Source organism: Balaenoptera musculus, chromosome 12 (assembly GCF_009873245.2).
Source record: "Balaenoptera musculus isolate JJ_BM4_2016_0621 chromosome 12, mBalMus1.pri.v3, whole genome shotgun sequence".
In the NCBI taxonomy this organism is placed as follows: Eukaryota; Metazoa; Chordata; class Mammalia; order Artiodactyla; family Balaenopteridae; genus Balaenoptera; species Balaenoptera musculus.
Genome location: NC_045796.1, coordinates 60,095,583 through 60,239,761, shown reverse-complemented (window position 1 = coordinate 60,239,761; position 144,179 = coordinate 60,095,583). Strand labels below are relative to the sequence as shown.

Here is a 144,179-nt window from a genome sequence, read left to right as displayed (position 1 = left end):
TGCATCTTTGTTTCCCCCAGCGATGGAAACCCAGCCCTAGACCTTGGACAGAGTCCTCGTGAAATACGCCCTCCCCCCGCGCCTGTGCGCAAGTGTGTGGGAGTGCTCTTGCCCCTTGCCTTCCGCTTCTCAGATTGTCCCAGAGGATAAGAAAGGGAAGGGATGGTGGCAAGGACTTCATCTCAGTACATCTCCAGAAGCTTCAGAGCTGAGGTGGTTTCTGTTGAAATCACTTTTATGTATCAAAGAGTTGTCATTTCCTCCTGGTGGCCATCCACCTGCTTTAGGGCAAGGGATGGGGGTGGGAAACACCTTCAGGCTCCACTGTTAGGAAGTCATTTAACTGATAGTCCTTTGAAAACGAAATTTCAGAAAGGGAACTAGGAGCCACCAATCCCCTCGTGTTCTGTTCCTGATATTTCAATATAAACAAGCTGTATTATCTCCAAATAGAATTTGTCTCGCACACTGATGGAATGTGTCCTTTATGCTTTCTCCCCCGTAAGGCCTCAAATTCACCACTCAAAATTTAGCAGGCTTCCTTTGGTAAATTACCCAAAGTAACCCCTGAAACAGCGAGACTGCCTGGGCGATGTGGTTTTAGAAGTCTTTAAGCCATGCCTGTCTATAAAATATTCACTTATGGACTACAGAGGGGGTATCATTTTTAATGATGAGATTCAGAACTGGAAGAAAAGGAGAAAGAGGTTAATATCCATGAATTCAAGTAATTTCATTTCAAAACACTGAACTTAGAACATTACATCTCACTGGTTTACACAGTAGTGAAGATAAAATAGAATCATCCGTATGTGAGGCATGGACAAACACAGAGTTGCCAAGAATATGAAGAATGGGAGTTTCAACTTTCAGAAAACTTTTCCTTCTTCAAGACCGTTTATGACATGGAGACAGATGCACATTTAGAAACTTGTAAAATGTATGTATAGATAGTAACATATAAATCTATGTGAGATTTTTTTAATTGAGGAGACATTGTGCTCCTACATAATTAAAGATATTAATTTCTGTCCTTTTTTTAAGGTAAATGTTTATTGTTTCTCTCACAAGAACTGGCAACTTGGAAATGCAGGTTCCTTGCTCCTTATAAATGCATCCCCAAGCCTGCAATTCTTCGAGCTTTAAGGAGGTTTTCATTAAAGGAGCTAGCTGCCTCTTTGTGTGGATTGGCTGTTTAAAGCTGCAGCTCTGAAGTGGGAACCTCAGTTTTGACATTCTGTAGGCCCTTAGCAAAGAAGTTCCATAAAATGTGCGAAGCTCAAACAGCTTCTGGGAACTAGCAGGAGAGCAGAAAGCACAGGAATGAATGACTGAGACAAGGGAGGAAGAGGAGGAGGAGAGGAAAAGGAAGAGAAAGAGAAGGGATTCACAGAATCCTCCTCCAAGGTGGATACATTAAAAAGGAAGTCCCAGTAAGCAATTTTACCCAAGTTGAAACCAGCTGCCACCTCCTAAGAAAATTTCCTTCGTTTTCTGATTTCTGTTATCATAAAACTACATCAATAAGAAATAAATGAAGATCAAACGAATACCATCTCACCTCTATTTTAATAACTGTGTCCTTTCAGCTTCATGTATGGGAGTGATTATGGTGGTTTTTCTGCCAAGTCCTGGTATAGAGAAATACAATAAATGATACTTTACATACGGTGTGAGTGTGTTTACTAGATGAACCAAGTTAATAAATTAGAGTTCAGGTTACAGTGCATAGGTTGATACCATTACTGTTACTCAGGTGAAGACTTTGGGGGCCTCAGGTCAAGGTGCTGGGCACTACCAAGACCCAGGCCCGGCTCGCTCTTTCGAGAAGTGTGACAATGTGGGGATAAATATCGGTCTTTGGGGTTTAGCTCGGATTCGCTGAGTCGTTTCTCTCCAGGCAGTGCAGGAGGGAGTCCGCACCAATTCCTTAGACTCGTCCAGGTCAGGATACCGACTCAGTAGAGCCCTTGCTGGGACCTAGGGGAAGGGACGGGCTGACGCGGTTGCCAGGATCTCCTCTCAGGGCGCCTGGAGCTTGTTCTCGAGGAGGGGGCCCAGGGGACCCCTCAGTCAGCCCCGGAGGCTGCGAGGCCCGCGTGAACCGCCTGCTCAGCCTTTGTCCTAGCCAATGATCTCGGGGAGCTGTACTGGAGTGAGGGAGATATCAAGACACCTTGTCAGTTCAAAGCATTTTAGGGTTGTTTGAAATCCTCTCCTCGTCAACGTAAGCAGCCTCTGTATTTGAACAGTAGCTTTGAACAGTGAAAGGGAATGAGCTGAATCGAAACCTGGAGGTGTCCCTCCGAGACACCTTCAGCATGCTTTTATGAGGGTGGAGAAAGGCAGGCAGACGTGCGGACTCTGCTCCAGCGGGGTCAGTCGCAAAGAAAGGCGCCCACGATGGGGGGAGAAAGGTAAGGGAGGACCGAGAAGCCCCCATCTGGGGCTGAAACCTCAGAGAGCCCAGGTTCCCGGAGCCCCGGGGAGGGGCAGCGCCGGAAGGCAGACTGGAAGCCGAGGCTACTCAGGACCCGGCGTTCGCGCCAACCGGGCCTCCGGCGACAGCCGGGGAGGCGGGAGTGGCGCGGGGGGTGGGGGGGGGGTGGTACCCAGAGCCACTGTGCGCGCCCAGCCCAGCCCAGCCGGCCCGGCGATTGGCCCGGCTCCGCGGGTGGGGGTGGGATGCAGAGGCTGAGGCCCAGGAGTAGGGCATTGCTTTGTGTACTCCCCCGGATTTACTGGGTGTATTAATCCGGTAGAACCACCCGGCTTACCCTGTTGGGAACGTTTCGGCTCCGTCGCCTGCCAGCGAAATGAGGCGGGGGTGGGGGTGGAGTGGAGACCCGGGACGTCAGCGTGGCATGGATCTCCGAGCAGTAATCGCCAGTGAAGTCCCATTGCAGACAGGAAGTTGGGATGTACACGTGCAGCCTATTCTTGCTCCCCTACCCAACACCCCAGCGCCCAAAGCCCGAGACTGGGGAAAGGGAGGCAGAAGGAGAGGAGGGAGGCGGACTTTTAAAGTGTCTCTGAGTCAGGCCGCCTCGGTTCCCTCGGAGATTGGAAACCTTTTTCTTCCCTCGAGTGTTTCACCCCACCGGCTGCAAAGGGCCTTGTCCCTTGAGAAATGAGAAATCAAATCCAGAGAAAAGCAGACACCTGCCCCGGAAGGGGGAGGGGGGTGAGCTTGTTCAGCGCCCGGACGCGGCCCTTCCCGGAGGCTGGATCCTTCCATCTGTGGGAGCTCTGAGTTCTCCCAGCCGAGAGGCGGGGAAGGAGGACAGCCGGGGGGCAGGGGGTGAGAAGAGGCGCGGCGGGCCGGGCGGGACGCGGCTGGCGAGCGGCCTGTGCGCTCCCAAAGCCCCGGGAGAGCCAAGCGCCCAGCGCTGGGGACTCGGAACTGCTGCGGAGGGAGGCGGTCCTGCCCTCCGCCCATCCCCTTTACTCTCAGTGGAAAAGCCGCGGGCGCCAGCCGCAGAGTCTGCGCGCTCCGGGGCTTGGACTTTTTCATTTTTTCGTAGCCCGGCAAAGTTACGGGATTCCTAGCAGTCCCCAGGCGAGCGGCCGGAGTGGCTCCGCGCTTGCGCGGGAACCCAGCGCCACAAGGTGTGTGTCCTCGCCTCGCCGCGCGGGTGCGCGCGTGGGGGGATGCAGGTCCGTTCCGTTGGCGGCCTGTGGGCTCGCCCCTCCCCTAACGATTTCTCTCTCTTCCACACACACGCTCGTAAACAGAGGGCACGTGGAAATTCTCAGCCAAAGCTCCTTGCCCGGGCGGGTGCTCAACGTGGTGATTTATAAACAGCTCAGCCACTCCCCAAAGGCCTCCGCTCCTCGTTAGTCATGATGAATTCTCTGGCCCGTTCCACTTTGCTGTCTAGATTAAGATGCTCGGAGGCCCCAAAGTGCTCCCCTTGAGCGTTGATTTGGCTTCCCTCACAAACCCACGACCACCGGCAGCGCCAGCGCTAGGGCTACAACGCGCGAGGCCGAGGGTGAGAGGTGGGGACGCAATTCACTTTCTCTGTGGTTTTTTGTTTGTTTGTTTGTTTGCCTTCCCGGCAGCAACTTCTGATTCGTTTTGCAGTATCCGTCCGGTACACTCGGGCCTGCGCGGTGGTTCCGCTGCTCCAGCACGGGTCCGCGCCCGGGTCTCTGCTACCCGGCTAGCAGGCTCCGAAACCCGCGGCAGGCACCTGCTCCCGGCGGCTACGGCACTGACGGCGCGACGCGCTCGCGCTGGGAAGAGCTGTGCAGCCAGGGCAGGGTCCCGCAGTCTCGCTCTGGAGTTCACGGCTGAAGGCTAAGCACGGAGCTTCGCCAGTGAGCGCCTGGGAGCTGAGTTAGACCAACCCACCAGCTGGCGTCCGCCGAAGTTTAGGATCAGGAAGGTTCCCCTAGTACTGCCCATTTTTCTTCACACGCTCTTCCTCCCTTTCGAAGCAGCTAACGGAAAAGTTGCATCCAAAAGCTCCAGGAGCACGAGGAAGCGCTCACGCAGTCCCCGCGGTTCCGCTTCCTGGAGCCGCCCTTGGTGCCTCCCCCGCACCCGGAGGCCGAACACTCCTTGCCAGGCGCTCCTGTAGCCTGGTACAGGGCAAAGGTCTACCGGCTCAGGGTCCTGGTTTCCTAAACCAAAAACTGTGCGCGCGCCCCAGTGTTTGAATGTGTCAGAGACTTTCAGAGTTTTGTTTTCAGTCCAGACCGCTGCGCTGTCAGAGCAGGCAACTCCGCTCCTGGACAGGAGTCTCTTACAAGCCGAGGCACGGGCTGAGCCTGCCTCTCGTGGGGTCCTCATCCCGAGGGGCTGGAAGACAATTAGGCCTGGAACCTAAAAGGAAGACATCCTACGCTAGCGGCGGGGTGGAGGGGAAGAAGAGGACCTTTATTGGGGCAAAAGTGTCCGCACACCCTGGAGCAAGAAGCTCATGGGCACTGAAATTCTAACTGTGGGGGAAAGGAGACTTCAACAGGGGGTCTAGTCTGACTTCTGGCTCTAGATATGAGACGTTGGCGTGTGTGTGTGTGTGTGTGTGTGTGTGTCCCAAGGTGAATAAAAATCGGACTCCCCATGGCTTGTTGGGACTCAGCCTTTCTCTTCTTCCTTCTTCAACCCCCTCTCCCGCCCTATTGGGAGGAGTAGGTGGACTGACATCCCCCTCCCCTCCGCCACCCAAGTCTTGCAAGTGTCTGTGGTCGATAGATGGCTGGGGCGCCCCCCTCCTCCACCGGGACCGCCCGGCGCGTCTGCTTGGGAGACAGATGGGGGGCGGGCCCATCCTAGGGGCGGAGGAGGCCGGGGGTGGGGGAGAAGGGGAGGTGAGAACTCTGAGATTCTGAATTGGGTGGAGAGGGGGGACCGGAGGAGGGCTAAGAGGACTCCGCGCCCGGGGGGGGAGGAGGAGGGGACAGCTCTGCGCCAATCAGTGGCGCCGGCCTGGGAGGTTGCTAGCGGTATCCACGTAAATCAAAGGGCGCGGAGCCAATGGGAGGGGGCGGAGGGGGCGGGGCCCAGGCGCGTGCCGCTGCGAGCTGGCGCTGCCTAGAGAGCGGGAGAGAGCTGGAGAGAGCAGGGAGAGGGGGGGAGCGCGGAGCTAGTCAGAGAGTGAGAGAGAGCAAGGAGGGAGAGGAGGAGAAAGAGAGCGAGGGCGGGCGGGAGGCGGCGGCGGCGGCGGCGGCAGCAGTAATAGCAGGAGCAGCAACAGAAGGCGTCAGAGCGGGCGTCGGAGCTGCCCGCTGGGGAGAGAGGAGAGAGAACAGCGAGCGAGGAGAGGAGCCCGAGGCGAAAAAGTAACTGTCAAATGCGCGGCTCCTTTAACCAGAGCGCTCAGTCCGGCTCCGAGAGTCATGGCGACCGCAGCGTCTAACCACTACAGCCTGCTCACCTCCAGCGCCTCCATCGTGCACGCCGAGCCGCCGGGCGGCATGCAGCAGGGCGCGGGGGGCTACCGCGAGGCGCAGAGCCTGGTGCAGGGCGACTACGGCGCGCTGCAGAGCAACGGGCACCCGCTCAGCCACGCTCACCAGTGGATCACCGCGCTGTCCCACGGCGGCGGCGGCGGGGGCGGTGGCGGCGGCGGCGGGGGCGGGGGTGGCGGCGGGGGCGGCGGCGACGGCTCCCCGTGGTCCACCAGCCCCTTGGGCCAGCCGGACATCAAGCCCTCGGTGGTGGTACAGCAGGGCGGCCGCGGCGACGAGCTGCACGGGCCGGGCGCCCTGCAGCAGCAGCAACAGCAGCAGCAGCAGCAGCAGCAGCAGCAGCAACAGCAGCAGCAGCAGCAGCGGCCGCCGCATCTGGTGCACCACGCTGCCAACCACCACCCGGGGCCCGGGGCATGGCGGAGCGCGGCGGCTGCGGCGCACCTCCCGCCCTCCATGGGAGCGTCCAACGGCGGCTTGCTCTACTCGCAGCCCAGCTTCACGGTGAACGGTATGCTGGGCGCCGGCGGGCAGCCGGCCGGGCTGCACCACCACGGCCTGCGGGACGCGCACGACGAGCCGCACCACGCTGATCACCACCCGCACCCGCACTCGCACCCGCACCAGCAGCCGCCGCCCCCGCCGCCCCCGCAGGGCCCGCCCGGCCACCCCGGCGCGCACCACGATCCGCACTCGGATGAGGACACGCCGACCTCGGACGACCTGGAGCAGTTTGCCAAGCAGTTCAAGCAGCGGCGGATCAAACTGGGATTTACCCAAGCGGACGTGGGGCTGGCGCTGGGCACCCTGTACGGCAACGTGTTCTCGCAGACCACCATCTGCAGGTTTGAGGCCCTGCAGCTGAGCTTCAAGAACATGTGCAAGCTGAAGCCTTTGTTGAACAAGTGGTTGGAGGAGGCGGACTCGTCCTCGGGCAGCCCCACGAGCATAGACAAGATCGCAGCGCAGGGGCGCAAGAGGAAAAAGCGGACCTCCATCGAGGTGAGCGTCAAGGGGGCTCTGGAGAGCCATTTCCTCAAATGCCCCAAGCCCTCGGCCCAGGAGATCACCTCCCTCGCGGACAGCTTACAGCTGGAGAAGGAGGTGGTGAGAGTTTGGTTTTGTAACAGGAGACAGAAAGAGAAAAGGATGACCCCTCCCGGAGGGACTCTGCCGGGCGCCGAGGATGTGTACGGGGGGAGTAGGGACACGCCACCACACCACGGGGTACAGACACCCGTCCAGTGAACTCGAGCGGGGGGGAGGGGCAGAGCGCGGGGCTCCCCCTCCCCTTCGGTCCGCGACCCTTTCCCGGCCCCCTTGTTCCCTCTCTAACTTCTGATTGTTCTTTTCTTTTTAATTATTATTTCCCCGTCCCTTAAAAAGAAAAAAAAAAATGAGGAAAACAACTAAGGCACTGGACTATCCTTTAAACGGTAGCAGGTGTAATGATGTTTTGACCTTTACAGGCTAGCACCCAGGCAATGGAGTGGAGTGTCTCATAGAGAGAGTGAGAAGAGAATGTGTGTGTGTGTGTGTGTGCGTGAGAGAGAGAGAGAGAGAGAGAGAGAGAGAGATGGCAAGCGCTGAGTTAAATACCTGGCAAAACTAAATAAATTACCAAAAAGACAAAAAAATCTACCAAACCGTGAGAAACACAAAACACAGCTCCTGATGCTTGGAGTTGGCACATGCTGCTGTGTTTATTTAATGTGGATCCCCATCAGGAAAGAGGGAAAAATACACATGTTCTTTGATGTAGGCAAAACTTAACCACATAAATTTGCACTGCAAGAAAATTGAAGTTTACATGAACAAATTCACAAACATGTTTTTCTTTCTCCCAGCGTTAATTTTGAAGTTGCCGGGTTTGGTTTGGTTTGGTTTGGTTTGGTTTGGTTTGGTTTTTATTCCTTGGAGAGAGTTGAAGCCAGCTTTTGGCCACTCCCCATCTCTAATGTTCTTGTGTTGCCCCTCTAGTTATTCTTACTGTTTGTGAACTTTGATTACCTTCAGATTCCCCCCTCCTTACATTGGTATAACGTTTATTTGCTCCTTTTACCAAAGCAAACCGATTGACTTCATACAGAATAAATAATTCTCTGCTTTCAGGAAATGTGCATGGTCTACCCGCTTTATCCAAGGCAAGAATTCTGTTTGGAATATAAAAATGAAAGTGAAGCATTGGTTTTTGTTACCAGCCACAAAGTAAACTTCATTTTCAGGCAGTGTTTCTGGGGGAGGTTGAGGAGGGAAGAAAAAGAAAAATCGATAGTGAGTGACTGATTGCTTCATTTTATCAGGCGGGCCCATTGTGAAAGAGCTCAGAGGAAATGTGGAGGTTAAATATATTTCCAGAGTTGTCCAACAGAAGGAAAGTGGCACTTCGAAGAGAACTAGGGAAATATGTATCTTCAGACACCCCTGTACAGTTCTCTGCCTTCGGTTTTAATAACTTAATTATGAGGAATTATTTGTGCTGACAGCAGCAGTTAAACTTTGTTCCTCTAATAGCTTTTGTTTTTTAACATAAAGAAAATAATCTGGGAACTTAATGGTGTATGCATAGACTGTGATTCTTAGCACACAAATACCCATATGCATACAGAGAATATCTCCACTCTAGGCTGACTTTGTCTTCACTAGCTCATTTGTTTATCAAATCATATATAAGGTCCCACACCCTCTTCTTCTGTAATTTATTACAGAAAATACCAGTTTGACTTGGACAGTTTTCCCCCCTCTTTTACTAAAGAAGCCAAATGAAGTAGAAAAAAATGTTATTTTCAATCCTTCCTTTTCTCCCTTTGTTAACAGTTTTAAGTGCGTTTTTTGACCTTATCTTGATGGAAAACGGTTAACTCTCATAACAAAAGACTCTACCGGGAAGTGAAGGTGTAAAAAAAAACTTGTAACTTTATTGAAAATAAATACCATTAAACTGTGATCAGTTAAAATATTAAGTAATAATCAGCACAAAAGGGCGCTAAAAGGGAAAACACTTTTTATTCATCTTAAAAGTTTGGGGCTTTTTTTTCTGGTTAGTTATTAGACAAATTTTTATTTTAAGAAATTAAATTCTCACTACCAGAAAATTATTGTTCGGCATCAGATTAGCATTGCAATCAGTAGTTAATGTTTTAGGAACTATGCTTTATATTGTCTTTTCAAACACCTGTGATTGTTTCATTTTCAATGTTTTTGCAAGATAAAGGATGGCTTATAATGGGCATATTTATTTGCCTGTATTTCATTTCCCCCAATGACTGTCACAAGGAAATGGGCATGGAGCTGCTTCGGGGTGCATCATGCCGCCTGTTCCTAAGGTGTGGGAACTGGCCTTTAGTGAAGCAATCCAGAGCAGGGCATAGAGCCAATGGTAAAGCGAGGAAATGAATTTTCACATTCTTATTACCAAGTGGATAAGGTCAGAAGCTGGAGTTCAGGGGACGTGTCTATAGCTCCTCTAACTCTCACAGGTTTACTAAGATGAAAGTTACCACTGAACCTTACCACTATGTATATATGTTTAATATCTGTCTTTTGAAATGCAGAAATAGTTTAAATGTTTCTTTGTCTATTTTCTTTTTTTTTAATGCTACCCAGGGAAATATTTTCATATCATTTTTAAGTGGCCTGCCTCAATGTATATTTATTTCTTTTAAAGCAAAAAGGTTCTGGAAACTGTTTTTCTGTAGCTTTAAATGAGTAGGTGAGCAAAATCTATATGGGATGTAATTTTTTTTGTTCAGTCTCTTTAAAAATACTTTGTTTTGGTACATTTGGTTGTGCTTGTGGGGAAAATAAAAACGCAGAGATCCTTATATATTTATGTTAAAGTAATATTTTATTATCTACATAAAACAGAAATGCACAATACCTTCATAGTTTGTTCTAATTATTGAAATATCTTTATTTTATTTTAAAAATAGTGCCAAGTTTTAAGGGGGGAAAACCCTAGACCTTATACTGACTGAGTTGAGTTGTGTGTAAAACACTTCCCTTCCTTTATACTTCATAAAGTTTTGGAATAAATTTTATACATATACTGCCAGGTTTCATGTTTATAACTTTCAGGAGCTTTTTTTTTTTAAAGAGAGAATACTCTTCTGATTCACTTTTCTTTGCAATAACTATCAGTCCCAAACCTTGCAGTCACTAAGCCTGTAGTATTCCATTGAAATGGTCATTGGGTTTGAACTTCAGTTTGTTTGCCATTTCATGGTCTGACAAAGAGGTGTTTGTCCCCTGAAATATCTGCAGTGCCCCTGCATCATCTTTCCAGGTTAGCTTTACCTTATCTGATTGTGCTTTTTTGGAGAGCATCCATGGAACTAGGTGGACTTTGATCTTTACCCACATGTCCTCACATAATTTGGGACCTACAGAAGAGCAAGGCTTAGTAAAGAGGATTATTCTTTTTCATAATTAACAAATATCTTTCAACAAAGAATGATTCTGACAATATGCACTATGTGTGTTTACAAAGTGATTAGAGGTAGGTCCTCTATATTGTTCCTGTTAGGCTTACAGAAAAAGATGGAATTTGCAATGGTTTATACAATAGTGTCTATTTCTCATCAGACAAGCAAACAGGATCTGAAACAAGAAAGGAAAAAAAGAAAATAACGTAAGGAAAAGACTCAAGACCGGGATGCTAATAACAAATTGTTTCAGATAGTCATAGACGGAACATCACAAGGTTTAAGGTTAGTGAGAAATCCAAGCAGTGTTGCATTCGTTTACAAGTTTGCTGATCTATTTAAAGTCCTCCTTGGAACAGTGGTTTAAGTATATATGCCCATTCTGAAAGGTAGTTTCTGGGCTTATTACATCTGATCATCTTTTCTAACTCCTAGTCAATATTACCCAGGTCCCAAACAGATTCAGCCAAATGATCTTATCAATAGTCTGAACAAGAAGTGACAGAAAGAAGAAGTGTTTTGTGACTGCAGTCATGCTGATGGGTAAAATGTTTAAGCTGGTTATAGATTTGAGTTCTGCGTCAATATCCCCCTCCGTTGTAAGCAGAAAACAAGCAGCATCTGCCCTTTGCAGGGCATCTGAGTGGACCTTGAGAAGGCTTTTTTTGTTCTTAGCCACAGGGGCTACTGTCTGGAAACCATCACGTGTTAAACGGACACGCCACGGTTTTGACCCATGCTTGCGCTTCAGACTCTAGAGCTACTTGGGCAGTTTTGATGCCCATTTGGGGAGTGTATGGCAATGCTAAGGTGAAAAACTCCATGGCTGCCACTGGGAGAAATTTGTGGGGCAGTCATCCCTAAAATGTTGACTAGCCACAACGACAAACCCTTTCGTTTCCCTAAAGACAATAATGCAGAGCACGGCCATCCTGAAAGAGCTCCTGTGTTTCCTCAAGATAGGTCACTTTTAAATCTTATGGGGTAAGATGGGGAAGAAATGATCGTGTGGGAGAGTTATGCGAAGGTCAGATGGAGGGAGTGACCATAAATAATATTATGCTTGGCACTTCTAAACATTCTCAGTTCCCATGAAGTTACCTCCCTTATATTTCAGATTCAACAACAAAAGCACTCTTCTCCTTCCCCTCCCGCTCCTGCCAGTGGGAACCACACACTGGTTGGCAAAATTTTCTGGTGAAATGGCTTTAATAAAGGCATTCATCTTTTTATCTTCTTATGTCTTCAAAAGCAACTACTAAAGAGATGCAACAGCAACAATGGGGAAAAAATGGCATGTGAGCACATTGGTACCTGCCCTTGTGTGTCTATATGCTGCATTCATTTGCCTTTCATTTGCCTTACTGTGGAAGCGGCTTGGATAGTGCTGGGTTGCAGGGTGAGAGAAATGATCTTTTTATCACTGGTCTCTGTGATTTGTCTTTGTTGATTTTTCAATCAGTTTATAGAACTCTGTTCTAGATTCTATTGAATTCCTAGACAAGTTAAAGAATGAGGTAAAGAACGGAGCTTGTACAGAAAAAGGAAGAAGGATGGTGAAGTGAGGGTCAAAGGTAAAAGTGTTTCTTCGGGTCTGCTTGTATATTTCAGTGAGGCAAAAGGGACAGTGTTTATTTAAAATGAAAGAAAAAGATGCATCTTTGAAGTACTACGAATGAATCTTGACAATATGACTAAATGGGATGTACAGCTAAATTTATACAAATGTTTTCCCTGTTCAGGAAAGTTTACTTTTTCAGTGATGCATAGTCTCTTAACAGGGGGCAGATGGTGTTAGGAGAGAACCAGGGCTCCTGGTACATATTGCCCCTACTTGATTCAGGATGGGAAATAATGCAAAAGTAGCAGGGGCTTGCCACTCAGCTAGCAAATCATGGAATAAACTTGCTCACCTTTGTAGAACTTGGGCCAGAGTTATTTCAATGACCCTTATGTAGATGTGGGTACAGAAGGGCCAGAAAATGGCTTTTTAGTTTTCTTTAAGGCTTTGCTTGGTTGTGGAGTTAAAGAAAAATCAGAATATTTTCACATTGTTCTTGTGTTTGGTGGGAAGCTAGGAAATTTGTTTCCTCCTTTTTTTTTTTAAGAAAAAAAGTTAATTAACTTTATCATGTAGTACTTTCCCTTTACCATACCAACAACTCTGCTTGGCTTAGCTATTAGAGGTTTTAGACACAATATCATATCCCATCAAAACAACCCTGGCCTCTCTTATTGTTCCTAGAATTCTGGTTGTTGATAACATTAAGATGTATTTCTTTTTTTTTTAATGTCTGAAATGTTATTTAATACACCAGTAAAAGTGCATCTATATCTTAAAGTTCATTTCTTCCACGTCTTTCTGAGTTTTTATAGCTCTTTGTCTGGGATTTGGAGGCGGGGGGTCGGGGGGGACTTCCTTACGCGGATCGCAGATGAAGAGCCTGGGCTCTGGAGTGGTCTGTGGCTGGCGGCAAACAGCTCTCTGCTCTCAGAATGGGGAGCTGTCATCTAGAAAAAAGAAGAAAATAAATGCCCCGCAAAGACTCACTTGTCACTGATTTTAGAAAGACAGGGGAGCACTTGGACCCCATCTGAGCAATATGGAGGGGATTTTGATTGTTATAAATTGTATACGATTAACTCTCGGTGTGCAGAACGACGGCGATAGGAAACCTCGCTGTGGAGTAAATTTGAATCTGCATCCATTTTGATTTGGAGCATATATTTTTCCTCCCACCACTGTTTCCTCTGGGTTTGTTGTTTAAAAAGAAGGAAAGAAGAAAGCCACACACAGCTAAATATGGCCAAAGTTTGGCAGCAGAGTGGGAAAAAGAAAAAGTTTCTTGCGGGTTTGTAACACAAATTAGCCATTGTAAATCACTGGGCTTTACGGTTCGGGCAAAAAATCCTTGTGGAAAGTGTTGGGAGTTCTTTCCCTCCTCCTGTTAAGAAATCTCATCCCGTCCGAGGATTTTTATGTTCCACAGCACAGGATTCTGGAGAGAATGATTTGACATGAACAACTTTGGGTCGTTTGTTTGCTGCCCTAACAATATTCCTTCCAAGTTGTGACAGCGCCTGGGCCAGGCAGGCTAGTGTGCTGCGCGCGGGCGTCGGCCCGGCACCCGGCGCACGGGAGACGCCCCAGCCCCGCTGCGCGCCCCCCACCTCGGGGAGCCCGGCCGCCGAGAGGAAGGCCCAGGCTGCTCGGCCAGCGGGCACGGTTGGGGGTGACCGAAGGAAGACGAGCCCGGCTTTTCCCTGACTCCAGCCCCGGCCTTCGCTCCGGGACGCTGAACTGCCCCTGAGTGTTGGCCAGAGATGGAGATTCTCTGCGGCTCCCGCTGCACGGACGCCCCGACCCCTAGGGGGAGGGTGGACAGCCCGGACCTTCTGGGCCGTTCCAGCACTCTCCCTTTCCAGGCAGACCCTGGGAGGCGGAGGGGGGTCGGCGATTGGTGGGTTCGCCCACCCCAGGCTGAGGGTAGAGCTGGTGGTCAGAAGAAGGAGGGCAGATGCCCTGGGTGCGGCCACCGCCCCCGGGGAAGTTGTTCCTAGTCGCGGTGTGTTGGCGGGGCCTCTCTGGGGGCGCGCGTGGCCGGGGCAGAGATGCGATGGGGCACAGAGGCAACTAAGTGTCGAGGGTCCAGGGGCGAGTGACTCTCCTAGCTTTCTGCCTGCGCGGCTTTTCCGCTTGACTCTGCAAAGTTGGGCCCAGGACATGGCTTTGTGCTTGAGAGAGGCAATCGTGGGAGAAGGACCCCCAAGAGAAGAGGGCAGAGGAGGCGACTGCAGGAAAACTGGGGAGGAAAAAAGCTGCCTGTAAAGTAGATAATTTGGCCTTGTCCTGTTTGTCTATTTTGGGGGGAGAGGGGGTGGGGAGATGGGGAGGGTCAAGGAATGGAGCAAGGGAGCCGAGAGCTGGTAAGCGAAGTTCTGAAGCGTGTTCCCTTCAGCCCACACCCATCAAACTTGTGGCTGCTCCCGACCTCAGCTGCCTGCCTCCAGTGGAGCGGAACCGAGTCTCCCAGCGCTGAAACTGGGAGGAAAACGAACCTCTAAACCCTCGGACACCGATCTCTCCCTGCTGGACCTAAAGTCGCTCTTAACGTCTACACAGGAGGAAAGTCAGTTCCCCAGCGAAGGGAACCTGGGAGCCCCTCTGGGCACCCCGTCGTCCCAAGTCAGAGCTGAGGGCAGCGAGCGGGGGGGGGGGGGGCCGCGCAGCACCACCCGAGGCCTGGGGTTCTCCTCTGGGGTGTGGGTACCCGAAGCCCAGGCGGATGGCCCCCTTGGTCCCCCAAGGCCCGTGGGAAGGATCGCTTGGTGGGAGGAAATCACTCCTTTCTTAAAACCCTTGTCGACGGGCGCTGGGAGTTCTAGCAAGGCCTTCCGCCTCTGGAGGAGGGGAGGCCCAGCGGGGCACTGGGGCTCTTAGGGCCTGGGGTGCGCGGCGGGGCCACTGAGGTGGGAAGCTGGCCGAGGAGGGGTGGGAAGGCGGCCAGGGCAGAAGCAGGGATTCCGGCGGGGCGCAGGCCTGGGCTGGCGCCCGGCCCGGCCTCCGCCCCGCGCGCCGGGCCTCCTGCTCTCTCCCGCCGCGCCCGCCCGCGGCCACTCACCGGGCCCGGGAGCCAGCCCGGGCGGGGACGCACGCAAACAAGGATGCTTCTGTTTACTCGCCTCTGCCTGTGGATTTCTAAGACATTCAGCAGGCACAATCATTAAACTAATTTGTATTTGATTGTTTGGGCGGACGGAGGGTAGTTTTATTGCGCTAAGCATTCAAGCAGGCACGCATCGCTGATTACCAGTATACATTAAATAAAGTTGTTTGTACACATTGTCTTACCACATATAGGCAGAGGCTTATTATTCTAATTACTCTAATTAGTGCATTGAAATGTTTTCTACTTGATTTGAGGAGACAGTGATTAGTTCTATTACTTCTTTTAACTCGTATTTTATGGAAAACTGTTGGTGCATGTTCAAATTACTTTATTTGCCCCTGGAATATAACGCTGACCCAAACGCAGTGAACTGCACGGCCCTTGCGGGGCCCCAACTTTGATGTGGGCCTCGGCTTGGAAAAGGCGTCTGTTATTTATTATTGCCCTCCCACCCGCGCGGCCGCGTCTCCCAGAGCTGGGCCCGCCGCCCCCGCCCCATCCTGCGTCCCAGATGCGCGCCCCGCACCGGCCGAGTCCGAGCAGACGCGGGTCCGAAACCTGCTCGGACGCCGCCTCCCTGGCCCGCTGCCCCGCTAGTACCCCGGTTGCGATTACTTTTAAGAGACGCCCTTAAGCATATTTCCCGTGAATCTGTTTCTTGAGCTTTAATGTTACTATTAATTGATAAGATCAGCTCATCAAACATACTATTTCGGTAGGGAATTGTAATTAAAACCTTAATCCTGTTTGAGACTTTTTTCCCTTTAAATTCCTTTTTTCTTATGGAAGGGGTGCAAAGTTCACTATAAAAAGTATTATAACAGGGAGATTAATTCGTTATCTAAATAACAATCTTTGCTATTGATCCAACGTACTTTCGCCACCTTTTGTTGGTCGGGGAGGCCCTTTAAAAAGGAGAATATGACAAAGCAGAAGATTTGGAGCGAGCCCCACAGACTGCGATCCACTTGGCAAAGCCAGGGGGTCTGCGGCCCTCCCCGCTTAACCACAATCCGAGGAAGCTCCCGAGGTGGGTCTTTGGGCGGCTTCGGCGATGCCACGGGGAAGCGCCGGGTCAGAGCCGCAGGCCTGGGAGCGGGGCCTCCTCGGTGATCCTCTCCCCTGGCAGAAGGAGATCTGCTCAGTTTCTAGGTAAATATTCCACCGGTTCTGCTTTTACTGTTAATATTTAAACTCGGATTATCCCATCTCTAAATGCGCGTTCCTAACCTTTGCCGGTGGCGGGGATGTAATAAACCCTGGCGGGGCCGGGGCGTTCAGTCTAGCCCGGTCTCTGCCGCCGCCTCCCGCCTCCCGCCCCCCGCCCCCCGCCCCGCCGGCCCCCCACCGCTCCCCTGGCCCCCGCCCCCCGCCCCCCGCCGCCCTCAGCGAAAGCCGCGCAGGAATGAAATCAGCGCCTCCCGGCAGCTGACGGCTGAGCATCGTGGGCGCTCGCAGGTTGGGGGAGGCCGCCCTTTATCCCGGCCGAGGAGTCCTCCCGGGCTGCAGATGGACTGGGGCAACCCCGCGGCGTCCCGGAGGAGAAAGCGCTCGGCTTCCCGGATGCGGCAGCCCCCAAATGGCGGGTGGGAGGCGGGGAGGTTGGGCGGGGTAGCTGGTGTGATGGTGGGGATCGGAGCCTCTCCAAATCTCTCTCCCCTCCTCGCTCGCCCTCTTTAAAAGAGGTCGTGGCCCCAGTTTGAGAAGAAACCCAAGAATTTCTGAAGCGAAGAGGAGCGTCTGTGCTCCTTGGTCAGCTCAGTGGTCCGAGAGTTTCTTCTTTTCTAAGAGCTTCCCCCCACTCACACCCTCCTTCTTTCCTTCTAACAAAGTCCTCTTCCCGCACTCACAGACTTGTTATGTAACAGTCTCCCAGGCGGGTTTAACTGGAGAATAAAGGACACCCCAGCCCCACCCCCTCTTTCCTTTTCCTTCCCTCCTTCCTCCCCCCTCTCTTCCCCCGGTGCATCTGTTCTCCAGGACTTCTGTCCTCGCACCCAAGACGGCCGCAGGCCTTAGCCGAGTAGAACTTTGGCGCCCCACAGTGGCATCGGCTCAGAATTACTCTGGGTTTTACAGCCTCCTAATCTGTTCAAATGTTTCGTTGAAGATCCAATTCTCCTTCCCTATCCTCCTCCTCTGCCTCCTCACTCCGCGTTCTTTCCCTCAACTACTAACCGAACGCTTGTGAAGGTGACTGTATGCATCTGACTCATACAAAGGTTTCTAAACATCCAGTTCTAGAAACTAAGTAGTTTCTAAACCATTCAGTTCCTAAGTAGGAGTTTGAAAAACTGCGTCTGCAAAGACCATACATGCAACACCAGAAAAGTTCCCAAACGAAGTTAAGAGGAAAGCGCGCTCCCCCAGTCCTTGGTTCCTGCATGTTTGGACTGTGGTGGGCAAGTCTTCAGTCTCTCAGAGAAGCCCCAGCTTTTCAGGGCCATCAAGACCAGAATACCAGGCTAGAAGCAATGGTTAATATCAGGAAAAAGGGTGTCCAGTAAATGCTATTTTAACTCAACCTAGGTTTCACCTGTGATTTTTTCCTATCTAAGTAGGTTTGTTCAGTTTTAGGGTTCAAAAGAGAGTTTCCATCTGTAACTTGAATAGAGACCCATCCATGAAAGAACTTTCCAAAATAGGGAAAACATCTCCCCCGCTCCCTCAACACCTACCAGGGGTGTCAATTCAGCATGCAGAGCTGAGCTTTGCTTTCTTCAGAGCCCAGTGAATTAGTCCCTCTTTCACTCTATAGGCCATTTTCACCATGGATGGCGATTTTCCCCTCTGCCTTCTCCCAAGTAACATGACAAGGAGGGAGAAGAGGAGAACAAGGGTCTGGAGGTAGATGGACTTGGAACTGGGCCTGCAGTCAGAACACCTGCATTTGTGCACCAGCTCTACACTTCTCTGTGAGCAACCTGAGGGAGTCAGTTGATCTCCGAATCTCAGTTTCTTGCTGTGCAGAATGTGGTTAATACCACTTCTTTCTTTCCAACAGGATTTAAGTAAGGCTCAAATGAAATAATGTCCAGGAATGCATATAAAGTGTGAGTCTAATGGAAAGGGCTCTTGTTGCCAACTCCAGTGGAGGCCTCTGCTGTGACTGTCCAGCAAGAAAGGTTTTTAACTTAAAAATAATGATGCAGTCTTATGTCTACCAGAGTGGGGAAAGAGAAATGCAGGGACGGCCATCTCAATTGCATTATCCAGGAAAGGCATCACCAATTCTGAGTAGCTTTAAAACCGGGCTGCCGCTGCATGAGATTTTTTGTATTTAGGATATTCAGGCCCTGGCTTGTAGTTAAAACCGTCGTGAGGGCCTCCAGCTCCACATCCCAGGACTCCTGCAAACCACTCCACGTCTTTGACATCTTACAACCTCTTGACGTTTATTGCATCCTTCTCCGGGAGTCATTTATAGCAGCCCGCCTTAGTCAGGAAGGGAATACTGGGATCATACACTTAAAAACCAATCACACACACACACGTAAAGTAGCAGCAGCCCCAAGAGCACTAACCACCAGCAGTTCATCGTGAATAGATACAGGCCTCCCACCTGTGGAAAGCTCCAGCTCTCCAGGGCCACATCCAGTCACTGGGCTTGCAAATAAAGACGGTTTGGATCCAACAGGCGCTCTGCGACACTCTGGAGTCGCCCGGAGAGGCGCTGTGGCGGAAGTCGGTCCCCCACTCCGGGGTACCCTCCGCCGCTCAGGGGCCCCATCCCACTCAGAGAGTCCTTCCACCACCCTAAGGAGTGGCCCGGCCAGTGCCTCCTTTCGCTGGCCCCGGGAGGCCCCCCTTGGGGCGCGCAGCCGGGAGGGGCCGCGCCGGAGCTGGGGTCCCACGAGCGGGTCGGGCGCGGGCGAGGCGGAGTCTGCGCTCGAGTCCCGCGGGAGCCCCGAAGGCGCGGGCAGGCCCGGGGCGCCCGATGTGCAGGCGGAGCGAGGCTCGCCCCGGGCCGCTCAGAGCTGCACTCCCTCTTCCTGTTAGTAACGTGGGGCGGCCGGGGCTGGGCCAGGGCCAAGTTTTACAAACACTTTGTCTCCCCAGGAGTTCAAGTGGGGAGGCGAGAGGCGATCGGTCGGGGGCCGGAGCCGCCACGCCGAGCGGAGCATCGGGGGCCCCAGCATCCCGCATCCCCGGGACCCGGAGAAGCCGCCCCGCGCAGACGAGGAGGTGGCCCGGCCGGGAAATGACCTGAGGTCCCGCGATCCGCTCCCCGGCGGCCCCAGCCGTGATCCAACAGCTCTCGCCTAGATGATTTCCTTCCGAACGCCTGGAGGCCCCTGAGGCTTCCCTGGTCCCGCCGCGCCACGATGGGGGCAGAGGGGCTGCGGAGGCTGCCGAAGGCCCCGAGGGCAGCGCGCCTCGTGGGCGGGGAAGGGAAGCGAGAGGGCAGCCGGACGGCCTCTGGGCGGGAGCCAAGGACTGCACACTAGATGCGCTGTCACCTGTTTGCAGGAAAAGCCAAAACACTAGCCCCCGGACCGCAGGACTTCTACCAAGTGCGTGGAGTCCTGAACCGAGGTGTGTGGGCACTGCTTCCCGCAACAAGGCGTTGCTAATGCGTGGACGTGAACCCACACGCGTTTCCCAAAGGACACACCCAAGTTCCATCGATTAGGATCCTTAGTTGGAATAATCAAATTTGGAAGGGAAAGGTAATTTAGCACTCTTTTTGTTAAAAAGAGAGAGAGTGCTTTGGCAGAAAAAAGAAAGTGGAGTGGGCCCTCTAGGTAGGAGGCGACTGGCCCCAGGTGAGGCGGGGAAGCAGAAAAGGCAGAGGGTGAGCTGGTTTGGTCCCTGGGCCAGAGCACTGGAGCCGGCACCCGGCTCGAGAAGGCTGCTAAGGAGCTTCCTATGGAGTTAATTAGTAGAGGGTCTTGAAGAAGTTTTAATTAGATTCGAAAGGCAATTAAGAGCCATTGTAGAGGAGTGATCCGATGAATATCAGGCTTCAGGAAGGAAGAGAGTCGGTGCAGTGCATTGGGTAGGTCTGGGAGGACAGAAAGCAAGAAGGTTAGCTGGGGACCTGCGGGAGGGCCCTGACTACACAGTGGTCGGAGAAGTCTGAAAGAGACAGCAGCTGATGGAAAGGAGGGAGAGAATGGTGAGGCCATGATTACACCTGGGTGGAATCAGTTGGCCCAGGACAGAGAAAAGGGAAGCAAGGAGAATTGCAGAAACTGTGTTCAGTTTCAGATGTGCTACTTGCACTAGTTTCTCCCTCCTTCTCTCTCTCTCTCTCTCTCATACACACACACACACACACACACACACACACACACACAGAGTCGCATGAAGCCATCAGGATAGCAGCTTTCTCAGCAACATTTGTCTGTCTATTGAACCTACCTCTAAGGCAGACCCTAGTAAAATCAACTTAATTTCAATTCAAGAAATTTTTATTAAGCACCTACCTACCATATGCGAGACTCTTTCCTAAATGGTGTTTCTGTTAACTGAGCTGGAGAGAATAGGAAGGAACAGAAAATGAACATAAATTAGAGGCCACACATTTTTCATACATAGTAGGCGGGATCCACGGGCTGCGAAACCTTTACAGAAGGCCCACAGCCAGGCTTCCTGTAACTTCCCAGAAGGAGGCCTGCTTGAGCCATATCACTTCTTTTTTTCATGTATCTTCTACCATATATTTTCATCCAAATCTTTATTTGCTTCCAAGGGAGTTAAAGAAAGGAGTCTATTTTAAGGAAATTTAGACATCCGTTAAATTTCCTTCCTTAACATGTTAAGTCATCTAAAACTAGGAGGGGTTAGATTTGGGGGTATTTGTTTACATTTAATACTACTTCCCAATTAAAGTGCAGAAACCCCTTTCTAAGATTTCCTAGCCTTCAAAAGATAGGAATGGTATACGGGATTACTTTTTGTTAGGAGGAAAGGCAGGCAATTTGAATAGAGGCCAGTGGAATACAAGTATGTCAATATTCTCTTGAATATAGTATAAAGGAACTGAGATTGCCTGACTTAAACGACAGAGCACAAACCGCCTTCCACATCATATCTTTTCCTCTTTTGTGTGCCACTGATAGTCAACCAACAGTGGTTCTTTTTTTTTTTTTTTTTGGCCCCGACCAGATATTGAACCTGGGGTCATGACCACTGGACCACCAGGGAATTCCCTGGTGGTTCTATTTGCTATTTCCCATTTAAAACCAAGCTAAGCAGAGGACCTTGATTTTTTTTTCTTAGAAGCATCCCAAGTAGTATTCAGAAAAGAACTTTTCACCTGAAAAAGTTTGTTAGAAATTAATATTTGGGGGCTCTTGGGAGAAAAATGAGAAACCGTTTTCTGCAATATTTGTCAGAATAAGATGTAGTCCTAATATGTTAAGAGAAAGTTTTCTGGAGTACTTTCACAAGCACTTTTTTTAGATGTAGACCTACTACTCCAAGCCCACCCCACCCCCTGCAATATTTTATAAATATGCCATATAAAAAAAACCTCTCAGGTGCAAATAAGTGGACGGGACAGGCTTTTGGCTCCGAGTTGGAAGATGTATGTGTACAGTGGAGCCTCTCTGCTTGTCATTACCATAATTAATTTGGAAAGAAGAGAAAAGGGTATTGTGAAATGATAGTGCATGGGGGCTGCAGTATCAGAATAATCTGTATAGTGAGGCAACATTTTAGAAACCAATTTAAAAAATATTTCTGAGAGAGTTTCAGGTAGCATAGATTTGAATGCTATCTTAATCAGCTGATAACTCTAATGGATACCATTCTCTTTATAATTTTGCAGTATTTCATACAGAAAGATCGAAAGAAAAATATAACAAATACCTGCACACCTACCACACCATTTAAGAAATAAAACATTGCCAATATGTTATTCACCCCTCAGTTATGGCTCCTTGTTGGCCTTTTCCTCTCTTCCCCACCAGAGGTGACTGCTATCCTGAATACAGTTTTGCCATCCATGAATTTTAAAATATTTTTCTACATATTTTTACACATGCATTTCTATTTTTTTATGTGTTAAAACTTTATATAAATGATATAAAACTTTTGAGTAAACCACACTTCATAGAAACACTATTAAATATCTCAAATGCAGAAGGCATCTTGGGTACACTGCTATACTTTTCAGACTTACATAATGCAACCTATTGGTTCAAAGGGCTGTATGGCTCTTCCAAACCAGTTATGTTTTCAAAAATTGAAGCTCTGCAGAGCAGAGCAAAAGGCAGAATTAGTAATTACAATGCGTTTTTGCCTTTTTCAATAAGAGCAAAATCTCTATATTTTATAAATTATCAGCTTGGTTGTGTATATAAGCCAAAGAAAATAGACTGGAATGTATGTGTACTTATAAATAACTGTATGTCCTAATACTTGGCCCTTCAGAAATACGTACTTTCAAATAGAAAGCATTATTTTTCATTTGGAGTACTTTTATAAGTATTACATGGTTCAGGAAGGATTCTACTATATGCATCACGACAATTTGGAAATTAAAAGTGTACTAGTTTCTTTCTCCATTATAAATAAAAACAAGAGGGAGGTAGATTGTTTCCAAAGCTCGTCACACTGTAACCCCGATCCGACACCCTTTCTGCAATGAGATTTTGCCACTCCTCCCATCAGGCAGTAGAGTTATTCCCCCACCACCATTCCTACCTAAGCTGGGTTGGTCCTTGCTGTTACCAAGAAAACGCGGCCATAGACATGACTCTACATGGCTTACAAGGTAAGTTTCAAAAGACCTTGTCACTTCTATTTTTGCACGCTTGGAACCTCTGAGGGGAGAGGAGAGATGAGATGCCTCAGCCAACGACCTGGCTGAGCCCAAGCCCAGCCAGTCAGCTAGCCGAATGCAGCCACAAGGGCGCTCACACAAGATCAGAATTGCCCAGACCATCCACAGAATCAAGAGGAATAATAAATCATCATTGTTTTAAGCCAGACATTGTGAGGTGGTTACAACGCAGGAATAAATAACTGAAACAAGGTAATATGAGAATGGGCTTGTGCTATAGCTCAGGCACATTTGCGCGGTAAGGTGAAGTCGTAGGAAAATGTCCACAGAGGGAAGTCTTACCAGTTCTGCATCATAGTAAAAACAAATATTTTTTAAGTTCTTGGGGTGCCATTCCTGCCCAACTCACAGTCTTCCAAGGTATGTCTAATATGAACAGAGACTTTACACTAGATGAAATTTTTCACACAACCAGTCCAAGTGACTCCCTAAGCGTGTGGGGAGCCCTGAACTCCTCTGATATCAGTACTATTTATATTTGCCATGACGAGTTTATAATCCAAGTACACAAACACATACCAATTTCCAGAAAAACAGAAACAGATAGGTATTATGTGTCAGCTGACTCAGTTAGAATCCTTAGTTGGAGGAGAATTCAAAGCTAGGAAGAGTAGGGTAAGAAAATGATTTAGCAGTGTTTAATAAAATGAGAAGATGGGATCTGGCAGGAAGAAGTGGGATGGTACTCTACAGAGGGAATGAATGGAAAAGACAGAGAACTTGCTGTTTATAGGAAATGGTTGGGAGGAGGAGTTGCTTATTTCTTCAAAATAGTAGGATCTGACTATTAGGATACTCCCATTTGCAGCTAACTGAAATTCAATCAAACAGGCTTTTAAGCCCTCAAAATCAAAACAAAACCCCAAAGTAAACAAAAATGGGAGTTTGTTGGATCAGACAACATAACCCGTCTGAAATGACTCAATCCCGGGGGACAAAAAGCGTCAGCAAGACTGAGTCTGGCTCGCTTCCTCTCCTGGCAGCTGAATGCATTCTGGTGCCTGGAGCTGCTGGCTTGAAGTTGTGAGTTTGTACTCTGTACCATGAGGAGCCCTAGCTCAAAGAGTTCCACCTGAGGCCCAGAACTAGTCTTATTGCCCATCTTTTTAAACAGTAAGTGTGTGTGTGTGTGTGTGTGTGTGTGTGTGTACAGGTGTGTGTAAGGAGGGTTGCAATGCTCTGGTCAGTCCTGAGTTCACATGCCAACTTCTAAAACCAAGGAATCAGCTGCATCCAAACCATATGTCCTGAGAGTCTGAGAGTTGAGTGTTCCTAAAGAAAATCAGGGTGGTGGTTCAGGAAGGGGTAATATGTGGCTTGAATAGACAAAATAAATGGCATAAAATAAAGTGTCTACTATAGTCAATGTACTTTTAATACAGTAATACTTGTATTTTAATCATCTGTTGGCTATGACTTAAAGTAAGGATACTTGGAGAGCTCTTTTTCTCTTCTATCTTGACTTAGCAACTTAAAGAAATAGGTTATATCAATATTTGAGTTACAAAAGAGAAGGTTATTTGTCTCTTACCCTACTGTTTCCTTATTTCTTACTGTAGAGGTAATAGACCTTTCTAGGAAACTACCCTTAGAAGATTAGAAGATTTCATCTAAAAAATGTACTTATTTGAAATTCTACAACATTCTTAACGAAAAAATATTATCTGCATAATTACATTAAATGGCTTCTGGAATACATTACCACTAATGATGCTAATAGAGTTAGTCCAGATGCAAACTATAAAAACATCCATTATCTTTTGTCCTTGAAGGAACTTCAAAAATTGCTTTTTTCCTTGTAGGAAGCCTACAAATGTTATACTCCAATTTCTTGTATGTTGTTTTGTAAACTGTTCTACAGAGCCCTGATAACTCACAGAAGTTTCTGAAATGATTCTGAAAATATATCCCATAATTTTGTACTTTTTTCTGTGGCTCAATTTCATATGTAATTGATTTTATGTCTGTAGTCACCAACATATTTAAATATGATTTTTATTTTCCTTCCTAGCTTGTATTCAGCCTACAGATATTAGCACTATATACAACAGAAACATTTTCTACTATTTTGTAAGAACTAAATTGTTACCATTATTGGTAATACGCAAAGTTGAAAATGGGTTTCATTGTGCATCAGTGTTATGTTAACTTATAGAATTTACAAAAAAATGTCTGTAGTGATAAAGTAACTTGAATATTCTGGGTCTCAAGTTCATAAAAAAGCAAATGTCCTACAAAAATGACGTTTATTAAAAAATAAAGTAGATGTTTGTAAGGTAGGCAAGAGCATGGCAATAGAAAAGTATATGTAATGCAAACTTCTGCTAGCCTTGAGTGATTGTATGATGTCATTATTACATACACAATACTTTGAATCTAGTTAATAAAATGTTTTTATTTTCTTGTATATAATATGTAGGTCATAAGCTTTCTTGGATTAGGCACTGTTCTCCAGAGAAAGGATATATATGTATGTATGTATATACATACATAAAGGAATTGGCTCATGGGATTATGGAGGCTGGGAAGTCCAAAATCTGTAGGGGTGGACTGACAGGCTGGAGACCCAGGAGGACCAGTTTTCCAGTTGAAGCCCAAAGGTAGTCTGCAGTAGGAAGAGGAAGAGCCAGTGTTGCAAATGAAGTCTGAAGGCAGTATGCTGGAGAAATTCTCTCTCGCTTGGGAGAGGCCAAGCTTTTTGTTCGATTCAGACATTCAACTGATTGGGTAAGGCCCACCTACCTTAGGGAGGGCATTATGCTTTACTCGAAGTCCATCAATTTAAATGTTAATCTCACCCAAACACAAAGGATACACCCGGAATAATGTTTGACCCAAAATCTGGGCACTCCATAGTGCCAAGTTGACATGTACAATTAACCATTCCAAATGTACTCCTTGTCAACTTGGCATCCATACATATCTCCTGAGACCATACTTATCTCCAAATAAAGACAATAAGAAGGTCACAATTCCACCTAACATGATACAATTATTCTGCATACAACCAAAAATGCACTAACCCTTTCCTGAGGAGAGGATGCAAAGTCCTTAGACGATGTTTACTCTTCTTGATATCCTTAACTTAAATACTACAGTGGAAAGTTAACAATACTTAAATATTATGATATAAAGACAGTACATCTTATATTACCTGATAAGGAGATAAGAGAAGGAAGAAACAAAGATATTTGCTATACAAACACACACACAAACATATTCATAGCAAAATAAGGAAGAAATATGACAATTTCAGTCCTTATTTCTGTAACTGGTCACATGGTCCTGGCTGGTGTTCATGACTACTTCCTTCCACTACCTATTCCGTATTCCCTTTGCCTTTAGCGAGCACCTCTGCTGGTCCTGGTTCTTTACCTGGTGAAGTGACCCAAACCTTCATACCTGACAGTGTACTGTCATATAGGGAATACTGAGGCACCAGGCCAGGCAGTAAGTGACAAGCAGGGAAGTCTAGTCTCGGGTGGGGAAAATGTCCAAATAAGTGGACTGTTTTAATGTGTTTTAATCTTATTTTACTAAAAATGTTGTAAACTTTTCAACAGCTATTTGTTTCCTTCAGTTTTCATAGTGCTTTGGACCTATTGTCTGAATAACCTCAGTTCTGTTCCAGTCGGCTTATTTTTATGGCAGAAAAACCTCTACCAGTGTATGTGTTGGTTTTAGTGGGCATGTATCAGAGGATGCTGAGGAATAAATTATCCTCTTAGTTTGTTTTTTAATCAAGAAGGTTTCTAGTTTTCAGAGGAAATCCTGAATGCTATTACCCATTCATATACTATCCTGTGTATGCTTCACGTGAAGATAAGTGCTCAGTTTTATGGGAATGTAAATCTCGTGCCTTTCACCAACATTGAATTCATAGTTGGAGTTTCATATTCAATTAAGTAATTAAAACTTGTTGAAATGAAATATCCACTTTAAATTGCCACCATTTAAAATAAAGTATCACACATAATTAAAAAATAGACAAGAAAAAGATGGAAAGAAGAGAGTTTGCAAAAGAGATGATAAATCTGAAAGTAATACATTAAAATGACTTTCAAAATAGATGGGAAATTAAGAAAAAATAAAACTGCCTTTTAAAATATTGCCTATTTTATAAAACTTGGATCTTAATAGTCTTCCCTTATACTAGAGACAGGCCAAGCTGTGGATAATCTCCAAAATTTTTTTTAACAAATATTTATTGAGTACCTACTATGTATCAGGTACTATTCTAAGCCCTGGAGACTTAACAATGAACAAAGCAGTCTTTGTGCTTATAGAGCTAAAAATGAAAGCGGGGTGGATATAAATCAATCCATAGTTTGTCGAATAGTCATAAGTGCCATAGTCATAATAGTCCTTTTATGAACAAAAATATAGCAACGTATGGAGGCCAGTGATTGATGGGTGGAAGAGACTATGCTACTTTATTTTGGATGGTCAATAAGGACCTCTCTGTGTAGACAATATCTGAGCAGAGATCTAAGGAAAGTGAGAGCTGGCATGGTGAAGATACATGGGGAAGAGCATTTCATTAAGGAGCAAGATGCTGAGGGTGAGGGGGACTGTTGAGGAACTAAGATCTGATAGGATAAGGGCTCTGGGTTTTATTCTGGAGGATTTTAAGCAGAGAAATGACATGATGTGAGTACATGTTAAAAGAAGTATATGGATATGGAAATTATATTGAAAGGAAACAAGGGAAGAAGCAGGGGACTGGATGTAATAATCCAACAGTAGTTCTAAGTTTGTAGTATTTCAGTTTCATTTCATTCTGAGATGGATCTGCCCTGTATGCATTTGGAGAAGGCTAACACTAATCAAAGCACTTTTACTTCAAAGGAATATTAAGATATTTTAGTTTCCACATTTCTAAAATTTATATATGAAATAATTCCATCACTTACAGAGGTCCCATGCACTAAATGTGGTGATAAAAAAACTAAATTCACAAAGACAAAATACAAACACCAAATAACGAATGTATAACTGAGAAGCATGGTATTAATAACTAATTTTAAATTATTATGCTAAGTGTATAGTATCCCAGTATGTGGGTTTTAAAAAATTATTATTATCAAAATAATTTATAGGATTTGTACTGCTTAGACTAGTTTGGACACCTGGGGTGCTTGTTTAAAATGTAGTTTTCTGGGTTCTATCTAGTCTCAGAATCTCCATGGGTTTGGGGACAGGAAATTTACATTTTAAACAAGCTTCCAGATGATTCATATATATAATGATGTTTAAACCAGTAAATCTCAGAGTAATGGAAGAATAGTAGTTTAAATATTAAGATAAAAACAAGTAGGATTGCATTCTATTACTTTGTCTCAAATCTATTTTTTAATCGGGCACAATATGAATAAAAGAAAAGTAAAATTCTATCGCTCTGCCACAATTTAAAAAAAAACAGTGAGTTAAACTATAATAAAAATCGCAGAAGGATATGCTTTGTTAATTAGATGACGATAAGAAAGCATTAGAATGAGAGCTTTATAGTAAGAATGACCTTAGGAAACTTGTGGAACAACTTTCTTATTTCACAGATGAGAAAATTGAGACTCAGAAAAGTTGAATTAACAGCCAAAAAGAAGCACAGTCCAGACTGTGGTCTCATGACTCCCGTTTCCCCTCTGTTATTTCCATTACTACACCATCACTTATCTAGGAATATTTCTGTGAGTTTATCATATTTTTAATTTCCTACAGAATTAGGTGATAGTGATATTTGGGAAAATTTTATTTTATTTTCCAAAAAATGAAATACAAAGAGTAAGGATCCTTCTAAAAATCCTGAACCTAAGCCAATATAATCAGTAATAGATTTTTTTTAAACATTAAGATGTTATTTCCTTTCATATTATTTTGACATCCTCTGGCTACTCATAGTGAGTGCAAATATGTGTGGTACATTGTGGTATCACTGTTCAGAATTATCTGCTCCCAACACTGTGGGCTATGACTTAACCATAGCTCCAACAGGATGAGTAGCCTTGTTGTCTAGCGACTGGGCTTGGTCACATGACTTGCTCTGTCCAACAGAATGTGAACAGACTTGATGAGCAGTATATCCACTGAGACGCTTTTATTTTTTATTTTTAACTTTTTATTTTACATTGGAGTATAGCCGATTAACAATGTTGTGATAGTTTCAGGTGCACAGCAAAGGCACTCAGGCATACATATACGTGTATCCATTCTCCCCCAGACTCCCGTCCCATCCAGGCTGCCACATCACACTGAGCAGAGTTCCCCGTAACCAACAAGGACCTACTGTAGAGCACTTAAGACACTTTCAGATGCATTTCCCGTTGCTGTCAGTTCTCCCGTATCCGCGCCCTCTGCCACCACAGGGCGTACTCCAGGTAAGGCCTTCTCTGTCAGCCTGGGTCCTGGTGGGGCACACCTGAACCTGAACCACATTTTGAAGGACAGCCACAGCCAACAGCCCACGGAGGCCAACTTGCCACGTGACTAAGAAATAAACGTTATTGAAAGCCACTGACATTTTTGAGGTTGTTATTCACTGCAACCTGATAAAGCTAGCACACAAATGCTTCCATATCCAGGACAAAAATCTGGTACCTGAGGCAGAAAAATATCAAAAGTAAAAATTTTGAGGGTCCCAAGCCAAGAGTCTTTGTTATAACAAAACCGTGTACATATCTTATCAATGTGCCTGCATATACGTTAGTGATGTTTTTTATGTAGTTTAGAGGTTGATATATGATAGGTGCATATTTGAGTTATGGTCATTTGTGTCTGGAAAATAGGTGTAATGAATCTACATGACAATTTCATAATGTAAAATTGCACCAACATGCGGAAAGGAAATGTCACAATTTATCTGGGGATATAATTTTCAGTCCATGGAAATATAGGGAAATGGTTTTTAAAATTATAATCCCACAAACACACAATGCTCTCTATCAACGTGCATGACCAGTGTCAGTTTTACATTAGCAAAAACAACTGGCTTCTCCTTGTGAGTTTTTTCAAAGTTTTTCTTCTTAATATTTTTAATTCTCCTACTGATTACTGAATATTAGTTTAGAAAAAATGCTTTTGAATTTTATTCTTTCAATGTATTCGATGGCAAGGAAGAATTTCATAGATTTTGAAGGACCACTTGATTACACCTCTGGAGGAAAACTAGCAATAGCTTATTATGTCTATTTCTCAGAAATTATGAGATCAACGTTTAATAACGTCACCTGGCAGTGGTGAACTAGAGCCAGTTCATAACAACTCAAAAGAGCAAAGTGTGCATCTCATCCCAACTCGCCTTGAGGGACTTCACATTGATGGCTTGAAATCAGTCACAGTGGGAGAATTTATAAGACAAAAATTGGAAAGCACTACAAATCAGGGGTTTTCCCCCTCTGCCAGAGAGCTGGTTTTTAAACACTATTCAGTGTACCACTGGGCTTAAAAATTCACCTTCTTTAACATTCAAAATATTAAAAAATAGATGGCCTAATTTGATTTATGAGGGAGGATGTAAGGCTACAGTTACAACGGAAGCTAGTGGCTTGTTACAGAGGTTCAGAAGGACAGAAGGCACTGAGGCATGAGACTAGATTATGCGCCTGTGCCACTCAGACTCGAGACTGGTAAAACTGATGCACCCAGCTTAAGAAATGAGACCCTTGATTTTGGCAAGGAGTGCCCATAGATGGGAAATCAGAAGGTATTTTAAAAGACAGAAGCTGAACAGTCATCTAATAGTCTAACAGTGTTTCTGTTTTCTGGGTAGATACACATGGTCAGACACTGCTGACAAACAGTAAGGATAAAGTATGCTAAAAACACACATTTAAAGGTCTTTCAACTTTACAAATCCTTCTGATTGTAAAAATGTATAAATATTTATTTTAGGTTTTACTGGGTGCAATTATTTTTAAGACTTTTAAACAAGTTAGCAGGGCTTCAACACTATCAGTTCTTTACTTGGGGTATCTGTCAGCAAAAACATCTCAAGTAAGAAGAATGGTGTGCCAGAATGTGTGTTAGTATTAACAGTTCTCTAGCTTGTGTTGTTGTAATCTTAGCAGCAATTCATAAATATTCTATAGAACATATTGCTGAAATATAACTTCCCACTTAAAAAAAAGTTTAACAAAATAAACACATATTTTTCTGTGAGACAAATAAATACATGTATATATATGTAACTAACATCTAATAGAGTTCATATAAAAGTATCTATTAGGGAAGAAACAATTCTCATAATAAATTACATTCCTTTATTAAAAGACTTTAGCAACAGATGATAGTAGTGAATTGTTGGTACTATACCTTTAAAAAAATATATTACATATTAAATATTTTTTAAATAGTCACTGATCAGAAGTTAATCTAAAATTTCTACTTTTTTCTATTACTCCACAATTGATGATTAGAATTGTTTATGGGCTGGCACAAATATTAAATAAAGCAACTTGACAGTGAAATTCTACCGCCATTCAGTGTTATTAATACTGAATTAAATATTAAAAATATTAAAAATAATCAGATGGTACAGCAGTTCCTTTAGGCATTTCCAATGACTAGACCATGATTCATATTTCACAGGATTTTAGGAAACCAATAGTAAACACATATTCTAAAAATCTAATATAGGAATAAAAATTGAGTTAGAAATTATGGGCCAAAATATAAAGTAATCATGCTCAGAAATATTTTTTTTAAATTCATACCATCAAAGTATTTAGTCAACTTCCTAATCTTCTTAAATAAAAATTAAAAATATTTTTATTAGAAACAAATCATAATGTATAATCTTTAGCAAATATATTAAAAATTATTGTAGTGAATACTTTTGATAATACAGCATATAATGCTGCTTAGCAGCATTTTCCAAACTGTGCTCTGAGAAACTAAAGTTTCCAAGAAATGTTTACAGGTATTCTGCAGAAAATTGGCAAACACTACAAATCTTCTTCACTCTATCCCACCTTCACAGTGTCCATTAGATATTAAAGGTTCTGAAGTTCAGTAGTAAAGAAACCTAACTTTGTTGAATCCATTGTATCCTATGCTTATTCACCATAAAATTTTCTCTGCATATACCCGTTTTTGAAAATTGCTCTGTGGTTGTTTATATACATTCTGTAACCCCCTGCCGTATCTTTGCCTATCACACAGATGTCAGTACATTTTTGTTGTCAGTATATACTGCTGACTAAATGAATAGATGAATGTGTTTCATCTTGTGTCATTTATTCCATTCTAGCTCACTAAAAGTAGTTTGGGTGTGATGAAGAACTGTGGAACAACTTAGGAGCTTATTGGTAATGAAGGAATTGGCTTCTACAAAAAGCAAATAAGGTACATGACACCTTATAAATAAAAGTAGGAAAACACTGTATCAAACTTCGTTTTATTTTATTTTGTTATTATTACTATTTTGGCCGTACTGCATGGCTGGTGGGACCTTAGTTCCCTGACCGGGGCCCTCAGCGGTGAAAGTGTGGAGTCCTAACCACTGGACCTCCAGGGAATTCCCTGGTTTGTTTTAAATAACAAACTAAACAAACTTTAAGTAAATAAATCTTATTTGGGGTAACTACTGAGACAGTATAAAGGAAAAGTAAATAGTGTGAATGCAGTTTACAGTTTAATTGCAGATGCATGTAATTTTAGAGTTTACAACGCACCCGAGCTGATGTCATTTCATAGCATGAGGATGGATTTTTAGTGTTCAGCACATAGATGATGATAGCTTATCTTCCAGGCTTATTTTCGTCTAATAATTTCGTAGAGGCTGTGACACAAACCTATTTACCCAAACCTTCCATGATATTCAGCAGTGTCCTGAAATGATCCGTTTTGAAAGTGAACTAATGAGATACTCAAGCTTATCTTATTATTCTAAAGTACAGGATAATATGAACAATGAAAATCATTAGACACTGAACAGCATTTTTATACAAATAAAATTTAAAACATCTCAGTCAGTTGTCTGCACAGATTCTCATTTGTAACGGAGCTGTTTTATCTTTGGCATAATTTACTCAATTTATCTGATCATATGACTGCTTTGCTTTAAAATTTTTCCTTAAAAATTTTATAGCTAAGACCGCACTAATTTACTTTACCAAATACATTGATAAAAAATCTTCCTTCCTCTGAAAAATGTCGATTTTGACATAATAGCCTTTTTCCTTTCAAAATCGAATAAACAATTAATGGTATTCATATGCACAAAAATTTAAGCCAAAAATTCAGACTCATAGGCAAAAACATTAAATACACTCTGCTCTGCCAAAGGAAAAATCTTGGCCTCTATCCACATTTATAAAGCAATATATAAAATATATATAATAAATCATCTCTGATGATTAATTTATCTCTTCCCTTTTGACTTGTAGCTATAGCTGCCAATCATCACCTCATTTGCTTATTGACATTAATGTACTGCTAAAGAACTCGGCTGCAAGTATAAAACCATAGCTGCAAGAAGTAGTGTTTTGGCAATAGCTAACATTTTGTTAAGGGTCATTGACAAAATTTTTGGAGTGGCTAAAAAAAGTTCTGAAGTAGCAATATTAAATGTGCAAAATGGGGGGAAACTAACATGCAACACCAATAAATGTGTGATAAGTGGCTTTGAAAATGAAAATTACTCTGTTAGTAATAGGCATCCTTTTATACCTTAAAGTAAAAAATGAAAAGCCCAACATTCATTAATAATATATCTGGTAACCAAATGTAATTTTTATTGACTCTCCTTGGTTAGTATTATTACACTTGCAAATATGAGTTTTCAGTCTCTAATTCCTAGGAAACACCAAAAAATAGAAATATTTCTGAAAAGAAATGTTTTTCTTTGCTACATGTTGGTTCAAAATTAATCACTCCGAAGGAGAGGAACAACACTAACTGTCTAAACGTTTTGCTACATGTTGTCTATTTTTAGGGTCTTATTTCAGAGCCATTTAAATTGAGAGGATCCTTTAATTATGCTCCCAGAGTCAGGAACATACCTTTTATCTATTACGAGCCACTGGGAAGATAATTTGTCTTACCAAAATTCTAAGATAATTATAAAAAAAATTTAAAAGTCAGTTGACAATGCTAGTAACAATGGGTCATCTGTCTTCAAATTTTAATGGATAGTCTATATATTCTCTCTTATTAAGGGAACCCTTGTACACTGTTGGTAGAAGTATAAATTGGTATGGCCTTTATGAAAAACGGTATGGAAGTTCCTCAAAAAACTAAAAATAGAACTACCATACGATGCAGCAGTCCCATTTCTGGGTATACATCCAAAGGAAATGATACCAGGGTCTCACAGAGTGCACCCCTACATTCATTTCAGCATTATTCACAGATTCACAATAGCCAAGATGGAAACAACCTAGATGTCTGTCAATAGATGAATGGATGAAGGAAATATGGTGTTTGTGTGTTGGGGGGGGAGATGTATAAAATGGAATATTGTTCATCCTTAAAAAAAAAGGAAATCCTGCAATTTGCAAACAACATGGATGAACCTGGAGGACATTGTGCTAAGTGAAATAAACCAGACAGAAAGAAAAATACTACATGATGCCTGTCCAAACACCTAGGGCTTGTCTCTCATTGGTTCCCCCACTTCCTCTTCATCCTCCAGACAAATTGCAAACTGTTTGAAACAGGATGTTGAAGGTGCGGATTCCCCAAGTGGGGAGATTGTTAGGAAAGAGGCCGGTGGGGAGAACCCGAGCACCAGGAGATGAGGAGATGAGGGGCCTTTTCCAAACTCTTCCCGATCAGACGATGTACCATCCTCTTTGTGTCCCATGCATGTTTCAGCTGTAGGACGGTTCCCCTGCACCTGGAGTTTTGGGACCCATGCAATCGGGGGCCAGGAAGTATTACTCTAAAGGGGCTTCATTTGCTGACCCATCCTCACCAATTCTCTCAGCCCCACGAGCATCCAGCCTTAGGTCTCATGCAGCTGTGGGTCTTGTGCGGTCAGTCCACGTTGCATTACAGCCCCTGAACGTATTTTGTAAGTATTTCTCACTCTCTCACTGTCTTTGTATTTCTTTTTTATAATTTACTTTATAATGGTGTATAGCTGATTTTCAATGCTGTGTTTCTTGCTGCCGTACATTCACTTGATTCAGTTCCAGAGAGACATCAATAAATTTTTTTTCAGATTAAAAAAAATACTACATGATTTCACTTGTATGTGGAATCTAAAATAGTCAAATTCATAGAAGCAGAGAGTATAATGGTGGTTACTAGGGACTTGGGAGGGAGAAGTGGGGAGAGGCTGGTCAAAAGGTACCAAGTTTCAGTTATGCGTGATGAATAAGTTCTGGTGATCTATTGTACAACAATGTGACTAGAGTTAACAATACTTTTTACTTGAAATGTGCTAAGAGGGTAGATCTTAATGTCACCACCCAAAAAAAGTGTTAACTATCTGAATAGACAGATAGGTTAATTAGTTTGGATGTGATTTTTTTTCCACAATGTATATGTATATCGAATTATCAATTGAATAATTGTATACCTTAAATATATGCAATTCTAAATTGTCAAATATACCTCAATAAAAAAGAAAAAAATCCCAAATTCTTGTTATGGTAAAAAAAGTTTTGTTTTCTCTGAGTCAGTAAAATACTGTCCTTAATTTTAAAATCTAAATGGTAAAATGAGAAAGATTATAAGCTGAGGACAGGTTTGAATGTGGTTTATAAAATTAGGAATGGGCAAACCTGGGTTAACTAACTGATCTGAGAATCTCCTCAGAGGTCGCACATTCGGACCACAAGCCAAATCCAGACTGCAACTTAAAAATGGTTTTTACATTTTCTAACGGCTAATAATAAATAAATCAAAAGAATACTTTGTGACACATGAAAATCACATGAAATTCAACTTTCAGTGTCCAGAAATAGAGTTTTATGGGAACGTGCCTACACGTATTCACTCATTTGTCTATGGTGCCTTCCACATTGCAATGGCAGAGTTGAGCTGTAGCAGCAGAGACCTAGGCAGTGCTCTCATCGTTTTGCACTACTGCTCAGCACGTTACAAATTGTAGTGATAGTTATTACTACCAACATTTTGAATGCCACACATACTGTCATTCCACAGTATTTCAAAGTTTTTTATTACCGGTGCATACCGATAACGTCGGAACAACAAAAACGTAGACTTCAAGCGTCATGTGTTTAAGGCACGGAGGAGTATGGATTGTTAACGAATTAGATGGCAAAGCATTGTGTCTAAAATGCAAGGACCCTGTAGCTGCTCTGAAGGAATATTATACACGGTGGAATTACCACACTAAGCGCTCACCACAATATTTTCAATTCATAGGAATGCAGTGGTCAGAAAAGCTAGAAAATTTAAAACAAGTTATCTCATCACAGCAGAATTTCTTTACAAAAATTAAGAAATGAAAATAAAGCTGCAGCCAAAGTAAGTTTCCGAGTGGCTCATTTGTTAGCCAAGCAAGGAAAGCCATTTACCAATGGTGAGTTAATTACATTGTTTTTGATTCGTCAGCTAAAGCAATGTGTCCAAAGTAAACTTGCTTAAGACTATTAAATTAGCCTTTTGGCAAGAACAGTTGCTCAAAGAATCGAGAACATTGAGAACAACATCATTAGTCAATAAAAAACCAAGGCAAATGATTCTGAGTTGTTCTCCTTGGCTCTTGATGTGTCAAAAGATGTTACCGATACTGCCTGGTTATTGTGATTTATTTGATGAGTCAATGCCAAGGTTGAAGTGACTGAAGAGTTGGTTTCTATGAGTCGTCTGCATAGGACAATTACAGACAAGAATATTTTCTAAGAAGTTAAGAAAACATGAGCTCAGTATAACCTGAAGTAGAATCTGCTAAGATGCGTTACAACTCGTGGTGGTAAAAATACATGTGGGGTAAACAAGGGCTTAGTTGGTCAAATTTACGAAGTTTGTGAAAATGCAATGTTTAAAACCTATGGTTATTTACTGTATCATTCATCTGCAGGTACTCTGTGGAATATGTATGATTCAATCTTATGTTACTGAACTAGCAGTGTCAATGGTGAACTGCATCTTACCGTCATCAGCTGTTATTTTTTCATCAGATATAGAAGCTGAATATCCTGATTTGTCCTCCCACACAACAGTCTGTTGGCTAAGCAGTGGTAGTTTTATTGTGAGTTTCTGAGATCAGAGTTGATATTGAGATTTTTCTGAAACAGAAGAAATGCACTCAACCAGTATTACAGAATACTGAATGGCTTTGTAATTTAGCTTCTGTTGCAGCCTTGATAATGTTTTGTAATGAATGCAACCAAAAACTGAAACAGTGCACAACAGTGAGAATAGCTCCTCCCACTGTAGGTGGGAGTCACTGGGATTCAGGGAAAAGCTTCTGACTCAAGGAGAGCTGTAGGGCGGTGCTTCTCAAAGGGTGGCCCTCAGACCAGCAGCATGAGCATCACCTGACTACCATGAGAAATGCAAATTCTACTGAATCAGAAGCTCTGGAGGTGAAGCCAGCAAAACAGTGCTTAGATGTGAAACAGACTACAGCAAAGTAATTTTGATGACAACTAACACTGTTTGAATCATGAAGTCATGTCAAGCTGCTTTATATACTTCCTGTGCTATCAAAGGTATGATAAGCAGCAGGAGCTCTATTCTCACATGAATTGGCAGCAGATATACTTTCTGAGCTCAAAGGATATGTCCAGCAGCGTTTTCTGGACCTCAGTGCAAGTGTAAAGGAAACACCCATTTGTCAAAATCCATTCAATTATGCAATTGAGGAGCTTCCACCTAACCTTCAATCAGGAAGTGAGTCGGGAAGTGAGTAATCTGCAATGTAATAACATTCTAAAAGAAAAATATCAAGAGAAGAAAGAACCTAATGGAATTCTTTCAGTGCCTTCCAAGTGATAAATATGCTCCATGAAAATCATTTTCTCGTGGATTAATTGTATTTGGCAATACTTATCTGTATGAAAGATATTTTCAAAAACAAAATATGTAAAATCTTACTATAGATCAACATTAACAGAAGAATACATACAATCAATTTTGATGACAGGAAATATTAACATTAAATCCCAATTAAGTGAAATGTTATCCTCCCCCAAAGTATTTCTTTCTTCTTCTTAGTAGAACTGTAATACAAAAAACTGTTCTCAATTATTCTTATGTTTTGAATTCTGTCAATAAAAATTTTGTGGAAATTCATTTTCTCTTTAGTTACATAAGTACTTACATAATAATCTCCATTTTGCCTCTTAGCCCACAAAGCCTAAAATATTTACTATCTGGCCCTCTACAGAAAATTTTTGCTGACCTCTGCTCTAGAACCAGATACTACCTGGACACTTTTAAAAGCGTGGATTGAATGCACTGTCTCTAAAGCTGGATGGCTTGAGTCTGTATGCTGCTGGCTCTGCCACTAGCAGCCATGGGATCATGAGTAAGTTCTTCAATCTTTCTCTGCCTCATCTGTAAATGGGAGTAAGCAATGGTATCTATTTTACAGGGTTGTTAAGAGGACTAAGTGAGTTAGTAAATGCAAAGCACAGGAAAGGGTGCCCGGCACAAAGTAAGCATTAACTCAGTGGCAGCTGTTAGCTTAAGATAAAAGCACTGCTTCACCCAGTTGGTAGTCCAATTATAAATCTCATCCTCCTAAAAGGTCCACTGAATAAAACATTTAAGATGTTTACATACATTCCTGGGTGAAAAGGAAATCCAAATGCGTGAAGCTAATAACAGAGGATAACCAAGCTCTTTTCCAACTGCCCTTTGCTTCTGCCATCAAATAGAAGACATTGTGGGGCATACCAACAAGACAGCAGCTCTCATACAATGGTTTCTTACGTGGAGGAGATTGGATTACTATTTTAATATTTTAAATGTCACATATTACATTCTTTATATTCTATAAAAGAATAAACACAGTGCTACTAGTAATTTATAACATTTATAATTTTAAAATTTGACATATGGCTTAATTCAATAATATATTCTTATTCATTCAGTAACTATTTACTGAATGTCTACTATTTTCCATATGTATAAATCCACTAGCTTTACTTTGGGGGTAAAATGCTTTCATAAATGTACTATTGAGAGTATCCTCAAAACTTTCCTAGAGATATATATTAACTGTGCTAATTTTTAAACTAAATATGCTTTTTCTTAAATGACTACATCTTATAGCAAGAAATTCTAGAGTAGTGCTGTCCAATATGATAACCACTAGCTTCAGGTAACTACCGAATACTTGAAATGTGGCTAGTACAACTGAGGGATGGAATTTTTAATTAAATTTAAGTTAACTAAAATTAAATAAAATAGCCACATGTGGCTAGTGGCTGCTGTATTGGACAGCAGAGTTCTATGGGATCACTCTAGGATGTGTGGATATTGGAAATAAACATTTTGCCCTGTGCGGGAAAATAAATTTTGTTACACTATATATTTAGTATTAGTTTGCTATTCGAAACAGCCCTGCTTTTTCATTCCACAAAATATTTTCTGTCTACTTTCTTAGCAGCAGAACTAAATCAATTTACTATTTAACAAAACAATGTTTGTTTGTTTTCTCCACTGTTGCTGATTTCTATTTAAGGTGCTGGGGCACAGGAAAAAAAATAAAATAAAATCCACATATAATTCAGAAGTCTTAAACCTTTCCCTCTGGCAAATTTTTAAGGTATCTGCTGAACAGTTGGAAAACTATTTCGTTTAACAGTTTACCTCTTGTTCTTGATTATGCCCATATTTTACTACTGATATTATCCAGTAGTAAAATAGATAAATATATCAGAAGAAAACTGGAAAAACTGAAAACTTTCAAGTTGAAGAATTAGTATATCAACGTAAAAAATAATCTTAACAGATAAAAAGTAAGATTCTTTCTCCAACCAACTCTGACAATTTTGTACATACCAAACGAAATACTGGCCAGGTCATAAGGCTTATTATTAATAAGGCATCTTTACATGGCAGTGTGAAAAATTCACTTTATTTTTGCATAAATATCATGATACTTTATTGTTCAAAGTGCTCCTTTCAAAATAAGTTAAAATGTTTCCATATTACTCTTTTATTAAACATGTAGTTATTGACTAAAGCATAATATCACTGATTAACATAAGACAAAAATAATATGAGCCACTCATATATTCTTGAAAGAAAGTGCTTACAATATTCTACAAAAACATTTGTTTACATCACTGATTTAATGATTTAATGGACAGTTCCATATTTTTCTTTAAAATCCACAAATGTCTTAAGATATTCCCACCATTATAAAAACTAAACAAAACCAACCCCAAAACAAAACCCTACAAAAGCACATTAATTTTATTATAAGACATATATGAAGTCACTGAGTAAAGCTCTTTTTTATAAACACTTTTGGAAAGCTCACATTGAGTTCTAGCACAGCTCTATTATCAATCTGTGAACAGAAGGACACATCAAGTAAGGAAAGATCTTTACAAGATTCCAGGAGTTTTCTTAAGGATGCTGGACTTACCATTCTTGTTCCTGTTTTAAAAAAACCAAACAAAATATTATATAACATTTATATAATATCCCGATAAAAAGTCCCGTTTTATTATTTAAAATACACTTAAAATGGACTTTTACAAATTAAAAACATTTCTTAAAACAAGACTTCATATTGAAATAGTCCTGTTAAAAAAAAATAAAATTTCCCAGCCAAATTGGTATCTAGGACCTGAATTTTGTCAATCTCTACCCATTCTATCTTCATTCCTACCTCCTACCCTTTCCAATCAGCTCCTCCAGACTTTCCTATTTCTGTTCACCCCAGTTCAAAACTGTTTGCACATCTCATTTTCCTGAACCCATGGGTCAAATCAGGCAGCAATACTTAATGATTCAACCTCTAATTCCATGCAGTGCAATTACTGAGCAACTACCCTGTAGAAACTTCTGTTTCAGGCACTGGAGATACAAAGATGAGTAAGACACGTGTCTGCCTTAAAGAACTCATCGACTAGAGTTGAAAGCAAATAACTACAACACAATTCGATAAGTTTTACAGTAAGTGGTAGGTATAAAATGGCATTACTGGAAGACAAATGATGGATGATGAGTACTATTTAGCCCATGTTAAATCTGAAGTGATTATGGGATATTCAGATGGGTTATAAATCATATAAATTATGTAAAGCACCTGATGCATGGCAGGCACTCAATAAGTACCAAATATCACTAGGCTCTAAGATGTCATCTGTTGTAACTATAGCTTTTCTAGGGAGAAAAAAAATCATCACAATCATATTACATATACATACCTGGGATGGGGATTAAAGGTTCTGAAACACTAGTCTATGCCTTTTTCTCTGAGAAATCCTTTCTCCGCGCCTCCTCGCCATGAGAAGGAAGAAGTAACTATACTTCTACCAGAAGCTGTAACTATACTGCTACCCTGGCTGCGAATGGCCCCATGATAAACCAATGCAGATTCTCCTGGGAATTTAGAATTGGGATTCAGTAAAGCCTCCAGTGCCCATTTGATCTCTTGAACTAAAGACATGGAAAACTGGGTCAGGGCTGCTATATTTAGCCATGTGTACCCAGAGGAACAGAGATGGCCAGCATGACAAGAAAAGAACAAAGCGAAACCAAAGGGAGAAGCAGACACAAACGTCTCTGTAAGTGTACAGCGGCAGAGGGTGTGGGTTAGGGACAGGGGCCTGAGTATGCAGGATAGAAGAAGGAACGAAAAAGAGAAAAAGCTTCTTCGCCTTTTGATGGTTTTCCAGTCTCTCCTGAGGTCTGACCATACCCAGCTTCTACCCATGGGATCTGAGATGGACACCTGTATCTTCACAATAATCGTCTTTTTCGTATGCTTAAGTTATCTTGAGGGGGTTTCTATTATATAAGATCAGAGAACCTCACCTAAGCCATTTGGCTCTGTGGAGCTTTTCACCTAGGGCTGTGACTTTTTTCTATTTGCCAGTCTTGGTCATTAGAATCTGAGTTTCCTGATAAATTAGGAGTTTCTAAAGCCTAAGAGAATGCCAGGGAAGGAAGTCAGAGATTGAACATTTAACTGGGCTAGGGTCACCTGTCCTATGTTTCCAGGGTACTGTGTGCTGTTGTTTTGTTATCCACTTAGGACACAATTCTGTTTTCAGTCAGCTTGCTCCTTCAGGGTACTGAATATCTCCAGTGTTTAAAATAATGCCAAACACAGTATATGCTCAATAAGTGTGTAATGAATGAAAAAATGAAGGAATGGTGGTTAACTGCCCAACGCCATCACCCTGGTGTAGACCCTCGTGAGATGGATTATTGAAGCTAATCTCTTTGATTTTGATTTCTTCCTTCTCCAATTCACCTACTACTCATTTCCAGATAAGTATTCCTAAAACACAGCTCTAAATACATCACTCATATCCTTAATTAAAACCCAGTAAAAGCTCGTTTAATTTTGTGCATACGCCTCATCCTGGTGTTCAAAACTCTCCATGATACCCTCCATTATACCAACATTCTAGATCAAATTAGACTGCCTATTCTCTAAAGATATTCTGTACTTTTAACTCCTTTGCTTTTGCTTCATGCTATTCATTCTGCCTAAAATGCCCTTCTCCCCCAATTTCCTGCTCACTTTTTAAGGATACCTTTCAAATATCTATTAGCCTTTTAAATTAGGCTTTTCCTTATTTCTCTGATCATATATATACTCTCTTTTCTTTGAGCCCCATCAAAGTGGACTTGCTTCTGGCTTGCACTACAGTTATTTATATGCTTGTTTTATTCCTTCTTGCTAGGTTTTCAACTCCTGAAGACAGGGACTGTGTCTTATTCAGCTTTGTACTGATCGATAAGTACGTTAAGTATGACGAAGATATGCCACTTAACATTCATATGTGCTAATCACAAAATGACAAAATAATGAATATCAGCATGGTTTAACTAAGAATCCTTTTTTTCAAAAAAAAATAAGGATTCTAACACTAAACGATGAAAGGAAACCAAAAAACAACAATAAAAGTAAAGAAAATATACCACAGTGGTTAGAAGCATAGACTCTGGTTCAAGTCCAGATTCCCTACTAGTTATGAGCCCTGGGCAAATCACTTAACCTATTTCCACCCGTTTCCTCCTCTGTGGCTAATAATAAGATCTACCTCATAAGGTTGTTGTGATGATTAAATCAGTTAATATATGCTCAGAACAGTATAAAGCACATAGTCATGTTGTTGTTAACAATATTAATTACTGACTACTAGTGATATTACTTTTTACTGTGCTCTTTATATTTGAAATAAGATGTTCCAGTATATTCGCATGACGGTCATCTTCCATCGGTAATTAGATTTGACATAATAAATGATGATACTGCCTTGCTCTTATGCTCATGAAAGTCACAAATGTCTTCAAAAAGAAGTCATTATACTCCATACCTGCTTTTCTTTTATGTCTCTGTCAAGTAATTCATACATTTACAGACCAAACTTAGGCCACCTGACAACGGAACCCACTGTTCATCACAACGGTGCTTTTGTTTTGGGATCAGTGTTACCAACTTCTTTGGTAGCATCTCTTTCAGCTACTGGCTACTCTCCATCTCTAGTGTATGTTTTTTGGGTTTATTTGAGGGTTTTTTGGAGGGAGAATTGTAAACTAGATTTTAAACAACAATGGCACCATCCTCTGAAGTGAAGCCTGACGCAATTAGTGATCATTTTAAAAGGCCCTTGACTGCCTTTCCTCATTGTCCCTGTGAAGTCATGACTTTTTCTTGAACGTTTCAAAATAATTACCTTATTTTAAAAAGTCTAGGCTAATTCAAGGGGGAAGGTAGATAGGCAGGCAAAGAAACAAGCAAGGTAAGTGGTGTGGTGTTTTGTAAAGACAGTACTGACCGTGGAGACAAAACCCTTGTACGTGAACCCTTGCTCTGCCACATATTAACTGCTGGCTCCAGTATCCTCATCTATGAAAAGACAATGATACCCAGCTTCCTGAGCTATGAAGATTAAGGAGAATATAACACAGATGAAGTATCTAGCCTAAAGTGTGCATATAATAGGCAAGAATTTCTCCCTAAGGTTTTTTTTTTTAGCCAACTGTTTTTATTGATTTTTTAAAATTTTATTTATTTTTATTGAAGTACAGTTGATTTACAATATTGTGTTAGTTTCAGGTGTATGGCACAGTGATTCAGTAATTTTTGCAGATTATATTCCATTATAGGTTATTATAAGATACTTGATATAATTCCAGTGTATATATCCTTGTTGCTTATCAATTTTATATACAGTAGTTTGTATCTGTTAATCCCATATGCTTAATTTTCCCTTCCTAAATTTTTAAGCAAGAATTTCTGCCTACAAGGAACTTGAATAAGTAACATGCAACTACATAAGCAACATCTACAAATGTACCATAAGCCTGGGCTGTGGAGAGATTTTAACTGAAACTACAAACATAAGTGTTGAAAATCTTCAGGTTTCCCTTTGGTTGAATGTTGAATAAACAGGAAAGCATTTAATTAGCACTTCAAGGACTAATCTATTAGTATTAATAGATTACTAGAAACACAGTGCAAGTGCTATTTGGGTCCACCACTTTGTGGGCAATTATAACCGTGGCATTGCTAGCACTTCTGGCCAATGTCAGAAGTAACAAAATATCACAGGGTTTCTGGCTGTAAATTGCAAAAAAGACACAAGGAATCCCAGCACTGGGAAGGATTTTCAATAGCTCTGCCTTAGGGTAGAACTATTCCTAAAAACTAGAATCATCAGGGATGGAAATTTCACAATATTCCTTAATCAAGAATTTAACATCAAGAAGCCATATGTGTGTGTGTGTGCCTTGAATTCATTATACAAACGGATTAATTTCTTATCTGTCAATAATAATGGAGAACACAGCTCACACAAATTCTCACTCTTCTTACTAGACCAAGAATTATGGTTATTTAGAGCTTTCTGATAGGTTCAACTATAAAATTCTGTTACTACCCTCACTCTTTTACTTAAATACAGTTATAATTATCAGGACAACATTTTTATTGTATCCAAGAATTTTTTTTCTCCCTATAAAAAGTCTGAGGTTAGTTTTTATGTCAAGGCTTTAAAAGAAATTTACAGATTGTATCCTTACCTAATATGTCCAGTTGGCGTAATCTGGTACAATTACATGCTAGTTCTTCAATGTCTGTGTCACACACAGACCTGTTAGCTGTTAGAAAGAGTTTCTGCAAGTTTGGAAGCTGGCGTGCCAGTTTGGCAAAGCAGCCGGTGCTGCTCTGCAGAGTAGGGCACCAGCCGAGGTCAAGTTCCTCCAGAAGCGGACACCCAGAAGCCAGCTCTGCTATCCCGTTCTCAGTAATGTTCTTACATCGCCACAGATCCAGAGTCCGGAGTTGTTTACACTTGGCTCCTATCATGCTAGCTATCACGTCATAGTCTTCAATCTGGAAACCAAATAATTTCAATCTTTCCCACATTATGCTCAGAAATACAAACTGTTTTGAGCATGTTAAAGCATTCTTAATCATCTCCTGTTGTTTGCTTCTGTGCAAACATACCCACATCGTCGTTAACACAGATCTGCCACGGTTTCGTTAAACAGCGAGAGTAATCACTTACTTAAAAATCCGTTTAACAGAATTCCAGACAGAGGACGTTCATGAATTAAATCCCAAAGCAGTCTGAAATCCTCAGTCCCTCTTAAAGAATCTGAGGATTATGTATTGTCCTTGTATGCCTCCCATTTTGACCGTGCTGTTGCTACTTTGATATATGTAAGATCTCCCTGATAAAGGTATGCACTTTGCTAGGCTCTAAAATAGTAAGTGAATATGCTGATGGTACTAATAAGGATACTAGTTTTGGGTTAAATGAGGCACTTGGGGACTGAAAATGCAACCTGAAAAATAATTTAGATTGTGATAAGTTAGCTGCTGTCAGTTATTGGAGGTGTCCAGTGATTTACCTCATGATCATGGGATAAGCTTCCACTAGTCAAGAATTATACATTTCAGTTCATGGGCTTTGAATGTTTTAATAATGTTTCTTTAAACAGATTCTTTTAGGAGTTTCATTTGATTTTTTTATAATCAGGTATCAGCATTATCACCAGAAGTCAAAGGAAACAAAACAGCAAACATTTCCAATGATTACTTCCTTTTGTTCATTTGTTTATTCATATTTTCATCTACGACGTGCCAGCATCACTCCAGATACTAGGAGCAACAGTGAATCGAAAAAAAAAGACTGTGTTCATATTTCTTGGAAAGACATACAGACAAATAAATGAGCAAAATAAATTCAGAGAGTGATAAGTAAAACAATAAAACAGGGTGACATGAGAGCGATCAGAGTGGCAGAGGTTGAGGGAGGGAGTGGTGGCTGTCGAGATCTCTGGGAATGAGCGTGGCTCATTCAAGAACAGAAATATGATGGGTACACGGCCCAAGGGAAGTGAGAGAGAGGGCAGGCTGTGAAGCCAGAGAGCTACGCAGGGGCCAGGCCATCAGGCCATGAAGGGCTTTGAATTTTTATTTTAACTATAAGGAGATCAATGGAGGGTTTGAAAAAAATATGATTCACATTAAAACAAAAACCCCTCCGGACTCTAGAGGATGGTCTAAGGTGGGTATGAATGGAGGAGGAAGCCCAGTGAAGAGGCCTGCACTAGCGCAGAGGAGAGATGCCGGGTCTTGGATTAAGGTGAAGCAGAGGCATTGGAGAAGTGGACAGGTTGGGGGCTATATTTTGAGTCAGAACCAAAGAGCTGATAGATTAGATACAGTGGTGATGATTTCTAAGGTTCTTCAGGAACAATCATGCAGAAGACCACGAGAAATAGATTTGGGTAAATACAACTATCTTCTTCAGTGAGTGGACCCGAACAACACAAAACTAGCTTTGATCTTTAGTGCAGCCAATTAGCTTCTTTAGAAAGAAGCAATTTAAAAACTTTCCAAAACCCATGATTCTGATTGCTATTATTTTGATAGTCAAAAATAAAGTATCAAATGAATCATCCTGCCTTTTGGTCAGCTGACAGGAAAGAAACTGAAATAAACATGGTATTAAAGTATCAACCAAGAGCTGTGTGTGTTACTGTGCTGGTGAACCCAGATCTGCTGTGAAGAACAGTACTTCTGTGACAAGTATGAAATGTTTCAATCACCACGTTAGTAGCAGTATCAGCAGTATTAGCAGTATTTCTGAACTTCGAATGTCAAGTCCTTAAAACTTCATTTCCTGGCGAATAAATATCAATTGTAACAATACTGGTAACTACATACTTTAACTTAAAAATAGCCTATTTATCTAAAATAGCATTTCCCATACCATATTACATAATAATAGATGTAACATGAAAAAATGGGTTCATTAGTCAGGTAAAGTTGGCAAACACTGGTTTAAGCAAAGGCAAACTGTTTCTTTATTGTAGGACATACCATTGAAAACTCCAGGGCGAGGATATAGGAGCATCGTTTCCTAATTTAGACCCAGAATTCCTATTCCCCCTTCTTTCCCCCTACAATACACAACTTTTTAACTTGAATATCTTTTAGGACTAATGTTCCATAGGTCAGCTTTGGAAAATGCTGACTTCAACTATACCTAATTCCAACTATAAACATACATAATTCCAACTCTAAAGTGTCTGTGATTAGCGGCCTGCTTTTCTAGAGGATGCTGCTCTAGGTATGGGGAGGTAATTAACAGGCAGAATAAGGTACCTCTGGCCAAAGTCAAAGCAGGGTCCTTACCAATCTAAAGAAGGCAGGCTAACAATAAGCAAAGTCCAAGTGACAGTAACTGGCTGGTGTGTTGTCACAGAAAGTGCCATGGAGTGTCACTGAGCCCATCCAGAAGAGCCACTAGAAGGACCCAACAGAAGCCCATGAAATGGCTTACTAACGTCAAAAGTTGACCAGAAGGGAAACCTAATGCTGAGTTAGTGGGCTCTCAGATTGTTTCCAGAGACAGGGATGGGCCTAAGCCCATACATGGGGTTTAATAAGGCCTAAAAACTTCTCTGATCTTGCAACCATCCTGCTTATTCAGGTCTTCCTAATAAGTGGATGCAAAACTGGAAGGGTTTAGCATCTCCTGAATCTGCTTTGGGTATGGGGGGGCAGGTAAGAAAATAAAGAAGAATGGATCCCTCCACAGTCAGTTATATTGGGAGATGCATTTCCTGTGAGTGTGCATGCATGCACACATGCACACAGGCTCACACATGTGCACACACGCGCACAGAGTTCTACTGTCCCTTGAGTGTCAGTCTTATTTATTAACCGTGTAATTTAGTTGAAAAACATTTAATTCATCCCATGAACTCTTCCAATGACATATAACTTATAATTTTATATCTGAAAGGACTTTCAAGATTATTTATTCCAACAGTCCCTAGGATTTTGGATTTCACAGACCAGTAACGTTTCAAAAAAATTAGTTCCAACATAGGTTGGTGTCCATCTTTTTATCTTACTCAGTAAGGACAGTAAAACAAACAAAATAAACCTATCTACTATCATCAGCATTTCCAGAAAATAATCTCTGAACTCAAAAACTAAAATTAGCTTTGTGAAAAACTTACCAGACTACTGGCATTTGGGTATGATTGATATATTATTTTGTAAAGAAGCCCAGAGAGTTAAATAGCTTGTCTGAGATAACATCTGGCTTGAGGCAGAACCACACTCTTTGCACCACACTATACTTCTTTCCTTGTTCTCACAGATAATGTCAATGCTTCAAAGACAAATTCTCCCATTTAAGAAAAATGTTTTAAAGCGGGGTGCACATAGTTATGCATAAATCTGAAAAGCTGTGGGTGGGTGTGGGGAGGGTCGGGTCAGGATAAAAGTCACCCATGGGAAGAAAAAGAGAAGCAGCAACTAAGAATAAAGAATTTTCGAATACTCACCATGACACAACTACCTAAACTGAGGTGCTGAAGCTCTGAACAGAAGTTCAAAATGCTGAGCAGGGCTGTTTGCTGCCATCAGGAACCACATCAGAGGCAAATAAGGAAAGGACAAGAAAGTGAAACAAAGAGAAGAGGTCAATTAGACATTAAAGGCTGTCACTGCTTTTCCTGAAATAGAGCTCAAAACCTCTGTTACAAACACCACAAATGCCATTTAATGAGTCCCCAGGTGTTCACACCATTGATTGGCTTGGAGTCAAGGTAATCATTACTCGTCTCCACGTAGTAAGTCGTCACTCTGTACATGATTTTGCATGCCCTAAAGACACCTATATTCCCTATGACCTCTCAGTGCATTTTCCAAACGTAAGCAATTTGAAAGCCTGGTGAAGACTGAACAAGACAAGCTAAACCATCCCTCCCTCCCTCCCTCCAAAAAAAAAAAAAGAGCACCGAGGGTTGGTGACAACTGTAGAACAGTGGCAGCTCTGACATTCACTGATCAGCTGCAGGCTGATGGAACTGCCAATAGCCACCCCAACTCAGGATTGAGCCGGTGACTTTAATGTCAAAGAATTCTCTTTGTTGACAAGGATCCCAACAACCATCGAGCACCTGTCACTAGCGACATGCTGACTGAAACGTGCACTTTCTAGTCATGTTTCTGCCATTTCAGCCCATCCGTCCTGTGCAATGGAAACGGTCTCACCACTAAAGAAACCCAAAGGTGTCCGAGACTGCTACATAATCATGGTTCCTGAAATATCTCTAAACAGTCAAAATTTCACTTGATGACATGCCTGCCATGAAAAATTTAAAAACGAGCAACGCAAAGCATTCAGATCTCTAGTTTTTCCTTTTATAAATTAAAAACAATACTACTCAAACATGTGGCAAACTTTCTAAACCTCTGAGTTAAATAAATCATATTTAACAAAATTAAGATGATATTATACAGCCTCTGTTTAATCTATTCCAAGTGTTCAGAAACGAAAAAATTATCAGTTGGGGAGGGATTGAGGAATGTGCCAATGACAACACAAAATATTTATTCAGATTCTTATAGAGAAAATAAAGTAACAAAGTACTTCATTTAAAATAAACTTAGGGCAAAAATAAAATAATAATAGTTATAATAGGCCCTAGATTGGTACTAGACTTAAGACTAATTGTTTCACTGTTGTGCATTTTTTAAAATTTAAGCAGAAAAAAAAAAGTTTATATTGATTTTATGCTTAAGTTTCAACACAACTTATAACATTTATAAGACAATGCCATGTAGCTCTCAGAATGTTGACATCAGAAGAGGTATATGAAGATAAGTTAAGGTTCAGATTCTCCATAATACTTAGCTATTTTAACTTACTGATGGGGAAATGACATTAGGTTTGTTTTTATTAAAGTACCAGATCTTATCACAAGGTTGTTTTATAAGATTTTCCCAAGCAAGATCCAGAACACGGTAGAGAATTTTTAGAGAGGATCCCATATATTCTTGTGGATAAGAAATTTTAAATTAAAAAAAATACATATACACACACCTCATTCATGATTCAGGGAAATTGTTTGGTCATTTATTTTTAAATTACTTACAATTAAGAACCTCAAGTATGCAGACAAGTATAGAGTCCAAGACAATAAACACCCATGTAGTCACAACTCAGATTTATCAAATCTTAACATTTTGCCCTCTTTGCTTATCTACTCTATTTGTGTATCCCTCCATCCATTCACATACTTTCTCAGAAGTGAACTTTATCATGACTCAGGGTTTAAAAACATACTTGAAAATTACATAACTTTACTATACATTATGGATCACTTTTGAATTAATATTCTCATAATTATATATCTAGAAAACAGCTATGTAAGGGTAGATGCATTCTGAAGGAATTTCAAGTCGTAGAAGAGGAATCCATGGCCTATTATACTTATTCAGGCAAATATTTTACAATAACTTACACAGTCTGCATATTAAATTGAGAATTAAAAGTTCATTTAGTAGTAGAGAGAATTATCATTTTTCATTCCTACCTTAAAAAAGGAACTAACATAGAACATAAGAGATTCATATTGAATATCACACATCTTTGCTAAATAAGAGACGTGAGATCAAACGCTGAGACCAAGCTATAAGGGGATAAGGATGACCTTGGAAGGGATGCTGTGAGGAATGTAACAAGGAGTCAAATAGAGATAAATAAAAGGGTTGACTGGTAGCACTGAGGTGAGCAAGCACAAGTTAACAGTTTCCTGACTTTCTCCAGCAGAGCTCATGATAAGCCAGAGACTGTGGGAGTACCCAGGTATAGAGCACACATCTATAGATCAGCTTGCAATCTCTCCAAATCCAGTTAACCAATTTCCTCCTAGAATATCTTTAGTATCTTCTTTCTCTATGCTATTAGTATTCAGAATTAAAGTACTACTATTGATGCTAAAGCAAAAGGGAGAAACTACCTCTTCACTTCCAGACATAAAATGACCTGATTTTAGAGAGACCACAGTCTCAGTGATTTAGAGCAGTTGAGAAAATACTGCTCATGGGCCAAATTCAGCCCATTGGTTGTTTTTGTAAATAAAGTTTTATTGGAACATGGCACACCCATTCATTTATGTATTGTTTATAGCTGTTTTCACACTACAACAGCAGGGCTGAGTAGTTATGACAGAGACCATATGGCCTGCAAGGCCCAAAATATTTACTATCTAGCCCTTCGCAGAAAGAATTCGCCCACCCCCAGCTTAAAACAATTCTACCTTAATGAGTACTTGCATCACTTTTACCCTTGTAGAACACACAAAATCCTTAATATAGGATTAAACCTATATTAAGTGCACTACAAAAAAAGGTATTCAGAAATAAAAACTGAACAATTTTATGAACCTCTTACTTAAGACTTAAGATATCTTTTAGGTTCCCAAATTGACGAATTCTGCTGGTTAGACCTGTAAAATTCCATATAAGCACAAGAGTAGCTCTATAAAATTAAAACACAATTTAAATAGTTAGCAGCTTTAATAATGCAATGCAGCAGATTCATTTTCAAATGAGTTTGCAATTTTTAAACAAAGGCCAACCTTATTTAAATCACTGTGGAACCAGAGTCACTAAGAGGTGACTGGCTCCATGTTAATTTCTTCTACAGAATTTTCAAAACATACTCTAGGTGAAGCTGGCACCTGGTAGTAGGATTTATGTTCATAAAGAAAGAATCCTTTTGGGACTTCCCTGGTGGTCCAGTGATTAAAAATCCACCTTGCAATGCAGGGGATGCCGGTTTGATCCCTGGTTGGGGAACTAAGATCCCACATGCTGCCAGGCAACTGAGCCCGTGCACCACAACTAGAGAGCCCGTGTGTCACAACTACTGAGCCCGCACACCACAACTAGAGAGAAGCCTGCGTATCAAAATGAAGAGCCCGCGTGCTGTAACTAAGACCCGATGCAGCCAAAATATAAATAAATAAATATTTTTTTAAAAAAGAAATAAAGAATCCTTTTATATTCAACCTAAAATCTACCTACTAACCCTGTTCAGCAGCCTCAAAATCCAATGGATAACTATTAACTTATAGAGAATTATTATTGCCTCTACTTGTTACAAGGAAATTTATTAAGAGGTAAAAGAAGGCAGGAATTCAAATTTTCATTGACAGCTTTTTAAGAGATGCTACCCATAAAGTTCAAAATCTCCTATCCTCCACACTACTAAAGTGCTAAGCAAAAATACTTAATAAAATGATAACTGATACTTATTATACTCACATAAATGGTTCAGATATTCCAGATTTATAGCTTAGTAGAGTTATAATTATGCATACCATGTACATTTTATAATATAATGAAACCTTACATAAACCACATATGCAATACTGTGTTCACTATTTTATATTAATACAGGTTTATAATTATTATAACTAATTAATAATTTTTGCAGTTAAAAATTAATTGTTGCTTATCTTTAATAAAGAATACAACCCTTACTTGTAACACTCAATATAGGAAGATAGGATCCCAAGTCTATATTTCTCTATTCTAAGTCCTGACTCCTACGGACTTCCCTGCCAGTCCAGTGGTTAAGACTCCGTGCTCCCGGGACTTCCCTGGTGGCTCAGTGGTTAAGAATCCGCCTGCCAATGCAGGGGACACGGGTTCGAGCCCTGGTCTGGGAAGATCCCACATGCTGCGGAGCAACTAAGCCCATGTGCCACAACTACTGAAGCCCTCACCCCTAGAGCCCGTGCTCTGCAACAAAAGAAGCCACCGCAATAAGCCTGCGCACCGCAACAAAGTGTAGCCCCCGCTCGCCACAACTAGAGAAAGCCCGCACGCAGCAACGAAGACCCAACACAACCAAAAATAAATACATAAATAAATTTATTAAGAAAAAAAAAAAAAAGACTCCGTGCTCCCAATGCAGGGGGCACAGGTTCCATCCCTGGTCGGGGAACTAGGATCCCGTATGTTGCATGGCATGGCAAAAACAAACAACAAATAAACAAACCATGATTCCTAGAAAGCATCTGAAAGAAACAGGTAAGTTTATATATCACAGACATGCACCAGCTAAAACAGAGAGACTAGTGACATCACCTGATCACAAGTATACCTTCACCGATGATATATTTCAAACATATCACAGCAATAACTACAAGTAATGAGATACTATTTTATAAAAGTATGTTCATTAAATGAAAATTTATAAATTTACAAAAGAAATACCACCAAAGAAATCCTAAGAACACAATCACTCAATTATTGTAATTTAAGATCCATCTACATATATGTATGAATTTCTCTTTCTCTAATTTAATTTTTTTTTGCCCCAGTGTTCCAATCTCTAAATTTGGGGAAGGGAAATATAGAATAAAAGTTGAAGTATTTTAACACCTGTTTAAAGTACTTGAAACTAACTATATTTAGAATATTTCAATTCAATTACTTTATAGATATTTGCTATAAACCAAACTGTTCTTTTATACAGTTTAAATCTACAATACGGTATAGTTTACATACTGATACATAATCACAACTTGAAAATAATATTGTCCTTTATAGGTTAAACCTGAAGATCAGCATTGTGGTGGAAAAGTAAAACTTCTGATTGTTCTCTAAAAAGAGAATGTTCAAGATCATAAATGACATAAATTAATAAAGCTCTTATACATGCCTTTGAGGGAAAAAAAAGGAAAGTTCTCTAAACCTAACTGTAGACCTACCCTAGACCACAGTCTCAGAAATTTTAGTATAAGGTTCAAATAATGTGCTAAATTCCAAAAACCCATATGTGTGAAAGAACAAAACCTAAGACTAAATCACACACATTTGCCTTGCCCTGTAGTCTCCTTTCAGAACCTATTTTTACCACTGTAGTGGATCTCTCCTATAATAATACAGTTGAATACATCTTTGCTCACTGATGACTAAACTGATCAATTTCCATATCAACCCATGATGGATGATGGCAGAGATGAGCAGTCAAAAAGTCATGGCAGGAACTGATGAACTCATAAAAGTGCTAACAAAAAGTCATGGCAGGGGCTTCCCTGGTGGCGCAGTGGTTAAGAATCCGCCTGCCAAGGCAGGGGACACGGGTTCGAGCCCTGGTCCGGGAAGATCCCACATGCCGCGGAGCAACTAAGCCCGTGAGCCACAATTACTGAGCCTGCGCTCTAGAGCCCGTGAGCCACAACTACTGAAGCCCGCGCACCTAGAGCCCATGCTCCGCAAGGAGGGAAGCCACTGCAACTAGAGAAAGCCCCCGTGCAGCAACAAAACACCAACGCAGCCAAAAATAAATTTTAAAAAAAAACAGTATTAAAGCCCTTCAAATTTAAAAAAAAAAAAAAGTCATGCCAGTTTGCACACCAGCTGGACTTGACTGTAACCTTATTGCCTATATAAAAGAAAGAATGTTTTGATCAGAGGGGTAAGGGTTGGACCATCAAGGGAGCATAGGAATCTGAAGCACACATTGATTGACACTGTTCATCTAAACGATGCTCAGCTGAAGAGGGTACACTGGTCCAAAGACTTTATCTATTTTCTTCCAAAAGCATGTCTTTCCTTCCTGTTAAGAGGAAGGTATCAATCTGTTTTTTGTTGATGCCTTCAAGCATTTAAGTCACATAACTAATGCTCACTGTTCTCATTCTGAACTCACCAGACAGGTCTTATAACTGTAATTTGGTTTCCCCTGTGACATGCCAACAGTGAGAGAATGTGTTAATCAGCTATCTCTAATGAATGTGTCCTTACCAGGTAGATTCCTTATACCCAGTATACTGGTTACTGTCTTGAATGTGGATGATAATGAATCTGACCCCCAAGAAGCTTCTCAACTGTGACTGAATCATAGCCCATCATGCAGGTCACACACACTCAACCCCACCAAAAGCCTGGCACTTCCCACTGGCACTTCTGTAAATCAATCCAGGATAGAAAAGAAGTATAGACATATTCTTGCCTGGAGACATATATTAAAGACTTTTAAAAGTTTGTTAGTTTTAGGATATAATATATTAAAAGTTATTAAAATCTTAATTCTTGATTCTGTTTAAGAACAAAGTAATTATTAATATCTTTTGTTTTATATGTTGTCTAGCTAAACAAATCTGTCTGAAATGGACTGCCTTTTAGGTGACAGCTAATGACAGCCTGCATTAGTCAATTTAGGTGACCAAAGTAGGTTCTTCCTGCTTCAGTTGTTCGATCTTAGTTAATAATCAGCACTGGCTCTGGTGAGAGGCCACTCCTTTCCTTAAGTCTGTTAAATGCACTTGCTCTACTAAAAGAAAGACCGTCCCTGCTTCTACTTACCAATATACAGGAATGTGTTCTCTAAATCAAATAAGAACGCAGTCAGGAAAACACCATTATCTATGTGTCAGAAAGCAAATTCATGGCACGAAATCAAATCATATTGTTTGCAAAAGACAGTTTACGTATCTTTTGTAGGAAAGCTCAGGTGCTTTTATTAACAGACAGGGTGGTATGCATTTTTACTTATATATTCACTCTGCTGAATAAACTGGCACAGAAAAAAGAAACTAGGAGGAGAGTGTTGATATCCAACAGAAGTAAAATTCAGCTATTTTTGTTTGTCTTCTAGTTCATGAAGATGAAGGCAGTGGGGTCCTTGAAACTGTCATCCCAGCCTAGTAGGCCAAGTAAACAGCTGCTGAACCACATTTATGGATTACTGTCATATACTAGTCCCCTACAATACCTATAATCAGTTTTTGCACTACTTCAGATTCTTTCAATTTATGCTCTATCATTCCTGAAGTGAGGCAATCAAAATTGGATGCAGGTGTTCCATTTATAACTCGAACTTTTGAAAAAAACACTCTTGGTTTTCTTGTCTGCTGCTAAGCAACAGAATGACATTCTTACTGAGCTACCTATCATGCCCCATCTCACCCCCAACTTCAGATATTTTTTCCCAAACAAAGAAAAGATAGATAGGCTCAAATTCCTAACACTAATCCAGATTGTTTTAGGCAATGCAAAGGACTTCTCTTGAAGTCACTTTTTATGCAATATGTTAAAAAGTTATCCTTATGCTATCCTTTGTAAGTTTTATCAGTTTGCTAGAACTGCCATGACAAAGTACCATAGACTGGGTAGCTTAAACAACAGAAATTAATTTTTACAATTCTGGAGGCTAGAAGTCTGAGATCAAGGTGTCAGCAGGGTTAGTTTCTTCTAAGGCCTCTCCTCTTGGCTTGAAACTGGCCATCTCCTTCCAGTGTTTTCATATGGTCTTCCCTCTGTGTGTGTCTGTGTCCTAATCTCCTCTTCTTATAAGGACACTGCTCTTATTGGATTAGGCCCCATCCTAATGACCTCATTTAACTTAATTACCTCTTTAAAGGCCCTACCTCCAAGTACAGTCACATTATGCGGTAATGGGGGTTACGATTTCAACATATGAATTTTGAGGAGACACAATTCAGCCCATGGCACAAGTATTTATGAATAGGTTGCAGGTATATGTCCCTTCAGGGGTAAAAGAGAATTATATCTTCTACTTATTTTCAAATGGTTCAGGAAAAAAATATGCATATAGTAGGGAAATCTACTTTTCATGCAACTTTTTGTAAGTCTAAAATTATTTTAAAATAAAAGCTTTTTCCTTTTAAGTATTTAAAAGTCTATTTAATGAGTAAAATTTCTATAGCCTTCCTCTCATAAGAATATATCATCATGTATGGCTAAAGAAGTACTTGCAATTAATGTTTATCATAAATAATAAGAATATTGTGAATAGAGATGCAAAGGACTAAAGGTACTTAAAGTCTTTCCAATCATTATATACCTCACTTTACTATAATTACTTCTTTGTCACGAATGGTAGAAGAAACTAAGTACAACTAAAGTTCTCCTTCCTGTTTGTTCTAAGTTCCCATCTTTTGCCTAAAAGTCTTGCCTACACAATTATAAAAGATCTACCAAATTCAGTAAAAAGAAAATTACTGCATTTAACCACTCACTTCACTAGTTATGCTGGGATCATGCAGTAAACAGGGTCTAAATCTCAGCTTGAGGGTCATTTCTGTCTCTCCATCACCTAGTACTATCTTGTTTTTCACCAGGCATACATTTACTGCTCCGCAACTGCTGAAATTCAACAAATGTATACCTCTAACTCTGAAAAGAGGTTATTTAATGATTTTCTTTTTTTGGTTGATGTTATAAGAAGACATTTGTTATTTCTCTGATGAAGTGATTTTTCATCACAATCTTAAGCATACCTAAAGAAAGAAAAAGATCTCATGAAATAAACTAACAAAACAAATAGAACTATATTTCACTATTTTTTAGAGCTAAAAATTCTGGACAAATACAGTTCAAATATTTTCTTACAAGTTTTCCAAGTTGTAGATCCACCCACCCCTCTGCTTAGTTGATGTGGTTATTCTGTAGAAAGACAAACTTATGCTTACTAACTTAGCAAATAAAGAAAAAATGAATTGACAAGCGAGAGTTATCACTCATTCATTCATCACAAGTTTACTGAATATCTACTAGATATATTCACTATAGTGAATACCAGACACTGTTCTACATACTGGTTGTAAAAAGTAAACAGTCAAACATGGTCCCTCCCATTAGGGAGTTTATAAGTTAGGAATGAACATTCCTTTTACCAGAAACAGATCATAAGTGTGAAAGCAGTAATTCGGCCTAAATCTCTCTTAGCACATGATGGAAAAGATATTCCTATTTAGGAAGACCTATAAGAATACTTCACAAAGTTGGGAATAATTGTGTAGTACTATGCTGAGTAAACCTATACTATCATTTTCACATTTACACAAGTCCATCTAATTTATAAAGTGTGTTGTTGTCGTTTACATGTACAACCTAATTTGGTCTTCTCAATAGCCTATGTGATAGGGTAAGGTTTTTTTTTAACAGATAAATAAACTTTTAGCTTAGTTTAAGTGACTTACCCAAGCACAAAAATCTTTCAAGTGGGAAAGCCAAGAGAAGGACTGAGTTTTTTCATTCTGTCCCATCTGCCACAGATTGGTCGCTTCACCCTCCTCCGACAGCCTCAAATGCTTCCCTTCTGTCCCAACCGATTTCCCCATCAGTGAGCGGGCTTCCCCGGATGCGGGAATCTCTCCCCTGCTTCAGCTTCCCACCCCCACACCCCCCGGGGTGCAGGTCCTGTCCCGCTTCCTCTCCCCCTCCTTCTCCCTTCTTTCTTTCATCATACCCAGTTATACGGGGATCTTTATAGTCTTTTCCAGTGTCCAAGGTCTTCTGCTAGTGTTTAGCTGGTGTTCTGTGAGAACTGTTGCATCTGTAGATGTATTCCTGATGCATCCGTAGAGAGAGATGAACTCCACGTCCTCCTACTCCTCCACCATCTTGGAACTCTCTAGGACTGAGGTTTTTGACATTGGTCTCTGATACAGACCAAATAACAAATATCTTCCCAGCTTTTAAATTATCAAATAATGTCTGAATCAACACCCAGACCTCACTGCTAAGCAGTTTTAACCATACCTAAAGTCTGAACAAGATCCTACTGCTGCTTCTTCTCACTGTAGGGTACTAGCTATGGTATTAGCCAAAGCAGTGGAGCTGGGGAGAAAAATCTTAATGAGCTAGGCCAGGTCATAAAAGGCTGGGCTAAAAAACTGGTGACAATGACACTTGGGGCTTGTTTTAAGGTTGCTCTCACATAGTTGACTACCAAAGCAGCAATTAAGCAGTACAATGCACTGGGATATAGCCCCAGTGTCTGACAAGGTTACACATGAGGCTCAGTGGTCAACGCAGCAGGCCTTGTTGGTAAAATGTCAGGTAGAGAGAAGCCCAGTGCCCTGGGCCCACTGCCTGTTTCACCATTGGCTCAGGGAGGTGCCACAGCAGCACACCAGGATCTACCTACGTGCATATAAGGCAATTCTGACCCTACTATAGTTTTGTTCTCCTGCATTCTCATTCTTATTGAGTAACCAGACCTGCAATATGCCTGGCTATACCTAACCACTTAAGAACACACTACCTAGACATCAACAATGCACCACTTTACATGCTAACATATTTGGGGAAATTATATGTACCAATGCTGCTCCCCACTATAGTGTAATATTGAGAGTTGGCCTATATATATAAACCATTTGCTTGAGGTAGTTCATTATGTATGGATTCCACAAACTATTATTTAAATGATATTAAATGTAATTTGAATAACTAACTGTTATTATAAATTCAGAACTAAGACTTCAAACTAAGTTTGTTCATAATAAAAATAAAAGGCAAAAGTCCATTTGTCTATAGTAGGTATTTTAGACTAGAAAATGTTTACAGAATATAACTTAATAGTTTGCATTTTACACTGGATCAAAATGTTGTGTATCTTATTTACAATGTTATATTTCCTTACCAATTATGGATTAGAAAAGGATTAAGTGGTAAAGAGAAAAGCTCTATTTTAGATAGAGGCAGCCAAGCTATTAGAATAACTACTACTCTATGCTCTTATGTATCTTACAATTTTCACTGTAACTCTGAGGCCACCAAATCTGGGTTCAAATCCTGACTCTAACTTATTGCTCTGTGCCACTGGGAAACATTAATCTTTTGGGACCTTCATTTCATCATCTGTAAGATTTAAGAGTAACATCTACTCTCATTAGACTAGTGTAAAGGATTAAATAATATGCGAAACGTCTAGAACAGCAAACAACATATTCAGTAAGTTTTCCCAAACTTTGGGACTAAAACCCAGGTCTCCAATATCCTCTAAAGCTATATTCACTATGCACACAGATTTGCTTCTATCTTATAAAATGGCATAAATATATTACATTTATTAATGTAAATTATATATAGGCACATAAATATAACTCTACTACATCATAAATCTGACCTCTCTGAAGATTATACGCTATAATAGAGTCAACATTTTTAAATACTAATTTTTGCTTATTTTATAATTATGTAGTGTTTAGAAAAACAAGGGTAAAAGTGGCACTGGATAATTTGTATTCCTTTAAAAAAAAAAAACCTCTACCAGGAAGTTCAAATTCATATCTTCTTTTTCTCCTCATATATTTCCTTAGAGCCATCAGAGGCATCTGAAGTCAACTGCTATTCCTTCTTTCCAAGACAGTTTATAACATCTGAATGTACTGCCAGTGATTATGTGGAAGGTTTAGAGAGAAGCCAATCCCCTAAATCTTGTCTTCTCACTCTGTTTTCTCTCATCCACCAACATCATTGAGTGCAGGACTGAAGCAGTGAACATATGGAAGGGAAAAGGGGGTGACATAATGCTTTGCCTAAGTGACAAGGGAGGTGCTTATAGATTGATGCGAATACCAGTGCTGTGGCTTCTGTTTGTTTTAAAAGAGACCAGCTGATTGTGTTGTCTTTTCCCTTTATTCCTCTGAGTTACTTGGTGCCCGTGGGGGAGTCTGATGCAGATCCCAAGAATGACAAGATAACAGAAGTGAAAAAAGTATAGGCAGAGAGAGCTGGGAAGCTGTAAAAGTAAACACTGCCTGGGTAGGTTTTTCTCAATTTTGAATTTTGCCATTTATATCACTAAGATGACACTATTTTTTATTTTATTGTAAGTCAACTGTAGATCAATGAAAATCAATTTTATGATTGTTTCTATGTACTAAATGTCAGAAAAATTGTGTAGGGTAAATTTATAAATGATTTTATGGTATTTTAGCAGATAGACTAATAAAAACAAACTTTAATAGGTAGTAACATATGGTACAAACCAAATTTTACTTAATGCAGTCATACAGTAATTTCACATCTATGTTTAAGTAACTGAGGAAAGCTGAGCTGATGCTATTTAGACTTGGATACATATGTATAGGTCTCCACTCTTGAGAGATGAAATCTTCTCAATTCCTATAAATCACACTTTTTAAAAAATATGTAGTCATATTCTATCAGTTTCTTGGGGTAAATGGAAGAAAACTGTGGACTATGTAATGATTCCCTGACACTTAAATCATGTTAATTTATGACATTTCAAAAGCATCACATGGAATATATTTTTACAAACCATCACAGATGTAAGATGCCTAGCAAGTTGATATAATTTCTTGGTTTTTACCCGATTTTTCTTCCCAAAGGTTCACTTATTAATGAACTATGCTACATTTCTTCTTAAAGTTAAATTTAATCAGAATATTTTAAAATGAGGCATCATCTTGCTCAGAGGATATCAGACACACAGAGCAATATAAAACAGTAAATACACCAGTAAAAAGCCGGTGTGGCATAATTTCAGAATAGATAGGTCTACCCAAGAAAAGATAGCTGACAATTTTACACCCACATAAATGACGAGTCATTTCACCACAGACCAGTGAAAACATGGGCTAACACTATCTTTAAACTAGCATTCAGGGACAATAGTCCTCTCATTTTACAAAGAAAGAATCTTGGAATTTGAGAGACTGTGTGAGTTAAGCTTGTCACTGATAGGGCCAGAACTAGAATCAAAGTCTTCTTTCCAACAAAGCAGGTCACCAGTTAAACTCTAGGTAAAAATTTTGCCCCAAACCAGGAATACTATATTCAGACTTCCATAGATTAGTTTAAAATCTATGTCAAGCTAAGATATCTACTCTGATCTACCAATAAAAAATGCTATACACCCAGATGGTTTTATAGATAAATTCTATCTAACAGATAATTCTCATTTATTAAAGTTATTCCAGATCAAAGAAAAAGATGTCAATGTCACAAATCATTTTGCTAAGGTGTCATAATCTTAGCTCCAAACCTGATAAAATGGCATGAAAAGGAAAAACACAGCTCAATTTCATTGAAGAAAGCAGATGTAAAAAGTATTGATAAGTCTTAACTCTTAAAGAATATTTACAATGAACCAGGTACTGTTGTAGACACTTTGTATATATTAAATCAGTTAATCCTCATAACAACTCTTTGAAAGGCATACTATCATTATCTCCACTCTACTGAAGCACAAGGGGTCAAGAACCTTTCTCAAGGTAACATAATTCATAAGTGATAAAGTTAGAATCCGAAATATTGGATTCTAAGTGATAAAGCTTGACTCCAAAACATTAGGAAAATAACCCAGCTATGTATTAAGTTAAAACACGTAGGAATTACCGCAGGAATGTAAGGATTGTTCAACATGTCATTATATTAATAAATAAAAGAAGATGGGCTTCCCTGGTGGCGCAGTGGTTGAGAATCTGCCTGCCAATGCAGGGGGCACGGGTTCGAGCCCTGGTCTGGGAAGATCCCACATGCCGCGGAGCAACTGGGCCCGTGAGCCACAACTACTGAGCCTGCGCGTCTGGAGCTGGTGCTCCGCAACAAGAGAGGCCGCAACAGTGAGAGGCCCGCGCACCGCAATGAAGAGTGGCCCCCGCTCGCCGTAACTAGAGAAAGCCCTCGCACAGAAACGAAGCCCCAACACAGCCAAAAATAAATTAATTAATTAATTTAAAAAAAAAAAAAAAAAAAGAAGAAGAAAAAAGATCAGTGTGGTAATGGAGGCTTTAAAATTTTTAAATACAATATACATTTTTGATAAAAATATTCTTAATCAAATGAGAATGATAAAGACTACTTATCAGAAAGAAACATCAAACAATATATAAAATTAGTAAGCTACATGAGGAATTTCTATTTAGTTCACTAATGAAGTCCCAGTGCCTAGAGTAGTGCCTGGCACATAACAGGCATGCAAACATTTGTTACATAAATATTAAAAAAAGAAAAAAAATTCCCTCTATATTAGAAATACAACTGGTATACCTATTGTGACTCTATTATTCTACCTTATTTATGAAGTTCTACTTAATGTAGCAACACTTTAAATATTGGAACAGAAAGAAAAAGTATATTAATTTCCAGATTATGTAATTGTATCATTAGAAAACCCAAAAGACGTTAAGTTATTAGAACAATTATAAGCACTCAGTAAGGTGAGCAGATACAAGATAAATATACAAAAACCTCATTTTTCTTTATATTAACAATAACCAATTAAAATTAAAGAAAATAGTATCTGAGACTAAAAAATACAAGGGTTAAATTTAACCAGAAAGATATAAAACCTAAGTGAAGAAAACTATAACATGTTCTTGGATGTAAAACAAGACCTATATGAACAGATAGGAAGCCTTATTAAAGAGCAAAATGAAATATAATAAAGGCACTGCTAATAAAATCCTTGCTGAAAGAAATATCTGAAAGAATAATACACAAGGATTTTTTTTAAGTTTAAAAAGAACAGATTTTCCTAACACATAGTAAAACATACTACAAAACTGCCATAGTAATATTATTCTCTTACTACTGTTATTAGTAGCTAATATTTATTGAGAGTTTACTATGTGTTCAGCACCCTCTAAGTACATTACATCTAATTAATTCTCACAATGACCCTATGAGATCTGTATTTTTATTATCTCCACTTTAGATATGAGGAAACAGAGAGATTGAATACTTGGCCAAGGCAACATTCAAGACAGGCAAGGGGTCACTAGAGTGGGGTACACCATTTTGGAAAAGTAATTTGGCTGTCTTATGCATTCATTTAAATATTTACTGAATGGCCAGTCTTTACCAAGTATGATACTAGATACCAGGAACACGGCAATGAAAAAGACAGACAAGGGTTCTACCTTCATGAAACTTATATCGCAATGTGAGGAGACAGGTGATAGTATGAAAACCAATAAGATAATCTCATAGTGATAAAGTTGCTAAAAAGGAAATACACTGTGGGTGATATGACAGAAGCAAACTAGAAGGGGGGGAGGGTTACCTTTTATCAATGTCTAAGAAGCCTCTCTGAAAAAAAAATATTCAAGTTGGACATTGAGTTGAGAAGAGGGCAGCCATGTAATGAGCTGGAAGGATATTCCAGACAGGCAGAGGAGAAAAAGCTGTGAGCTGGGACTGGATCAGAATGCTCAAGGAATAGAAAGAAGGCCAACATGACTGGAGTAGAGGAAACAAGTATATGGCAGTAAGTGGATGTTTACCACAGGGGCCCAGGCACATACTGTGACCAGATATACCACTTACAGAACTCTATCCTACAGCAATAATAACCGGTACATATAAAACTCTGTGCAAAATAATGTTATTGCTAGATGGTTTGTAAAAGAAAAACAGCTGGAAAAACCGATATGTTGACCATTTGGGGAACAGTTGAGTAGATTATGGTAAAATGTAATATGAATACATATAGCTGATTCACTTTGTTCTACAGTAGAAACTAACACAACATTGTAAAGCAATTATACTCCAAGAAAAAAAAAAAATGAAAACTGTCAGGTGGTAGTATATGTAATGACCTGGTAAGATGTCCTAGAGCTATGTGAAAAAAAGCAAGCAGATCAATAAATATTATATGACTCCATTTTTCTTTAATGAGATTCCTAAACTATGTATTAGGGATTTTAACTCCAGAGTCTGGTCCTGGATAAATTCCACTTTTCTTCCTCCCACTCCAAGCAAATGTTCTCCTACATACTTTCCTCCCACCTCTTTCTCTAATTCATTCCCTGCCAGCATTTCAGCTCACCTCAACCCATTGCTTGCTTCTTTACCTAGAAACATGAACAGCATTACAAAAATTCTAAGAGCACAGAGGATAACATTTTCTTAAAATGAAAAAAAAAACAACACAATAGACTAATTCTAAAATGACTGAATCAGCCAGCTCTAATGATTTTAGAATAGTCAGGTTGCATCATACACTTAAACTATTTGAAAGTCAGAAATCACATTATTATGAGCAATTACAGGTAACTAAATATTCGGTTGGCTATTAACACTAGCAGAGGTGTAAATCTTACCTCTACTTTTGTTCGATAGAGAACGAGTCGTTTAAGGCCACATAATTTGGCAATGTGGTTGAAAGCTTGAGGTGGTAGTTTATCACAGGATGAGAGATTTAAGTCCTGTAGATTTGGACACATCTCAGAAATAATCTCCAAGCAAGTTTCATTAAGGAAGTGGCTGCAAGATAATTCAAGACGCACTAATTCAGATCCACAGACCTTCAGAAACCTGTAAAAACAATGTTCCATGTGAATTTCATAAAACTAAAAGATATTTTTTGCAAGCACTTTGGAATTATATCGACTCTAAGCAGACACCTTCAGAAGAACAGATTTCTATTAGGGAAAATTAAAAACTTGTTTCACTTAAATTCTCATTTACTGCATGCCAAAACAGGCACAGTTAGGCTAAAATATATCAACCTAAGAAGATAAAATGGATTCACATCACATAAAAAGTCAGCTACTGCTAAGTGGGAAATTAAGAAAGCAGAGGGTGTTTTTCTTCTACTTACCTGTAATTCACATCTGAGCTGGTAGAGCCAATAAACAAAACATAACAAAACTCTAAACTCTTGGAAGATATTTCTCCCTAAACAGTACCCATTCAGTACTGGATAATTTATTTTGAATGTGGCACACAAAGTGCCATCTCTAAATGACCTCAAAACAAATCAGACTAGCCTCCTCTCAACTAAGAAAATTTCTGGGTTGGTTTAACTATACTGTTGAGATATGTTCCTTGTAACTGATACTATTTAACGCCTAGACTGATGTTGAAATTATTACAAGATATTCAATTGCAGCTTCACACAAAATACACAGAAATAACTTCATGTGGAGGACACAAAACCCTTTATCAGAGTAGGAATAACAATATTTGTCTTCATTACATTACATATGGGGGGAAAACAGTCCTGTCCATAATCATCGTCTGATAATAAAAGTAAACTGTGAGCCTACGAGTATTCATATCCCTGAAACTTTATCAACAAGTGGTGTGTTTGTTTATCCCTTAAACAAGCGCACCACTCATCCCTGTCCAGGTCTCTTGACATTTTCTTGCCCATCTCAGTGTCACATCAGTCATATACTGTTATTTTATTTATGCCGCATCTTTTTTCTACATGATTTAATTATTAGCTTACAAATACACATGCAAAATAAAACTGAGTAAATCAATCACTTATGAAAGTAAAGGAAGTAACACTGGACTTCTAAGTCAAAAGATGGATATTTTGCCCTGTTCCACCACTTCCTAGCATGTGACCTTGGAAAAGGCGTTTACCCAAGTCTCAGCATTTCCTCCAATGTAGAAGGCAGACTAGAAATATGTTAACAGCATTCACCACACTGTTTGTGGTTTTGAACATCCCACAATAAGTGAAAGCAGTTTGCAAAGACCAAAGTACCCCACGAACATTAAAATAAAAGTGAAATCTTGGCCAACACACATTCAAACAACAATTTAAAAATTTAATTGCTACAAATTTATTTTAAATGTTGCAAATAACTCAGCAGCCCACACATCTTATTTACACCCAAACATCCAAGAACATCCCTTTACTCTTAATCCATTGCAGCGTATGTTCTGCTCTCCCTAAATTCATCCTTTCCTTTTAAATGCCAAATTAAACGGCCTTTCTTTCCAGTCCTTGTATTACCTGATTTATTGTGGCATTTCACACAACCGCCCTCACCTTCCTTCAAATTCTCAGATAGTCCTCACGCTATTCCCTCTCCTTAAATTCCTCCGACCTGTCTCACTGCTGTGTCCTTTGCTATTATAGCAGCTAAATTGCCAGTTTGCATCAAGCACCTTAATTCATTCACTCAACAAATATTTATTGAGCTCCAACTATGACCCAGGCATTACTCCAGGCACTTGGAAGTTGGCAGTGGGCAAAGCAAAGTTCCTGCTCTCATGGGGCTTACTTACATTTTGGTAGGAGAGGCTGACCATAAACAAATAAGTTAAGTGAGTAAAATTAATAGTATATTAGAGAGTGAAAAGTGCCAAGGAGAAAATAAAAGCAGAGAAGGACAACAGGAAGTGTCAAGGGTAGACAGGGTGGTAAGGGAAGCCTCATTGAGAAGGTGAATCAAGACCCAAAGGAAGTGAGAGGGTGAGCAAAGCAGTTCCCTGGAGAAGCAGCACTCCAGGCAAAGGGAGGGGCAGGCACGACAGCTCTGAGGCGGGATAGCTCAGACAATGCCTAGAGTGCCGAACTGTAAGGAGGCTCAAAGTGAGAGGGAGATGCGGAGCAGGTCAGAGAGGTAAGGGGCAGTTCAGAGTGCGTGTCCTATAAAGACTCTGGCTTTTATTTTGAGGGAGATGGGATCCTCAATCATCAGAGGGTGTTGAGCAGAGGTGTGGCACAACCTGCTTGTACTTTAACAGGGTCACTCCGGTTTCTGTGCGGAGAACAGACTGAAGGAGAACAGGGGTAAAAACAGGGGGACCCTCAGGACACCACGACCATATTCAGGGAAGAGAGGACGGTGCACTGGATCCGGTGGTGGCACTGAAGGTGGTGCTCAATATTCAGACTCAGGATCTATTTCAAAGGGAGGCAGTGTGTACTACATTATGACATACCTTCTTCATACTGAACTGAACTCAGGCTCACCTATTTCTCAACAATAATTTATTTTTCTGTTAACCACAGTTTCCTTACATACTGATTTGTTTACATTGAGTTTTATAAGGTGCCTCAAATCCTTCGACAATTGAAATAGATTCTTGGGTGTACCCAGTACTTAGCATGATGTCAGCCATGTAACAAACACTGGATGACTTTGTTGAATAAATCTTCCAATGGTGAATATTCATTTGAAGAATTTAGATTTCCTCTACTCTGGAACAGACTAAGTTTTATGGACTCAGAGAATTTTTCCATTAAGAGGTTCAAACTACTCCTAAGAAATATGACAAAATTAACGTTTTTACCTTACTCTGAGTATACATCGTAGTTTTGGCTAGTTCTTCACTATTTATAAGCTAGCAATCTAGAAATGAATGTAGGGTGTCAGAGATCTGGAGTATCCTATTTTGATTTGATACTTCTAAAATTATTTGCAGATTACAAAAGTTAGATGAGTATATTAACTCTTAAAATTAAAATCTTTAGGCATCTTATCTCTTGAAGGTCTTCATTATTTGGCAAAGCACTTTGTTCTACAATTCTTTTTGGTATTGGACTTGGAATACTTTGACATTTCTTTTCTCTTTGCTCTCATTAATGAACTTTTCCCTTCTAAAGATAGAAAGTAAATCACCAGAAAGCCAACTGTTAATAGACTAGAAAACGTCCCAAATTGATTGAATGAATGAAAAAATCTGGAAGCACAATAAAGATAATGATCATGCTTATCTACCTTTATGACTCTCTCTCTTCCTTTTTCTATATTGCATATTTTTACTGAGATTATTTGGTCAATATCCCCATAGTCTCTCTTCCTAAACTTACAAGATCTACACTACCTACTTTTTCATAATATTTCCACTCCAAGAAGGTAGAATTAGGAGCAGAATCAATTAATTAGCTGAACACAACTCTTGTTTCTTGCCTTAATGCTCCTCATAGTTTTATTTTAACGCAAAATTACATACATGTTTTTGTCTTGGTCATCTATTTACTCATCTCAATTGTGATATTGGTCACTTGAAAGGAGAATTATAGCTTGTCTACTTCCTGCAGCCTGTTCATACCATGTTATGAATTCTCATCAAGTATTTCTTGATACTGAGGGTATTAAGAGAAGACCTAAGTTCAGATAAACAATTCCTAAACGAGGTCTCTTGCTATGAGAAATGGAGTCTCTGGAGAGAGAAATAAATTGCTTATCTTTATGAGGTGAATTCATTTGTCCAGATTAATATAAGTACATAAAAAGTAATTTACTAAATGGTAACTTGCACCCTAAAATAATTAACATCACATGAATGAATGATTTAATCTGAGTTTATTCATCACAAAATAAAAGGCACTAATCCTTACAAGCTGCCTGAAGTATCAAGGTAAAGGGGAGAATTAGGTATAAATATCCATGGCTTCTGATTGCTAATCTCATGTTTTGTTAGCTGACTCACTTGAGTTTTATGAGACAGTATATTTAAGATAATTTTAATCCCAAATAGCTGGAGCATTATTTACTATAGCTGATCCAAAATAAAGTCATTAAAAACAAAACTTCTTGCTTAACTGTGTACAGTACTATCTAGCAATGGTAGAAGGAAGTGGAAAAGAAAGTCTTAAATTGTCTTTAATCTCTAGGAATTGACCATCTAAAAGAGACAACAGTGTAAAACACAGGCAGGCAACTGAATAAACAAATATATGAATAAGCAAAAAGCTCTCTAGTCCATAAAACTGTAGCTCTGTGTCAAAACATCAAGTTCTTAAATCTAGAAAGCATCCAATAATGTTTTCTGAAGGGAACAAGTAGAAGGGTGAGGGATAGAAATCTCTACATAACTGAGGTGGAGCTCAAGGTGATTATTTTGAGCAACTATCTGAAGAAAAACGATAGAGGAAAAATAAACAGAACCTAAGACTTTTTGAACATCAGAATGATATGATTAAGCCTCAGAGCACAAACAGGCAGGGAGGCAAAGGAATATCCGAGACTTTAGGAAAGTGTATTATAAGAGAAAAGTGGAATTACAGTAGATGTGATTTTAATGAGTCATGATATAAATGAGCAGTACTTGAAGTTACAAATCACAAATCTGTAGATAGAACAGGATTTTAATAACTGATTAAAAGTTTTAAGTTCTTATTATTCCAATTTCCCTGTTATTTTGAATAAAATAAATTCCTAAGTTCTTTAAAATCCAGTGAAACAATTCCAGCTTGTGAAGATAAGGTTTTCAGGTAACAAAAATAAACTATATCAAGCTTTTCCCAAGGACTTACTCAAAAAGCAAGCTCATCATCATTGGTCTCTATTTTAAAAATGTACTTTTTTTCTTTAAAGTATTACAAGTCTTCTTCACAGTAATGAGCATAAATAGACCATACTTACTCATAGATTATTCATTAATAATCAAGCCATGAATATTTATCGTTTATTCTGGGAATACTGCCTATAAGCCATAATGACTATCAATTCAGCAGTCAAGTCAAGGGGGCCAACAGCAATCAGTAGGCAAAACTCCAGTATCTCCCACCCAAAAGAGGATTCTCTCTCCCTGTTATTTTACCTTTTTATTTTCTTAATAAGAACAATGACTATACTTAAAGGAATGCTATCAAGACTTATGGTTTTACTGGCTGAAATACTCCTGTGAAATATGGAAAACTTAAATTTATGTAGGTACTTTTGTGATTATTTAAACAGCCCCATGGCAACTAAATGGTTGAACTGAAAATGGAAGAGAAATTGCTGGTGAGAAAGTAGATTGGAGCTTTAACCTCATAAAAGATCTTTATCCATCACATGTCTAAAATTTTAAAAATAGCATTGCGGCCTTCTTCTCACAACTTGTGTTTCTGCTCATGCACCAGAAGAAGCTACATAAAGAGTTTTTAAAAACTGATTTAATACTATCTCTACATTTTATTCATTATACCATGGTTATATGCAACATTTTGCCAAAGAAGCTGGACTTCAGCCATTCATTACCAATATTTTGTTTAATGTCTATACTCATTAGTTGCCTTCCTGTTATTTTATTTATAAAAATATAGGAAGGATATGTTTAAATGTTTATTCTTATTCTTTATCTTTTCTGTAGCAGGAACTATATTATCTATCTCTTTACATGGTCCACAACACTCACCATAATGCCTTACACACCAAGAGTGAAAACAAACAGTAAGTTCCTAATGGTGGGAAATATTGAAAAAAGAGCTATGAGGGATTAAAACACCCAAAGGTCCTTATAATGTAAAATAATGCTTACTGATACCAATGGTTCTATCTGCTCTCAGAGTCAGTTAGTCTTGGTTTATGATCTATAGTGCATGCTCTGAATACCCACAGTCATCATTAGCTTCAGTTCTTCTTGGTCCCATTAATAGCGAGGAAAATTAGCCAATGAAGTGGGTGTGTCTGCAGCAAAAGGAAGTAAAAAGGACTAAGCTTGTGTTCCACTGGAGAGCTGTCAAAGATCCAGCAATTTTCAAAATGTGGATTCTATAAAAACTTACCAAAATCACACTGCCAAAGAGAAATGCCTTATTTTTCTACTTTACATATATAATATATATATTATATATATATCCCCTTTTAAGCAAATTTACATAATAAAAAAGAATTTTGTATACTTAGCCTGTTGTAAAATCTTTAGACTCTGACCCACAATCCCATCATGTTTTATCTAAGAACCCCTTCCCCTGGCTCTATTTCTGGCAGAAAAGAAAGAAACTCAGTGCATCCATGGTTTCAACATGTGCTATAAGCCATTACTGCTTGTGTTTATTTTTTACTTGGATGCATAAACTATCAATATTAGCCTTTTGAACACATTGGTACTATTTCAAACATGACTTCATCTGAATCTAATGGTATCAAATATTTATTTCTGGAACTGCATCTTTATTTTTATACTCTAAGTCAAGGGGAACAAAGCTCAAAATACAGATTTCTAATTCATAAACCACTGTTGAGGAATGTATCCACTGGGGATATGTGTAGGGAGGGCTGTAGTTCATTCTAACTTCTAAAAACAGGATAGGAGATTATTCGTTAATCAAAAATAACGGGTAATTTCCCCAAAGTGTCTACTTCTTCGTTATTTAACTTAATGAAACGGATTATACTGTAACATACAATGAGAATAACCATCAAGGTTAAGAGAAAAACACCTGTTTGTTTCACAAGAAAAATGACTATGGCATTACTAAATGAATATGTACTCGTGCAAGCTTTCAAATGTTTAACAGGTGACATTTAATAGTAGGGAAACTAAATGCTTAAATAGAAAGGAGCAGAAACACCTGGGCAGGTCTGCAAGTGTGGTCGCCTATTTAACATGCAATTGCATTTTCAACATAATTAGTTTAAATGAGCTTCTAAATTTGGGTGATGTATTGCACATGTAATTAAGATTTAATTAAAAATGTTCTATAATAAATTGTTTTCCATTTCTGACAAATCACATTAGGGAGGTAGATTTTGATTTGGAAATAGTTTTTAAAATGTGTTAATCATCTGTGCTGAAAATATGAGAAAGAAAAAAAAGAGCTCTGTTGAAAGTTACTTGGGATTTAAAAAATATGCGGTAAAGGGCATAATTTCCCTCCATCTTATGAAGTCTAGCTGAAGAGGACGGTGAAACTAACTCATCCACTTCTGTAAGCAGAAGCACTCTGAACATGATCTAAAGTACATGATATATAATTTCAAACTTTTATTATCGAAACTACTACATAGTAAGTATAGCCTGCTGATTTAAATAACCTCAACAAGGCTTGGCACTAACCTGCTGAATTCTGAAACAGAGATGAAGCCCCTATTGCCAGTCCAAGATAAATTAAGCCACTGGACGAGAGTACAGCGAGGCTGCAGAAATTCCAGAGAGGTGTCATTTAGTTTTGCCCAGTATGGTTGCAGATTGAGGTGAATGTACTGCAGAGGATCACAGCAATGCTGGTTCAGTAGTTTGCAAGTCTGTGCTAATCTACACAGGTCTGGTAGTGTCAGATGATTCAGAATCAGTTGAATGAGCTACATAAAACAGAGAAACCAAGATCACCCAGACTGAAAAAACAATATCACCTTCTGAAGCATATGATATGATCTAATAAAGAACAACAGTATCACACATTTTATAACAATACTTTCACATACTAAATAAATCAACATTCAACAGAATTATCCAAATCAGTAGTAACCATACATACATAAGGCTATATATATTACATTTCAAGAGCGTTCAAAGTATATTGATGTCAACTATTTTTTTTTTTTTTACAGTTCAAAGATGTATTTTGGTAATCTATTGAATAATACAATTTTTCACAGACTTAACATTTACTAAACATCGACTACACGTCAAACACTGGTGAGAAGAGCTCCCGCTTTCAGGGTTTCCAGAGTCCAGTGGGGACTGATAAGTACGATGATATGTTTTAATAGCTTGGATGGACGCATAGACTGCTACTAGAGCCCGACACAAGACACAGGCCTAACCACAGTGAAAGCGGACTTGGACCAGCAAGGCTCAGCTTTAAAGAGTGAGAGGCAAAACTGGGGAGAGGAAAGATTGGTTAGTGGTAAGGACTGGGTCACAGAGAGCCTCACAGAGGAGCCTGGATTTATTCTGAAAGCAATGAGGAGTCTTGAAGGGATTTAGGTAACTGCAGAGTGACAGAGTCAGATTTATGGTTTAGAAAGATCATGGCAGGGGGCACTACCGGAGGCAGGAAGGGAAACCCGCCTGGCGGCTACTGCAGATTCCAGAAAAGAGGAATCCAGGGGCCTGCTTACAGCAACTGGCAGTGACTAGGGAGTAGCTAACAGATACAAAAAAGTATTAAGGAGGAGGAATCAAAAAGGTTTTTATCTCTAATTAAAATAGTTTCTTTGAACTAGTTCAAGATTTGTTTTTTCTTAATGGTGAACAGTCGGGGGCTCCTAAACTAATTTTCAAAGAATCACTGCTAAATAGCCTATTCTGAACCAAGAAACACTAAGAAAAAAAAATCAAATATTTGCTAAATGGTAAAAAAATCTTTAGATGAGAGAGAAGGTTGGGTTTCTTACTTAATGCAGTGTATTTATCTAGCTATACGTTTTGATTTGCAATTATGCCCTTTAACCTAAATGCTCTTTGTCGATTTATTTAACTATGCAGGCCCAGTATTAAATTTAGGTCAGAATAACACTGTTTGAGGCCAAAATATGACAAAGTAAAGAGTGACAACAACATATTTAAAATAAGCTTGAAGAGTACATATAAAATATGAGGATTGCTGACTAATACATATATTTAGTATAAGAAGGCTTGGGGTGTTTTTGCTATTTATTTATTTATTTATTTATTTTTTAAAACTTATTTATTTTTGGCTGTGTTGGGTCTTCGTTGCTGCACACGGGCTTTCTCTAGTTGCAGCGAGAGGGGGGCTACTCTTCAATGCTGTGCATGGGCTTCTCATTGCGGTGGCTTCTCTTGTTGCAGAGCACAGGCTCTAGGCGCGTGGGCTTCAGTAGTTGTGGCATGCGGGCTCAGTAGTTGTGGCTAGTGGGCTCTAGAGCGCAGGCTCAGTAGTTGTGGCTCGTGGGATTAGTTGCTCCACGGCATGTGGGATCTTCCCAGACCAGGGATCGAACCCATGTCCCCTGGATTGGCAGGCGGATTCTTAACCACTGCACCACCAGGGAAATCTCTGCTATTTATTTTTAACATTTGAACTGGGCTTTTGAAAAATAACATTAAGGTGGGTGTGTATGTGTTATAAAAACAGGGAAATATAAGGAAATTAAAAATTAGTCTAAAATCTCATCATTCTGATGACATGCAAATTGTCAACAAGCAAATTATACAAACAACACAAGAAAATTCAGGTAAAATATTAGAAAATCCAAACACTGAAGGCAGGTAGAAAATGAGTTTTTCCCTCTCCAACCTCAAATGTAACAATCCCTCTGCCCCTTGGTAAATACTGCTAACAGTTTTTCTGATCTCTTCCAGATAAATATGTATGAAATTCTATTCTTGGATTTGCACTAAAAGAATACTTTATACACTGTTCTGCACCTTACTTTTCTCATTGAATGATGTATCTTGTAGATATTTCTATATCTGCACATACAAATCCACCCCATTCCACCTTACAGATGTGATACACTAATTCAGCTAATTTCTCATTGATATATTTCCTGCTTTTTTCCCTATTGCAAATAACACTGCAATATCATTTTGTGTATGTATGTGTATCTTGGCAAATTTTGCAAATATATCTTAGGGTAAATTTCATGCATTTAAAAGTTTTGATATAAACACAAAATTGCCCTTCAGAATGTTTGCATCAATTTACCACAAACAGGGCATAAAAGTACCCATTCACTCATAACCTAGACAGCACTGGTATCAATACTTTAAATGTTGCCATTCTGAAAGCAGGAGAAGGAAAAAATAAAATAAAACAGGGGCTTCCCTGGTAGCACAGTGGTTGAGAGTCTGCCTGCTAATGCAGGGGACACGGGTTCGAGCCCTGGTCTGGGAAGATGCCACATGCCACGGAGCGACTGGGCCCGTGAGCCACAACTGCTGAGCCTGCGCGTCTGGAGCCTGTGCCCCACAACGGGAGGGGCTGCGATAGTGAGAGGCCCGCGCACCGCGATGAAGAGTGGCCCCCGCTTGCCGCAACTAGAGAAAGTCCTCGCACGAAACAAAGACCCAACACAGCTAAAAAAATAAATAAATAAATAAATAAATAAATAAAGTAGCTATTAAAAAAAAAACACACACAAGGATAAAATAAAACAGAAACAAAAATTGTATGGCACTGTTGTCTTGGGGTTTTGTTTGTTTTGTTTTGCGTGGCTTGTGGGATCTTAGTTCCCCGATCAGGGATTGAACCTGGGCCCTCGGCAGTGAAAGCATACAGTCCTAACCACTGGACTGCCAGGGAATGCCCTATTTGCTTTGTTTTTAACTACAGAAATGTAATCCTTTGCCAAGGGAACTGCCAATGTTCCCTTCTTTCCTGTTGGTCTGTTTCTAGACTCTATTCTGTTCCATTTATTTCTCCCATATCAATAGCCCTCTGGGTCAAATAAATAACTTTTGTTCTGACTTTTTAAAAGTTTATGTGTGGGAATGCACTGGATCGTTTGGTTGCAAATGAGACTCTTTCTTCATTGTTGATCCACAAATATCAGTACTATGGCTTCATAATGTGCTTTATTATCTGGTGGGACTAGTGCTCCCTCCATCACTCTTCTTTTCCAGAATTTTCCTGAACATTTTCATAGTTTTTAGGTGAACTTTCCTATTAAAAAACAAACAACATTTACCTGGAAGTTCATTGAACACATAGATTACTTTAAGGAAAACTGACATCTTTAATCTTTACTTCATTGTGTCTTCCTACTCAAGGGCATGGCATGATTTACCATTTAATGATCTTTTTTGATCCTAGAGTTCCTAAAGCTACTGATTTTTATCTATTAACTTTGTAACCTGCTGACTTACTTATTGTTCCAATAGTTTTTGGTCTCTTCTTCTGAGTATTCTAATACAAAATCATATTGTCTGCAAATGATGATAATTGTACAGCCTTCTTTCCAAAAATCATGCCTCTTATTTCTTTCTCCCATCTTCCAGCATTGGATAGTATTTCCAGAACAATGTTAAGTAACACTGACTTTAATTTGTATGTGAGCCATAAATGTGAGGCACATATGTAATTTAAAAATTTTTAGTAACTACAAGTTTTTAGAAGTCAAAAGAGTTTAGTTAATGATACAGTACTGTATACTTTAAAGTTGCTGAGAGTAAATCCTAAGCATTCTCACCACACACAGTCACACAAGAGTTAACAATGTGAGGTGATGTATGTGTCAATTATCTTGATCTCGGTAATCACTACACAATGTATATCAAATCATGTTGTACACTTTAAATATATACAATTATATTTGTCAATTATTCCTCAACGAAGTTAAAAAATAAAATAAATTCTAAAGAAATAGGTGATACTAATTTTAATATATTTTATTTGATGAGATATATTAAAATGATCATCTCAACATGTGTTCAACATAAAAATTATTACTGAGATACTAAATCTTTTTTTGTCATATTAAGTCTTTGAAATTCTGTGTGTATTTTATACTTTCAGCTCATCTCAATTCAGATTAGACATAAAGTGCTCAACAGTACATGTGGCTAGTGGCTACCATACTGAACCATGCATTTTTAGTGTTTGATAATTAAATATGATGTTAGCTTTTGGTTACTAATATTTGGTAGCAGACAATTCGTAGATAGCTTAATAAGGTATTTACTTTTTAACAGACACTGATAAAAATTTGGATATCTATCCAGCTGCCATTTGTCAAACAATTTTGCACATCTACTGAGATGATCGTAGGATTTTTCTCCTTTGACTATGTTATTATTTTATAGTACTGTACTATTATCATATAGATTCTCTAATACCTAAACACCCTTGAATTCCAGGAATACATCGGAATGATTTTTTGTATTATATTTTAAAATAATTCTATTCACTATATTTTATTTGCAGAAGTAAAATTGGTCTGTAATTTTATTTTTATGTGCTATAGTATTATATCAGCTTCACTAAGAAGTTAAAAACTTTCCTTTTTCTTTATGCTATGAAAGAGTTTAAATAATACAGGATTTGATCACTTCTTAAATGTCTGAAAGAACCTATGAGCCATCTGGGCTTGGCAACCGTAGGACCTTAAATATTTGTAGAATGAATTAAAAATTTGTTGTTTTAACTACAATATTAAAAGCTATTTGATTTATAATTTAAATAACTCTCAGCAATTGCTGGCATCATTCCAAAGTCACCAATATTAAAAGATGTATATTGTGTGAAAACATTTTCTGATCCTTAATATTATATTTTAAGCAAATATCAAAGTAGAAAAAGAATAATGAAGTTATTGAGACCATGACATTGGCATGTGAAAAAGCACTTTTGGATTCTGATTAAGCAAAAGATAACAGGTTTTAGGCCCACAAGATAATACCCATTAATTATTACTCATCTAGTATCTAGTGTCTGTCAAAAGATGTTTTTATATGGGGTTATCCTAGCCTAAAGTACCATTTGACACCATGCTGAAAGTAAGATGTTGCATGTAGGATGTTGTATGTCTCAAAACACAGCTGATCTGCCCTCAAAACCCACTCTACTCATAATACAATTATTTTCAATTAAGGAAACATTATGTCACTTGACATATTTAAATGTGGGTTTTTTTCTCCTTTAAATAACTTGGATTACCTATAATTTGGGCAACTTTTAAAAAAAGAGTTTCTCGTTTTACTCACCGTGAGATCACTCAGTGTTTTGCAGCATTAACTCTTTATGCATTGTACTGCTTTCATCATGGCTAATTAATGTCCTTCAGGACGACTGATTCTATCTCTCGGTTTCATCTATGTGATTCTGTTGTATTGATTAAACCCCTTGCATGTACTGGAAGCTTTTACTCTTTTTTTGGCTCCTTCCCTACAGCATAAGAGCATACTGAAATCTCTCCCAGCTTGCATCACAAACAGAAACCTTCCCACCCTGCTACATCTTCTGCCACTCGTCTTTTCTCCTTTTAAAAGATAAATTAGAGCAAATAATATCTATAATAATTTCATACTCTTCCTCATCTTGATATGCCTTATTGAGTGTGACATGAAGGGGTGGAGTGTTAGGATGCCAAGTATTATTCACTATTGGTGGACAGTCTTGCCCATGATTGGTGTATATTAACAGAAATATTTTTCTGCTTATGCTCAGAGAGCAAACACTTTTTGTCTCTGCTTCTCCCCCCCTCCTTGATGCCGTAACCAGATACGGTAAGGTTTTTCTCATCTCTCGCCCTATGGTCATAGTTCCATTGAACTGATAATGGTAAAGGATTATCAGAGATCTCCCGATGACCAAAACCAGTGGGCACTTGTCCCTGAGCTCTCTGCAGCGGTACGGCTGACCACACCCATTTTATGTTCTTTATATACCTGTTTAGCTTCCTATCGTTGCTTTTAAGACAATCTCATCCTTGTCCCAAGTGCCTTTTCTGACTTGTCTTCCTCTACTGTACTCTTAGATGTTAGTAATCCCAGAATTCTATTCTTGGCCCTTTATTCACACCCTCAGAGCTTTCCTGGTCAGTTTCATCTACCATGGTAGCCCTCTCCTCTTCTGAGAAGACTCACACAAACGTAAACTCAGACCTTCCTCCTGAGTTTCAAACTCAAATAGCAACTGCCTACTGTCAACTTCTCAATCAGAGAAGTCGGCTTTGATGAATCACAGGCACCTCCAAGTCAGTGCACCCTTCCACCTTCACCCACTGGCTTATGATTAATGGCATATCCATCCACCAGGTCATTTCAACCACAAGCCCAAAAGTCCTTGTGATGTTCTGCTTCATGTCCACATTCAACAGTTACTTTGATTTCTACCTTCTGCATCTCTGGAATACTTCTCCAGCTTACCTCCTTTCCAAACTTTCCAGTACCCAGAGCTTCATAACTTCTTGCCTAAATTTCTGCAGTAGCTCCCCGACTGGTATCCCTGCTTCCCACCCTGACCTCCTTTTGGTCTATTCTTCATTTGCCAACAGAATAATCTAAGAAGGAAACCTCATTTGTTATTCTTCTTTTAAAATGAATAAAACTTTCAATGTTCCCCTACTGACTACAGAAAAGGTTCACAATCTTCTTCATACCATGACATATATGAAAAACAAACTTTACATGAGGCCAAACACCTGGGCAATTATTCTAACTGTGGGCCAAAGCATGTGCAAAAATGCCTGCATAGGGGACACGGGTTCGAGCCCTGGTCCGGGAAGATCCCACATGCCACGGAGCAACTAAGCCCGTGAGCCACAACTACTGAGCCTGCACTCTAGAGCCCATGAGGCACAACTACTGAGCCCACGTGCCACAGCTACTGAAGTCCATGCTCTTAGAGCCCGTGCTCCACAACAAGAGAAGCCACAGCAATGAGAACCCCATGCACCGCAACGGAGAGTACCCCCGCTCACCGCAACTAGAGGAAGCCTGCGTGCAGCAACGAAGACCCAGCGCAGCCATAAATAAATAAATAAATAAATAAATTTTTAAAAAATGCCTGCATATTATGGATAATTTCTGGAATGCTAGCTATTATTCCACATCTTTTTCTCCCACTAAAAAAAGCATACGAAGAATTCAGAGAACACAAGAAAGTGAGTGTGAAATTATTATAGGTATAATCTTGGATTTGTTCTAATTTTTTACCAAAGGTAAATGATTTATAAAATCTAAGGTCTCTATGACTCCCCTCAACTGATTCTGCTGCGTACAGGAGAGACACAGCAGCCTGAGGACCACTGGCTGAAGAGAGAAAATGCAAACCTCTCGGTAAAACCCACAGAGCCCTCTACGACGTGGCAGGGTGGGCTGTGCGCTGCCAGGGCTGGGATGTCCCAATCACTGTCATCTGTGTGGACGGTGGCCTATGGAGTGATGCACCGAGGCAGCCCTGAGCCTGTGTCCAAGTTCATCTCTTGCAGCTTCTGCTATCAAATCCTATTCCAGCCACAGTGAAATACTGGAGTTCCCAAACAGGTCACACAGTTTCACTTCTTCTCACCTTTGGACACACTCTTCCCTTTGCCTGAAGTTCCCGTTATTCATTTGAATGTGATACGTTAAGCATTTTACCAGGTCTGGATAAAATTCAACAAACTCTTTAAAATACATTTGCTGAATTTAAATCTCTATACTGTAGTTTTAGGAAATGGGTAAGAATCAAGGAAGTGAGCTTCCTCCAGATGAACTGCTGCCACTGCTGCCAGGACAGACCCTCCTTGAAGCCCCAGGGAACAACGCTGTCAACATCCCACACTCCTCTCTGCCAGCTCAGCTCCTCCTCCCTCCTCCCTCCCTCCTCCCTCTAAGGGCCAGGGTGTCTTGCCCACCTATGAAGCTTCCTTCCATAACACAAGACTGGACCTAGAAGGCCTGGGTTGGATCCTGGTTCCATGGCTTACTGACTGAATTACCTTGGATCCTTAAATTCATCTTTATGTGGCAACTTTAGCTACTTCACAGGATGTACCATAGCATTTGAATTGTGAAATGCTGAACAGGCATTATAGTTCCTGTTAGGCACTCAAGAGGTGACCTTATTGTTCCATGCAAGTTAAGCTACTTGTATTATTACAATGAAACCTGAAATACCCACCAGTGTGGAAGGGGGATAGCTGAACTGGTTAAAGCTTAAGTTTATAAAATTTTCTTTAAAAGATCTGATTATATTATTTTTAACCACACACAGCTCTTCTAAGCAGGGGAAGGAATGCCTGGCCCTACTCCCACCGCAGGGGGTGTGCTAATGGCATTTGAGGCCTGTGAGCCAGGAGTGCTAAATATACCCTGGAAACACCCCTGTAGTGACACACTGAAAACAAGACTTGAGGTAAAAGGCACTCTATACCTGCCTAGACCAAAAGTCATAGCTAGTTAGAATACAGAATAGAGTTAGTATAGAAGATTATATGACACTTGGAGAAACTGTGCACTATTAAACAGAATAAGCATTTCTCTCACAGTCTTATTAATACTCTTATTTTTCATAGCAAATCATCTTTAACATAACCGGTATCAAGTTAAGCACATATTGCCCATATTAACACTGTGTAATTATGAATTAAAGTGGAGTGTAATTTATCATTGCTTTATGTATTTTGGTTATTGTTAATCAGTGATAAAATAACATATATTTACTAGTTTATTCAGAATCACTAAAGTCAATCCAAAACAAAGGTGGTGAAGTTACTGAACACAATTTTGTCTAGTCTTTCCAAAATCAAAATACACAATACATCAGATTATGTATACCTTGCTAATGCTCCGATTTCTCTGACATCTAGCAAAATAAACATTAACATCTAAACATTTTAAAATGATAGTATGTCCAATATTGCTACTGAATATCTTTGGCTTACCTCATAAGGTAGTTTATCAAAATATCCATTACTTGTCCCTTCCCTGAGGGCAATACTGCTAAACTTTTTGTTCAGATTGTCCATTCCACATCCATTCTTTTCTTCATAGTCATCTTCTAGATCATTCATGTCAATAAGTGAAGTCTTGAGAGAAAGCACTGGCTTGTCCTTTGTACCATGTAATACAACTGCATCTAATTCAGTGTAATAATCCAGAAGAGAACTATTTACTTCCAGCCGTATAAGATTTGTGGGAAAATTTATCTGCTTAATACAAGGTTTAAACTGGCGAGCCTGGGAAGCATTCACCTTCGTAGGTTTCTCTGACCAAAGAATCTCCCATCTGCCAAAGAAAGAAACTTCCCTATAATACAGTTTGGAATGAGATTTACTGTTACCTTAATGTTAGGGGCCCAGCCCAATACATTACAGTGTGAAGCAAAAGCATTAAACAAGGTGGATAGGATCAAACCAAGAATTGTTTCCAGGACATGAAAAAAATTTAAAACCTAAATGCCATAGACCTTATTACTTAAAATATTTTTACTACTTAAATTATTTTTACAACTCCCTAGAAAGTCCTTTATGGCAGATTTCACTTTGGTAAGTTAAAAACTGGAATAGGTAGTCAGAGGTACATGAACAACATTCAGTTTTACAGATACAGTAAACACAAAGTATTAAAGCACACAGTAGAAAGCACTCCTGTGTGCATGCCCTAAACCAACTGTGGAAACTAAACTTCTCACCTTGCCTCACGAAGGTCCCCTTTTCTGTTTCTGTTACTGGTGCCATACAAATTCAAAACTTTCATTATATTTTTCTTTGGCCACAGTACACGGCATGTGGAATCTTAGATCCCCCCACCAGGGATCAAACCCGCGTCCCCTGCGTTGGAAGCGTGCGGAGTCTTAACCACTGGACCACCAGGAAAGTCCCAAAACTATCATTTTCTTTGATTTTCTTTTATCCAGTCATTAAATTTTATCAGAGTTTTCATGAAATTGTCTCATATATGCCCTTCTCCTAAATTTCCATTATTGTCATCTTTTAGTCATCCTTGTATCCTCAGTACCTAGCAAGTAGCTAACACATAACAGGTGAATAACATTTTCTCCTATTCCTTCAAAATGAACTTCTACTTTTCAGCCAGGTTAATCATTACTTTCCAGATAATAAACTTATTTCCACACGAAGGTGTTTGCTCATGTTGTCTTCCTCTCCCAATGAAATGCCTAACCTACAATTATCTGCCCATCTTTTCTTCAAGGCCTAACTCATATTCCATGTCTTTCTATAGGTCTTCTTAAAAAATTATTTTCCAAAATTATTTAAAGATTCTTCATAACATAGCATCATTAGATATATAATATTCTCAAATATATGGCATAAATAACCATTTCTCTAATATTGTTTTCTAATATATCAGAGAAAATTAAAAACACAAACAAAAATACTTCAATAAATACTTCTATTTCTATTTATTTACTTTAGCTAGCAGAACTTTTACATAAAGATTTTATGTCAAAGATTAAGAACATTTTTAAGTCTCCCAATACATACTACAAACTGCTTTCAAAGAAGCTTATGCCAACAGTATATAAGAATGACCACTGAAAGCACTCTTTATTTTTAAAAATAAGCTCTAATTTCACAGTGACCCAGGTCTCTGTGACATAATTTATAATTCACTGACTACTAACACTTAAAATGTTTTCATATGCTTATTAATCATATCAATTTTTTTCCCCTCCAATATATTGTCAGTTCATTTCCTTGCCCCAATGGCCTATTTACTGTTTATGAATTTTATTTTTTTTTATACAGCAGGTTCTTATTAGTTATCTACTTTATACATATTAGTGTATATATGTCAATCCCAATCTCCCAGTTCATCCCACCACCACCACTCCACCCCCCGCTTTCCCCCCTTGGTGTCCATATGTTTGTTCTCTACATCTGTGTCTCTATTTCTGCCTTGCAAACCGGTTCATCTGTACCATTTTTCTAGATTCCACATATATGCGTTAATATACACTTGTTTTTCTCTTTCTAACTTCACTCTGTAGGACAGTCCCTAGGTCCATCCACGTCTCTACAAATGACCGAATTTCATTCCTTTTTATGGCTGAGTAATATTCCGCTGTATATATGCACCACATCTTCTTTATCCGTTCATCTGTCGATGGGCATTTAGGTTGCTTCCAGGACCTGGCTATTGTAAACAGTGCTGCAATGAACATTGGGGTGTATGGGTCTTTTTGAATTATGGTTTTCTCTGGGTATATGCCCAGTAGTGGGATTGCTGGGTCATATGGTAATTCTGTTTTTAGTTTTTTAAGGAACCGCCATACTGTTCTCCACAGTGGCTGTATCAATTTACATTCCCACCAACAGTGCAAGAGGGTTCCCTTTTCTCCACACCCTCTCCAGCATTTGTTGTTTGGAGATTTTCTGATGATGCCCATACTAACTGGTGTGAGGTGATACCTCATGGTAGTTTTGATTTGCATTTCTCTAATAATTAATGATGTTGAGTAGCTTTTCATATGCTTCTTGGCCATCTGTATGTCTTCTTTGGAGAAATGTCTATTTAGGTCTTCTGCCCATTTTTGGATTGGGTTGTTTGTTTTTTTAATATTGAGCTGCGTGAGCTGTTTATATATTTTGGAGATTAATCCTTTGTCTGTTGATTCGTTTGCAAATATTTTCTCCCATTCTGAGGGTTGTCTTTTTGTCTTGCTTGTAGTTTCCTTTGCTTTGCAAAAGCTTTTAAGTTTCATTAGGTCCCATTTGTTTATTTTTGTTTTTATTTCCATTACTCTAGGAGGTGGATCAAAAAAGATCTTGCTGTGATTTATGTCAAAGAGTGTTCTTCCTATGTTTTCCTCTAAGAGTTGTATAGTATCCGGTCTTACATTCAGGTCTTTAATCCATTTTGAGTTTATTTTTGTGTATGGTGTTAGGGAGCATTCTAATTTCATTCTTTTACATGTAGCTGTCCAGTTTTCCCAGCACCACTTACTGAAGAGGCTGTCTTTTATCCATTGTATATCCTTGCCTACTTTGTCATAGATTAGTTGACCATAGCTATGTGGGTTTATCTCTGGGCTTTCTATCCTGTTCCATTGATCTATATTTCTGTTTTTGTGCCAGTACCATATTGTCTTGATTACTGTAGCTGAAGTCAGGGAGTCTGATTCCTCCAGCTCCGTTTTTTTCCCTCAAGATTGCTTTGGCTATTCATTGTCTTTTGTGTCTCCATACAAATTTTAAGATTTTTTGTTCTAGTTCTGTAAAAAAATGCCATTGGTAATTTGATAGGGATCGCACTGAATCTGTAGATTGCTTTGGGTAGTATAGTCATTTTCACAATACTGATTCTTCCAATCCAAGAACAAGGTATATCTCTCCATCTGTTTGTGTCATCTTTGATTTCTTTCATCAGTGTCTTATAGTTTTCTGAGTACAGGTCTTCTACCTCCTTAGGTAGGTTTATTCCTAGGTATTTTATTCTTTTCATTGCAATGGTGAATGGGATTGTTTCCTTAATTTCTCTTTCTGATCTTTCATTGTTGGTGTATAGGAATGCAAGAGATTTCTGTGCATTAATTTTGTATCCTGCTACTTTACCAAATTCATTGATTAGCTCTAGTAGTTTTCTGGTGGCATCTTTAGGATTATCTGTGTATAGTATCATGTCATCTACAAACAGTGACAGTTTTACTTCTTGTTTTCCAATTTGTATTCCTATTCTTTCTTTTTCTTCTCTGACTGCCGTGGCTAGGACTTCCCAAACTATGTTGAATCACAGTGGCGAGAGTGGACATCCTTGTCTTGTTCCTGATCTTAGAGGAAATGCTTTCAGTTTTTCACCATTGAGAATGATGTTTGCTGTGGGTTTGTCGTATATGGCCTTTATTATGTTGAGGTAGGTTCCCTCTGTGCCCATTTTCTGGAGAGTTTTTATCATAAATGGGTATTGAATTTTGTCAAAAGCTTTTTCTGCATCTATTGAGATAATCATATGTTTTTTATACTTCAATTTGTTAATATTGTGTATCACATTGACTGATTTGCATATATTGAAGAATCCTTGCATCCCTGGGATAAACCCCACTTGATCATGGTGCATGATCCTTTTAATGTATTGTTGGATTTTGTTTGCTAGTATTTTGTTGAGAATTTTTGCATCTATATTCATCAGTGATATTGGTCTGTAATTTTCTTTTTTTGTAGTATCTTTGTCTGGTTTTGGTATCAGGGTGATGGTGGCCTCGTAGAATGAGTTTGGGAATGTTCCTCCCTCTGCTATATTTTGGAAGAGTTTGAGAAGGATGGGTGTTAGCTCTTCTCTAAATGTTTCATAGAATTCACCTGTGAAGCCATTTGGTCCTGATCTTTTGTTTGTTGTAATATTTTTAATCACAGTTTCAATTTCATTACTTGTAATTGGTCTGTTCATATTTTCTATTTCTTCCTAGTTCAGTCTTGGAAGGTTTTACCTAAGAATTTGTCCATTTCTTCCAGGTTGTCCATTTGATTGGCATAGAGTTGCTTGTAGTAGTCTCTTATGATGCTTTGTATTTCTGCAGTGTCCGTTGTAACTTCTTCGTTTTCATTTCTAATTTTATTGATTTGAGTCCTCTCCCTCTTTTTCTTGATAAGCCAATGGCCTATTGAGATCCAGGTAAAAACTGATTACAGCAAGGCATTTAGGGAACTGAAATAGACAAAAAAGTATGAAACTCAGGGGAGAAATCTGAGCTGAGACTATAGCAGTCATCGACATACAAGTACCATAATGGTCTTTAGGCCAAGATGGGGGCAAGAAAGGCATATAGCACCACTCTTGGGAGAAGGGAAGTTTGGTAATTTCTACCTTTAGGAATAAAAGCATAAGGCAGAAACTCAATGGGATTCCAGTAAACATATCACTAACCGTAACAGTAGGACTTCTGCAGTTAACAGAACCCTATAATCACCCCATATTTGTTAGATTTGCTACTTCTCTCCTGAAAACTAGGAATAAAACCCATCAAACATATAAAGAACCTGTGAGTATTTGTATTCAGAGACAACCTGAAAGTAGGAATGGAGAGACTGGTCCCTCTCTATGTCCAATCTTGGGAGGCAGGGGAAGAGTTCTAAGGAACAGAGCAGGTTATGGCAGATTTAAGGAGGAAAGGAAAGCTAGCTGGGCATCTTCTCACTTTCTGTGACAAGGCAGAAAAGCAAATTTGGAATGCCAGCCTAGACCTAAGAAGTGCCCCCAAAGCCTAAATGCAAAAACCTTTAGGGTTTCCAACAATGGAATTGATTTGAACACTCTACTGAAAATCCACACAGTTAAACAGAGCTAGCTATACAGGAATAGAAGTATGAAACATTTAAAACCATGTTCGTGGGAAAACGCATTCCTAATTTTGGACAGTACATTTCCAAGAATCCTGGGGTAAATGGTGGAAGGTATGAGAAAATTCAAATTTTGGTTTTACTCATCCTTTTGTTGCTGCTGGAAAATGACACGAGATGATGTTGGAGGAATGTCTCATGTCCAAGAAACAAGGACCACTCAGGACCCTGTGAAATAACTGCCTGTACTGGTTCACAACACATGTGGACTAAACCAGCCTATTTTATTGTTTAGCTTCAATGAGAAGTTTTTATGAGCCTTAACAGAAACACTGAAAATGTAATATAGAAATCACCTCTGCCAGGTTCTTTGCAATAAATAAAGATACAGACAAAACGTGTTCTTTATGTATAGCCTGACTTGCATTATAATGCAAATTACATTATAAAATTATAAATAAAACAAGCTTAAAAACAAGCACTGATTAGAGCACAAATACTCTATTGTAATAATGTATTAATCTATTAAAGTCCTCTCTCTCTCTCTCTCTCTACCTTGCAGAATGGACAAGGTTAAGATGATGCTTTAAAATGACTTCCTTAACATTTCTAGCATGTTTAAAAGTTTAATGCTATGTTAGCATCATTTTTGCTTCTGACTTTATATAGCATAAACATTATATATTTAGTTATACATATATCATAAGTTTAAATATGATAGCATTCTTAAAGTTGAAAAATATCAAACCTTATCAGTTATTAGAAATATTTTTAAATGTCTAAACATAAAAAAATTCAAGTATCATTAGTTTATTTATATTTTATTTTGATTTTTCTTGATAACCTAAGAAGTAATAAAGAAAAGTGGTAAAAAGATGGAAAAATTAGTTTATAGGTCGGTGGCCAGTTGAATCAAATTAACATTAACTCTGAGACCAATACAAATTGATTTGGGGGTATTATCTGTATTAAGGTGATTTTGTTTAAAATTCTAATAGAACTAGAATATATTATTTTAAAGTTAGAAAGAGATAAATATCTACATTACCCAACAAGAGAATATGCCAATATCTTTTTTTTAAATTATAGTATGGTTGATTTACAATATTATAATAGTTTTGGGTGTGCAACATAGTGATTCAATATTTTTACAGATTATATTCCACTTAAAATTATTATAAAATAATGGCTATATTTCCTATGCCAATCTTTTTATTTTAGAAAATTAATGCCAGAATTTAAAAAACTAGTCAGTGAAAATAAGCAAATACAAGCAAATGCACATGTGCATGCATGTGTGTACACACACACACACAATTTTCCATGAGATAGCCCTGACTCGTAATCCTCTAGATCCAGAACAGTGTTGATGAGATTAAACTGCTTTAAGTCATGGCCTTTGTAGCCTGCACATTTATGTGCTGACTATATATGCCCACACACTGTATTCATCTACTGGACAAATCTGACAAACACTAATGTCCTTTGTAAGTATTTTAAATCTACAGTATCATGTGCAAAATTCAGCATGGAATCCCTATCAGGCTGCGCTTTGTCTGCACTTGGAGCCCTTAATTCTGGGTTGGTAACCAGCATTCTCTTTACCAGCCCACTTATTCCTCCTTCTGTTGATTGCTCTGAATGCCTACTATATGTCCCGTGCTTGGACACAAAGCACTCTGTCTCTGTAACTGTTGACCTGTTGTTATTCACTGAGAACGTCTCTCTAGGGCTCCCAGGAAGCAGCAGGTAGACAAGAGAGGAAGAGAGACGTTCATCAACGGAAACTGGAGAAAGCAAGTTTTCTAACATATTCAGGTTGGAAGCCAGGCACATGGATGCAGAGAGCTTCCTTATAAACAAAATTCCTCCTGGTTAGTAAGCACATCTAGTAACCAGCAAAAAGAAAGTTCTCTTGCCAACACTGTTCCATTTTACCTGCTGAAAGTGAAGGGATAGAATAGGAAAACAAACTAGAATAAAATTAAAGTACTCTAATAGGTATACCTACTCACTCCCTGCTTCCCAGCCTGTCCCTGATTGTAACTAACAAAGTGGCATCTGCTTTAAAAAGAACTAACCGGAAAAGGGTCTGATCATTTCTGACTTAAATGACAAAGTCATGCTTCTTGACTCACAAAGTCAAGGGGACCAGACTATGACCAATTCATGAAATCATTGCTTAAGCAACTTCCTTTGGCAACAAATTCTTTCTGTGACGGCCACGTTCTTTCTCCCTGCTTTCTTAACTTCAATATTATGTAGTGAAAATGCTTTCAACACTCAAAAAAAAAAAAAAAAAATCCACACCACTAAATTTTATCCCCAAATAGCTTCATTCCAATAGGTTTCCTTAATATGACCTGAATTTGTCATTCTCTTCCTCCTCTTTTTCCTGTCTCTCTTCCAATGTGTAACCCTGCACTAGGCTTTTTTCTGACTCTTACACAAGCATCTATTAAGATCTTATACTCAGAACCAGGACACTCTATACTACCTTTTTTCTTTTCTCTTAGTAGAGCACTAGGCCCGAAGTCAGAAGACTTTGAGATCTTACAGAACTACCTGTAACTTTCCTACCTCACTCACTGAACAAAGAAATGCAATCAGACAAAATGGAGAAAGATTGCTTTTAAATTTTAAATGTTCTGGGACAAGTTCATTTCCCATAAATTCCTGAGCTACTCCAACACACTCCCTTATTTGCTAACTCCTAAGGGAGAAATAAAACCGTATGCAATTAATTAAAGTAATAGGCAGTACAGTCCAGTGGTTCCTAAACCACAGTGTGTGATAGAGCTTTCCATGATTAAATGTGAAAAATAAAGAATACATTGGTATATATAAAGATATGCACACATATACACGTAAGTTGCCAACCGCTCTTTATTCGAGATTCTGAGCATGCTAATTTCTCAGTATAAACTGGGGTTTCTTTTATGAAATGATAGTGATGAAAAATGATGTTGGTAGCAAAGTAAATAATCTGACAACCCTATATCAGTTCTCTAACTTCTATTATCAATACCATTATGTTTATTGGAGTTGACTTTCTCTACTTGTGCTCTGCTTAGATCTCCTGGTAGGTCTGGTGCCCATGTCCCAGATGTGCGGGCTTGCTCCTAAGGGCTCCCACCTGTAGCCTTCTACAGAGAACTACATAGGCTCCCAGAGCCGCTTCATCCTGAGAGTGGCATGTGCCTGGAAGATATCCATCCCCCCTTCCCACTCCCCCAGCCCACAGCCCAAGACAGACAGGCAGGAGCATCAGAGCCCAGCTCCCAGGCAACTGTGCCTCCAGGCTGACTGGGATGTCACAGGGCTTTGCATCCTGGCCTGACTTCTTCCCTTCCCTACAGTGCTTTCCCCACTCCCTTATCTTCCCCACTCCTTACCAGTTTCTCCAGGAGCACTTTCTTAACAAATCTTTGGTAGAGGAATAGTCCTCCCAAGGTCTGCTTCTGGGAAACTGGATCCAAGAGCTCTATGAAATCCCAAAGCTTGTGGCCCTTCAACAGCTTGTTGTCTCCACTCTGGGGCTTTCCTCACTTCTTAGAACACCAAGATCTCACCTCATGCTTTCACCTTGGTACGTGGTATTCTCTCTCCACCTTTCCTACCCAAACTAAAGCTTCACTCAACCCTCAGGTCCCAGTTAAGTCACTTCCTCTGGGAGGACTCCTCGGAGCCCCACAGGTTAGGCGTTCCCCTCTGCCAGCACATGCACCCTGCAATCTCACGGCCCTCTTCCAGGCTGGCCTGTAAAACTCAAAGAACAAGACCCACATCTGTCTGGCTCTGTTTTGTTCCTGGCAGTGAGTGGGCAGAGAAGGTGTTCAATCAGTGTTTCTGATTGTCTAAAGAAATTCACCAAAACGTTAACAGTTACTGAATCTGGGCAGAAGAACTGGGTTTTTTTTTTTTATATATATTTTCTTTTTTGGTATTTTCTAACAAGTTTTTTAAACACTGAAACTGATTTCATAATCAGTAAAATTTAAAAGGCCCTTTTTTATTCTGCAATAATATATATTGGTTAGCTTCTTTTTCTCTTAAAAGTTAATGGTATTTTCTGTGGAATAAGGCTAAAAATCAGTTAGGCAAAGTAGAGCTACATCTATAAATAAAGCTGTCACTTTAATCACAATCACGCACTACAGCTCTCAGCTAGGAACCCAAGAGCAAGATTCATATCCAAAATCAGTTCTGCAGACATTAAGTTTTAGATCACAGGAAAGACATTACATGTTGCATGGATCTTATCCCCATACTGGTTCATCTTTTTAGAAAAAAACTAGATAGCTTTGTAGGAAAGAGGCAAACAATGACAGAGTCCAATGAAACAATTCTCCCATAAGAAAGGATCCTACTCAAAGTACTTTTTTTTCCTCTCAGGAAAAAAAGCCTGTATATCAAAGGATGCTGGTTTCCTGTTTTTAAAAAAAAACTGACCCATTAATAATACTGTTCACAATGAATTATCAAAATCGTTCTGATAAGAACAGATAAAGATGATACCAGCAGTCTCCAGCTTGAGTTGAGCTGTACTCTGCATTTGCTTCCTGGTAGACTGGGAGGTGCTCCCTGGGAGTTGAGGGGACAGGGACTTCAAGGAAGCAGTGTGTTAGATGCAACATGATCTGCACCCTCACTCCTCCACAGGCAGCTGGGCTCCTACAGTTTAACAGGTGTCACAGACTGCCCTTGGGCTAGAATAAGCTCATAAGGGCAGAGATTTTTGTCTATTTTGTTCATTGTTCACTAATGTATGCTCAATACCCAGAACAATGCTTTAGCACATGGTAGACACTCAAATATTTAATGAATGAATCAAGCAATATAAAGGTTAAAAACTGATAAGATCAATAGGTAATGGACAAATGGACAAATAACATGACAGACAGTTCAAGGAGAAGGAAATAGAAACGGCTCTTAAACATGAGAAGATATTCAACCTCAGAGATGATAAAAGCATTTCAAATGAAAGTTAACATGAGATAACATTTTTCCCCTAACAAATTGACAAAAATGCTAAAATTTATTAAAACACTCTGTAGGTGAGGCTTCGGGAAAACATGCATGCACATACATTGCTGGTGGGAATAGAAATAGGAGAGCCTCTTTGGAGGGAAATTTGGCACTACGTATTAAAATTACAAATACATAGACCCTTGGCCCAGCAATCTTTCTGGCAACTTATCCCACAGATATACTTGCACACATGCGAAGTGACTCATGGCAAGGTTATTCACTGCATTAATATTAATAATAGCAAAAGTATCGAAACAACTAAGAACCCATCAATAGGGGAGTTGTTAGTAAGTTGGGGTACACATACACCGCATTACTTGCAACTGTAGAAAAGAATAATGAAGCTCTCTTTGCACTTACATGAAAAGATACAATATACACCAGTAAGTGAAACAAATAAGGTACAGAACAATGCAAATAGTGTGCTTATTTTTGTGTATAAAGAAAAGTAAAATAAATACATTTGTATTTGCTTGTATTTGCATAAAGAAACTCTGGAACAATGCAAAGGAAGTGGATAAAAGTGGTTTCTTTGAGGGAGGGGTGGATCCGAGGCACATGGAGAACAGGGTACATGCAAGACTGCATTATGTAATTTTTAGATTATTGAACCATGTGAATATATTACCTAGTCAAATAATTATATTTTAAAAAATCAGGAGGCTGAACTACAGAAACGAGAGAGAGAGAGAGAGAGAGAGAGAGAGAGAGTGCCTTTAGGGAGAATGCATGAACACTTAAGGCAGCATTTATTTATTTTAATTAATTAATTTATTTATTTTTGGCTGCATTGGGTCTTCATTGCTTCGTGCGGGTTTTCTCTAGTTGCGGCGAGCAGGGGCTACTCTTCCTTGCGGTGCGCGGGCTTCTCATTGCAGTAGCTTCTCTTGTTGCGGAGCACAGGCTCTCGGCACAGAGGCTCAGTAATTGTAGCATGTGGGCTTCAATAGGTGTGGCTCGTGGGCTCCAGAGCGCAGGCTCAGTAGTTGTGGCGCACAGGCTTAGTTGCTCCGTGGCATGTGAGATCTTCCAGGGCTTGAACCCGTGTCCCCGGCATTGGCAGGCAGATTCTTAACCACTGTGCCACCAGGTAAGTCCCCAGCATTTATTTTTAAATGAATATACTTGTTACGAAAACATCCACCTAAGATTAAAGCTAATCCCCTAAGGACTTCCTCTAAAGTGTCACTCTGTAGGTCGACTTTGAGTTACTCCAAGTATTTAAAAGCAGTAATATGATGCCTGTTTGAAAATATGTTAGAAATCATATTTCCAACTAACTTCTCAGATTGTCCCATGTCCCAATTAGTTCAAATCGTGCTTTTCATTTATGGTAAATTCACACACAAATCTCACAATCCATGATTATTATGGTGTGAGGTTTTATAGGTATAAAGAATGCATTACATTTCATATGTCTGACCTTTCTTTCCCTATCAGAAAACTAAGGAACATTTTAAAAATCGAATTTGTTTAAATGACTTAAGAGAATGCTTCCAGTGAAAAAAGACCTCCAGTATTAAAACCACCACAACCTTTCAGCCATAGAACATGGTCATTAAAAAAATGAGTCTTACCTGACTTCAGCTGGTGGACTTGGGGAATAGGGATTTGCAGAACAAGCTAGAATTCTAATGACTGCTCCAGGATGATAGGTTTCCAGAACGTGCACGGCTGTAGGATACACCTGTTGTTCAAAAGCAAGTTCCACATAGTCTTGGCTCTGGAAATTAGGCGGCGTCCTCTTAAATGGCACAGGAGCACTGGGACACTGATCCCACCATGTGCCGTACGTTCGAAACACAGCTGTCTGAGTGAAGTCACCAGAACTCGGGAATACGTTTGGTACACCTGCTAAGTTCCACATGGTATAGGACATGCTATTCTCACTCCCATAATGGGAGCTGAAATCCACTACTTCTTTGGCATACTGGACCAGCTCTGCATTGAGAGGGGAAGTCCGGCTGTTTGCTTCTATAGTTCTATGGCTGTTCATCATTTCTCCTCTTGTAGCTGTCCTGGCTCGGCGCCGAAGGCACATATAATAAAACATAGTCAGAACTGTTAACATGGGAAAGACTGGTGGCATCTAGGTGTGAATTATGAAGCTTCAAAAGGTCAGGTGTCCTCGGTAAGATGCGTGAACTCTCTGAAGGATGTTCTAAAAAAATGAATGGCTTGTTGAAGTAAAATAATTTAAATAAACAGAAAAATGCATGGATAAGGTAATAAACAGGCTTTTTACCCAATGTAACTTCCCAGAATGAAACTGAAAACAACAACATTCACGTAAATGAGACTCTCTGGTATAATTTATCTAATGTACTTTTAAGAAAACTGAACATTGAAAATGTATACAATTTTATGCTATATGGGAATCAAAACTGATATTATAAGGCAATGGCAGATGTATGACCCAAAAAAACCTATGTTATGCAAAATTATAACTATCCTTCAAGAAATACTAAGTCCTTGAACTTTTAAAATTAAAATTATTTAAAATATACAGGGAACCACTAAAATACTGCTGTAAATCCAAAAGGATCTTAGGCATTTTATAACTTCACATTTTAACAAATGATTCCCTATTGTTAATTATGACTCACTTCCGAACATGCTAAGTACAGATTTCACATTATGGGAATATTGTTTTCTGGAGCTGAGAGTTAATCCAGACCAACTATATTAACTGCCTTACACATCACAGATCACCAGACAGTGTTTAATTTATAACCCCTAGCATTATTCGTGAGGGTAGCCCATGGCTGGCTGGCATCTGGTTTGTTGCCAGCTACTCTTAGAAATCACTCACCCCAGACAGAATGGTCACAGGATACACGCCAGAAATGCAGAGGTTGGCATTCATCCATGTGGCCTGACAATTCACTCTGATTTCAGGTACAAATGTTGAAATATGACATTCTTTTACCTGTAAGACAAGAGTTTTAGAAAATATTTTTATTTCTGACTTGGGAAGTCAAATATCCCAACAAGATTATTATCATAGATAAATAGCTACTTATTAGATACAGAACGTTCAAATTGAACACATCACATTTTTCTGAATCGCGTGGACAATTCTGAATAATTAATATATTTTTAAAATTTTATGACAGAATGTAATAAAAATATTATTAATGAACTCTTTTTATATAGAGGTTGCAAACCCATGGCTTATGGGTCAAACCATGCCAGCAGATACATTAGGACCAAAGAGTGATTTTTAAAATTTGGAGGAGTTTGCAACCTTTAACAATCAAGAAAACCCTGTGAGAAGAGGCCTGGTGGCCGCTCCTGTTCCCAGCCAGCTCTACTAGTTTACAACACAGGCCTGGCCCCTGTCTGCACTGACTAGTAACCTCTTGTCTACACAAACAGGGAAATCAAGCATCCTCATTTTTCTACCTGTAAAGTCTTGAGTTTAACTTCTCCTAAGTAAAAGAAGGAAAATAAAACAACTTTTCTTTAGTAGAGCAAAACGTTAACACTAAGATTATAAAACATTAAACGTCTCTCCAACCCAAAACCTCTAACAGCTTTTTGTTCTTACGTACAAGATATAGTCTAAATCCCTTGGTTTGACATTTCAAGGCTCTCCTCAAGCTAGACCCATTTCTTTTTGTCTAATGTAGTAAACTCTTTCACTTTCTAAACACCCTTCATATTTTACTTTAACTCTACCTATACATTCCTTTTCCAACCACTTTATTCCATAAGTCTGCTTATTATCTGGTACCACCTTTGTATCAGGTATATACCCGTGTTCCACAAGGGCCTACATTAGGACCAAGTTTCTTGAAGGAAGGAATCTAGCCAAAGATTTCATTTATCAAAGTACTCAGTACATAGTAGGCACAAAATATGTCACATGTTGACAGAAAGATGATGAGCAAACAAAAAAATTATACAAATCTAAAATAATTTAAAATTAGGTAACAGCATCCTCTTCCTCTCAATCCCAGCCAGATCCAAACACACTGAAATGCCTGACAAAATATAACCGGCAAAACAGTAAATAAAGAGCTGAGTTAGAAACAAGTGAGGAAAACCCACAGTTGTGAGAAACAAAGAGGAAAGTCAAAGCGCGGAGAGCAGGAGCTGAAGCTAATATGAGTCAGGGAACCAATTATGGGTCTTAGTGGTTGTAATAAGGGGACTTTCTAACACGCATGCAGAGAGGTTATTTCAAGCCACAGGTCACATCTGGAAGAAACTTCATAAAGCCAAATTCAGGAAAAATCACCCTATCTGTAAAACCAGGAACACGAAAACTTAGCTCACCGGCCAGGAAGCCAAAGGACACTTGACATCAACCTAGGCAGTGGCGGAAAGTCACTGGAGGGAAATCAGAACCCTGTTAGGCGTGTACCACGCAGAGTGTGGGCCTAAATTCACACTGTCTTCATGGCTGAGAATCCCTACACCATCCCTAAGCCAAAAGATCTAAAAAGAAAGAGTGGTCCTGAACTGGTAGGGGCAGAGGTGAACCTCTTTGCAGGGATGCTTCCACAATACGAGACTGACTAAACCCTTACTAAAGATGCATCACAGTACAAACTTACAGACCATAAAAGAAAATGAACCACAGGGACGGACAGTCAGTAGGCAGACGCACTAAATGGAAGAACTTGCACCCTAAAAACAAGAAATAATAGAACACTCTGAACAAGACTTTTTCTGAAAAGACTAACAAAGCATGTATTAAAATAAATGAGGAGTTTCTGCAGCACATGCTCTAATGCTGACATATCTTGAGCTGACAAATCAGATTCACCTCAGGACATACAACACCAAGGGCTGAAGTATAGGAGAGATTATAAATGTGGGGAAAATAATTATCTAGAATATCACCTCTTTATTCAGACATTTCACCTACCACAAGTATAAATCTGTCAAATAAAAAAATTTACAAATGCACAAATATCAAATCTTTAACACCAAAACCTGAAATGAATGAAGTAGCTCTTTCTTTTACCACATACACTTTATTTCAAAATAGGCCCCCAGGTAAATTAAGAAGTATAATTTTCTGAAGAAGTGACTTGGCCCATCTCTTTCTTAAAAGGGAATTAATGAAGCAAATTTAAACTGCAAAAATGAAATAAAGAATAATGTACAAGTATCCAACTCAATTGACAGCTCAGCTAATTTGGAAGACTGTGGATGTTTTATTCCTGGAAATCTTTAAGGGAAGGACAGAAACCCATCTGCCAAGGTGGATGGATGGATCTGACTGTATAATCTATGGACATCACCTCTCCCTCCACAGTCTATAAATTGCTGCAACTGAGCTCCTTTTACTTTCTTTATAAAACTGCATTTATCAGAAAGTAATAGTTTTATAAAACCAAAGAAACATCTGCAAAATAAGATATTATCATTCATGTGAATATTCACAATCATTCTTGGCAAAAAGGTTGAGACAAATTGTGAAAGACAAATTCTATTTGACCTACCAAGCCACGAACTTTACAACTGTTTCCCAGCTAGCTTTTACCATCATAGATTATGGGATAATATCAAAAACAGCAAGACTGTCGCATGGGCAATATCATTTTTAAGCTGTTGTTAAAGTTAAGTAAAATTTTGCAGTGAAGTAATATATGTAAAAGTGAGTTATAACTTTATAACATATAAAGAAGTTTACATTTACACATGAAGTTTACATTTTCACATTTACATATGAAGAAGTTCAAACTTCTCAGTAGAGAAGAGAAATGTAAATGGATGCTTGATTTTTTTCCAACTGTGGATAACAATAATCTTTAGAGTTAATTTTTTGTGAGATAAAGCTAAAATGACCAAAAATTTTAAAAGAAGGAAAAGCAGTGTGAAAAAAAAAAAAAAGCCCTGGAAAAAAAGTACTGGAAAAGCAAATATATTTATTCTTTTTCCAGCCATACTATTTGGAAAAATGTAATGAAGTTAAAACCTGTTTTTGAAAACAAACACGGCATAGAAATAAAAAAGGGAAATGTGTAAACCCATAATTAACATCCTTCTTGATTCTAAACTCCTTTCCAGTCAACTAAGATGACACATAAAAGTGTTTGGGGGGTGGGGACGAACATATGGAGAAGAAAGGATAGCTCACTCTACTTTTCCCTGGGAAATGAAGCTGAAAAAGGGAATAGAGCCACAGTTTCAGGACTCATGTGGGCAACAACGACCAATGCAGAAGTTTAAATTGTCCATGTACTATCTGGACTTTTGCCAAGGCATTGAGGCACTTTGTGATAACCAGTGACTATCCCAATGGGCAATGAACCAAAATGCAAAAGATACAATAACTCCCCTTTAGGAGGAGAATGGAATTCAAAGACAAAATGATTTTTCCCACCTGGTGCAAATAAACAAATATTAGTCTGGTACACTAAATTTGTCCAAGAGGGTGACTATAAGATATACCTTTTGGGAGGTATATACCTTTCTTTTCCAGTTCATTCAAAAAGCTACATTATACAAGGATCATTTTTACAGTGAAATGTCTGTAATATATTAAATGTGCTTTTCAAATAATTTTGGCAATAAAACATTTGAGCAAAACAAAAAAAAAGCTACATTAATTTTAAAGATTCTCACAATACATAAAAATATTATTTTCCATTTAACAAAAAGTCTGAAATAGAAATAGGGTGATCTTTATTTTACAAGTTATTTTATCTAATCAATTGTCAACAATGATTACGAAGTAAGAAATTCCCCACAACTCACTGAAATTTTATACTAGCACAATCAAGGAATACAAAACAACAGCCATTTTAACCTGCATCAGGAGACTTTCATACACCTTGGGAAACAACTTGCTTTATACGACATGATTTTATTTTAATGCAACTTTATTTTCAACCCCATCTTTCATATTATAAAATGCTTAACGAAGTTAAACAATACAATTACAGAGAAAGCAATAACAGTGGAAAAGAGAAATTAAGAGGTATAGACAAGGGAGAACATATGTTTACTACTGAGATTTGAAGTGAGATGGGGAGTCGATGAGGCGGTGAGAAGCAGGATGGCAGGAACTGCAGAGAAGATGGCAGAGGAAAGAGGAGGAAGGAAAAGGGCTTTTCACGAAATCAACAAAAGGAGGCAGTTGGGATGAACTCGAAAGCCTAGGTTCATGGTGTGATGGAATAACCTGGAAAACAAGTTTAAAACTCCGAAGAGGATTCTCAACTTACATTAAAGTCAAAAGATATGGGAAAGAGGGGCTTCCCTGGTGGTGCAGTGGTTGAGAATCTGCCTGCCAATGCAGGGGACATGGGTTCGAGCCCTGGTCTGGGAAGATCCCACATGCCGCGGAGCAACTGGGCCCGTGAGCCACAACTACTGAGCCTGCGCATCTGGAGCCTGTGCTCTGCAACAAGAGAGACCACAATAGTGAGAGGCCCGCGCACCGCGATGAAGAGTGGCCCCCGCTCGCCACAACTGGAGAAAGCCCTCGCACAGAAACGAACACCCAACACAGCCATAAATAAAAATAAATAAATTAATTTAAAAAAAAAGATATGGGAAAGATAAAAAGGCCAGGCAAAAAGGCAGAGTCCTACACTGAAGGCAAGTCATAACACAATACTTACTTGTAAAATAGCCCACAGAGATGTGTCAATGAAGTGACAGAAGAAAACGAGGATTTCGGCAGCCTTGCAGAGTGTTACCAAAATGTCATAGAAGGCGTAATGTGGTAACAGATCAAGAAAAAAGGCTGAACTTTAAGTGCTGTCATTTCTGAATCCTGACGAAACCGATCAAGAGACACTGCTTTAAGGAAAGGACTTTTCTGGTTGAGTCTAGACATCAAGACACGAGTGAATGGAGGAAAATATCAATCAAGAAAAGAATGGAATTACACTTGAACTTGGTGCAGCAGCTGACATAACCAGCCCCCTTCCCTGGCCTGCCCCCTGTAGGCTTCTACGCCACCACATGCTCTCCTATCTCCTCCCACCCCTCTGGTAACTTCTCAGTCTCCTCTCTGGGTCTTCTCCCTCCTCATTCTTCTAAAATATATAGAGGTCCCATTAAAGGAAGGCTGTCTTTTTGATAACATGATACATGAGAAGCTCCCACCTACCTTGGACCAGTCTTCTCCTTGTCCCTTCCACTTCTACACACCCCACCCTTCCTGTAGACCCACCAGAACCTCTACCACGGCCTCAACTGCACTTGTGCTTTCACACCTCAGCATCTTCAAGTCTCCCACTGAGGCTGCGTGGCTCTGGAATTCCCTTGCTCTTCCTCTGCTTGGCACCCTCTTACTCATCTTTAAGGTTCAGACCTTATCCACCACTCGCTTTTTCCTTGCTCTTACAGTTTGTGTGCCATTTCTTACATGCTGAGATATTTTTTCTACCTTAATAGACTACGAACCCCTCAAGTTCTAAGAATGTGTCTTAATTAGAACTACATCTTTAGGGCTTAGCACATGCCAATATATACTCAATAAACATTTATTCATTTTTTTGGAGACTGGCAGAGTAGACAGCAGAAGAGAATGAAAATAAATAAGTTAAAAATAGACACAGAAATAAAACCCTTCAATATAAGGCACATGTAGACCAAAAAATGAAGCAAAAAAAGTTCCGTATCTTGATATAGAGAAAAAGAGGGGGGAAATGGATAAGAAAAACGGAAACACAATAGGTAAGAATCAAATGTATGACCTTCCTTGAAGCCCTCCAATAAGGAATAGTATATATATTGAAATTTTACTGTTCAAAGAGAATGTAAAAAAGTGGTAACTTTTTGTACTAATTTCTGTTAGTACAAAAGCAGCCTTGAATACGTAAAAAGACCTGACCTTGGCCACAAAGAAACTCTGATTGAAATTAAAAAAAGATTCATGAAAGAGATGATTAGAGAGGTAAAAGAAAGCTATTCTCTCAAATATGCTGATTTTTTTTAACACTCCAAATCTCTGTTAAGTCTTAACATACGGTGATTATGGAGAACTGGAAAAACTGTGGATGAAAAAGAAGTTCTTAAAAAAAAAAGGGATAACCTCAAGCAAAAGAAAAGAGACAGGCCAAGAGAGGCAATAATATAAGAGTAAGGGTAAAAAGACAGGTTAATATTGTTCAGGTATTAGATATGCTAAGGAGAAGCAAAGTCTTAACAAAAGCATCCCTTAATTACTTACAATGTACTATATTGAAAAAATATGAAGTGTCAGGAAGGAGACTATTGGGGGTTGAATATTATTACTTGACGTTTCTCTCTCTTCCTCTAAGTAAATTCTCCTCCAGTTGAAACATTTTTATTATGACTATAGTTTTTAACCAACAAGGCCCCAATGTAGAATAAACAGGTTGAGTTCTTAACTGAACCATGTGGACGAATAGAGAGAAGAGAGCTTCCTATCCAGCTTCAAGGCTTTTTGAAAATCCAGGCATATAAAGCAGAAGGAGAAGGCAAGGGAACCAACCAGGAAGAAAAACCTAAAGGCCAGGGAAAAATCTTGAAAACCAAAGAGGTAAACAGTATCCATTTCTCTTCCAGGAATCAAGGTCAGCTTTGAAAATACAAAAAGTATGGAAAACAGTGGGCTCTTCAAAATTTCTGCTGAGTTAATGAACAAATGGTGAGGACTAAGCAGGAAGTGCCTAACCAGTGAAACTAGGAATAAACTTGTCAGAAAACAAAGGAGATTTAGAATCAATTTAAACTAGGAATTGACAATGGTTAGTGCTACAGAATGTTTTATTTCTCCTCTTTCTTTCCTAGACTTTAACAAGCATATCTAAACTTATGAACTATTTCATAAGCAATCTTTAGTAGCAAGAAAAAGGAATTAAGGAGTCAATGTTAATAACACACACACACAACTGTAGGATAAATGAATGGTGATTTTCTGATACAATCGATCTGGAAACCCTCTTCCTACCCAAGATACTATCTCACGAGTGACAAAGAGGGACACGTTTCTAATTACACAGGTATGACACTATAAAGTACCTTACTTACAAATGTCACTAATGCTATATTATCTCTATTTTACATGTTTCTTAATTGTTTAATGATGAATAAGAATAAACCATCTGAATGGGAAGAACTATAATAACCCTAAACCTTTAGCAGACACACAATGTATATTTAACTAAAACCTACAGTATTAAAAATTAAGAATATCTGGTGGCAGATAATTTTAATGGACACACTAAAGAGAGAAAACAATCTCTCTCTAGCTATTAAAACCATAAAGTAAATGTGAGTTTATTTTAGCCAAATACTAACTATACATTTGTACATTAAAATAAAGAGCATTTTACCTAATAAAAATATACTGAATTTATTTAGCCTTCTTAACAAAAATCCAAGTACAAGATCATAGGTATGTCACTGCTAACCATTCAAGCTAAAAGAGCCATTAGTTAAAATGGCGTAATACTGTTAAATTAACTTTGGGGTATAATTTACATTCCAAAACATGTACTCCATTTTAAGTGTACAGTTCAATGAGTTTTGACAAAGACATATACCAATGCAACCACCACCAGGACCGAGATATAGAATATCTCTATTCTCCCAATCACCCATCCACTCACTGTGCCAGGAAAAAACTGATCTGCTTGCTGTCACTATAAATCAGATTGTCCTTTATTCTAGAGTTAACATATAAGTGAAATATGTATGTACTTTCGTGTCTAATTTATTTTGCTCAGCATAACTGAGATTCTTCCCTGTTGTTACATGTAACAGTAGTTTGTTCCTTTCTTGCTAAATCGTATCTATTATACAGACATATTCATTCACCTGCTCATAGACATTTGGGTTGTTTCTAGGACCAAAATGTTTCCAAAATGGCTGTAACATTTTACATTCCCACCAGCAATAAGTGAGAGTTCTAGCTTCTCCACATCTTCATCAACAGTTAATATTGTCAGTCTTTAGACATTCCAGTGGTTGGGTGGTGATACCCTACAGTTTTAGTTTGCATTTCTCAATGGAATAGTAATGATGTGGAGCATCTTTTCATGTTCTTATTTGCCATAATTATCTTCTCCAGTGAAATGTCTATTTTGCCCATTTTCATTGGTTTTTTGTTTTCTTATTATTTATTGAGTTGTAAAAGTTCTTTATACATTCTAGAAACAATCTTTATCAGATATATCTTTTGCAAATAGTTTCTCCCAGTCTGTGCTTGCCTTTTCTTTTTTTTTTTTTTTCTATACATTTATTTTATTTATTTATTTTTGACTAAATTGGGTCTTCGTTGCTGTGAGTGGGCTTTCTCTAGTTGCGGCGAGCAGGGGCTCCTCTTCATTGCAGTGTGCAGACTTCTCATTGTGGTGGCTTCTCTTATTGCGGAGCATGGGCTCTAGGCTCACGGGCTTCAGTAGTTGTGGCACACAGGCTCAGTAGTTGTGGCTCGTGGGCTTAGTTGCTCCATGGCATGTGGGATCTTGCCAGAGCAGGGCTCGAACCCGTGTCCCCTGCATTGGCAGGCGGATTCTTAACCACTGTGCCACCAGGGAAGCCCTTGCCTTTTCATCTATTTGATAATATCTTTTAAAGAGAAAAGTTTTCAATTTTTAAGGGCAATTTATCATTTGTCTTTTATGACATATTTTTGTGTGTCCTAGCAAATGTTTTACTTAAGAGCAGTTTCAAAAGAATAAACCCTAAGACAGATAGTGTTTAATATCTTAAATCTCGGAACAGTTAAATACAGATCATTCAAATTTTAAGATATCAAACTGGATGCTACAAACACTTCCAGTGGGAATACAAAATGGTACACCCACTTTGGGAAAGTCTGACAGTTTATTATAAAGTTTACATACTCTTACCAAACCATCCAGCAATCCCACTCTTAGGTATTTACCCAAGTGTAGTAAAACCTATATTTAAACAAAAACCTGTACACAAATGTTTATAGCAGATTTATTCATCATCACTCCAATCAGGAAATATCCAAGATGTCCTTCAACAGGCAAATGGATAAACAGTGGTACACCTATCCAATGAAATACTACTCAGTAATAACAAGGAATGAGTCACGGATTCAGGCAATAGCAGAGATGACTCTTAAAATGCATTTTTTAACTGAAAGAAGACACACAAAGTCTACCTAATTGTTTAATTTCATGTACATGATACTCTGGAAAAGGCTAAATTATAGGGAAGGAAAGCAGATCAGTGGTTACAGGGGAGTTAGGGGAGAAGACAGGGTTGCTTCCAATGACTACAAAGGGGCCACGCAAAAGAATTTTTACAGCAATGAAACTGTTCTGTATGCTTCTGTTTTCAGTCTTTGCTGTGGACCAAGACAGTCAAGTTGGAGATTTGGTATCCCAGAATCGGCTTGTTTATGGGCATCCTAGCTTATTAGTCTGTTTTTGACCAGCACACCCTGAAAGGTATCTACTAGTTGGCATGTCCTGCCCATTCATTATGCACAGGGCAAAGTCTGATCTCAGAGCCCCAGCCGCTCACCTGGCCTTTGGGGACCACCTGCCCAGAAAAGAGACCTTCATGACTTCAGAGTGATTCCCGACCAGGAACAAATCAGTCACTACAGATCTGAATTTATATATATGAGTAGAATTAGGCATGTTAAAGACATAGAAATAACTTGGGTAATTAGAGCAAGTGGTCTCTAACAAAAGTTAATGCAAAAAATAGAAGAGTTTTAAAATAACAACCATTATCTTTAGTGTGAATTAATAGGGCATAGGATCCATAAAATAAGTACAAGCTAATTTAGAAAAAAAATTTTTTTAAGTTCGTGGAAATTAAAGTCACGGTGTTCAAAATATATTGAAAATCTAAATGAAAAAAATAAGTAACCTGGAACACAGATGCAAGAAACCTAATATCTATATAAAGTGAATTCAAGAAGAGATTGAAGCTGATGAAAATTCAAGAAAATGCTGGAAGATACTGTAATATTTTAGAAATTCTTAAGGAAAAAGAACTGACTCAAACTCTTATTCACATAGAAAAACAAACAACAAACAGAAAACTGTTTCTGGACATGCAAGTATACTTCCCATAACTCTTCTTAAAAACATTACTCAAGAAAGTATTCCAGTCAAAAAACAAATGAACTAAAGCAAATAATTTTTAAAAAGGGAAGACATAATATTCAAGTAACCAGTGACCTTATAGTTAAGTCTAAATCATTATAGATGCAGTAGTGGTAAAGTTGAAAAGGATGGTTAGGGAATAAAACAGAAGACAAGTGATTTAAAAAGGAAATCAAATCAATAGAACCAAGAATGTGGGGAAGGCAAGGAGTCAAGGTCTCACTTTATTAAATGGAGGTGTGAGGGCAACAGAAAGTCAATTCTACATGGTTTTAGAATTTCCAAACTTGCAAAGGAGAAAAAAAGTAAATATGAATAGGTTAAATTTTCCTATTAAGAAGTAAGCCCTTTTGCAAGCGATCCTTGTAATGGAGTGATTCTGTATTTTGACTATGGTGGTGGTGACAAGATCTACATAAATTGTCAGAGAACACACATACACACACAAGTGCCTGTAGTGATAAAACTGATGAAATCTGAGTAAAGTGTGCAGATTGTGTCAATGTCAATTTCCTGCAGGTACTATTGTGCTATAGTTATGCAAGATGTTACCACAGGAAGAAACTGGGTGAAGTATATACACAAGATCTTCCTGTATAATTTCTTTTAAGTGCTTGTGAATCTATAATTATCTTTTTAAAAAAGTTTTCTAACAAAGCAAAATAAATAATAAATAAAGACAAACTTTCAAGTTGGGAGGGGGGAAGGTTTTAAGGAAAAATGAAAGTCTAGCTAGATGATGTTTTACATTTATAAGAGAGGCAAGTAAAGCAAAATGATGTAGAATAACTGAAAGAAACATATGGGCAATAAAGATCTATCCAGTATACACAAAACTGACAGAGATGGCAACAGTAATATCAGAAATCATTAAACAGAACAAAAAAAATTTATATTTTATAAGATTAAAATCCACTAACAACAAACATCTTTAAGGATGAATCCAACCAAATTCACAGTCACAGTAAGAGACTAATATATTTTGCTTACTGATTTGTCAGTTTTGAGAAAACAGTAAATAAGGATATAGTACAATGAATGTGTCAAACCAAAAACAGGGAAAGGACAGCTTATCAAAAGTGTTTTGGGAAAATGTCCATACATTTAGAAAAGTAAATTTAGAATACAGTTGATCCTTGAACAACGCAGGGGTTAGGCGCATGGGACCTCTGTGCAGTTGAAAATCCATGTATAACTTATAGTTGGCCCTGCATATACACAGTTTCTCCTTATCCTCAGTTTTGCATCTGCAGATTCAACCAACAGTGGACTGTGTAGTACTGAGCATTTACTATTGAAAAAAATCCATGTCATACTAGCAAATGCAATTCAAATCTATGTTATTCACTGGTCAACTATATTATCAAAGCAACCATTTTTTAAAAATCTAAACATATAATACAAAATATCCAATAAGAGAATATGTACAAAGAGTATTTTAAAAACCTTGGAATGGAAACTCAGGAGGCCATAAAGGAAGAGAACACAGAACTGACAACATACATATTAAAGATTGCTACATGGCAAAAGCTCCCAGAAACAGCATTTAAAGAATAAACTATGAAAAAATACTAGCAAATGGTGTACCAGGTCATTGATAGCATGGCATGTAAAGAGCTATTACAAATCAGTAAGAAAAAGAGGAACACTTCAACAGAAAAGTAAGCAAAGAATATGAACAGGTAAGTAACAAAACATTTACAGATATTCAACTCCATCAATAAGCAGAAAAATGCAAAATTAAAACAGTAAAAATACTACTTTTCATCCATAAAATTACTAAAATGTAAAAACTGATATCATTTTAGCAGTGATTTGTTTTTCAGGAAAATTCTTCACAGGTCTCACATTTCTGCATAGCCTATGAGCAGGGTCACTGATAATCTCTGTTCCAAATTATCCTTTCAAGGGTATTTATACAGCAAACATTGTTGGCAGAAGAGAGGTCTCCCTCTGGAGTAGAGGGAAGGTTTTTTTTTTTTACTATCCAGCATAATAAAGATAATGTCTCTCTCTAGGGCAAAGGTTAGGCAGGTTTACTTGCAGCCTATTATGAACGAGTCAGGTTCCCTAAGCTCAGGGTTCCTCTCTTGTAATGCAATCTACTGCATGTGCTAGAATCATCTGACCCTCATCACATCACCCTGTGGAAATCAGGGTTCAAGGAAATGGCACAAGACAATGATGATCCTCTGGCTACTGTTATTGCTGTGCTTTGTCTCTGACCCAGGATCTCATGTCTTCTACCAGCAACCATGAAACTATGAGCTTGCAAGTAAGGTAAAACTCAGCCTTGACAATTCCTGGCAATGATACAGCAACAGCAGACAGCATTCTCAGAAATTGTATAAATTTACTCTTATGACAACCTTTTGAAGAGAAATATGGAACAATCTATCATAATTTTAAAACGTATATAGCCTTTGACCCAGCAATTCCATGTCTAAGCATTCACACTAAGGAACTAAGTAAATGTGCAAATACGTGCACACAAAAGTAATCCCTGAGGCTTTGTTTCTAACAGAAATAAATTTGGAATAGCCTAAATATCACCAGAGGATTGGTTAAATAAATTTTGGGTTATTCCTACAATGAAATATCAAAATACTTTAAAAAGATAATGTTATATGCACTGACACAGAAAGATGTTCATCAATTATTACTAACTGGCAGTTAATGAAAATTATATGTAGTATACTACCAGTTATGAAACACACATAGGCTTATACACATGTATTTTTAATGTCTGGAAGGAAAGAGAACAAGTGATTAAACAGTGATGATCTCTGGGAAATGGGGTTACCAGATAGATGGGCATACCACACTTTTACTTTCCCCTTTGGCTATTTCTGTATTACTTGACTTTTTTTTAAAGAACGTATACATTTATTTTATGATCTAATAACATTTCTAAGTATCTATTATAGCAACACTTGAAAATTCATTACGTTTAAGATGTTCAACTGGGATAGTAAAATACAAATGGGCATGGTGCAGTCCCAGGGATCACTTCTATAGGCATTTATCCCTTAGAGCTACTGAAACCAGGTACAGAACATCCCGAGTCACAGCTGATGAGGAGAGACACACTCCACTTACTAGTACACAATGCAAAGTCAAAAGACATGCAGATTTGAATCAAGCTGCTTTTCTAGGTACATCTCTGAGGAGCAACTCTAACATGGTGAGTTGTGAGTTAGCAAGAGAAGGGATTTATTTAACAATGGTTAATGACTCAACTGACCATGAGAAAGGCAAGCTAAAAAATAATTTCAACAAGAGGCAAGAAACTTTAAGGAGGGGGTGGAGTAGGGAGGAAGGGGTAAAAAAGGAAATCAACTTACCCTCACTAAATGTGTCCATTCCAAAAATATTTAGGTACTGTTTGAATCACTAGACACTAAAACACATTATAAAGCTAAAGTAATAAGACCAGCATGGTATCAGTACAGGAAGCCAGAGACTGCTAAACATTAATTTAGAAAAAGTCCCAAGAATATACAACAATTAGGACCTCAGATAAATACAGTACTTGCCATCAGTAGGGAAAAACAGAATTCAACAAATGATGACGGGGACAATGACTAACAACTATGAGAGAGGAAAAAAAGGGCCTTAATTCCATCCTTATACTAAAATATAATTGAGGTAGGTTAAAGATTTCAATATGAAGAATAAGACCATTGGGCTTCCCTGGTGGCGCAGTGGTTGAGAATCTGCCTGCCATTGCAGGGGACACGGGTTCGAGCCCTGGTCTGGGAAGATCCCACATGCCGCGGAGCAACTAGGCCCGTGAGCCACAACTACTGAGCCTGCGCGTCTGGAGCCTGTGCTCCGCAACAAGAGAGGCCGCGATAGTGAGAGGCCCGTGCACCGCGATGAAGAGTGGTCCCCACTTGCCACAACTAGAGAAAGCCCTCGCACAGAAACAAAGACCCAACACAGCCATAAATAAATAAATAAATAAATAAAATTAAAAAAAAAAAAAAGAATAAGACCATTAAAAGTACTAGAAGAAAACAGAGGAGGACACTTACATACAATTCACGTGGCAAAAGGTCTTTCTTCAGAGGATATCAGAGTTAGATCCATGAAGTTAAAACCGATTATGTTGATCACAGCAAAATTTAAGAGGATGAGGCAATGAGACTAACCCAGTAAAGAAAGAAAGGGCAGTTTTTGTTAACTGGCCATATTTAGAAGTAAAAGATAAACAGCAACATTTTACGATGTCAGTGTACAGAGGACTATAATTGCATTACTGGATCGCGGCGCTAGTAAAAAGGAATTAACCATCTTACATTGAGCTGACCTCTCTGATTTTCAAGTCCATAACAGAAAGGAAGAGTATGAAAATGCAGGACTCAGAAAAGCCAAAATTTGGGACAGTAGTAAAAAGAAAAAAAGAGAGAAAAGAGAGAGAAAGAAAAGAAAAGATATGGTACTCAGAAAGGAAGTGTGGAACAAAGGATCCAATTCAATGAACGAGTAGAATACCTACTACGGGGTGATGCATACTGTCACTAGAAAAATAAGGACATGTCCCTTTCCCCAAAAAACTTAGTATCTAATAAAGGGCTAGAGAAGCACTGATGTCTCTGGGAAATCTCTCTCTACTCAACCAACAGGTACAATATGTAATATAGGACAACAGAAGCAATGAAGTGAGCTTTAAGGGGAAAAAAATGTACTTATATTCTGAACTTAAGAATACCAAGAAGCAGTAAAAGCAGCTTGTGTCCTTTAACAGACCAAAGCAGGCAAGATCCCCGCACCTGCCGTGAGTCCTCCGGGGCATAAAGCCAGACACAGCATCCTTGCCAACGCAACTACCTGACCACAGGTTTATAGCATCTTGACTTTCTAGTTATTTGTATATTTTAATTTGTGACTGCAAGCGAGGCTTTGTGGCAACGAGCATTCGGGAAACCATCAAGGAAATCCAAAACCACTCCCACTGCAAACATGCTGACAAGGAGGCCAAGTGGATGTTCATCATCACACTGTATTCTAAGGATATCCCTAAAACACAGGAACAGAGCTGCTGCCGGGTATCTCGTGGCAGTCCTGAATTAAGACATGGGCCTGGTTAGGTAAAAACCATCTGGTGCCAAAAAGAAATCAAGGAAGCACGCGCAGGAGCCAGCAAGTACACAGGCGGGCAGGTGGCCAACTCGGGGCTGCAGGGTCAGCACTACCCGCCAACCCCGCGGTGTAAACAACCCTGCGCCGCGCGCACTGGGCGACGCCTCACGCCCGGCAGACAGTCGAGCAGAGAAGCAGCGCCCGAAGCAAGTAAGCTGTTTGCAGGGTCACCAGCAAGCCCCGCAAGCGCAGGCGGGCGGCGGGCGGCGGGGCCAGTAAGGCCGGGGAGGGAACCTCTGCCGGGCGCCCGGGCTCCCCGAAGCGCGGCTCCGCCCGGGCCCGGCCCAGCCCCAGCACCGAAAGAGGAAGACGGAGACCCGCAGGAGGGAGAAGTAAAGGAAGGGCCGTACCCTGCAGGGTCCGGTAGAGGCGCGCGCCGTAGGCTCCACCAGCGACCAGCCGGCGCGGGGAGGCCGGGGCGCGGGGCCGATTGCCAGGCTCCGCGCAGCGGCGCAACGGCACGCCCGGCCGAGCACGACCCGGAAGGAAGAAGCGCAGGCTGCGCGGAGGGGCGGGGCCAGGGACGGGGCGGGGCAACGGCGGCGTCTGGACCGCCCCTCCTAGGCCGAGGGGAGGAGCTTCCTACTGCCTTCCCTGCCGGAGTCGTACCCTACAAATTGCCCGTTACTCCCCAGAAGGCAGCGGTTGCAGATGTACTGTGGAAATAATCTCTTCCTCTTATCGGCCTGCTAGGACTTCTCCAGTCTAGAGTTGTTGGGTCAGGGGATGCACAGGGATTACTGATGTTAAGGTTCTCAGAGGAAAAGTGGAACAAAAGTTATAGGCGCTCTAAAGGCATAATTCATCAAGTTTGCAAACCTCTTCTGTCCCAGATAGAAGTCCTTCCTGCAGGCTCATCTCCCTCCCAACATTCCGAAGGCCGTGATCATTACCTCTGTTTAAGAAGATGCTCTCACGGTCTCCCTTAATCATTTTAATGTATTTTGAGTAGATACAATATTACCCTTTTTTTAGTTTGCATATTTATCTTGCATATTGCAAGGTTTCCATTAAGATGGAAAACATTTAATAATGAAGAAAGGTTGACCTACACATTACTTGCTATCTAATTGCTCCTAAAGAGGCAAAATAATGATATTTATTTATAAATTAATACATGAACTGAGCTAATACATGATGTGCAGTATAAATTGTATATAAAAATGGAAAATTTTTAACAGAATTGAAGCTTAATCCCCATTCCACCCTCAACTCTCCTTGAGTGTGGCCAGCACTTGGTGACTTGCTTGCAAAGAATATGGAAAGGAGGGGAAAGTAGCTTCATTGTGGAGAAAGCTGGGAAACACTTCCTTGGCCAGATGGAAGTTAACACGATTAGTGATAAGCCAAGTTGATAGCATGTGCCTTGATGTGGTGAGATGAAAAGGGTACTTCATCTCTGTGATAGTCTTCCTCAAAACCTGTAAACCCTGTCTAACCTTGAGAAAACAGCAGAAAGCCCAGGTATCCTATAAAAAGCCTGAACTAAATGCCAAGTTAATGAAAACAAAAAAAAAAAAGAAGAAAAACTGAGAAATTGTCACAGACCAGAGCCCTCTCCCTTAGGAGACAGGACCACTAAATGTAACATGGTATTTCGAATGGGATCCTGGAACATGAAAAGAACATTAGTGGGAAATCTAGTTCTACTAGAATAAAGAGTGGAATTTAGTTAATAGTGATGTACCAGTGCTGGTTTCTTAGTTGTAACAAAGGTACTATTGTAACATAAAATATTAACAATAAAAGGAAAATGGATGAGTGATATAAGGGAACTCTCTGTATCATCTTTGCAACTTTTCTGTAAATCTCGATTTATTCTAAAATAAAGAATGGGCTTCCCTGGTGGCGCAGTGGTTGAGAATCTGCCTGCTAATGCAGGGGACACGGGTTCGAGCCCTGGTCTGGGAAGATTCCACACGCCGCGGAGCAGCTAGGCCCGTGAGCCACAACTACTGAGCCTGCGCGTCTGGAGCCTGTGCTCCGCAACAAGAGAGGCCGCGATAGTGAGAGGCCCGCGCACCGCGATGAAGAGTGGCCCCCGCTCGCCGCAACTAGAGAAAGCCCTCGCACAGAAACGAAGACCCAACATAGCCAAAAATAAATAAATAAATAAATTTTTAAAAAAATAAATAAATAAAATAAAATAAAATAAAGAATGGATTACAAATAATAAATTAATTGTAAGTAAATGAAACTGACTGTTTATGGTTGCCAGCTAGACTTAATTGAGCTGATGTCCATAGAGCACTCACTCAGTCTTACTAAAACAGTTTCTCATTTCTCATATAATTTCTAAATAAACTTTTCATTGAAGTAAAAAATGTCTTTAGAAAAAGACACAAAATATAATGCAGAGTTCAATGAAAAGTGAACATACACATGTATTCATCACTCAGATTAAAAAAACTAATTACTAGCACTCAGAAGCCTCTCCTTGCTCTTCTAAATCTCTACCCTTTACTCCTCCTCAAAGGTAACCATTATCCTGACTTCTAATACCAGAGATTCGTTTTGCTAACTTTTGCCTTTATGTAGATGGATTCATACACTATATGTACACTCTTTTGAATCTGGTTTCTTTCTCTCAAAATTAGGTTTGTGAGAGTTATTCATACTGTTGAGTGTAGTGGTAGTTTCTCGAGTTTCTGTTGTACAAATATACCGTTAAGTTATTTATCTATTCTACTCCTGATGGACATTGAGCTGTTTTTAGTTTTGATTATTACAAGTGATACTGCTATGAACATTCTTACTCATATTTGTCAGTGCACATCTTTTGCATTCCCTTCCATACATTTCCTTTTTTTTTTTTTTTTTTTGGTGTGTAAGAGATGTAGTAGTTGGTGCTGTTGTTTTTAAAGGCACTTGAAGTGCTGCTTGGAACGTATATAAGGTTATATTTAAGGAAAGGAAAAGACCACGGCAAAGTTCCATTTCTGTGAGTAGATGGAATTTTGATCATCATTGTTCAATCTATCCTCCCTCCATCCTTCTCATCTCAAGGGCCATGCCATTGCCGTGCTTTGTTTGCTGGGCAGAAGAGCCAAGTGAGGCCAAGGAAAAGGGTGATACTTATCAGTTCATGATGGCACTGATTTAATGGGTGAACTAATGCCTCGTTATTAAATGGTATGTTGTTTAGAGCTGAATAGCATCCCACGCCGTAACAGCGCTATTACAAATAAAGAAAGTCCCAACAAAGCTTAATTGTGCATAAAGTCACCAGCTCAGCAAGTTGCTTATGATCCATTCTATGTTAGCTTCAAAAGTTACAATGTTCTGCTCAGATGGGGAGGCGGGCAAAGAAGCAGCAGGTTCAAAACTCTTCTTTGTCTCTAACTCTTGAAACACTCACCGTCATACCCTCCACTATTTTCAAGTGATTTTGCTTCATCTTTTTATTTATTTATTTATTTTATTTACTTTTTGGCTGCATTGGATCTTCGTTGCTGAGTGCAGGCTTTCTCTAGTTGCAGCGAGCGGGAGCTACTCTTTGTTCTGGTGCGCAGGGTTCTCATCACAGTGGCTTCTCTTGTTACGGAGCACAGGCTCTAGGCACTCGGGCTTCAGTAGTTCTGGCACACGTGCTCAGTAGTTGTGACTCGCGGGCTCTAGAGCGCAGACTCAGTAGTTGTGGCGCACGGGCTTAGTTGCTCCGAGGCATGTGGGATCTTCCCGGACCAGGGCTCAAACCCGTGTCCCCTGCATTGGCAGGTGGATTCTTAACCACTGCGCCACCAGGGAAGTCCCTTTTCTTCATCTTAAAAAGAAATTTCTACCAGTTATAAACTTTCAGGGCAATGAGTAAGTATGGCAATAAGATACTATACCAGAGAGGCAGAGATGTCATTCAATACGCTGCCAAGAGGACCCCAAATGTCTTCATAGTGAGCTCCCTTAGGTTTTCTGCCGTTGGTTCCCAAATAAGTTCTTCTGTCAAGACCTCTCAGAAAATGCAACTCCATACATTTCCTACATAACTCAGCCAAAATAATTTACCCCTCTGTGAAATCTTAACTAGTTTGTTGGAAAATGGCATTCAGTCAGTAATATTAGCCCAAGGTTTTTAATTTGCAGGTGGCCAAAGAGCATGAATAATAGGCAGTGAAAGTGGTCTATCAGTGTACTTTTTAAAACCTCTTACAGTCTAGAAAAGAGTTCACTTTAATATTAATCTATCACAAAATTAGTCTAGAAATAGTCATAGCCATTAAGAAGAAAATAAGAATTTTAAGCCAGAAGTAAGCCCAAAAGTCATGTAGTCCAAACCTCATTTTTTACAGATGAGGAAACTGGGGCTCAGAGAGGTTAGGTGACTTCCCCAAATCAAAATGTCAGAATTGTCCATGAAACTTAGTTCTCTGACTTTAAATCCAGAGGCTTTGGGGTTTTTGTTTTTTGTTTTTTGTTTTTTAATGATACCACATTTTCATGTTATTATTTAACAAAAGCTAAGCTAATCGTGTTTCTATGTTACCATAACCTTGAAAGAGCTGAATACAATAGAAAGAAAATTGAACTTGGGAGTAGGAAGACCTGTCTATCTAGCTCTGCTATGTAAGTAACTCTGTGATCTTGGATAAGTTACAACTTCTCTGAGCTTGTTCTCAGGTCTATGAAATGTGCCTAACTCACAGGCACTGGAGAGATTTAAAAGAAATCATATATTTGAAAGTAATCTGTGAGCTATAAAGTAGTATGCAGTGTATGAATATTATTAATATTTATTACAAGGTGTTGAAGATCAGAAATTGAGTCTTTCCAGTACAAAATGTCAGAACAGAACCTTCAAGTTCATTCTAGTCTAATCCTTCCCATTGTCACCAGAGGTGAGAAAAGCCCAGAAAATGTGAGTAATTTACCCAAAGACTTATGGTAAGTTGCTGGCAAAGCCAAGACTTGAATATAGGTCTCCTAACTTACAACTTCCAATATCTTTGATAAGTGAATACTAATTACAAACCAGTAAGATGGTTTAAACTAACCAGATAAAACTTTAGACAATCTACACAGGCCTCGAAGGGATATCTTGAAATATTTTTTAAAATATTTTTAAAATATATTTTTACTAACTCATACTGATTGTACTGTTCTTTCTTCTGTAGCTTGAATCATTTACTTAAAATTTTAGCATTGATAAATGATTCTCACTGGTCAAGAATAATATAGGAGAAATACCACCTGGAGACAGTGGACAGAATAGATCTCCTCCTGAAGTAACTTCACACCTGTGGTTCTATGATGGGTGAAACACACAGCTGTGAAAATGAAGCTTGTGGTCAGGACCTCCACTAAACCCAGTTGAGGCTACAATCCCTCTCCTTCCTACTTTTCCTTTTTTAAGTGGAGATGTTTTTAAAAGAGCTCCTGTGTGTCTGCATTAGGCAGATCCTTATGGTCTATTCACAGAGTGGCATGGTAATCGACAGAAGAAAAGCAAAGATTCTCTGTCCATACAGGTAAAGCAAAAGTGATATGTGACTGAGAGTTTCAGTAGTAATGTTCCATATAATTCAAAGTCTTTAATCCCTTACAACTATTTTGTCCTCAGTGGAAGATTTGAGGGGACTGGATTATCCAGATAAACACTCAGTATTCATTCATTTATTTGTGCTCTGGCACAAGTGTGAATATCCTGTCCCCACTGTAATATAATCTATGTATTTATTTAAAAGAAAATTATGAAAATATGATTTTCTAGGTTACGTATATCCATTGGAACATAAAGAAGTATATCCTCTTTTTGTTACTGAGCCATAACTATTTTCCCCATCAAGTTAATATAAATAATATCACAGGGACTTCCCCGGTGGCACAGTGGTTAAGAATCCGCCTGCCAATGCAGGGGACACGGGTTCAAGCCCTGGTCCGGGAATATCTCACATGCCGCAGAGCAACTAAGCCCGTGCACCACAACTACTGAGCCTGCACTCTAGAGCCTGCGAGCCACAACTACTGAGCCCATGTGCCACAACTACTGAAGCCTGCACACCTGGAGCCCATGCTCTGCAACAAGAGAATCCACCACAATGAGAAGCCTGTGCACCACAACAAAGACCCAATGCAGCCAAAAATAAATAAATAAAATAAATAAATTTATTTTAAAAATAATAATAATATCACCTATATAGTAAATACAAATGAACCAAGAATAATTTATTATGCATAATTTAAAATGAAATCTTTACAATAATTGGTGAACCTTTATTATAAAGCTTCCCCCAAACCCAGTACCCATTGACGACCTATTTCCTTCAGCCAGCATTATCTCTTCTGGATAGTGTGTGAGCAGACAAACATCATCTGGCAAGAAGCACCCTAAAAGTGTATCTGTAAGTATCATCCTTTGTGATACTATAACTGTTTGAGATTTCTTGGTTAGAATCCTCAGTGCCTTATTATTGGGAAAAATTCCTCTATGTCAAAGAAACATAGAAAATAAATTTAAAAGTAGCTTTCTTTTTTTCTCTCTCTCTTTCTTCTGGTTATAAATTGGTAGAGGTTTTCCAAGTTTTGAGGAGAAATTGACTTTCTTCTTTAATGGGTTCCTCAAAATGTTACCAAGGATAAAGTTCCTATTATACACTATCTTTCTGCTATTTTTTTTCTTGCTTATCATTTCAGCCTTTAATGGTGACAGATCTGATTGCTTTAGAGTAGGGGGTCTTTCCTCCAAGTTAAATGACTCGCAAAGCAAGTCACTAAAAGAAGAGGGTGAGAATCCAGGATGGGCTGCTGGCAGCGTTCCCCCTTCCTCCCTCCTCTTGGTCTCCTGCCCCCTGAGAACGCCTGCGGCTGCCAGGACAACACAAACATCTTGGAGACAGGCCAGACAAGATTTAACAATGGTCAGCCGGGATCAGTCAGTTATGGAACCTAGCACTTTATTTACTAAGTAGATTGCTATTCATATAGTGTTGGACTATTTTATAGGATGAGAGGTCTTGAGCTAATTTCATATTTGTATGTCCTATTTCCCTAGTAATGAATATTTTTCCATAGCCTTTAGTGCAGCTAGGAAGCAAGCTTAATGCAGTCACTGAAAAGTACCTCTTTAGGGAAACAACACAAGTATTTGAAATTCAGAAGAGTGGGGTTTTAAGCTACTTTCTGTGAGGGTCATATTTTGAAGACGGGAGGGGCCATTTTTTGGTAAGGACAATATCACTATTTATTCTCCCACTAATAAGAATTTATGTTCATTTAGACAGAGAGTTGGACCTTACATACAAATTGTGTTTGGTGGTTTATTCTATTCCAACTCTGTCTGTGCTTCTGACTGCAAGTAGGAATCTAAGTAGGCATTCTTTCACAAGGAACGCCTGACAAATACCATTTGTCATAAAAATAGTAAAAGTCGTATATGCCAGTACTTTAATGTGAATCTGAGTCTCCTGGGAATCACGTTAAAATACAGATTCTGATTTTGGGTGGAGCTTGAGTTCTGAACTTGTAACAATCCCCAGGCTATATGGATGCTACAAAGCCTTGAACTACACTTTGAATAGAAAGCTTTAGGCCATGTCACTTGCGAATATTGTATCTGACCTATGAAGATTTAGCATGACCAAGCACCAATATTACAGAGCAATATCTCAACTTTAACTGAAGTCTTGAATAAGGTAGCAAGTGGATAGAATCTTGTTAAATGTGTGTGTCACTCCTTTAGATGGTTTTAAATTTCCTTGGGAATAGGGGGAGGTAATCTAGATTCTATTTTCATTTTACTGAAAAGGCCGGTGCAAGAGAAAAATCTATGAGGTGATAGCCCAAGTGGGTATCCCTTTAGTCTCAGACTGTAGCTGGCCCATCTTTCAAGGTAATCGAGGAAGCCGACAGCCAGTATTAGCAGAGTTTTGGAGACTGAATTCTGGCATGTGCCAAGACTACATGAGCTGGATGAGTTTAGCTTTCTATGTGTCAAAGTTCTCAACCAGTAATGCCAATCTCTAGCTGCTATTCTGCTCTGGCCTGCTTTTGTTTTCACCAAGTGCAAGTGCAGCACAGAAATGGGGGCATAAGAAAAATATCAGATTTGTTATTCACAGCAACAGCTCCAAGCCCAGACAGCTCCAAAGTAAATCTGAACGAGGTCTTGCTGTGACTTTGTGACCAAAGACTTAATGTTCTCATACCATCAGTGGGCTCTGGCACTTTATCAAACCTGTGATATTGACTAGCTACCAGTAATTGTTGATTAATGAGCAAAGTTTTCTCTGCCTTGTTTTCTTCAGGATTCTAATATACCTTCATCTTCTGGAAATGTGTTGAATCAGTCAGTTGACATTCTCTGTGAGCTTTTTTTTAGATATTGATGTATCTAAACAGAGGACATCTTGCTCTTTTACCTGTTCCTCTTGAGATGACCTTGTAGTGCTATATCTGCCTTAAGTTATACCGTTAAGAAAACAATCACACTTTCATGCATTCAGAGAGGGCAATTAACAGACTAGAGCATTTGGGAAAAAAATTTTTTGTTCTGTAATTTTCAAAAGCTCTTTACTTAAGCAGGATACGAAAATGATATAACTAGAAGAATTTCTAAAGAGCATCTAGTCCAGGGTGACAAATGCGTTTCACTTCCAGTGCCACAGGACAGAGGAACGAGAACAGATGTACCTTTTATTTTCCAATCCAGATCTAGTATCAACCCTAACTTCTAATCTGAGTTTTTCTTTTCTTTCCTTCTCTCTCTCTTTTTTTTTTTTTTTTTTTTTTTTTTTTATCCAGACACAAGTACCAACCAGGCCACAAAATTACATCTGAGGAAGGACTGGGGACATACCAAGAGCCTAGGACAACTCTGCCAATTTCACCTCCCTTTCAGACTTCCTCTACTCCTTATTCCATGACTGACCAGCATCTGGGGCTCCTCAGCACCACATACATGGCAACCTTCATCCTCTAGCATTTTTAAAGGGGTCCATATTATGTCTGGGTGCTTTGTGCCTGATTCCATGGTCACAAAGGATCACGTTACAGCACCCTTGAACCATGCTATAGAATGTTTATGACCAAGCCACAGCTCAAAATAGTTGGGTACATAGATGTGTCTCTGGTTTCCATTTACATCCTTTTCCAGAATCAAGGCTTCAGAACCGCTGGCAGGTGCCTCCTTTGCTTTCCACACTTCCTCACTCATTGCATATAGCACTGGGAGGGAGGCACAGGTGGGTGACAGTACCATTTGAGAGCTTATAATATCTTGGAAGCATCCAAGTATAGAAATATATTTTGTCTTGTTTATTTCTGGATTCAGGAGAGTGTTAATTGCAGCCAAGATGTCTAGAGCTGATTTAGATCTCTCTCTGTCAGTGTGACCTTGGCTAAGTTACTTCACCTTTTTGATATTTTGTCAAGTGCGGATAATGGCACTTGCTCTTAAATGTGGTTAATCAAGATATGCAAAAGAACTTTGCTCTCTCCACAGGAAAGTTTCTCATCTATATAAACACAAGGAATTATTAAGATACTGATATTTTCAGGCTGAGTTAAATGTGATTGAATTTTGCACCATTAAATGTGCATGTTCAGTGATTTCGTTATTGGTGGGCTGATTCTTGGTATGTTAATGAAGACCTATCTATAGTTTTCTTGATTAACTCATGGCTCAGGACTTGTTACTTCAAGCACCAAACAAGATTCAGTTTTTTGAGGCGTTGCATCCAATATCTCAATTATTCATCTTAGAAATTAGTGTAAAATTAGCACAGATCCCTGTTCATATGGAAATAGATGGGTATGTTAATTGAAATGCTGTAGCTGGAAAAAGTTTTGCATAAAGAAAGGATTGATATTAATATCTTTGAATGGAAGATGTATATCATATTGTTAATAAGGAACAATTTATTCATGTGTACTTTTTCTAAACAATTATTTTATGTAGTTTATCTCACTTCCAAAGTAGAAGCTATTTAGTCTAGCAAATATTTTGAAATAGAAATATGCTAATAACACTTTTTAACTTAAAGTAAAAGCTATGTTAAAACATTAACATTGGGCTTCCTTGGTGGCACAGTGGTTAAGAATCCACCTGCCAATGCAGGGGACATGAGTTCAATCCCTGGTCCCACATGCCGCGGAGCAGCTAAGCCCATGCACCACGACTACTGAGCCTGCGCTCTAGAGCCCGCGAGCCACAACTAGTGAAGCCTGCGCACCTAGAGCCCATGCTCCGCAACAAGAGAAGCCACTGCAATGAGAAGCCCGCGCACGGCAGCGAAGAATAGCCCCCGCTCGCCGCAACTAGAGAAGGCCCGCGCACAGCAATGAAGACCCAACGCAGCCAAAAATAAATAAATAAATATTTTTAAAAGTTAACATTTTTTTCTTGCTCCCTCTTGTCATATTTTTTATCACTTTCCATGTTCAAATTTTCACATTCAGCTGCTGTTAAGAGTTTATTAATTCTTAATCAGAACCAAATAATTAGGGTACACTTCTACCAACTATGCAGATTAAACACTAGGTGTGTGTGATAACTTGCCATCACTAAAATTCCTTGGTTCTCCCAGGTAAGTCCCTTGAAGCCTTTTCTGAAATTAAATACAAAGTTAAGCCCAAATAGGGGGAACAATAATTTATAGAAATGTGAAGGAAATGAGACACTAATTTACGCTGCATGTAAATATATATATATATTTTTATACTTACGTATGTATCTATTCACACACATACACATACACACCAGACGCAAAGACTCTAATCAGTTTTAAATTTCTGAAGCTTATAATCATATATAATAAATACATATCATATAAACCTTATTATACTATTATAACCTTATTATAATATTTCACCATTCCTTGTCATTTAGAAATTTAACTCAGAAATTTAAGTCAACAAACTTGTGTTGTGGATCTCTTATGTGAAAGGTATTCTGCTAAGTGCGGAGGACATAAACACTAACAAAGACCTCACTCCCTAGCCAAGGACATAATCCATATGTACAGATATGTTAATCACAAGAAGAGGATTTAAAAGCATTATAAACAAAATTCTGAAGGAGCATAAAGTTGGATAAGATGCCACCAAGCATGGCTACTTAAAGGAGTTGGTGTGTTGAACTGAGCTAAAAAAGATAGGTAAAATTCCAGGGATTTCCAGGCAAAGGCAAGGACATGAAGAAGAGCCTGCAGGGGAAAAAGAGGCAGGAAGAGTTTTGGGGGACTAGTGATAGGAGAGAGTTGCCAAGAGTAGCAAAATATCGCCAACCCTTTTTTTACCCACAGCATACTGTGATCATTTTGCCCCCTTTTGATCAATGTTGTGAAAATATTGTTATTGAACACAGATTGGTATGTGATGAAATTCTAAAGCAGAAGTGATTTTCTAGGGAGCACATACACTATAATTTCACTGCTTCTAATGGCCTAAGATAACTGAGGTTGGCATTAACCAACACAGTCAACGTTAAGCAGGAGCTTAAGGAGTTCGCAGAAGGAAGAGAATCATCCAGCGATACTGTGCTGGCAACCATCTGACAAAATCGGAGCACAGGGAAGACGGTGGGGGGAGGCACAGGAGGCCCCTGGGGTGAGGGGCTGCTGGCTGAGACTTCAAGTCCAGGCCCCCAGTTCCACTTCATACTCCGGTGGAAGCCGGTAGTAAAGGGCAGTAGGAGTTGGGGATAAAAACATTGAGCAAGTAGTCTTCAAAGGGAGGGGCTTCTCCAACCATTTCTAACTCAAAATTATGGGACGAGGACCCCTATTTATCTACTTATTTGTACAAAGGGCCTGTTTCACTTACTATGACTGCATAACAAATTACTCCAAAAGTTGGTGGGGAAAAACAACAATTTATTATGCTCACAGATTCTGTGGATCAGGTTTTGGACAGAGTAGAGTGGGGTCGGCTCGCCTCTGTTCTATACTTTCTGGGCCCCAGTTGGAAGCCTGCAAAGCTGAGGGCTGGAATCATCTGGAGGCTCATTCACTCACGTGTCGTGCAGTTAATACTGGCTGTCAGCTGGGGCCTGGAGTTCCTCTCCACTTGGGCTTCTGCATATGGTCTCTAGGCTAAAAAGCTAGTTTGAGTTCATCACAATATGGTGGCAGAGTTCAAAGGGCAAGCATCCTAAGGGAGAGAGCCATATGTAGACTATATCCTTTCTATACCCTAGCTTTGGAAGTTATATAGCATTACATTGCAGAAGTGGTTACAAGTTCCCGTCCCAAATCACAGGGAGAAAACAGAGACCCCACCTCTTGGAGGGAAGAATGGCAACGTTCTTAAGAACATGTCTGAAGCAGAAATATTGCCATAGCCATATCAGGAAAATCTGCCACAGGGCCTTGGAGAGCTCATACAACCGATCCTGTGTACTCTGTTTCTGCCTTTCTCCTTCCCTTTCCTATACCCCTTGCAGCTGTTGCAGTTTCTAGAATAAAGAGAGGGGCAGAGGACTTAACAAGAAGCCTAGATGCTGCCTAGGGGAATTATTAATAAAGTTGATTATGGGTTTGCAAAACTCAAACTCAGTATAGATTAATATTCCTGGAGCATGGAGAGGAAAAATGTATTTAGAGAGGTGGCTTTGAGGCAGGAGATAGATGGGCCCTCAGGGCAAAGGTCTGAGCTCGTTCCCTGGAGACCAATATTCCATTCCGAGATGGGAACGATAAGACAATTGAGAGAGGAGGCTGGGCCCTGCCCAGATAGAAGATAAGAGACCACATATTCCTCATTCTCAAAGTCAGGAGACCTGACCACACATAGGCAGAAAGTCTCCTTGGAGGTCAAAAAGGGAGTGATGCCAACTGACGTTCACTACCCATAGGCCTCTTCGGTAGAATCCATCTTGGCAAAGAGATGTGCCCGCACACGTGGGACGATACTGAGATACACCAAATACGGACTTTGAACCAGGCAAATCAAAATAATTGGTCAAAGGAAACCTGGAAGAAATGCCCCATAACAGTGATTCAAACTGCCTCAAGGGAGCGACTCTCTCTCTGAGCCCACCCGTGTGTCTATCCACACGTACTGTACTTCTTTTTTTCTCCTAATAAATACTTGTTTCACTACTTTCCGTCTTTGTGGGAATTCTTTTCCTGCAAAGCTGTAGGGCCAGGGCTTTGTCACTGACCACTGGTCTAGTGACTAGGATTCGGTGATCTCACAGCCACGACCAGACCTCAATCACTGGCCGGGAACTGAAACCCTGCTTCAAGCCGCTGCAGGCCCAGGCCACCCGAGATCAGTCTGGGATAAATCAAGGAAGACTTTATGCTGAGAATTTAGGTTTTCTGTTGGACTCAAGACTTTGTTCTGTGGCAATGGAGAAACGGCTGCATGTTTTCGATCAGGTGAGTGACTTAATCATTTAGGAAAATGACTCACCCTGAAAGTCCTGGGCAGAATGGATCAGAATAGCAAGACACTGGAAATTGAGAGAAAGCAGAAGTTCTCTTAACTGACCCCCTTGTAACTGAAATGCCTCATTAATCTCTGCTCTCAATGCTGTGTCTCAAATCGCTGGATGCGGAGACCAGGAAGATATACCCAAACACGCCCTTGTGTTCTTCCTCTTTCCAGATGAGTTGCTTGCTGACCAAGAGTCATGATATTTGTTCCCAAAGTTGTGTATGAACTTTAGTTGCAATTACATAATTTAAATATTTTAAGACAAAGTTAATTATGAGTGCAAAAGGAAAGAGGGTGGTAGTTTCTGTAAAAACGAAACTACCTGCTTTGGGAAAGACTAAATAAGAGTGTAATAAATGCTGTAAGATTAAGGGTGGGTGAGACAGGTAAAAGATAGGGGGGGAAAATGAACATCTAAAAAGATTCTATAGTCGAGTTACTTTGTAAGAGTTTTGCACTTTCAGAGAGTAGCGCAGCAAGTAAGAGCCTATAGAGCTAAACTTATTAAATCCAATTCCAGTTCTATTATTTGTTGTCTATGAGACTTACCTAACCTTTATGTGCCTCAGTTTTCTTATCTGTAAAATAAGGTTACTAATAGTACCTATCTCAGAGTTTGCAGTAAGGATTAATAGAGTTTAAATTTTTTAAAGTGCATACAAGAGTATCTGCTACATTGAAAGTGTTAAAGAAGGGCTGTTATTATTATTATTATTATTATTATTATTATTCACTATGGATGTAGCTTTTAAGAGGACAATATAGAATAGCAATAAATGGATCAACAGTCAGGAAAATGTTACGGCTACATCGAAAGATGAGTGAGTGTATATTTATATGTTCATAAGGTATCTGAGTGTCATTATTTTTACAATTCTCTGCTTAAACAGACTTAAAAACAACATTGAAAGCCATTGGCCCCGATGATCTCAGATAAGAGAGCCTTTTCTGAGGCTGGAGGGCTAGTGCCAGGTGGGTGACATTAGGGGTCTAGGGAATGGGCAGGGAGAATGGAGAGTAAGGATCAGAGAGGAGACACTTGAAGAGAATAGACTCAGCAGGAGAGGAAGGAATATGACCTGAAGGTTTGAGCCTAAGGGCTTCAAAAGATATTCATCAGAAGAGAGGACCGAATTTTGGGAGGGCGTGATGAAAACACTTTATTTCAGTGTAACGGTTTTGGGACTTCCCTCATGGTGCAGTGGTTAAGAATCCACCTGCCAATGCAGGGGACACGGGTTCAATCCCTGGTCCGGGAAGATTCCACATGCCACAGAGCAACTAAGCCCATGCGCCACAACTACTGACCCTGCGCTCTAGAGCCCCCAAGCCACAACTACTGAGCCCGTGTGCCGCAACTACTGAAGCCCATGTGCCTGGAGCCCATACTCTGCAACAGAGAAGCCACTGCAATGAGAAGCCCATGCACCACAACAAAGAGTAGCCCCCACTCGCTGCAACTAGAGAAAGCCTGCGTGCAGCAACGAAGACCCACACAGCCAAAAGTAAATACGTAAGTGAATAAATAAATAAATATTTTAAAATAAATAAATAAATAAATATAATGGTTTTTAAACTGTGGTATTTCCCAGGGTTTGGTCCTGGCCCTCTTCATTCTTCCACAAAACACTCTCTAGGCAAACTCATCTCATGCCTTTGGTTAGCGTATTCTAATCATGCCAGAATTCATGATCCAGCTCAAACCTCTCTGCTGAATTTTAGACTAGTATATACAGCTGGCTCCCACACACAGCTCTTCTTGAATGTGCCATAGAACATTCATTGAACATTCAATATGTGCAAAGCAATTTATCACCTTCCCACTAACACCTGTTCCTTTTCCAAATTACCTTAACAAATGATACAATCATTCACCCAATCATTCTGGCCATGAGTGATCTGGAAACCAATCTAAATGTCTTCCTTTACCCCACCCTTCACATTTAATTGGTCTCTAAGACTTGCCATTTCACCTTCTAAATATTGTTTGAATCTATCTCTTCTGTCTCCTAAGTCATTTCCCTGACTTCTTAACTGGTCTCTCTGCCTTCATGCTTTCTTTCTTCTAATCCATGCCTCATATTGGCAGAGTTATATTTATAAAATGCAATATGATCACACTACACAAATGGTTAAAACTCTTCAATGACTCTCCATTGTTTACAAGGATCTAGCCCAAAATTTTGTAGATGGTACATAACATACAGGACACATCATGAACTGCTCTCTGCCTCTCTGTCCAGATTCATCTCTACCCCTTGTACCCTATGATCAGTCATATAGAATTATCATGAAAATAGCCCTACCTTCCAGAATTTACCATTCAAAAACCCTGGACAGTGGAATTCTCAAGGCAGAAGATCTTACCTTCATCAATGAAGAGCATCTGCATTTGCTTCAAGGAACCTTTCAAGAAACAAAGAAAAACAATCTCAATCCAAACTTTCTGAATTCATTTAAAGAAATTCCACAGAGAAAAATCCTCAAAATGGGATATTTGCAATATATATTTTATTGTAAATATTTGTTTTATGAATTTATAAATATTTGCTTCTAATTAACTATATTTTATAATTTCCTTGCATTTACCTTATGATTAACATTGGTATTTTTTTGTGTGTGTGTGGTTTTCTTTTTTTTTTTTTTTTTTAACATCTTTATTGAAGTATAATTGCCTTACAATGGTGTGTTAGCTTCTGCTTTATAACAAAGTTAATCAGTTATACATATACAATATGTTCCCATATCTCTTCCCTCTTGCATCTCCCTCCCTCCCACCCTCCCCATCCCACCCCTCTAGGTGGTCACAAAGCACCAAGCTGATCTCCCTGTGCTATGCGGCTGCTTCCCACTAGCTATCTATTTTACATTTGGTAGTGTATATATGTCCATGACACTCTCTCACCCTGTCACATCTCACCCCACCCCCTCCCCATATCCTCAAGTCCATTCTCTAGTAGGTCTGTGTCTTTATTCCCGTCTTGCCACTAGGTTCTTCATGGCTTTTTTTTCCTTAGATTCCGTATATATGTGTTAGCATACTGTATTTGTTTTTCTCTTTCTGACTTACTTCACTCTGTATGACAGACTCTAACTCCATCCACCTCATTACAAATACCTCCATTTCATTTCTTTTTATGGCTGAGTAATATTCCATTGTATATATGTGCCACATCTTCTTTATCCATTCATCTGTCGATGGACATTTAGGTTGCTTCCATGTCCTGGCTATTGTAAATAGAGCTGCAATGAACATTTTGGTACATGACTCTTTTTGAACTATGGTTTTCTCAGGGTATATGCCCAGTAGTGGGATTGCTGGATCGTATGGTAGTTCTATTTGTAGTTTTTAAGGAACCTCCATACTGTTCTCCATAGTGGCTGTCTCAATTTACATTCCCACAACAGTGCAAGAGAGTTCCCTTTCCTCCACACCCTCTCCAGCATTTATTGTTTCTAGATTTTTTTGATGATGGCCATTCTGACCGGTGTGAGATGATATCTCATTGTAGTTTTGATTTGCATTTCTCTAATGATTAATGATGTTGAGCATTCTTTCATGTGTCTGTAGGCCATCTGTATATCTTCTTTGGAGAAATGTCTATTTAGGTCTTCTGCCCATTTTTGGATTGGGTTGTTCGTTTTTTTGTTATTGAGCTGCATGAGCTGCTTGTAAATCTTGGAGATTAATCCTTGTCAGTTGCTTCATTTGCAAATATTTTCTCCCATTCTGATGGTTGTCTTTTGGTCTTGTTTATGGTTTCCTTTGCTGTGCAAAAGCTTTTAAGTTTCATTAGGTCCCATTTGTTTATTTGTGTTCTTATTTCCATTTCTCTGGGAGCTGGGTCAAAAAGAATCTTGCTGTGATGTATGTCATAGAGTGTTCTGCCTATGTTTTCCTCTAAGAGTTTGATAGTGTCTGGTCTTACACTTAGGTCTTTAATCCATTTTGAGTTTATTTTTGTGCATGGTGTCAGGGAGTGTTCTAATTTCATACTTTTACATGTATCTGTCCAATTTTCCCAGCACCACTTATTGAAGAGGCTGTCTTTTCTCCACTGTATATGCTTGCCTCCTTTATTAAAGATAAGGTGACCATATGTGCGTGGGTTTATCTCTGGGCTTTCTATCCTGTTCCATTGATCAATATTTCTGTTTTTGTGCCAGTACCAAACTGTCTTGATTACTGTAGCTTTGTAATATAGTCTGAAGTCAGGGAGCCTGATTCCCCCAGCTCCATTTTTCGTTCTCAAGATTGCTTTGGCTATTCGGGGTCTTTTGTGTTTCCATACAAATTGTGAAATTTTTTGTTCTAGTTCTGTGAAAAATGCCAGTGGTAGTTTGATAGGGATTGCATTGAATCTGTAGATTGCTTTGGGTAGTAGAGTCATTTTCACAATGTTGATTCTTCCAATCCAGGAACATGGTATATCTTTCCATCTATTTGTATCATCTAACATTGGTATTTTTATAGCATGATTAGGACCAGAGCTCCAATTCATAACACTGTATGTATAGGACTTTATCTAAAGAATTTATCTAAAAATGACTTGACTTCTAACAATCATACAAAAAGCAATTATGCTGCCAGAAGTACCCTATACACAAGACAGAAATGAAAAAGAGAACAGAAAGGATATTAAAAGAACTCCAAGAAAATACTTTGCACATTTCTATAATAATAAAATCAGAAAGAAATGAACAGTAGTCTAAGAAAATATAAATTACCAAAATTGGCCCTTGACGAGGTAGAAAATCTAAATAAATCAATTTTCATGTAAAAAATAAAGTTGTCACAGAACTACTCCTCAAAAATGTGCAGGACGCAGATGGTTTTACAGATGAATTATTTCAAACTTTCCAGGAACAAATTTTTTCTATGTTATATAAACTGGTCCAGAACATAGATATAGAAAGAAACTGTTTCTCTCCCTTACATGAAGTTAGCATCCATTCTAACAAGGAGAATACAAACTTCAAACCAACTGCCCTTAAAAGAACTGACACAAAACTCCTAAGTAAAAGATGAGCCCATTTAGTTTGAATATTTTTAAACGTTAAAGAATGACCTAGGGGCTTCCCTGGTGGCGCAGTGGTTAAGCGTCCGCCTGCCAATGCAGGGGACATGGGTTCGAGCCCTGGTCCGGGAAGATCCCACGTGCCGCTGAGCAACTAAGCCTGTGCGCCACAACTACTGAGACTGCACTGTAGAGCCCGTGAGCCACGACTGCTGAAGCCCGCACGCCTAGAGCCCGTGCTCTGCAACAAGAGAAGCCACCGCTCGTCGCAACTGGAGAAAGCCCGCATGTAGCAACGAAGATCCAACACAGCCAAAAAATAAATAAATAAAAAAGAAATGTTTTTTTTTTTAAAAAAGAATGACCTAGCAAAGTTAATTTCAAAAATGCAAGGATAGTTCAATAGTAGAAAATGTATTAATAAATCAAAAGAGGAAAACCATATTATCATCCTGTAATAAAATAAAAGGTATTTAATTTATTTTGATAAACTTGAACTAGGAAAATGCAGACAGTCCATGTTTGGCATAATCATCACCTACTCTTAAAATGGGTATGAAACGGTTAACCAATAAACCCCTGAGATGCCACAAGGTATCATAAACTCCATACATTCTGTGCAGTAGAAGAGCCTGTTTCAGTCCAGTTCTGTCTACTCCCTCCTCCCAGAAATGGAGCATGAGATGCAAAGTGCTTCCCATGGCACTGCCCTGGAGCAGAGTAGGTATAGACAGACCACAGGGAGACAAGGCAGGGAGCAGAGAGCACTGCACAGGTATAAAATCCTCACTCCTAGAAAAGCAGGCAGCCATAGCAGGCATTTCAATGGCATGTTGTCAGGAAGAAATACAACTGATGAAGCAACTGCTAATGCAAAGGCTGTTCATTCTCTGGAATTGACGTCACAGATCTGGTGTAGAGAGGTGATCATTTAACATAGATGACTGAAGACCTGATCAGTGGGGGACAGAGAAAAAAAAGTCAATGATCCAGCTCAATATAAAAAGAGCATCCAAACTGGAGCAGGATAGAAATTGTTACCTTCATCACACCTGGAACCACACTGGGGATGTGCCCTAGTTTGGGATATTTACTTATAGCTGAGTTCATCATATAACTTGTAGGATGAAGAAAGAGGGAGGTACTACACAAGCCCATGCTACACAAGCCCATGAAGACCTAAGGGTCTGCAGTGTAAGCTGCTCCTTTCTAAGAAGAGTCTCCTGAACTGCTTTGCTTTGCTTTGCTTTTCTCTCCCTTTAAAAGCTGGGGTGAGGTGTGCCTCCAGCTTCAAGTGAAAACAAACTGCCACAATAGCCACTGCTGACTGGGGAAGAGATTGTATATGAAGCAAAGGCAGCCTTAGAGTGGAGCCCATGAACCAAGCATCAAACTAATAAAAGATGATGAAAATTGTTTACAATGCAATAAATTTAAATTTAAGTAAAAAGATGATGTTTGAACTAAGTACATGATTACTTTTTAAAAATACACTTTGGTAGTTTGTATGCATAGGCAGCTATGTCAAGAGTTCCAAGACCACTGTCAGGCTGAATGATTTGCTGAAAGGACTCACGGGACTCAAGAAAGCTGTTGTACTCACGGTTATGATTTATTACAGGGAAAAGATACAGAGGAAGATAAGAAAAGGGTAAAGGTACCTAGGGTGAAGTCCAGGAAACACCAGGCACAAGCTTCCAAATGTGTCATCCCAGTGGAATTGCACAGGGACACACTTAATTCTCCCAGCAATGATATTTGACAACACATACAAAATGTTCCCAAAAAAAGCAACTCAACTGAGTCTTGGTGTCCAGGGTTTATACTGGACGTCAGTCATGCAGGCATGCAGGGCTGTATGAATGCTCTCAACTACTCAGACTCTGCCCATATGCCCAGAGCAAAAACAGACGTTCACTGTAAGTCACGTTTTATTTGGTTTTTTAAAAATATATTTCACTTTTTAGAGCAGTTTTAGGCTCACAGCAATATTGAGCAGGAGGTACAGAGATTCCCCATATACCTCCTGCCGCTACACATGCATAGCCTCCCCATTATCAATATTACCCACCAGAGTAGGTACATTTGCTACAATTGATTAACCTACATTGACAAACCATAGTTTATATTAGGGTTTGTTCTTGGTGTTGTACATTCTATGGGTTGGGATAAACTTGCAATAACATGTATCCACCATTATAGCATCACACAGAGTAGTTTTACTGCCCTAAATATTTTCTGTACTCAGCCTATTCATCCTTCCCTCCCCGCTAAGTCTTGGAAACCCCTGATCATTATACTGTCTCCATAGTTTTGCCTTTTCCAGACATCATAAGGTTGGAATCATACAGTGTGTGGCCTATCAGCTTGGCTTTTTTCACATAGTAATATGCATTTAAGGTTCCTCCATGTCTTTTCATGGCTTCATAGCTCAGTTCTTTTTAGCACTGAATAATATTCCATTGCCTGGATATACCACATATATTTATCCATTCACCTACTGAAGGACATCTTGGTTACTTCCAAGTTTTGGAAATTATTAATTTAGCAGTAATAAACATTCATCAGCGAGTTTTTGTATGGACATTAAGTTTTCAACTCATTTGGGTAATACCATACTAGATCGCATGGTAAGAGTGTGGTTAGTTTTGTAAGAAACCACCAAACTAACTTCTCAATGGGCTGTACCACCAGTGGTGAATGAGAGTTCCTGTTGCTCCACACATAAATCATATTTTTAGGGTAAGTCTATATGGTCAAACAGGTGTAGCCTGGCCCAAGACCTCAGGCACACAAAACACTCTTAGCTGGCAGAATACTCCAAGGTTCAGAGGCTATCTCCCAGGAGTTAGTCAAGGGCCAGCCCTGAAGCCACACCTTTGTTTCGAAAGGACTGAATTTGAGCAACAAAGGCCTGCTGAGTTAACACTTTCCTGCCCCCCACAGCCCAGGTCGTGAGAGCCCAGCTGCTCCTAAAAAGAACCTGTTCTGCACCCAATTAGCATGAGAAGAGGGGCTTACCCTGTGATTTTCTTCCAGGCAGCCTGAAGTAACAGGAAACCCCCACTGGCTGAAACGCAGATCCTACTCTCCTCAGAGGTGTTTTCATCATTCCTGGGGTGATACTACTCCAACCCCCAATTCTCTCCTTTACCTCTAGCTAGCACTGTACCCTACCTTGAGAGACAAGAAATAAAGCTCTCTACTGTTCTCCGGGCTGGAAATCCCTCCCTACCCATGTGGTCCGAGGGAGGCTGGAAGGAAGCATTGAAGCTTGCCTGGGTTTGTTCTGGCATTGGTGAGTTGCAGTTCTTAAAGAATCCATTTGGTTAGAGGAAAAGAACCTGCTCTCAGTTCCTTTTTTGGAATTCAGCAAAATAGTAACCTTTAACTAGACTACTTTAGAAATATGACAATTCTGTGCGAGGCTGGGGTGTGACCTTACAGAAGGAAGCATGTGCTCTGGACTGGCAATGTTCCATCTCTCTCTTAGCCAGAATGTTTGGGTCTGGGACACAAAGAGACGGTGAGAATGATGTCCTTCATAATGACACCTAAGGACCCACTCTCAACGTTTCCGGTTAGACAAGGCCAGACCAAGAAAAATAATGCATGCATGTTAAGAAAGCTGGATTTATCCTGGAGGTAATGGGAAGCCACTGAAGGAATTTACATGGGCCATGGCAGACTAAAATTTATATTTTTAAAATATTGCTCTGCACGCAATGTGGATAGAGGGAAACAAGAATGGATGCCAATTTAGGAGATTAGTGCATTAATTAAGGCAAAACTGGATGGATTAAGATAGTATCCGTGGGAGTGGAAAGGACTTTGGATAAGAGATATTCAGAGAAAACTGACATGTGCTGGAAAGAAGCTGACATGATGCCCATATTCTGGGTTGGATGAGAGAAGGATGGAGAATCCATTAGCCCAGGGTCTCTAGTAGGAAATACAGAGGAATGAGTAACACCTAGCATGAGGTACTGCACTTAGGAGGGGTTAACACATCTTTATTAAGTTGAATGTTGGAAGAGGAATTTTAGGAAGATTATTCTGAAAGCAGTAAGTCACAGGTCCTGGTTAAGTGAGAAACAAAAGCCAGAGAGACCCCAATTAGGGTGTGGCAGTGATAATAGGAAAGGAAAGAAAAATCACTAACTTGAAACCATAAAACTCCTAGAAGAAAACAGGCTGTAAGCTCCTTGGCATCAGTCTTTGCAATGAAAGAGCTATCAAGATTTCTGATATTTTTACCAGAAATAAACAAATGAGACTACATCAAACTAAAAAGCGTCCGCACAGCGAAGGAAACCATCAACAAAATAAAAAAGCAACCTACCCAATGGGAGAAAATATTTGCAAATCATATATCTGATAGGGGTTAATATCCAAAATATATAAAGTACTCATACAACTTAACAGCAAAAGAACCAAACAATACAATTAAAAAGTGGGCAGGGGCTTCCCTGGTGGCGCAGTGGTTGAGAATCTGCCTGCCAATGCAGGGGACACGGGTTCGAGCCCTGGTTTGGGAAGATCCCACATGCCACGGAGCAACTAAGCCCGTGAGCCACAACTAGTGAGCCTGTGCGTCTGGAGCCTGTGCTCCGCAACAAGAGAGGCCGCGATAGTGAGAGGCCCGCGCACCACGATGAAGAGTGGCCCCCGCTTGCCGCAACTAGAGAAAGCCCTCGCACAGAAACGAAGACCCAACACAGCCAAAAATATATAAATAAAATAATTATTAAAAAAAAAAAAAATAGAAGTTTAAAAAAAAAAAAAAGTGGGCAGAAGATGTGAATAGACATTTTTCCAAAGGAGACATACAGGTGACCAACAGGTATATGAAAAGGGGCCCAACATCACTAATCATCAGGAAATGCAAATCAAAAGGACAATGAGATATTACCTCACACCTGTTTGAATATTATCAAAAAGTCTACAAAGAACAAGTGTTGGAGAGAAGATAAAGAGAACACTTGTGCTCTGTAGGTGGGAATGTAAATTGGTACAGCCGCTATGGAAAACAGTATGGAGATTCCTCAAAAATTAAAAATAGAACTACCATATCATCCAGCAACTCCACTTCTGGGTATCTATCTGAAGAAAAAAACACTAACTTGAAAAAATATGTGCACCCCCATGTTTATTGCAACATTATTTACATTAGCCAAGACATGGAAGCAACCTAAGTGTCCATGATTTATGGATGAATGGATAGAGCAAATGTGATTATATATATATGTATTATATAATCGTTATTATATGTAAAGATTATAATATATACATATATGTGTGTATATATATATATAATTCAGCCATAAAGAAGAATGAAATCTTGCCATTTGCAACAACATGAATGGAACTTGAGGGCATTATGCTAAGTGAAATAAGTCAGACAGAGAAAGACAAATACTTTATGATCTCCCTGGTGGTGTAGTGGTTGGGAATCCGCCTGCCAATGCAGGACACAGGTTTGATCCCTGGTCCGGGAAGATCCCACATGCCGTGGAGCAGCTAAGCCTGTGCACCACAACTACTGAGCCTGCACTCTAGAGCCTGCGAGCCACAACTACTGAAGCCCATGCGCCTAGAGCCCATGCTCTGCCACAAGAGAAGCCACTGCAATGAGAAGCCCGCTCACCACAACAAAGAGTAGCTCCGGCTCAATGCAATCAGAGAGAGCCCATGCACACAGCAACAAAGACCCAAAGCAGCCAAAAATAAATAAATAAAATTTTTTTTAAATAAAATAAAATAAAATAACAAACAAAAGAAAAATTTATAAACTCTGATGATTGGTTAATAGAATACAATGTATGATGGGGAAAAAAATAAAGATGATTCCTGTCTTCCAATTTTAATTCCTGGCTAAAGTACCAATGTCATATGACAGGAATGCCATGGATAAATAATATTATTAATTCTAATAAGAAACTTCAATTTGAATTTCTATTGTATGGCTAAATTATTTTTTCCATTTGGCACAAAAGTCTCATTATGCTTACAACCATTATCACTGGGAAAATAAGTTTTCTTATCCAGAACTGAGCTGATTTCCAAATTACCACTTGTGCTGATAATGTTTAAGTGCAATAGCTTTTGTTTCTTCGGTACTCTTGCTCCCTGATGAATGGTGATTTAGTTAGTGTAACTGTTCAACCAAGTTTTAAAGCCTGATTGTAACTTGCAGTTCAAGATGTTTGACGTTTTATCCACATTTAAATATCTGAAAAACATTTGGAAACTTCAGCTGGGAGATCAAAGAATTCTGTCACAAAGGTTCCTGACCTTTCTACATTTCTGAGGAAAGGAATTAAGACTTCAGGCTTTCTTAATACACATTTGAAACAAAGTTCATTGATCGAAAGTTTTCTGTTCTGCATTTGTCTCTTTGGCTTCAGCTAATGTCAGTATGAAGTCTGTGGCTCTCCATCCATTACTTTCTCTTTTTCCCCTCTAACCCTTATAAAGTTCAAGTGACTTTCAGGAGAGTAAATACAGGTCCAGATTCTGTTTAGGTTTGAGTATGTATTACCAAAGTGGTCAGAATACTAAACTAAAACATCAATAATCCTAACACTGGCTGGCAGAGGATTTACTTAAATTTGAATCCTCAGCCTTGTTTTCATTTTAGTAAAATTGGATATTTTCCACTTCCTCATTTATTCAGTAAATGATTCCTTATTGGGGGTGTACTGTGTGCCAGACATTTGGGATACATCTGTAAACCAAACAAAGACCTTTCACTCATAAAGCTTACACTTGAGTAAGGATATAAAACAATAAGCATAATAAATACATAAATCTATGGTATGTGAGGAGGTGATTAGTGCTTTGAGAACAAGAAAATGTAGAGCAGAATGAGGAGGATTTAGGAAAGGGGGGTAGGGTGGAGCAGTTGCTGTATTAAATATGGAGATCAAGGTGGGCCTCAAGGAGGAGGTGAGACGGAAGCATAAACCTGAAGGATGTGAGGGAGATAGCCAAAAAGATATCTGGGGAAAGAGCATTTCAGGTAAAGGAAACAGCAAAAGCAAAGAGCCTAAGGCAGGATAGTGCCTAGAATGTTCAAGAAACAGCAAGGACTGGGGTGTAAGGGGATTAGCAGAGGAAGTAAGCTGTTGCAAGCATAGGCATGGATAGGTACTCACAAACACCTGTTGAAAAACTCAAGGTCTCATTTGATCTGAACATAACTATGCAATCTTTTTTCAGCCCCAAATAGATTTTCTGCTTGTTAATCTCCCATTTTCACCATTTCTCCAAGACATTTTGTCTATTTCTACCTTTATGCCTGTATGAATTCCTCTTGCACTATATTTTGTAGCTTTCGCTTAGTAATAAAATCCTCTGCACAGCAACGTGGATGGACTTGGAGGATATTATGCTAAGTGAAATAAGTCAGACAAAGACAAATACTGTATGATGTCACTTGTATGTGGAATCTAAAAAATACAACAAACTAGTGAAGATAACAAAAAATAAGCAGACTCACAGATATAGAGAGCAAACTAGTGGTTACCAGTGGAGAGGGGGAAGGAGGGAGGGGCAAGATAAGGGTAGGGGACTAAGAGGTACAAACTATAATATGAGGTATAAAATAAGCTACAAGGACATATTGTACAACATGGGAATATAGCCAATATTTTATAATAACTATAAATGGAGTATAACCTTTAAAAAGTTGTCAATCACTGTATTATACACCTGTAACATATAATATTGTATGGCAACTATACTTCAATTTTTAAAAAAATTTGGCCATAATAATTCTCTTCTTTGCTAAGGTCTACCTCATGGCTCATTCATTCTCGATGATGATTTCCCTAACTTCAATTATTCTTTTTTTTTTTTTCCACTTACTCAGTGCCACACATTTTATCCCTTAAGTGTTTGCTGTCTGTGTCATTCCTTTATTCCATCATTCATGTTACTTTTTTTTTATAGGGTATGTGCTTCCTGAAGTCCCAGATCACATGTCATACATACTTCATCTATATTTGACTAGCCTTGACTAGCAGAGTGTTTATATCATATCAGGCTCTGGTCGTAGAGAGATGAGTAACACTCCATCTCTATCCTGGAGGAGTACAATCTGGAGAGAAAATGACTGGCAAATCAATAAAGATGATATTATACGATCAATGGACAGGTATAATTCTCAGAGTGACAGCACTCAGAACAGAGAGGAAAAGAGGGACAAATATGTATCAGATGCCACACGTTATCTCATTTAATTCCTACAATAGTCTAGCAGATGGAGGTTAGAAACCTCATTTTAGAAGATGAGGAAATTGAGGTCCAGAGAGGTGAAGTTTCTTGACTGTGGTTACTCAGGTAGAGAAGATCAGTCCTGGGACAAGAAGTGGGCCTTTGACCTTCATTTAAGTACACAGTTCTTCCACTTACCTATTATCCTTTATCAGTCCAAAGAACACAGCAACTGAGAAATATGTTTTATACCAGCCAAATAAAATAGCAATTTCTTTCATTTGCCTTATGTTGCCTTTCAAATATCAGAGGATGCCCATGGTAAACATACTTCTCTTTATTTTATAAACTTCAATCTTGTCTCTCCTCAGACTTTGATTTAAAAAAAAATAAAATCTAGTTCTAGCTATATTTTTCTCTTACAATCCCTATTATATGTTTGTTTAAAGATCAGTTGTGAAACGAAAATGTCAAGTTCAAATTCTAACTCGGCCTTTTATTTATTATAGGTTACTCAATTTAGTGGTTTTAGGTCACTCCATTTGTAAAATAGAGATACAAAGATGAGGACCCTGGTAGAATTAATTAATATTTTTTAAATCACTGATACTATGCAACTGAAAAATGTTATTTAAGTGGACAGAATTACAGTTTTCCTGGCATGCATAGGAAAGACTATTAGGATATGTGCATTAGATAATTACTTGACTTCTCAAATAACCGTTGTGGAAAAATCTAAGACCATTCAAATGAGAACAAACAGAGGATAATTATTCAGAGCTTGCTATATAGCAAGGGAGTCAGCTGCCATCATTCACATTTTGGCAGAGACTCAAAGGCAGGCAGAGGAGTGGGAAAGCTTTACAGTAGAAAAAAGGGATCTTCAGGTATGCCTTGACTGAAGGCTGTTAGCACGGGAAGCTGTAGACAGGCTATCTAGAAGTGGGACATCCTGTGTGATTGGTTAAGAGTATATATTTGGCTTTCTCTGGTTGGTCCTCAGTTGGGAGCAGGGACAACAATTAGGGAAGCTGTCTTATTAATCAAGTCCTGGCCGTTTTGTTACAGAGGTTAGTGTTTGGCTTTCTGGGTTGGTTGCTGGAGATAGAGGTCTGACTACAAGTCTGACTTACAGCAGGTTGGCTCTCTGGACTAGTTACTGCAGGTAATGGATTGGTTTCCTGGTCTGGTTGCTGCAGACTGTGGGTCAGAGTTTTATTTTCATTTATGACCTGGCCATTGTCTTCTTGGATGTTCAGTCTCTCACTGTATATCTATCAACAGTTGATTTAGCAGGTCTCTATGATTTAAAGAACTCTATATGTGTTTTAATAAATCACTATTTTAAAATTTAGTTCCAGAATCATCTAGAGTACATATACCAATTTTTCTAAGCATTAATCTCACTAAATTCAGTATATTAGTAATTTGAGTGTTTCCTTCTCTTCACAAAACTTTTAGCTAAATATTTCAAATGTGACCTAAAATTTCTATCATGATTTATTAGGCAATATATGTAGGGTGGAAAAGTCATTGTTGGATTCTATAGAGTTTATTGCCATTGTTAATTACCATGGTTATCATTGTTAATTAGCCCTCCAAAAAAAGTTAGGCTGATTACACATGTGTTCATATACTTCAAAGGCTAAGAGGAAATAAAAAACTATAACTGGAACTCAAGGTGCTATACACTAAACAATATGAAATTTATGGAGAATGAAAGCACTTTCAAAACTCTCCATGACAAAAAAAATCTTTGTAGCCAGCAAAGCAAAGGTAATTCAGATACATGCTGAGAGAGTCATAAAACTGTCAACATTGTGACTCTAGTAACTTTCTTTTGGTCACTTCCCATGAAGGTGGCCAGAAAGACAGAGTGGACATTTGTTGTTTCCCTGCCTGGATGATTTTTGATTAGTGATGCACCCCTTCTCCACACTCAGCTCTCACTGTCAGGGGTTAGAGGAGGCTCCTATGGGGTAGAACCTGGTGTAAGCCAATCAAAATGTCAAATTTCATGACCACTGTGATTGGTTCAAAGATGCGCTTATGATCTAAACTGGTCCAATCAAAATAAATGTCAGGAGTTTAAAGGAGAATACTGGAACAAATACTCTCACACTTTCCAGGTGGGCATGAGCCAGAAATCCTGTAGCCCAAGGACAATTGGCAGCCATCTTGCACCCACAAGAAGGGTCACAAGTTTGAAAATAAAATCAACGGAGACGAAATATAGTCCAGCAGTGAAGAGAGGGAAACCAGAAAGCAACTCAGATCGTTCAAATCTGAGTATTTTCTATTTATAACTTTATAGTCTTTTCCTAATTATAAAACAAACATGGCAAAGCATAAAGACAACATAAACAAGGCTAAAGAAGCAAATAATCCCACTGTCCATAACCTTATCATCTAGAGATGACCATGCTAACATTTCAGAAGTCAGAATTTCAAAAGGCAGAGTCAAAAAGCTTGTAGCTGGAAAAAGAGGGATGTACTGGGGGAGCAAAGCAGAATGGCAACATCATATAACACATATCATCAAGCAATCAACAGCAATTGCCATGCAAGATGGAACCATTTCTTTGGTGAAAGCCCTGTGGCAAAGATTATGATTATTTCTTGCAAGCAGCAACTATAGCCCCAAATCAAAAGGCAGGATTTGACTAACCCAGGTTTGATTAGACAAATTCACACACATAATCTCAGTGTCAAAGAACAGCTGCAGTCATTAACTGAAGCCAAGCAAAAGTCATAGCTCTGAAAGGGAATATCTGTCTAAATGTCCCTAAGGCTTCCCTGTCCTCAGGAAGCTTTCCATCAAGAAAGCTTCCCTACAAGAAATGAAATCACAGCCATGTACTTAATGTGATTTCAGGACTACAAGTCTTCATTTGATGAGAAAAGTGCCTTCACTTTGGGCCTTTTATATGTACTCCTACCTGAGCCCAAAACTCCTACCCCCAGAGACATTTTGGTGCGTTAGAGGACGAAGCCTAGCGCATTACTCCTAAAGAGATATTTTTTACCTCTAAAAGAACCAAAAATTGACTGAGTGAGAGTTCTGTAAATGAACCAGAGACAGCCCCTGCGCATTCACCTAAAATGGCCCCAGAGTTACTGACTTCACAGCAGACTCAGACCGTCAGCCCAAAGCCAGCCGGAGCCAAACTCAAATTCTCACACATCCAGTTGCTTTAAATAGAGTCCAAATAAACGTATTTTTAGCCCTTTGGAGCCTACCTACTTTACACACTCCCTGAAACTGCACCCAGTATCTGCTAACCATGGATATGACAAAGCCCGTGGCTATAAAAGACGTCAAACCACTTTTGCCCTTCAGCGCTCTTGGACCCAGAAACTCCCTACCTCCAGCTTAGCAACATTGCTAGACACAAAGCTCCCCACTCCAATTTCCCCTTCAGCCCTAGTCCCCTTTTCGGTGGTGGTCTCAGCGTGCTGTTGCCTCTGCAAGGTCTCCTGCTGGGAGGGGCTCCCCTGTCCCGCCACCCTGTCCGAGCACCCCTCAATAAAGCTTCCTGTGTGCTCTTGCCTCTCGTGGTCCCGTCCTTTCTTTGTTCAACTCCAGCATCTCTCAACTTACCAGAGCCAGCTGAGTCCCAGGCTTTCCCAATGCATTTGTACCATTTCTTTCAGAAGAAATGTGTTCCCCAAATCTTATTAATGAAATGACTTTTACTGCATATTAATATATTTCCCCGGCTCACCCAAGTTCCAAACTGAAATAGAAACAAAGGAGGCAGGGGAAGGTGATCAAACTTCTGATAAAACTACTGAAGTTTATGACATTCATGTGTGAATTCAGCATTCCTCATGCTGCCGCGTGAATTATTAGGCAGATTTACTCACTCAGTCTCAGGAGGGATTGGAGATCCAACCTGCCCACTCCAAGGGCACATCAGAGCTCGTGGACTCTCCAGGCAGCCAGGAAGACGCACCCCAAAGTGACAGGCAGAGAAAGAGGCTCAGTTTTTTCCCGAGTGCATCAGCCAGAGAGGCCCCTGAGTGATGGGGAAGATATAGGTCAAGAGTTTCCCAATGGATGGCCGTCGACATAGAAGGAAACAGCAGCTTTGGGGAATAAGTGTCCTCCCCTAATAATCATGTTTTCTTTTGTGATTGCAACTTACAAAAGTGGAAATGCTTCTGTAGAGAAAGTTTAGATCCAAGATGACATGAATGACTTTACAATCATATATTTAAAGGAGGAATACTACTATTTCTTTAGATAAAACACTCATTAGGATGCTCAAATTATATCAATGAAAATGACGAAATTTATTTTTATGTTTAAGGTAATAATAATATACAGGCCCAAAAATATGTCAGCTTACCTGACTGAAACACCATGGAATGAAAACAACTAACCAGTAGTTTAGTCTATAATGATAATTTAGTGTTGTATTCTGTGCAAGGAAAACATACCACTGCTTGGGGTGTGTTTAGAACCTCTTCTAGTGATTGTAGTTACTTTCTGGCTTTTCTTTCTTTCTTTCTTTCTTTCTTTATTTTATTTATTTATTTTTGGTTGCATTGGGTCTCCATTTCTGTGTGTGGGCTTTTTCTAGTTGCATCGGGCGTGGGCTACTCTTTGTTGCGGTGTGCGGGCTTCTCATTGTGGTGGCTTCTCTTCTTGTGGAGCATGGGCCTGAGGCGCACAGGATCAGTAGTTGTGGTGCATGGGCTCAGTAGTTGTGGCTCGCGGGCTCTAGAGCACAGGCTCAGTAGTTGTGGTGCACGGGCTTAGTTGCTCCATGGCATGTGGGATCTTCCCAGACCAGGGCTCGAACCCGTGTCCCCTGCATTGGCAGGAGGATTTTTAACCACTGGGCTACCAGGGAAGTCCCTAGCTTTTCAAGATGAACAGTTCCATCTTGGTTCTAAGAAAGAAGAGGCACTAACCACCAGCAGTGGTGACAGCCTAAAACATAGCAACAAAGGAAGGAAAGCACTTGGGGGAACACGTCATCCTAAAAGTCTCCAAAGGAGGTTGTCTTGCGGTGTTTCTCAAGTCACAACCTTGATTACAAATACCATAAACTCACATGTCCGCCTGGCAGGCTTCTGTATTTTGAGGTATACTTATAAATATCCACTGGGCAGAAATGTACACAAGACTTAAGTCCCAGGAAACAAGAAAGGAAAAGTTTTGAGCACATGAGAACAAGAGGTTATATGAGGGTACTGTGGCTTTAACTGTAAGCCCTGAAACCCTGAGTGTGTTGTGACATTGTTGTGACATTTAAGAAGAGTTACACCAGACAATTTAGATTTCACTGTGACATATGCTGTATAAATTCTTTAATGTTTAGCTTATCTTGCACTAAACAGCAGAAGAATACTTAGTAAGTGCAAGTAGGTCAACATCACTTTAATTTGCATTATCAGTTCAGAAGAACATTTTACACTATATGTGTTGTGATAAAACACTGTGTCATTTCTGTCACCCAATGCAGAGTATTTTTAGGTCTTTGCACATTATGTGTAGAGATATTTGGTATTGCCTTTAATGTAACTTGCCATCTGTGTTCTAGTTTCTAAGCTTTGGCAGAAGTGAGCTAAAAGCATTGGCCAAACTTCAAGGGGTTAAGATTTTTGCTAACAAATATGGACTATTTGATATGAAAACCATCATTGTTTGATATGTCAAATAAAACATTTGTCAATCAAAAGTCTTTAAGCACTGGGCTATGTGACATTTACTCTTTTATAAACCAACAAAGTCCCTGGTGGCATGCCTTTTTTCCTCTCATTTAAATAGTGGTAAGAGAACAAATCATACTTCAGGGCAAGTTGATAACTGCCAGTCACGATTCCTGCCTTGTTTACTATAATGAGGAGGGTAATAAATGCATCTGACCATTTCGGCTGGCATTTGCATAGATGAATGATTTGTCCAGTCAGTTGCTCTCCAGTGATTTGGGTCTTTTTGTCAGCACAAAGAGCATTCAGTCTCTCTGGAATTTCCAGCAGCCAAGCTCTCATTAGCAAACATCCTTTACCATGAATGATTCAAATAATTACCACTGAAATAATAAACTGTTTCACAAAAACATTTTATTTGATGGCTCCAAACATCAACTTTTCTGAATTGTTGACATTCAAATAAGCCAGAGAGCTTCATTGTTAAGGAACAATGGCGCTCTTGTTAAAGGGTGGGCATTGTTTTACCTCCAGCAGACCTTTAAACTTGGCCCACTATCAAATGCGTCCCTCAAGCTGCCAGCCAACATTCTGGGTAATCAGAGGGCATGCACCAGATGGAGCTGTTAAAACTTTACATATTCAAACTCCAGGAAATATTCTTTAGATTTTCTTTTGAGGTTGCAAACCTAGAACTCCAGATTAATTAGCAGCTGTTACTTTGTATCTTTTTTTGCACCTATTGGTCCTCACTTACACTGAGCTATTCAAGCACAAGTTCTTTGCTGTAATGGTATTCTATGTGTATAATTAAGTGTTATTTGATATAGTTTTGGAGTTCAAGCAAATGAGCAAGCAACAATTATACCTTATTATGATCTTCTCTAGTGCATAGCCATAGGGCTTCTCTCAGTGCATTACCAAGTTCATAGCACCAAGCAGACAGCAGTTCCTGTTATCAACTTTTTTCACCCTCTGCGCCATGCATAATTTAGAGAGTTTTATTAATTTTGAGTGGGTTTAATGTATGCGCATGTTCTCAAGATCTAGGTAGATTGTATGACTAAGTTTAGCTTTCATAGGGCAATTGTTTATGCATGTAAATGTCTGAAAAATATTTATCCTCAAAGCTTAAAAAGCTACGGTTTCATTTAAATAGATTAACTTGCACATTGCACCTTCTTCCTTACCTGCAAGAAAAAATTCAGGAAGGGAACAAGTGGAATGTATTTCTGTGCTTCGCAAATTTCCTCATTACTTTGCTTTCACTTTCAAATTTAGACATTTTATATATAGCAAGAATGGAAAACCGTCAACAATACTGAAATACCTTGATGTTCATACAAAATTACAACTCGATACAAGAACATCTTGATCACTGGTAAGCGAAATTTTTAAATGTTAGCTTTGCGGAATAGCTTAAGGATATTAATAATACCAGGTGGATTTTATAGACTCTATAGCCACACTCTCATAGAAGTCAAGGACATCAAAATTACCCTTTGAGATGTGCCTGATATAGACGGCCACAGAAAATGGCATACAATTCCTTAAGCTTCCATTTCTATCCCACAAAGATAGGTGCAAATTAGAAGCATAATTTGTCATACTTAAAATAATTTACTTTACTTTATTGGGACTTTGTA

The 144,179-nt window shown here is 39.6% G+C and overlaps 2 protein-coding genes across 5 annotated transcripts; one reads left to right on the top strand and one right to left on the bottom strand.

Annotated features, from left to right (window-relative positions):
- Positions 1–5,715: 5,715 nt before the first annotated feature.
- On the top strand, positions 5,716–8,083 carry POU3F2 (POU class 3 homeobox 2). Its single transcript, XM_036871786.1, has one exon. The coding sequence runs from the start codon at positions 5,848–5,850 to the stop codon at positions 7,165–7,167; it is 1,320 nt and encodes a 439-aa protein (XP_036727681.1). The 5' UTR covers positions 5,716–5,847; the 3' UTR covers positions 7,168–8,083.
- Positions 8,084–39,788: 31,705 nt separating this feature from the next.
- Positions 39,789–110,753, bottom strand: FBXL4 (F-box and leucine rich repeat protein 4). Of its 4 annotated transcripts, none has more exons than XM_036871967.1 (9): positions 110,617–110,753; positions 94,903–95,019; positions 93,668–94,251; positions 81,705–82,047; positions 72,487–72,731; positions 65,073–65,286; positions 48,729–48,800; positions 44,940–45,252; positions 39,789–40,331 (listed from the first exon to the last, which is right to left on the bottom strand). In XM_036871967.1, the coding sequence occupies exons 3-9, from the start codon at positions 94,177–94,179 to the stop codon at positions 40,168–40,170; spliced, it is 1,863 nt and encodes a 620-aa protein (XP_036727862.1). In that variant the 5' UTR covers positions 94,180–94,251; positions 94,903–95,019; positions 110,617–110,753; the 3' UTR covers positions 39,789–40,167. The 4 variants fall into 4 exon arrangements, with proteins under 4 accessions (XP_036727862.1, XP_036727865.1, XP_036727864.1 ...); XM_036871970.1 differs by having other exon boundaries at positions 93,668–94,108; XM_036871969.1 differs by having other exon boundaries at positions 94,932–95,019.
- Positions 110,754–144,179: the final 33,426 nt, after the last annotated feature.

Bases quoted from the DNA above. Each gene is read 5' to 3' on its own strand.
- FBXL4 (XM_036871967.1), bottom strand. From the start codon at position 94,179: ATGCCACCAGTCTTTCCCATGTTAACAGTTCTGACTATGTTTTATTAT. The intron at 82,048-93,667 runs GTAAGACTCATT...TTTCTTTGGCAG, and splicing joins AGTCCACCAGCTGAAGTCAG to ATGGGAGATTCTTTGGTCAG. The intron at 48,801-65,072 runs GTAAGATTTACA...TCCTGATGGCAG, and splicing joins TCTATCGAACAAAAGTAGAG to CAAACAGCCCTGCTCAGCAT.
- POU3F2 (XM_036871786.1), top strand. From the start codon at position 5,848: ATGGCGACCGCAGCGTCTAACCACTACAGCCTGCTCACCTCCAGCGCC.